At 35.9% G+C, this 144,179-nt stretch overlaps 1 pseudogene; it reads right to left on the bottom strand.

Moving 5' to 3' along the window:
* Positions 1 to 121,214: 121,214 nt before the first annotated feature.
* Positions 121,215 to 122,549, bottom strand: LOC115289111 (annotated as a pseudogene).
* Between the last annotated feature and the right edge of the window lie 21,630 nt (positions 122,550 to 144,179).

Here is a 144,179-nt window from a genome sequence, read left to right as displayed (position 1 = left end):
GTGCTGACAGGGTAGGGCCTGCTTGGGATTCTCCCTCTCTCTGCTCCCTGTCTGTCCCATGCCTGCTCTCTCTCTCTCTCTCTAAAAAAAAAAAAAAATTAAAAAAGGCTAAAATGGTTAATAAACATCAGCATCAGTACCAGAGCTGTAAGTTTATTTCTAAGGTTAAAATATCTTTAGATGGACAAATAGATATAAAAAGAGCTAAAGACACAGATATAAGACAGGAAATGGCAAACCAGGCTCATCTGACCAAATCAGCTTAGGCATAAAAATAATTGTTAATATTAGGTATATAAACACTTTCCTCAACCAAGATATAGTTCAGTAAGAAACTTGCTTAAAACTATATTTCTGCTTTCATTAAATCCCATTTTAGAAGAACAGTATTTCTTCCTTTTTGAGAGATGTTGAGGAAGTCTTTTCTGAGGGACATACCTGAGAAAAGTGTATTTCCTTCTAACAGTTCTTCCTCTGACCTTCTCTTTACTGCTCATTTCTTTATTACCAGGAAACACTTAGCAAAATACTTTCCCTGGGAATATAATGAGAATATGCCCATAGGAGTGACTTCTAAATTAAGACTAGGGAAACCAAGACGGTGTCTGACAGATCCATCCCAAGACTCCTGAGGGAGCTTTTTTGCCTGTAACTTTATTTCATGTTACATTTCCTTTGCCAGCCATTCCATTTTCTGAGAGTAGCTCATAGTAACTCAAGAGTCTGTTGTGCTTTTAAATTCAGAGCCAAGTTCTTTAGAAACATGAATATAATCATTCTACAATTAAATAGAAATAGATACACATTTCTCTGTATTTTTCCATCAAATATTCTAATGTGGCTATTTAATTTCATATATGCTTCAGTCTGACCTTTTAAAAATATAACTACTACCGTGGATAACTTCCACTGTATTCTACTGGGCTAGGATTGGAGAATCAACTAAAATGGTGTACCTTCAACTTTCTAAAATCTAGAAACTGTATATCCTACTAAAATTCCAGTCACATCTTTTCCATAAGATTTTTTGTCTCATGGAAAGGATTTCACAGCAATACTCAGAATTTATCCAATATTCTTTTTAACATAGGTTAATTTCTCTTTTTGTTACCTATTGAGGGTCTTGTTTACTATTGGGTGAAAATCCTACTTGTAACATCTTTTTTTTTTTAACAAAAGATTTTTAAAATCTAATATCATTTAAATAAATTGATTTTATTATAGATTCTTTTCTGGATTAACAAAGGTAATAGTTATTGCAGATTGATTACTAGATTGTTATCAACTGAGAAAAATTGGTTTCTAAAGAAAAATATACTCGGGTGAAATAAGAAAGGCTAGTTTGAAATCCCCAGTCTTCTGTAAATTTAAAGAGTATGTTATTAGGAACACAAATGGGAAATAAAAGAGTACCAAAAACATATGACAGTGGTTTCTATAAATCCTACATTTGTGATCTATATATAGCCATTGACAGAACAAAAGGGAGTTTGAGAAAATTATAAATTGATATATTTATAGAAAGGAGAGAATCTGACTGTATTATTATCTATTGCTGAATAACAAATACCCTGAAACGTAGTCTCTTAAAGCAAAAACATTTACTATCTGAGTCTCCGTGGATCAGGACTTAAGAGCATTTATCTAGTTACCTCTGGCTCAGAGTGTCTCAGTAGTGCTACGTTCAAGGTTAGCCAGAATGGCAGCCATCACAAGGCTTAATTTAACCTCACTCAGTCTGTTGACAGGCCACAGGTCCTCACCGGCTACTGGCTAGAAACATGGGTTCTTTGCCGTGTGAATCTCTCTGTAGGGCAACTCACAACATGCCAGCTAGCTTCTCATGGAACAAGTAAGACAGAAAGTGAGACATGGAAGTCCAAGGTTGGTAACCTAGTTAGAAAGGTGACTTCCCATTACTGTTGTCCATTATTTGTTAGAAGCCCACCATTAAGTAAAACCCACACTCAACAGAAGGCATCAATACCAAAAAGCAGAGATCACTGGAGACCATCTTGGCGCTACCCACCACACTGTCTTTATGAAAATAAAGGTGTTATTGTAAAGCAAATTAAGTGTTGCATAGTTTAATTATCTCAATTTAAAGTTGCTGTAAACATTGCTTGGTTGTATTAGGTAATAAGAGCACTTCAACAGCGATATATTTAGTGACTTCCTTCTCATTATCCAAGAAAGGAAATCCAGTGCATGAATTGGGAAAAAGTATTGTCAGCTGTTGATTGATAAAATTAGGCTATCAGAATAAAAGCTAAAAATGAAAGAATGACTATATTGGAGTTTCTCAAAATCTGGTGCCAATCCACTCCTTTTAGAGAGAAGATAAAAAGAAGTCCTAATTTCTTTGATCCTAATCCCCTGTATTTGTTATGTTATTTATCTGTTGTCTTGAGGGAAATGAAACTAATGTATATTTTCCTCTTTTTGTATTTGAAATCCAGTGGGGGGCACTAAATAATAAAAGTAGTTTTTAGTCATGCTTAGTGATTAATAACTTGCTTTGCTACAAAAGATATGGGTGTCATTATCATCAACTACATACTCCACAATGTTCAAGTCTCATGAAGAGAAGCCACACACATGCCCCACCTGCGTGCTGAGTAGCTGACATTGATAACTGAGATGATCTCAACACAACCTACCTCCCCAAGCAAATCATAGAGAACAATGAGGACACAGGAGCCTCCTATGTTTTCATTATCATCAAGGTAAAGTCCTGAAAGAAAGTATTACTGATATCTTTTGTTCACATGGGGAAAGTAGATATAGATATTTGATGAATGGAAAAGAGACCACTTCAGTCATCCATGCTTGAAAATTTAGTAACAATGTTCAATGAAGGACCATAGAAATCCTGCTCTTTAGAAATGAATACTAGAATCTGAAATTTAAGAATTCCTTCCACATTTATAAGCCTTCTCTTTGTGTTTGGTTATGTTAAATTCAATTACTGAAATGAGAGCTCCTATGATATTTCTGGGCTTCTAGAACCCAAGGCGTCCACAGCAGAAGGGAGCTCAGTTTTTCACATGCCTCTGGTCTCTTTGGCACATCAATAAAATTATTCTTGTAATATTATAAAACTGCTACTGTTTCAATAGGGAAATCAGAAAATAGACAATTTCTTAAGATAGGTGTAGTGTTTGGTCATAGATAGAATAATCACAGGTGAAAAAAAAGAATCAGAGGTTCTAGGAAAGAAAATGAGGACATATAGCACATATTTTAGAGTAACTGGAAACATTGATAACACTTCAGAAGTTAAGAAAAACACACAAGGGAACGTAAGAGTGTGGGTGGAAATAAGGAAATTAGGAAGTCACTAGAGAAGTTGTGAGAGAGAATGTATAGAAGGCAGAGGGGTCACTGGTTTTAGAGGGAGAAAAAAACATATGTGCACTTCTCTAATGTGCATCTACAATGAGAAAGCATAGCTCTGCTCCCATCAACTAGGAAATTGGTGTGAATGATCTGTGTGTGTGTGTGTGTGTGTGTGTATCAATTCAAGGGACACAGTTCCGAGGACCTCCCAGTACACAGAGTTGCTTCGTGTGATCTGGGGGAATTTCTGTGAAGGGCAGCAGAATCTTCTAGCCCCAAAATGCCTTTTTGGCATACGGATTATTTTCAGCTGATTATTTTTAAGAAATAGCAGACATAGGAAGAGCTCTGACAAGCGAGTAGATCATACCCTTTTTTAAGAGATGTTCACATTTGTAAGGGAAACCTCCTATTATAAGGGTGTTTCCCTTTCTATACCAAGAAAAAGATGGTGCTAAATCTCTGGAAACTCAATGGGGGAGGCAGGACTTAAATCTACATAAAAATCATACACACTTGGTCATTGTGCTTCTCTCCTGTACCCTCCCATAACTAACCCATCCCTAACATGTTTCTTTTGTCCTCTGCTGAAGATAGTACTTAAGTTGACAGTTTACGCCATTTGGGGGAGTTACATAGTTTTCCTGGGCATCTCCCAGGTAAACAAGAGGTATACATGTGATTTAATTTTTATTTATTTTCTCCTGTTAATTTGTCTTTTATTATGGAAGTGGGGGTGCTCAGCCAAGAACTTAGAAGGGTAGAGGGAAAACTTCTTGCCCTACACCTGTGTGTGGGGAGGTGTAGAAAGAAGTATATTTTCCAAAAGGGGAACATTTCACAGAAGTCAAATGAGTTACAGCTAAACCTTACGAAGAACTTCATATATCCATGTTCTGTCACAGCACCCAGGGAAGTAAAGGCCGTTATTTTGCACATTTTACAGTTAAGGAAATAGAGATACAGAGAGTTTAAGTAATTTGCCTAAAGCAAAAAATAAGCAAATAAAGAAGTGGAAAGATGTGAATGCAGGCTGTCAGGCTTGAGAATGAATATACTGCCCCTCAGAGGCCGCGCCCTCTTCCATCTCTCTAGTGGGATTAAACAACTAAACTACTCACTCTAACATCTGGGTTTCTTGAAATCCATCCCATTCCAGGATACATGCAAAAGCATCCCCAATTCATTAACGCTAAAGTGATGTACAAACACACCAAAGATAAAGGAGGTTATTTCAACTGCTATTCAAAGCCTATTAACAATTCAGAATCCAAAACCTAGTGTTGTCGTCAAAACCATGGAGCTCAGCAAATGGTACAATTTTTAGCTTGTTTTGTTTTCTGCTTGTTAAATATTTACTGGCACATCACAGACAGAAGTCCTTAATGCATAGAGCGAGGTGAACTGCGGAGACCTTAGGCCCTGAGGTCCATAGATGTCGCTGAAGGCGCTTGGTCTCCTCCTGAGAAAGAATTCAAGGATAGACACAACACAGCAGATGAGTGACACAAGCAGGAAACTTTATTAAAGCAAAACTACATTCAAAGAGACCAGATGTGAGAGCAGGTGAGGTCAACAGAGATAAGAGAGAGCAGTGTTCCCGGGGTTCAGATTTCGATCTTTTATGGACAGTTGTTAGGGGGAAGAATACTCATTACTTGAGGGAGGGGTTTCTTGGAAGCAGGGTTTTATACTTTTTCTTCCATTTTCGGTCAGGGGTTTCTGGCATTGTCATCCATCTTGGGCCTATCTAGTTTGATCTGGCTTCATGTCGCTTTGCTTTGGAGTGCTGCCAGGACAGGCCTCTGACTTTCCCAATAGCTGGCCATGACTTCCTTCCTGTTTGTTGGCTTCTAGGCATCCTGTCAGAACCTAACTGCCTCTAACATATATACATATATATATTTCCTTTTTTTTAAGACTTTATTTTGTAGAGGGATTTTGGGAGTAAAGTACAGAGATCTCCCATATACCCCTTGGTCCCCACACATGCATTTCATCTCCCACTGTCCAGATCCGTCACCAGAATGGCATATTTGTTACAATTGATAAATCTATATTGACACATCACTATCATCTGAAGTCCATAGTTTACCTTAAGATTCATTCTTGGTTTGGTGTATTTTATTGGTGTGGACAAATGTATAACATGCATCTACCATTATAATTTCAAACAGAATAGTTTCACTATCCAAAAGATCATCTGTGCTTCATCTGTTCATCTCTTCCCTTCCCTAACACCTGACACACATTGACCTTTTCACAGTCTTCATAGCTTGCCTTTTCCAGAATGCCATACAGTTGAATCAAACAGCATGTAGCCTTTTCAGACTGACTTCCTTCACTTTGTAATAAACCTGTAAGTTTCCTTCATGTCTCTACATAGCTTGATAGCTTATTTCGTTTTAGTGCTGAGTAATGTTCCTTTGTCTGGATGTACCACAGTTCATTCATTCACCTACTGAAGGATATCTTGGTTCCTTCCAAGTTTGGGCACTTATGAATAAAAACTGCTACAAACATTTGTGTGGACATAAGTTTTCAATACCTTTGGGTCAATATTAAGGAGTACAATTGCTAGGTCATATGGAAAGAGTATTTTTAGTTTTGTAAGAAACTGTCAAACTGGCTTCCATGGTGGCTGCACTATTTTATTCCCAACAGCAATCAATGAGAGTTCCTGTGGCTCCACATCCTTGCCAGCATTTGGTATTGTCAGGGTTTCGGATTTTGTATATTCTAATTGGTGAGTATAGTGCTATCTTGTTATTGGTTTGATTTGCATTTCCTTGAAGACATATGACATGAAGCATCTTTTCCTGTGCATACCTGCCATCTGTATATTTTCTCTGGTGGGGTATCTGTTAAAGTTTGGGCCTCTTTTTTTGTTTTTTAGTCAGGCTGTTTAAATTCTTTTTGTTTGGTTGTAAGAATTTTAGATAACAGGCCTTTGTCACATGTATTTTTCTGCAAATATTTTCTCCCTTATAAATTTTCCTCTTAAGGAAAAGTTACAACTAAGTTCTGCACTGATTTCAAACCATCTGTTTTAGAAGAAAAAGCAACTCAACAAAAGAACTGGGAGGCATTGTTAAAAACAGCATGTGGGGAGCAAGTCCAAGGACCATTATTACATAAGGACCTTATTTCAATGGGAGGGAGCAGAGGGATGGTGGGAAAAAGCAGAGTACTTAGGTTTTACATATCCATTTGATTAGATGCTGCTTGAGGAAATGGAAGGTCTTTGAATTCATACTGCCTCTAAATCTACTTCTCTATAGCTGAAATCCTTTAATTTTAAGTGTAATTGCCCAAAGTTAAACTGCACTTGTAAAACATATGACTTGGAGAAAGATTAAATTTTATATTTGTGTAATCAGTTCCAGCCTGCCATCAGAGGAGGGCAGGAATTAAGACTCTAAAGAGTAATCATTTCGGAATAGCACCAATAACTATATAAAATAATCAACAGTATAAATTCCCCTACATTACAGCTTCAAGTAAAATTATTTTTGTAATTTTATAATGTGCTTTTTTTTTTAAGCCTCCAGGTGCATGTGCCCAATTTAACACTCTTGCAAATGTAGCTTTTTTTCCCCACATGAAATTATTTTGATTCAATGGTATATGACTTTTTCTAGGCTGGGAGGAGGGGAAATCCTCAGACTGTCTGGAGTATAAACCACATTCTAATCACATAGCATATGAAACGCTTCTGGATGCTGGAAACTTCACAGACTATAAAAAGGGACACATGTAATTTTCCCTCATCCTTCTGACTTCTTCGCTGGGACCCCGTAATGAAAGGCTTTAGTATGAGAAAAACAAACAGAAGTTTACTAACATGTTTACCTCATGTAACATGCATATATGGGAGATACCCAAGGAAAAATGAGTGCCTTCCTAATGTGGCTTGGAATTCAGATTTAACTACCATGACAGTGACAGAGGGGAGAGGATATAGGACTCTTAAGGCAAATGATTTTTGGGAAAGATGAATGGGCTCTACTATTAAGGAATATGGTCTCAATCGCCCAGTGGAAGAACCAAGTGGCACTCAGAGATCTTGGAAGGTAGGATATTTATTTTACACCGGTGGGCTCAGAAGAGATCATTCTCCAGAGATCTGAGCCCAGAGCATCAGCAGAGGGAACAATTGATAGTCGGCTTCTTCTGCTTTCCTCATTAATGCATGTGACAAACAGGATGGGAAGAAGAACGGGGAAGGGGGAATCTTTGATCAGGGACAGGTATTTCCTTCTTAGTCCTGTCGACTCTCTTATAACAGATTTTTCCCTATCACTATGAAGAACCGATGGAAGGAATGATAGCTTGTGACAAAGTTTGTCTAAGTGTGATGCTGACTTCTAGTCTCCTTTCCTGTGATGAGTCCATCTTCCCTGGTTGAAAATCCCAGAGAGGTCTAGGACAACTGAACTCCTTTTGGAGGATATGTCTTCAGGAAGAATAGCAGGAAATTCAGAGAAAGCTGTTCCCTGCATTTGCTATTTACTTTTCAAGTGTGTACAGCTCAAAATAAGCAACATACCAGAGTAGCATATTTGGGGGTGCCACTGCTGGGAGCTGCACCGGCCTTGCTGGATGACACGGTCACAGTAAGGAAATGGCAGACATTGCACGGTTCCTGGCATGAGTGGCGGAAACTGGCATCTCCTTCTGCTACTACTGCTCATGTGAAACTAAGCCTCTTGCTACTGATTAGGCCTCACAATGTTCCAAGTCAGACTGATATTCCCCACACAGATACCTCATGGGAAGAAGCATATTCCCACCTCTACAAAGAGAAATTTAAACAAAGCACTGTAGATGTTTGTCAAAAGGCTCTTCTATTGAGCTTCACAAACTTAAGACATGGATAATAAAGAGGGTTAAAGAACACAAGAATAATATTTACTCTGGCCTGGAGAAAAGGCCTAATTTAAGAATAAGAAACAAACAAGAGCCAGGAATAAGTTACTGCGCATACACATGCTAATTTGGTGCCCCTTGTGAGGATGGGTAAGAGTAGTTACAACTTAAACTCATAGGCAAAGGCCGGCTCATCTAGGGTGTCTATGGTGCTTACACCTTCAACATCAAAGAACAAGGTTGATAAAAGGTTTATTTACTAACCATCTCAAATACATTTTTCCTCTTGTGAGCCAGACAGAATGCCTCCTAGCCTTGTTTATGCCTGAATCTTAGCATTATTGTTATAAAATGTGTTTGCTATCTGCTTCTCACTGAAAACATCCTGCTATCTTCTTATTTGTAAGATTTACTACCGGTTCAAACAAATGTGTATGCTATCTGCTTTTCACTAAGAATATCCTGTTATCCTATGATGTGTAAATTACCTCATTGTAATTAGAGTAGTTCTGCAAAAATGCCTCCATAAAACCTGTTTCTGCACCCTTTTCAAATCATCTTTATCACTGAGAATTATTTGTAAAAATTCCACTTTTTGATGTCGTAAGTCTATAAATAAAGGCACAAAACCTGGCAAGATAGAGATACCAGAGAGATGCCAGAGAGAGAGAGAGATGATGCCAGGCTGGTGAACAAGAAGGAAAGAAACTGCGTTTTTCACTGACGCCGCTACCCCTCCAGGGAGCCCTGGACCAGCCAGAGTGGGCCTCCAGCATGCCACATGTTGAACTCTACAGTCATAGTTGGCATATTCTACAACTTTTCAATATTATTAATTTTCCTCATTTATCACCTCAAATAAATTGTCCAATCCCCACCTTTTGCTTTTTGTTACAGGAAGACTTCTAACTACACTCATACAAGTTTTCCCAGTTGGGGATGGGGTTGGGGGTAGGACAACCTGCTTTAGTTATACAGTTAATCATTTTTTTAAACCTGAGGAGATTAAGAAAAAAATTCATGTTTCCATATCACATTATTACTAAGGCAGATTCTCAAAACTAACGCTTAAGACTTACAATTGTGTTTTTCTTTCTAATACACACTGTCAGAAGGCACTGAGTAAAAAACAAGGAAGCACATATATTTTGTGTCAGAGAGGAAGAACTCGTCCCCTTCAAGGTCTCTCTAGCTTGACTATGAATCAAACTGACATGACAAAAGACTAACAGGAGAAAACCAAATTGGCTTTTGTATGTATGGGGAATCCACAAAGATGTAAAATTCCAGGACAAGAAGGCAAAATGGGGTATATGTGGTCTGAACTAAGGAGAAGGGAGTAGAGGTCTGGGACTTCAAAGGGAAAGAATACAATTCACAGGGCAGAAAGAAGAAGAGATGCTTGATACTTAGATGTTTGACCAGCCATACAGATGAGTCACTCAGATAAAATTTATCTCTGGCAAGAATCTTTACTCTGGGAAAGACCCCCAATTTAGATTCTTCTATGTAGGTAAGGGATGGTCAAAAGTTTCTTTTGAGCCCACAGTTATGATTGCTTCACCTCCAAATAGTCAGCACACCAAAGTGTTACATTTAGGGGGGACCTGTCATGATCCCCTTCCCCTGGAAATGGCAAAAGCAAGTGAATAAACTAAATGCCTAAAAAAATCAAACCAAAAAAAAAAAAAACCCTCTTAAAGTCTAAAAAAATAATATAGCACTTTAATAATATAGCACTTTCTCTTTTGTTAATTTTTTTTATCTCAATCACTTTGGGATAGGAGGACATTTAAGAGTTCTGTAGAGTGAAAACCTACTAAAAGACATTTTGGAGTGAAATCTGTCCCTAGAAAATATTCTGATTACAATTACTCATATATTGTACTTTGAAAGAGAGCACAAACTTTTCCTTAAGAAAGTAAAGCTGTTTTCCTGGTTATAGTCCATGATGTGTAAATACAGCAAATTAACATCTCAGCCACCCCCTCCAAAGTTCCTCCGTATCCCCCTATCCCCACCCACCCACTGGTACACACACTAGATCAAACATACGCATCCAGTAGCTGACGTCTCCAATTCTACAACAGTCTTTTAAAGCCTGTAACCACTTGGCAGAGGTAATCCAATTAATAATATAGCTCCGCATGTATGAATTACAGATTTTTCTCGTTAGAAGAGGCATTGATCAGGGACGATGACAAGCACTAAGCTACAACACAAAGATTAATGGTTCAGAAAGAGGAACTGGATGCTGACAAAGATAAAGCCTCCACTTCTCAGTGTTGAATAAGATCAGAGGTGACTTCAAGCCATGTCTCCTATAAATCCCAATTTGTTTTAGAATCCGTTTTTTGAAGAGCAATCCATATTTTGAGTATCTGCTGTGTGCCAGCTTTGTTTTTCCATGTTTTGATCAAATTTTCATAAGTTTTTAAGATATAGGTGGGGCACTTATTATACAAATGAGCAAAATGAAAGCCCCAAAAGGTTCAATAATTTATGTTCAGTTATTCTTCTAGAAAGTCACACTATTAAGAATCAAAATAGGTCTCTCTGTCTCAAAAATCTTTATTCTTTATATGGTACCTGCCATTCCTCCAGCAGGCAGCATAGGTATGAATTATATTAATTGAAGAACAAAGGATAAATTTCACTATCACTTCTGATACATTCTAGCATATTATGGGATACATTAAAATGCACACCATGAGATAGATTTATGAGGCTGCAGCAGAGTTCTGCTGAATGAGTCTGTCTGGATTTCCTATGGTTTCAATATACTTAAAGCTTTATTAGTACCGTTCCTTTGGTTTGGGCATTTGTTCCTTCTCCCAGGTCATAGGATCATGTGAATGTGGTCTCCTGCTCATTGGGCATAAAGCCAACACACTATGAATCACTCCCTCCCCATGCTGAGACAGTCACTGGCACCATAGGACTTATGACTACAATTATCTCTTACCCTGATAAATTGACCACATGATACATTATTTATGTATGAATCAGGCAGGGTGTAGTAATAAATGAAAAATTACCAAAGATTCATGGGATTATTCATATACACATGACTTCTCCAATGCAAGTAGTAGTAACCACATCATAAATAAATTGAATCATGTAAGTGTTAAAAGCTTTAAAAAGTACTTCCATATACATGTTATTGATAAATGTCATTTGCTGGAATCAATTTAGTAGGTTTTGTTCCATATTATGAATTTCCAAGTTACCTAATATGTGGATTTTTAAGAGCTGTGATACGATGGTGTTCCCATTACTGACACAAGTGCTTCTCATTAATGATCTGTTAGAAATTCTACTTGGCCTTTATAAAATCTTAGCATTATAAAAGAAAAAAATATGGTAAACCACAGGTGAGCAGAATGCAATTTAACAGTGTGTGTTCAGCTTTTGTGTTCTTTGTAAGCCAGAATTGATTTCAGTAATTATCCCAATTTTCTAGGAGTCTTGGCCTCTGGGCTATTTCTGCTTCTACATCAGGCTTTTCTTTAGGTGTTCTTGGAACGATAGTTATAAAATGTCAATGATCTGCCCCCTACTTCAAAGTGATGTTGCCTGGATACAGAAGTTTATGTCCAAAAGCCTCATATGTTCTTTAGGACATTCTCTTTAAGAGTGAAAACAAAAGCATAGATTCTATTTTGACTTTGAGGGGAAAAAAATCAGAAAAATGCTTGCTTTTGAGAGTGAGCATCATTCAGATGCATTTTTAATCCATTACTTGATCAAATACATTTAAAAATAAATCTAAAACCTGAAAAAATATTAATTTTTAAACAATTTTTAATGATTATTTTGAGAGAGACAGACAGGCAGACAGACAGACAGTGGGGGATGGTCAGAAACAGAGGGAAAGAGAAAGAATTCCAAGCAGGCTCTGCACCATCAGCCCAGAGCCCACTGCAGGGTTCAAACTTACAAACCATGAGATCATGACTTGAGCTGAAATTAAGAGTCATACGCTTAACCGACTGAGCCACCCAGGTACCCCTAGGACCTGAAAATTTTAATGCTACATCTCAGTTAAGTACTTTGCTGGGGAATCACCTACTTCCAAATTTACTGCTTCATTCATTACCTTCTCCACAGAAACACTCTATGTTCCCTCATCCAAAAGGCACACTCCATCCCTGCACTGCTGTCTCCGATCAAGCCTTTCCCCGTTTGCTGCCAAAAATGCACGAGCAATTGTCTTTGCATATGTTTGCACTAGTTGCACCCTGTATTTGATTGTTTCTTCTTGTTCTCTTGTGAGAGTTACCCAGTCTCCAATATTATACTCTAAATTCCTTTATGACAAAGGTTAAGTATTTTAAAATATAGGTTTATTATTAGGTATAGCAAAGTGAACAGACCAGGAGACAACTGCCATTAATAAGGTAGTTTTTTATAGTCACAGATTCTAAGAGAAGGCCACACCATGGGAAGAACCAGGATCACTTAGGAGGCCGAGAAAGCAGAGGGAAATATGGGCAAGAACCTTTACTTTGGTTTCCATGGGAAGGAATGGGTATAAGTAAGCCTAGGATTATCATGTTTGAATAATTTCCATGGGTGTTGGATATAGAGGCTATCTCCAGTTGTGTGGTGCTTGGCCCTGGGGTGATTAGGGCAGGGAAATAGTGACCTAGGATGTGAGAGCATAAAGGACATAGTTAGGGCTATGGGCTCTGCATTGGTTGGTTTGCCCAAGAAAAGAGTGAATGAGTGGTTTGCTAGGAATTAGCTAACCCTGGGAGAAGGAGTCTCTCTAGGGTCAGCAAGGCCCCAAGATGTCCAAGCATTAAAAAAATAAAAGCCATGGGTAAATCACTACGGTTTCTACATTTTAACTCCTTATAATGCTATGGAAACAGTAAGTAGACTGAAATACAGTTGTAATCACAAAATTAACTGTCTATAAGGGAATTATACTCTGCAGGTTGTTTTCTTAGCCCATCTGGGATAGTTAGCATGGGTTAACTTGACAAATAAGCCACTACTTTTAACAAAAATTAACAAAACCACTCCTACCTGTTGGCTATGTCTATTGTCAATGCCCTTCAGCCAAAGACCACCAGAAATGCATGTGTAGTTAAAAGAGATGGGTCTATTTCTCATTGCAGTAAGGGAGAATGCATCATGGAACTGTGGGGTGTCTTGCTAAGAGGGTATGAGAAAAGATTTGAACTTGGGTTGGTTGGGTGGTTGCGGAGAGTCCAAAACAGTGGGAATTTAGCCTGGATTGAGTGCTGTCTGAGAGTAAGGGCAATTCTATAATTGGCCATCTCAATAAACCTTATTTGTATAGAGGGTATTTTAGAGAGAAGTACCAGGTAAACAGGTAAAGAAGCTGCTGTCACTCATGTTAATGGAGAGAAGGAGAGTTTGGTATGGTACTCTGTGACCTGGAAATGTTCATATTTTATCTGTGTCCAGACACAATTATAGAGTAATCTTTTTTTAACTTGATTCATCATGGTCACAGAGTCACCTTGTCATGATGCAGATATTCTATGAAATTGTTTATGCTCAGTGGGAGGACATTAATACCTAACTGTGAGTGGCAGGCCAGCTCCTGGATGTAAGGGCTGCTTTTCTGTTTCCCATTATATGATATATATGTCCACTTTCTTTATTAGTGAATACTTACATACCCGTAGTCACTGTGACCACTGATTTAACACATATACTGAAGTATCACAGGGAAATAAATACAGGGTTAGGTTCCCATGAGTCACTAATTACATTTTTGTCAGCCAGTCATTACATAACCTTGTTTTATGGTCTTTCTGCTTAAGGACACCTTATTTAGTAAATATTGTCGATCCACTAACATTGAACTCCCAGCCAACAATACTATCACTCATGCCTGAACAAAGCTTATCTAACACATGTGTTTTTTCTATAAGGCACATAACAAACTTCTTGCATTTAGGAACATCAGACAGTACTTCTTCACCATTTAGGGGCCATTTTACACAGTGAAATTGCCAACAAAAAGCACAAAAATGGCAAAAATGCAGGATGCCAGAGACCATTCTGTTGCAGTATGAGAGCTGCAACAAGAAGTCAAACATAGATTTGTTAGAACTCAGAGGGCATGCATCGGAAGAGTCAAATTTTTTGCTGTGTTGTGCATATTCGTGCATGATCAGAAGTATAGAGGTGCCACAAATGTTGGCTTTGGGGTCACAGAAAAATTGCAGTGAGGAGGCAAATTTACAATCAGAATGTACATGTGTAAACATTAACCGTATACATTATCCTTGATCCTCTGAATACTCTTCTAGGAACAGCACTAAAAAAAGTAAATCATGAGTTAGGTTATCTGTTTGTGGCCACAGAGTTAGATACAGGCCAAGTGAGAATTTGAACTCAGGTCTGTTTGATTTAAAATCTTGTTCCTGCCATCAACCCCTCCTGCTCCTGTTTGGAATGAGAATGTATTCCCTTTAAACATTAGGAGCTTTTCTTGGGGCGCCTGGTAGCTCAGTGGGCTAAGCATCCAACTTCGGCTTGGGTCATGATCTCACAGGTCATGATCTCACAGTTTGGGTTTGAGCCCTGTGTTGGGCTCTGTGCTAACAGCTTGGAGCCTGGAGCCTGCTTCAAATTCTGTGTCTCCCTCTCTCTCAAAAATAAATAAACATTACAACAAAACAAAACAAAAAACACTATGGGCTTTTTCTTAAATCTAAGAAGGTCATTGTAGGCAACATTTACAACATATCAGCATATTAGTAAAATCAAGTAACTTGGTAGTAAGCATAATGTTCCTTTCTTAATTATTAAGTAAATATGAGTTATTGCAATTCACTCAGCATATAATATAATGCTTGCATGTGTCAGGCAATGTTCTGTAATTAAAGGAGATTGTAATTAAGGGAGTGGCTAAGTTATTTCCTTTCAGGAGCTGCAGAAGGCCAATTGTCTGAATCTGGAAGCAATGCTAGAGCCTTGGATACTGCATGATAGTTTTCCACAGGAAATGGGGTGAATGCTGATACAAATATGAATCAGAAAACAATAGCTGTCCATTGTTATTTGCCTACCAAGTTAAGAAACTCTAAGTCCAGACATTTGGCTACATTGTGACAATGTTGGACTTTAACCTATGATCCTGGAAAAGAGATGGCTAAAGAAATTGCCCTGCCTATGTGTTTCAGGAAAGAGCCTAACGAAAATAACCACCTTTTCCTACATGATTTAAATAAGACTTAGATTAGATTTAGATAAGACGCTTCCTGTTCACCTACTACAAGGCCAAAGACCCTCCAAATTCCATTCCTTGTCCTATAAAAGATTAGCTGAACAAGGGGTGCCCAGGTGGCTCAGTTGGTTAAGCAGCCAACTTCAGCTTACATCATGATCTCACGGTTCATGGGTTTGAGCCCTGCTTCGGGTTCTGTGCTGAGAACTCAGAGCTTGGAGTTGCTTTGGATTCTGGATCTCCCTCTTTCCCTGCCTTTCCCCTGCTCACACTCTGTCTCTCTTTCTATGTGTCTCTCTCAAAAATAAACGTTAAAAAATTAAAAACAAATAAAATGTTAGCTGAACTATTTGTCCCCACTGATGAAGCCGAACCAAATGGTTGCGAACTTGACTTGACCAAACTTTAGCACAGCTTTTCTCCTGCACACAAGACCCTGAACTTGGAGCCCCAAAGAGCTTTAGGCAGTATCAGAATGACAAATAGCCCCTTCTTAGCCACCGCTCCCCAAAATCACTGACCATGAAGAAAGACAATCTCTGATCAATTGCCGGAAACCTGCTCTTTCTAGCCTTGTTTACTCTTTCTGAAATAAGAAAAACCCTTCCCTCCCTCACTTTTGAGATGCTTGCAGTTCCTATTGCCAGAGCTCTCTCCAAACTGCAACAGTACCTCTCACACTACTGCAGCAACCTTTTTGAATAACGTCTCTCCTTACATAAGTCTGGATTTGTTTTTCATTTGACATTTTTATGTCATAAAATTCTGATGATAATCTAAGATTGCAAACAAAAAAGACTGTGGTCTTTGAAATATGCTATTTGCTAGGTATAACCATGACAAATGACATTTTCTTGAAGTTCTTTTATTCACACTAGTAAATCTGAAGTTGGGAGCTAAATGCATCTTCTTTCATCAATTTACTGAGATAACTTTTTATCTGACGTAAATCTAAGTAGGTTTTAGCCTTGGATTATATACTTGAATTTATGACTTAGTATAAATAAGCTCAAAGAAGCAGAAATATTGTTTCAGTTTCTATACCTCTTAAAAAGAATAAGTACAGGATACCAAACAAATTGATGAAAATCTTTGGGTGGAAGACTTAAATTGAAGGTTTTCAGTGTGAGTGCTAATGTAAATCACATTTGACATAAAATGTGTCTTTACGATCCCACTCTAAGTTATTAAATTGACCGAATATTGGTACTGGCCTTGCAGTAGCCTATGTTATGGTACAAATTAAACCATTGTTGGCTCATGAAATAGCAATAACATTAGAATAAACAAGATAGCTTTCATCTTTGTTAGGAGGAAGGGAGAATGATAGTATTTATGGAGAGTTCAAAGTTCCACACACTGCGTTGACTACTTTCCTATACATAAGTTTATTTAAGGTTCTTAATCTTATAAGGTAGTAATATTATGCCCCAAATCACTAGAACACTGAGACCGTGACCTTGAAACCAGACTTTCCAACTAGAAACTAGCAGAAAATGAACCCAAGCCTTTTGTTATTATGTCTAGAACTTTTCCCATAGATTATCTCTCCACCAGGTTGGATGAAAAAAGGCTTAGATTTTTCCACAGTGCCTTATGACTAGAAAAGCTAAACTATATTTTCTCAAAAATGGATTATAAGGGGAAATTCTGCAAATAAGAAGGAATTATGGTCAACAATTAAGATTGGTTTTTTGTTTACTTAAAGAAATTAAGTGTGGTGAGCACAGATACTCTGGAAATGAAAGCTACCTCAAATATTAAAGTTAATGAAAAAAAGGATGGCTCTGCAAGTCAAAGAGAAATTATTACTAGGACCTTCTTCCTTGTCATTTATTTGATTCAAAATTCCAAATCAGTTACATGATGTATACTCTGGCTCAAGAGGGAAGTGTGGCCTTTATGGATTATAAAGGAAATTTTATCTGTTTGATTACCATGAAAGCTGTTATTTTATTTCAAATAAATTTTTACCTATGGTAAAGCTAATTATTTATGAAAAGTTTTTACAAAAATGTTCTTTTATAAAATAGTCATAAAATAAGGACCCTAATATAAATCCTAAAGGAGTATAAACACTCTCAGACGAATTTTGATGAGGCTTAAAGACACATGATGCTCAAATGTGTATTTACCATATTTACCATTGTTAAAATGTATTAGCTTCAATACTTGAAATCTTTTTACAATGTCCTCCAATTATGATTTCCTTCCTCACTCCAAAACATGTTCTCTGGTAAGGACTCAGTGTGTTGCAGAAAATCATATAACTTAAAGAAATTACCTTATTAAGATATTATGAATAGTAAATGCAGAATACTTGCCAATAGGGAAAAATGTAAAAAGCATGTTTCACTGAGGTGAAGAAAGAACTAATGGCTTAAAAATAAGTTTTGGGGAATATTAAATTCGTACAGAAAGGTGAGTAAAATATGGTCCTTTTTCAGGAGGACAGATTCAGGAATGATACTATGAATTAGTTACTAGGAAATAATGAAGCATTGAAATAAAATATGTATAAATTACTTCCAAAATTATAGTTTGTCATGCTGTTATAAATAAAGTAAAATATCAAGAGTACCAGGTCTTCTCATGATTTTTTTAAATCAGTGTGTATCCCAATACTTATCTTTTCAAATCATTATTGACTCAAACGCATTCAAGGGTCAGTGTTAAATTTAAAAATTCTCTTGTCCGTAATGCTAAGAAGTGTTATTTCCTCCTCACTTATATGTCCTCTTTAATATGGGTACTCAGAAGAGATTTCCAACAGGCAAACCAAATTCAAAGATTAAAAGCTTAAATAGGTAAAAAACTATGTTTCTTCATCTGTATATTGACATTTTTGTATCTTTAGTTACCCATTCTGTGAGAATGATTCTTGCCTTCTCTATGATACCAATGACTCCTGTTACCAAGATTAAAGTTGTTTTTGTTTTGTTTTGGGTATTTCATCTTTCACGTTTTTCTTACAGTTAGTAAACAAAATTATTTAAGTGACAAAATAAACTAACCAAATTCCTATGGATGAATTTTTATCTAACAAGGTTGTTCTGTTTCTCGACAATTCAAATTCATGAAATTTTCTACTTTCCTAAATAATTGAGTAGAGGCTATACTAGTAAATATTTGGGGTAACAAATAAGAATATAAAGTACAGTTAAATAATAATTTTATTTCTTATTCACTTACTTTAGGACAATTCAGGTCTTTCTGGTCTTTATTCCAATACATTAATTAACATAGACTTAAGGGCACCCAAGACAAGAAAGAAGGGCTAGAAAGACAAGAGTTGCGTCTTGTCCACACTATACTATGTTTTATTGTGTCAGGAAAAGAGTGCAATCCTCTTCAGACCTTTAGTTCATTGTTTAAATTAAGGTGTTTTTTTGGAAATTATTTTGCGGTGTTTTTAATACTTTCATTTCATGCTTTTTTGTTGTTGCTGAAATCAGGTATTGCAAATATAATCCAGATTACTTTGAATAATCTTAGTGGTTTCGTTGATAATACTTTATTTTACTTTTTTGCACTTATGTCTATATTCTTCCTGGAATTGGTTTTTGTGTAAAGTATTGAGACAAGGAATAAAAAAAAATATCTGTGTTTTGCCTACCCAATGGACCATTATTATAAAATCAAAAACAAAAATACCAAAAGAAGCCTTTCTCCACTCCAATCCAGTGGCACTGTTGTCATAACTCAGACAATCACGTATTTCTGGACTCCTTATCCAGTTTCTTTGGCCTATTTGCTTATTCCTGTGCCAGCAGCACACTGTTATTAATTACTGTAGTATTACACTATCTTTATAGATTTTAGTAGCACTCTTGAAATTGTTCTGATTCTTCAACAGTTTTGAACCTTCATCATTCTATATATGTTTTGGAGTCAGCTTGTTTAATTCTACAAAACTAATCCTGAGATTAAATTTTTTATTGCAACTTATTCTATCAGTTATTGAGAGAGGTATGTTAATATCTCCCACTATTATTCATTTTTACTTACAGTCTTTACTTTTTGCTTTATATAATTTCAATCTACATTATTGGATTCATATAGATTTAAAATAGTGATGTCTTCCTATTGAAAATGTTCTTTAATATATCTAATAATGCTTCATGTTTTAAAGATTACTTTGCCTGACATATAGTATTTATTTGGGTTACTATTAGTATATACTTTTTTCCTATCTAGTTGGATGGATTTTGTTTTTTTATTTATTTTATTTATTTTAATGTTTTTTATTTATTTTTGAGAGACAGACAGAGACAGCGCGAGCAGGGGAGATCAGAGACAGTGGGAGATACAGAATCTGAAGCAGGCTCCAGGCTCTGAGCTAGATGTCAGCATAGAGCCCGACACAGGGCTCGAACCCAAGAACTGTGAGATCATGACCTGAGCCGAAGCTGGACGCTTGACTGACTGAGCCACCCAGGCACACCAGATTTTGTTCTTTAATTGGATATTTAGTCAAAATGAAAACTTTTTTGTTTTTTTACTATATTTTGTAATGACTGATATAGTTTGGTTTTTCTCTACCAACTTGTTATCTTTCTATCTTAATAGCATTATACATTTTAAAATAATTGATACATTAAAATGTTTTCCCATTACTTCTTCTTTTAGTTTGTAAGATACAAATTCTTATATTTTTATTATACTATTTCCCCAAAATATGTCTCCTTGTCTTATCAGAGTCTGATATAAATTGGTATCTTAACCACTTTCTAGTGTTAGAATCTGAGAACACCTTAATTTTTTCCTCCTTTATCATCCTGTATTATTGTTGCTATTCATTTTTAATTCTACATTTATTTTTTCTATAGATATTATTTTTTTTACCAAGTGAATATTTGGTTAAATTTATATAGATATTTATCCTTTATATTGCTTTTTAGTCTCCCCTACCTTTCAGTTCTTCTCCATGGGGTTACTTTCCTGCAGCAAAGAATGTTTTTTAGTGTTTTCTTTAGTGCAGGCATGCTGGCAACAGATTTGTTAAGATTTTGTTTTTACTGGAAATATCATTATTCCTTTTTAAGAATAAATTTTTAATTATTTAAAAAATTTATTTTGAGAGAGAAAGGGTTGGGGAGAGAGTAAAGAGAGAGAATCCCAAGCAGGCTCTGTGCTGACTGTACCAATCTCCATGCGGGACTTGATCTCACCAACCATGATATCATGACCTGAACAGAAATCAGGAGTTGGATGCTTAACCAACTGAGCCACCTGGGCACCCCAACATGACAAATATTCTATTTCATTAAATCCTGGCAGTACTATGAGATAAAACTTATTATTTATATTTACACATGAAGAAAATGAAGTTATGTGAGAGCTGCCCATTTGTGTGAGGTTACAGCGTCAGTAAGTACAGATGAAATTCAAATCCTACTTTGTTGGTTATAAAGCCCAAGTAGTTTTCTTATAAATTGTTTTTTAACGTTTATTTTTGAAAAAGGGAGACAGAGCACAAACACGGGAGGGGCAGAGAGAGAGGGAGACACAGATAGAAAGCAGGCTTCCAGGTTCTGATGGTCATCACAGAGCCCCACACAGGCTCAGACTCATGAACCTAGAGATCATGATCTGAGCCAGAGTCAGATGCTTAAGCAACTGAGCCACCCAGGCGCCCCAAGCCTATGAACTTTCTATTTCTACTTGACAACATGAAGTTCATAATTACTATCAGAGGAAACACAGTAGGGAAAAATAAAAAGAGACAATTATCGTAAGTTTTTGTCTTCTGACCGAATGTCTTGAACATTTTTTCTCCAATTTCTGAAGATAAGTTAGAACTAGTAGTCTTTCATTTGCTTGAGATAGAATAATCTTTCACCTTGTTTTTATGTCAACGTTTTATTCTTTTACCAAAGTGTTCTGAGAAATGTAGAATTTAGTAAGGAATATAGACCAATTTTAATTCAATCATTTGTACTTTAAAGACAAAATAAAGCCAGACCAGAATTCACTCACTTTAATCCTAAAAGGCAGGAGGGGTTGAAGGTGGATGGGTGGAAATATACAAACAAACACACTTCAAAGAAAAAAAATCACTCTGCTCCCATGGAATAAAATGCCTCTGGAAATAATACATCATAAAAATATTTATTTAACGTGATCACTTGTAATGTCTGATCATAAATAAAGCATTTCTAATCTGAAAAATCACACATTCCATTTATTCCCAAATGTAAGCCTGCAATCTTTTTTGGAGGCTATATTTTCTATCTATAGTTGATATTATTGTTAGCAACCAGTAGAATGCTTCTTTTTTCAAACAAGTAATCAAACTTTAAATATTGTATGTTATTGTAACTTTGTTCATATATTAGAAGAAACAACTGCTGAAAACTTCCTCATGAAATATGAAGAAAGTTACTGTATTGTGTTGGTCAGTACTGATATGTATATATATATATATATATGTGTATATATATATATATATCATATATATATATATATATATATATATATGACACACCACTTTTCCACTTAGGCCAAAAATGTAAGCCAGATATTACTCTAGAAAAATATAACTTATTATTGGTAAAAATAGGTAACCAATATCTGGAGGATATTATCAAGAAATACTACAATATTTTCCAAGAAGTTTTTTAATATCATTATGTAAATACAAGTGCTATGTTTTAGACCCAGTTATTCAACTCAGTTCAATTAAGCACTTATTTATGGATCTTATTTTGGAAAAAGGCATTTTCATAGCCTAAGGAAGTATGACATTAGTTATCAATATTTAACTACTTGTCTAATTGCTAAAGTGCCATTGGTATGTCACCTGATATTAGAAATTATGTAGCTGGGGGTGCCTGGGTGGCTCAGTCGGTTAAGTGTCTGGCTTCGGCTCAGGTCATGATCTCACAGTTCGTGGGTTCGAGCCCCATGTCGGGCTCTGTGCTGACAGCTAGCTCAGAGCCTGGAGCCTGCTTCAGATCCTGTGTCTCCCTCTCTCTCTGACCCTCCTCTGATCACGCTGTCTCTCTCTCTCTCTCAAAAAAAAAAAAAAAAGATATTATGTAGCTGTAATCAATCATAGAAATACGCCTAGAAAACACTTATATACCAATATTGGTTTTGCATAAACATATTAAACATAATCACAATTCAATTATATTAATGAAAAAATATTACTTAAAGATTATCTTCACAGGAACTTCACCAACATCCATTTTTGTAATCTTAGAGATAAATACCATCAAAAAGCAAATTATAATCAGAATGACACTCGGTAAGCATGAAATTAGAGAAAGATAATTAAATAGATAATGAAACATTTAATGGCTTTGGAATCTGATAATCTAATGAATTCATATGATTTCCTTTTATAATCACCCAAACTGCATCAGTTAAGCTGATAGAATGTGATATCCATAAGAGTAAAAATTAAAATGTTACACTTGTTTGTGTTTTAAAATGTACACTGTATATATGTAGTGCTTTTAATATTCTTAGTATGAGTCACCTCTGAGCTGTTAAACACATATTGATAATAATGGTAAAACACAGATACTGGCAATGTTGTAGTTTTCACGATGTGTATAAGCAGAAATCAAAGGTCAATAAAATACACACAGTTGGGCATTTGAAATATGTCTCCAGAATGATCTAATATTGTTTCTAATTAAGTGTAATTTCCTTAACTTTTTGTTATTTAACTATAATGTTCAACAGACAGAAAAGAAAAATAATAAAAACACATTTTACTAAGGTATAGGCAGAGACAAGTTTGCTTGATAAATGATTATTATCTCATATTTCACAAATCTAACAAGTCTCAGTGGTAGTAGAAACTTCAGCTGTCATGACCACCCCTACCTATATTCTTTGTACTCAGAATTTGGCCTAAGTTGCTGCTTAAAAAAACAAACAAACAAACAAAAACCCCTCCAAAAACATGTTTATGGAATGAGGGTCTGACTTGATATACAAAATTACTTTTGAAATACAATTGCCAAAAGTTACAACTGATTTTTTAAATCTTCACATTAAAGTAGCATTTTAGTGCTTTATTTTACACATACTGATTTTACACCTGTTGTATGCATGGCGAGTGGAGACTGGATGAGCGGGAGCCATGGCAGGAGAGTGACAGGTGATTTAGCGCTGAGGAGGCTGGGTAAAGATTTTGGCTTTTAGCCTTAGTGAAGGATAGTCATTTGGATTGCTTTGAGCCAAAAAGTGGTGTGAGCTGACTTAGGTTGTGTGCTGATGCTCTGACTTTCCTGAGGAGGGCTCACCATAAGGGAGGCAAAAATGAAAATAGGGAGAATATTAGGAAAAGGACTACAATATCCTGAGTAAGAATTGGGGGTGGTTTGACCAGTGTGGTAGTGGTAGTATATACTCAAAATCTGTGTATAATTTGTTTGTAGACCTGATAGGATTTGGTGATTGGATGATTTAAGGTATAAATGAAAGAGTTATGAAGCAGAAGGTTGAAGATTTTGGCTCTGGCAAATGAAACCAGGGAGTTGCCTAAGATGGAGTAGAAACAGGTTTAAAGGAAATCAGCATTTTGGTTTTGAACTTTTTAAATTTTAGATGAGTGCTTGAGATTCAAACGGAAATGTCAAGAATCTGAGAATTTGGATCTCAGTGAAGTAATCTGGGCCAAAGATAAAATTTGGGGAGTTTACAGTGAGTTGATGGTGTTTTAAAGACTTTTGACATTGAAGATGACCCAAAGGACTGTATAAAGAAAGAGGAGTTCCAAGGTCCACGCTCTGAGCAACTCCAACATATAGAGTTCAGGAATATGAGGAGGATCCAGTGCAGAGGACAAAAATAAGAAACTTGAAAATTTGGAGGAAAATGAACGAGAAAGTGATGTCTCAAAGGAAGAAAATTAAGGAAGTGCTTAAAGAAGGATGAAGTGATCAAGAGTTTCAAATGTTGATGTCAGATCAGCTAAGAGGAGGGCTAAAAAATATCCATTGTATTAACAATTGGAAGGCATTAGTGACTATGAGAAGAAAGATGTTGCTAGAGTGGCAGGGGTGACAGCTTGATTTTAATGTGTTAAAACAGAGTAAGAGTATGGAGATTGGAAAATGAAAATATAAATTAAAGTATAAATATGAATTAATTATGTGAGAAGATTTTCTGGAAAGGAAACTGTGCAGATTGTGTACTATCTGGAATGGGAAGCGAGTTAATCAGAGGAGGGGCTTATTTAAAACTCTAACAGCTGTGCAAGTGTCCCTTTTCAAGAAGGGCCTTTTGGAGGAAAATGCTATAAACTTGCACATGTCTCTTTGGTCAGACTGTGTTTCATGGCCATTCCCCTCAACAAGGGAGGCTGGAAAAATGGCTGCTTCCGGGAACACTGCTTCCCCGAATACAATAAATATCCCATTAACAAGGAAAAAATAATATATTATTGTGAATATATATAAGGAGAGGCAACTAATAGGGTCTGGTATATATGCCTACAAAGGACCAGATATTGTGCTTAAATCATGTGACAGTTTCCTTTTAAGTACTGTCATCGAAAAAAATAAGGGTATACTTTTTGTTCATCTTGTCAGTGCACTTGGCCTGCTCTACCCACTTTTCTATTATTGTGATTATATTACCACTTTCAAAGTCTAACTTAAAGGGGCATTCAGTTTGGATTTGTAGACACTAGAGCCATGTGAAAGCCATAGGGCCATCAGGGCTTTCTGACTGCCATGGTTCTTAAGGACCCTACTTCCCTGACTTTGTTTCATCTCTACTAGCCTATGATGTGTTGCTAGAGTTTGGGTTGCTGATGATTTCTTCAAGTCTTAAGTATGTCATGTAAGATTCATTGTAGTGTCATTTACACATATGCTGAGTTGTATTGCTCAAAAGGGTGTCTTAAGGACAGAGAGATGCCCCTCAAATCCTAAGTTGCGGAATGTGGGACAGATGGTACCTCCATTACATCTATCTCCCTAATTACCTATGAAGTTTCACACAGGACAGGTGCTTCTCTTCCTAGAATTATCAAAACCAAGTGCTTAGGTTGTATTTCACAGGGGCAGGAGTGGGGAGAAAGTATTTTCATAGGGTGATTCTACATAAAGAGGAAATCCTTCAGCAAATATTTATACATTTATACAATTCTCAAATCGGTACACTTACTCTGAGCAAGCAGTAAATAAGGTACTGTTAAGGAAAACATTTCCAAAGATAGATGTATTATTACTCATGTTTCCCAGTCTCTGAATTTATATACATCCTTTCTCAGAATTTGCAGTTTTTAGTGAGTAAGAGGGGTAGAATGTGTTCAGATGTAACCCCTACAACGCTCTTAAAAAGACAAATATTTTCCTGAAAGTGACTCACTTTTTCAGTGTGCCTGTTTCTGCACTCAGTCTTAGAAGATTTCTGCATACAATTTCTCCTGTGAGGAGTAGAGACAGTCTTCAGCTTTGGTTAGAGTTTATGTTAGGCTTTCATTTGGATCATTTCAACCAAATTTTATAGACTGCCTACAGGGTATCATAGTTACAATAATCTGGGAATATGAAAGGGAGAAACACTGTGTTGCTCTGTGTGATGAACGCTGAGTGCACAGGGCTATGAAGAGGCCTGTAGGTAACACGGGAGGTAGTCAGTGGAGAGGTAAAACAGGAACTGGTGTGTCCGTTTAAAACAATAGCATTTAAGGGGCGCCTGGGTGGCTCAGTTGGTTAAGCATCCGACTCCTGATTTAGGCTCAGGTCATAACTGCACAGTTCGTGAGTTTGAGCCCTGCCGTATGGGGTCTGCTCTGACAGCACAGAGCCTGTTTGTCATTCTCTCCCTCCCCATCTCTCCCTCTTTCTGCCCACTCCTCTGTTCATGCTCTCTCTCTCCAAGTAAATAAAATTTTTAAAAAATTTAAAAAATAAATAAAATTTAAAAAATAGCATTTAGGACCTGATTACAGTCCACAAACACAAAACTACCCCTCTTTGTTTCACTATTTATTTCTATATAAATTTACAATTTTAAGGATTAACTCAAGATTATAAAAGTAATTCAAGAGCCAAATAATATATCTATGAAACTATTTGCCAATTTTAACTGTGAAAATAATTCTCATCATTTAAACTTTATTATTTTCTTGTGGTTTTTAATAGTTCTGGTGTCTACTTGTATTGGCTTCCACAGAAGTTAGAATGATGTCTTATATGTTTGTGTCCCCTGTGGTGCCTGAGCACAGGTGCCTAGTATCAATTATCTTTCATGGTCCTTTTTGCTCTCCATTTTCCAGAACACTTGATAGTCCCTCCTGATTATTTATGTGGCTGCAGATTTTCCTTTGCTACCTCTCCTTCTCTATATTCCTTTCCAAGTCTGCTACTTTTGTGCATGTTGACTAGAATTCCAATGATGCACATATTTTGAATTGCTGAAATCCTATGAAATTATAAAATCAATGACTTCAATCTAAGAATACCAACACTAAAAAAAAAAATCCCCAAAAACTATTTATAGTGAGTAAGGCTGTTTTGCAGCTAACAATTAACAAAGTGATACCAAAATCTTGTTTGGAGATGCTGCAAATTTGAAGCAGTGTTTGGATTTTTAAACTCTCATTTTACATGTAGTATTTATGAGAATTAATAACCTTGATGTCTCTGGTGTTTTCTATGAAAAAGTGATTTTCACATGTTGACAGCATCTTCTTGATCTAAAATTGTGGATTTTTTGGGGGGGGTGATTTCAGAGATCCTGAAGCTCTTGATAACTTCATATTACAAATTTGCAATTTGTTTCATACAGGGAGAATTCTTAAAATATTACAATAGCTTCAGATAAATAAATACATCTTTGGGGAAAGAGTGGAGTCCACTATGTGCACAACGTGCTTGGAAAATAAATTATCTAAATATATGTTAGTAAATATTTTTGTGTTTATATATAAGTATATACATGTGCTTATATATGTGAATATGTACACATTTATGTGTCTGCATGTATTTTAATATTATGCTTTTGTATTCCTTGCAGTCAGTTAATTTTGACAGACTTTGTTAGGTCATTTTTAGTCGCTATAAGCCTCATTATTTTCAGAAGAATAGGTGAGAATATACGTAATGATGATAAAATAGAATATTCTTCTGGCATTTACCCAGGAACAGGGAAACAATAATATACATCTTCTCCTAATTCCTCATGCAGCCAAGTGGTCCATTTCCATATCTATTAGGATATTTTTTCCCCTGGAATTGCATAAGGTACAATACATGGGACAGAGGGAAACTCCCTAAGATCAAATCCCTAATTCTCTACAAATTTTTATCTAAGTTCACCCTTCCTGAATCCAAAGTGCCAGCACTCTGACATTTGGGGCTGGATTATCTTCGTGTGTATGTGTGTGTTTATGTGCACGTACACATGTCTCAAGATACTTTTGTGCATTGTAGGATATTGAGTAATAGATGAAAGATTTATACCATCTGAAGAGAAACCAGAATATTTTAGGATATTTAGAAACATCCCTGTTACCACCTAGATGCTGGTAGCACCACACCTTCAATTTGTGACAATAAAAAATTGTCTCCAGACATTGCCACATGTTCCCTAGGGGCAAAATCACCCTGGTTCTATTTCTTACCATGATCAGACTTGCCCTTTGGTCAGGTCTATACTGTTGACTCTGGGAAAGCCATTAAACTCTAAAATTTTTATGTTCTTATCATTAAAAATGACCATTTAATCCTTATTGCCTATGTATTTATTAGTGTGGTAGCAAGAATTAGATATAAATGTCCTAGTAAAGATAGATGTGGCTGTAAAAAGTATTACTCATGGTTCTCATGGTTCTTTCATTCCCCCCACAAAATAGATGTTTAAAACAGACATTAAATCCTATATAAAACATAAGTTAAGCCAAAGGGTTAATTTTGGTTTAAATTTCTGTGTAATTGCAGTGTTTTTTTACTTGCATCTTCTAGCCCCATAATACTATAAGATACCTAGCATGGCAGCCAACCTGCCCCTATGGAAAAGGCACCCACGGCACGACACTCAGCTCCTGCGGCCGCCCTCACCTCACTGTAGGGAGAGGCGAAGTGGCACATGTTCTGAGGTTGCTCAGGCAACGTGTGGAAAGCCACCCTGAGCACAGGCCAGGAAGAAGTCCAAGTTTTCAGCCCATCCTGTGGGATACTGAGATCCCCACCTGCTCCCCCTCACATCCTATGGGGAGCATGCTTAGCAGTCACTGAATTAAGTTAACAAATCAATTTCAAGCTAGCAATGCTCTTGGTAAACAGAACAAACTACTGCCAGTTGACTGGCTGTATGACGCACCACGATATGACAGGCATGGAAATTTCACCATCAGTAAGACAGGACAGAGTTCATCCGCTTGAAACACTGGTTAGATCTAACCTCAGCCGTGGAAAGTTTCTCTGCCATGCATTCTCACAGCTGTGCTGGCCATGGCGCCCTTGTCCAAAAAGTAAACGAACTACCAAAACCCTTGTTTTTCCAACAAACCCTTTCAATTGCCACTAGTACTCTTTTGGAGTAAATATATTTACTTGGGAATTTACTTGAAAAAATAAATTGTCCCAAGTTTGAATATATAAAGTATGTAAATATATAATATATTAAAATTATATAAATATTTATTTATTTATATACAAATATATAAAGTATATATAATATATAAAGACTATATATAATATATATAATATATAAAGACTGTATATATAGTATAGATGTAAAGTATATTCACTATATATAGTATAGACATAAAGTGTATGTGTGTGTGTGTGTGTGTATATACATATATATATATAGTCCCACTGTCCCCTGAGTTCTTTATGATGTCATCATCATCATCACCCTGGTTGCTCAAGAAATCCAGGCACCCTCCTACACCCACCACTTTCTCTCATTCTCTCTCTCATCAATCAGTCTGATGGCCATCTATGCCTTCTTATTCCTGTCTTTAAATATTTACTAAATTCACCCCTTCCCTGCATCCCACTACCATTCGATTCCCTATTATACTTCTTACTTTCACCTGGATTATTACAATGGTATCCTAAAGGGTCACCCAGCTTTACAGCACACATCAGACTGTTCTCTAAATATGCACATGATTCATTTTCTGCAATGCAAATCTGATTGTATCTTTGCATGCTCAAGACCCTTCTCAAGCGAGACAGCTGAATCCAGCCTCCTTTCTCCCCATATCTCCTACAATGCCACGCATAAGGTGAGAGTTCAAGAAATAGGTGCTGAATGTGTCCTCTTTGAACATTTTCCATATATGACTGTATTCCAGTAGAGAGCAATTTCTCACCCAGAAACTCCCAAATAAGCACTTGCCAAATGAGGCTGTTTGGGTTTGAATGCTGACTCTACTTACTTGGTCCATTACTCAAATGACACATAAGAAGGAAGGAAATTATGACAAAGAACATTGAAATCCACACATGAATATGTTGTAGGTAACTGAAACTTTCTCTGTCTCTGAAATTACAAGAAACATAGATTCAAATAGAAGCCTCGTGCTGTGGTTTTGAGAGCATGTCCAGTGTTGTGGAAAGAGCAGAGAATTGGAATTTTAAAAAACTGGGTCCTGAGCCTGAGTCCTGTCCAAATAATTTTTCACCTTCTCCTAGATTCTTCATCTAGAAAACAGGAGGAACACTATGTTACTAAGGGAAAACTGAAATACAAAAAAGAAGCACTCAGCTGTGAGCTATTATAAATGCACATCCACAAACCAACGTTTCTTATCATTCGGGTTATTCTCAAGTCCCTAAAACTTATGCACAAATGCTGACAGCTTTGACAGTGACAAGTGGACCCCACATCTCAGGTTAAGGACATTTTCTTTACAATTTACACCATAATTTCCTGGTTAGCATATCATTTAATCCTCTGACAAATCCTGGAGTGTTATATATTTTCATTCTCTCTAATTACATAAGAAATGAACATGAGAAAGAAGACAAACTTAATTGAAAAAGTTGTATTTGTTTTGTTCAAATATCCCTCTATTCTTTAAAAAGGAAAGATGGTTAGAAACAAACTATATCAAGAAAAATATTTTTATCTTCACAAATACATCTGAAAAATATTGGGACTGAAAAATGGTTTACCGTAAATGGGGAAAAAAACCAAATTTTCCTGTTTTCCGCTGACACAATTACCTCAAATTACCACTGCATTGCAGTAAGTCTTTGTGGAGATCAGGGAGTATATTTAAACAGAACAAAGAGGCTTTAGTCCAGAGTTAAATATAGGATGTGCAGTACTTACAACGAGGCTGTGCAAATCACACCAGCACAAATGTTTAGTCCAAAGAGAAGAAAAATCTTTCAAAATTGGTTCTTTAAAGCTCAATGCAGTTTTACACTTTAACTGGTTGTTCAGACATTGGATTTCCTGTTCCCTAAGAGCAGGACATGTAATGAGGGACTATCAGAAAAACCATTCCCTTCCTGTGAAACTGTGGTTAGTATTCCAAGATCATGCTTCATTTTAGGAATCACAGACCTAAAAGGACTGGGGTCGGAAATTCCACTATTCAACTTATTAAAAAAGCAGAACCATGCATCCACAGTGGCATTATGTTAAACTGCCCTAATATATTGAGCATATAACCCATCTTGTTCCTACCCTGGATATGTGTTACTTTACATTTACATACACTGTATCTATATACATTCTATGTCTGTCCATGCTCATTAATTGGGAATAAATATTAAAGAGTTGAAGTCAGATAGCTGAGATCTAAGTCATTCTGAATTTAAGAAAGAAAACAGTTTCCTGATGACTTGTGCCTTTGGTCTTTTTTTTTTCTTATATAAGAGATGGAAATAGCATTGATCTACCTCCTTCAGTTATTTAAAGAATCAGACAGGAGAAAAGAACTTAAACTATTTCGTAAACTGTACATACCATATATATCCATGGTAGTGTTATTATTATTTTTTATTCCAAAGAAAGTAGAGTAAGATAGGATAAAGAAAACTTAGATGAACAGTCAGAGGTCTCGGGGAATGAATGAGGTATTTGCTTGTGATTAGATAGATACTGCTGTGTGATGCAGTTTCTATAACAAGAGAATTCCGGAAAGATCTGGCCTCAACTGGACGTGGCTTGAGACCGCCAATACTGCCTTGTTTCCGTCACTGCACCCCTACGTGTACTGTCTATCCTGAAATCTTCTCATTTTGTAGACATTCAAGACCCTTAATCTGCAGTTGCTTGGCGCTTGGTGATACATGGCTGGGGAAAGCCCAAAGACGATAAAGAAAAAGGGAGGGTGCTTTCCTAACATTGTTTTCACTGAGTGGAAATTTCCTAAGCCCACAGTTAAGGAATGTCTGAAATGCGGTATGCAGTTTGCCACGCTCTCATCTCTGAGCCTCTTTAGAATCCCAATCACAGATTATGACTCCTTCTCACCATTGTGACCCCGGCAGCCACCACCAAGGACTGGGTGCTGGCAGGCAAACCAAACCCATTTATCATTCCTGTCCTGGGCCGACGGTGAAAGCTGCACCCTGAGCTTGGCGGGTCTTCACAGGCAGTTACCACTTCTTTTCGTTAGAAGAGAAATACTATCATCACCCTCGCTCTTATATATACTATACGATATTGAAGTTCCACCTCTGATCGTTAACTTTGGGATGAGAACTGCTTTTAATGATCATTCACTATAACCACCTATTTGCGAATTTAAATGAATTAGATTGCACCTTTTTATCGTTGTCTCTTTGGAATGTTTTCTGCTGCAGTTATTAATGCATATTGCCACGCATCAGATCTCTCCCCCTTTGTGGAAGCCACTGTGCAGTTTCTTTTTGCTTTTACATCATGCCATTCTCAATGTCTTAGTAACCTTTGAAAGAGGCTGACAAGGAGGTGAGCAACATAAACCAGAGGCAATTTAGCTATAGAAACACAGCCACATGCTGTTTAGTAGTCGAAGATATTCAGGATGGATTCTGCGGCAGCCAGTTAAAGAACAGGTGATGTGCAAGCCGTACTAGCAGAGCTTTAGAGTCCGAAGAGAAGGGCTCAAGTTCAGTTCTAGCAGCTACTAACCTTGGGGCTTTAGAGAAATCCTTCAACTTCCTTCCACTTTTAACAGCAAAATGAACATGTGGATACTTTACAGGGCTATTAAGGATTAAATGAGGAATTAACTGCAGGTGTTTTGTAAACCACAAAGCATAATCATGGTATCATATAAGTTTGTGGTTCACTACCCAGACAAAAGTGGATGACATTTGAGGACATAAAATAGACTGATGTCAAAATATGAAGTGACTGGCCTTCAGCCACAGCAACATATATATCGTATAATCATTGCTTGAGTAAGTCAAATGTTTATGATAAATCAAGGTTTGGTGATTTATATGACTTTGTCTTTGTTGTCATTTTCTCTTTGTTTATTAAAAATAGACATATATAATTTAAATGTCATACAATCATTGATTTTAGTTTCAGTTCTGTGAGTTTTGATAACTGTATACACCTCTGTACCACTACCCAAAACAAGTTAGAACGTTCCCACTACTCCTGAATGTTTTTTCTGTATTGTAGTCAATAGACCCACGTTAGCAAAGGCAATCATTTCCTTTCTTTTTAAGTGTTTGTTTATTTATTTTGAGAGAGAGAGAGAGCATGAGCAGGCAAGAGAGAATCTTAAGCAGGCTCTCGATCATCAGCACAGAGCCTAATGCAGGGCTCAATCCCAGGAGCCGCAAGATCATTACCTGAGCAGAAACCAAGAGTTGGGGGCGCCTGGGTGGCTCAGTTGGCTAAGCATCTGACTTTGGCTCAGGTCATGATCTCGCAGTTTGTGATTTTGAGCTCTGCATCAAGCTCTGTGCTAAAGTTCAGCGTCTGAAGCCTGCTTTGGATTCAGAGTCTCCCTCTTTCTCTCTCTGCCCCTATCCCCACTCAAGTTCTGTCTCTGTCTCTCTCTCTCAACAATAAATAAATTTTAAAAAAAAGAAAAGAAAAGAAAGTAAGAGTTGGACAGTCAATCTACTGAGCTACCCAGGTGCCCCAAGGGGCAATCATTTCTATCACTATCGATTAGTTTTTTTCCCCTGTATTTTGGGTGTTGTAGTATTCTTTTGCCTACAACCTTTTGTCCAGTAAAATGTTGGAGATTCACCTGTGCTGGAGGATATCAGTAATTTGTATGTTCCCTCTACTGGTTAGTATTCCATGAATATGTGAAAATCTTCCCCTCTTTTTTTTCTGTTGAAGGACACTTGGCTTTTTACCAATTTGTGGCTATATAAATGAGTTTGCTGTAAATATTTTCGAACAAGTCTTTTTGTGAACATTTCTCTTGAGAGTGGGACCTTTCTTAGGAGTTCTGCTTCCCTGTGGGCTTTATTTCTTTGGGAGTGGAATCACTGGATCATAGAGTATGCATATAAAATGGTACATCTACACTGGAAAATTATCAGTATTTTATAAAAGTAAATACATATCTAACCTATCTAACATCTACTATATATGTGCTAGACCTTAAAGAAAAATTCCAGGGGTGTCTGGGTGACTCAGTTGGTTGATTTTCTGACTCTTGGTTTCAGGTCAGGTCCTGATCCTAGGGCCATGGGATCAAGTCCTGTGCCCAGCTTCATGCTGAGTGTGGAGCCTGTTTAAAGATTCTCTCTCACTTGTGGGGAGAAGCACTGGGTGTCATATGGAAACCAATTTGACAATAAACTATTATTTAAAAAAAAAAGAAAATAAACTATTAAAAAAAAAAAGATTCTCTCTCTCCCTCTGTCCCTCCCATGCTCTCTCTCCCTCTCTCAATCTCTCTCTCTCTCTCTCTCTGGCAAATAAAAACAAAGAAATTTCCAAATTGTTCTTTGATATGTTTGTACAAATTTTATATTGTTATCGACATTGTATGATGATTCCAATCACTCTACATCCTAACAACTGTGCTTGCATTGGTAATCCATTCATCTTCATTTGTCAGTGGTTTTGTTTGCTTTTGTTTTCTAATTTCTTCCATGTTAGTTACCTGTATTTGTACTTCATTCTTTTTCACTGTTAAGTGGTATTTTATTATATAAATAACTACATTTGTTTATCTACTTCTCTTGCTAATAGACACTTGAGTTGTTTCCAGATTTTGTCTAGTGTGGATAAAACTGTTATAAGACACTAGCATACACATCTTCTAATAGACCAATATTTTCATTTCCCTATTTAAGAGCTGGATTTCAGTAAAGTGTTTAGATCAACGATTAGCAAACTACTATCCGTGGGCCAAATCTGGCCCTACTACCTATCTTTGTAAAGAAAATTTTATGATCCCACCTCATGTTCATTTGTTTACGTATTGTCTATGGCCACTTTTGAGCTGCAATGGCCCAAACTGAAAAGTTGTAGTAGAAATCATATTAACTGCAAAGCTTAAACTATTTATTTCTGGCCACTTACAGAAAAAATTTACCATCTTTTAATTTAGATATACATTTATCTTTATTAAAAAACCACCATAATTCACCAAAGCAGCTCTATGCTTGTAAATTCACACCAACAATAAATACACGGTAGTTTCACACTTGTGCCATTCTTGATATTGTTACGCCCTTTATTTCACACGTTCTAATTTGTTGAAATGACCATCCTGTTTGGGTTTTAAATTGCATTATACTAATGACCAAAAATGTTGATCACTTTTTTATGAGCTTATTGATCATCTGTATATGTTCTTTTGTGAACTGTCTGTTGAAGTCTTTCACCAATTGTTACATTACATTGTCTATTTTTTCAGTGTTCTTTTTTAGTGTTTAGTTTAGATGTAGGAGTTCCTTATGTATTCAAGACACAAGTCTTTTTTTAATATATATGTATTTCAGTTGTTATCCCGGGTTTAACTTTGCCATTCTCCTAATGCTATCTTTTCATCACTCCTCATTTGTGAAATGAGGTCTTATCTGAAAAATCTTCGCCTATCCAAGGTAGCAAAAATACTCTGCTAAATTTTTAAAATTAATTTACGAGTATGTTCGACCTCATATTAATTGTTGTGTCTGTAGTGGGTTAAGGAGCAAACTTCGTTTTCCTTCCATGTGGATCTCCAGATGTTAAAGCACTTTTTGTTTCCCCTTTTAATTGATTTGGAACGTTAGTCAAAAATCAATGAATCATATGTGTTTGAGTTTACTTCTGGATTCTATACTCCACTCACCCATGTGTCTATCCTCACACAAACACCATACTGTCTTTATCACTGCAGCTTATTATGATATTGAAATCAGTTAGTGTAAATCCTCCAAATCTTTTCATCACTTTAAAATACTATTTTGATTTTTTAAGTTTTTGCATTTCAGTGCACATTTTAGAATAAAGGTGCCAATATCTTTAAAAGAACACCTGTGGTGTCAACTGAGATTGTATTGAATCCATACATTGATTAGGGGATAATGGAAATCTTTTTATTTAAGTTTATTTTTAATTTTTTGAGAGAGAGAAGGAAGGAGAGATGGGCAGAGAGAGAAGGGGATAAAGGATCTGAAGCAGGCTCCATGCTGACAAGACAGCCTGATGTGGGGCTCAAACCCATGAACTGAACCGCGAGATCATGACCTCAGCCAAAGTCAGGTGCTTAACCCACTAAACCACCCGGCACCCAGGGATAATGGATATCTTAACAACACTGAGTCATAACAATCCATCTATAATCCACAAGCCATATATTAAGATATTTTAATTTATCTCAACACTTTTCTATTTTTTTTTTGTATTTCTATTTTCTATTGATCTTACAGATATTTTGCATATATTTCATATTTTATATCTAGGCACTTAAGTGTTACATATAAAATATTCAATCTCAATTATTTACTTCTCATATACAGATATTCAGTTTTATATATAACTATTTATTTCTAGTTTACATATGTGTAATTAGTTTCTATAAGCCTGCCCAGGCTTCTAATACTAACCTATGCTACAAACACAGACAAGTAAAGTAGGCAGTATCACGCAGTCAAGGTTTCTCTCTTTCTTCCTCCCTCTGTCTTTTTTTCAAGCTCCTTTTGGGTCTCAAACGGACCAAGAAGAAAAGAGAGATAGCTAAGGTGTCCAATATCCTGCTACAAAGCTCCACAGACGAAGTGATTATGCAGCAAGGGCTGTTAGTGAGACTTCCGAGTCCTCATCAAATATAAGTAACCGCTAGACAGCCTTCAGGAGAGTCTAAAATAGAGGTTGAGACTCATGTTGGTTGAATCATACCTCTTGACCCAAGTTAGAAATAACGAGACTATGTTGTATATTGGCCACACATACCACAAAACCTCACAACCACGCCGTGGGTGGTGCCCACTGGCCAAAGGAGCAGAGGACAGCCTGTAAGAACACCTACTCCCTGATCCCTGCCTCGCAGACACAGGAGCCAGACCCTGACTCCTCTCTACACACTCTGACTTCCCATCTTAGGGAAAGAAGAAGAGGGAAGGGAGAATTTCTGGAGTCACTGAAAAGTGGTACCAAAGAAAGAATATAATTGAACTGAGATCAGATCATCTATAGATTCCCTCCCCTTAAATTTATATATTTCCTGTACATGAGTTACAGTGTGAGCTTTAAACATCAATATGCATAGATTTTATGAAATACAAAGATATGTATGATCACATAACTGCTTATATATATTCATGATGCCTATATCACATAGTTTATGATATAACCAAGCACTTTTTAAGTGCTTAATATATGCTTTCTATAGTATAATACAGTAAGTATAACATGAAGGATATAACCTATGATGTAAGTGCTTTATATGTGTTATTTCATTAAATTACCTGTGAATTCTTATAGGCTACATACTACTATGGCATTCTTTTAGAAGTTAAAAAATTAAAGTCAGGGTGCCTGGGTGGCTTAGTTGGTTAAGCATCTGACTCTTGGTTTCAGCTTAGGTCACATCTCCCAGTTCATGCGTTCAAGCCCCACGTTGGGCTCTGAGCTGACAATGTGGAGCCTTTCTCTCCCTCTTTCCCTCTCTCACTGCCACTTCCCTGTTCATTCTCATCCTCTCTCTCTCTCAAAATAAATAAATAAACTTAAAAAAATGAAGTCAGAGGAAGTGGATGGGCTGGGTAGCATGTATCAGGTACTTCCTAACTGAATGGTTTTTGTCAATTAATTTTACCTTCCTGGTCTTTAATAAAATGAACCACTCATGCACATACTGAAAATTCAAAGAGATAATATATACAAAAGCACATGGTGGGCACTAATTTTTTTTCAGACAAATAGCTAATAAATCTGAGTAGGATATTAGCGATGAAATAGAAAATGCAGTGTTTGACTCCTATTTGTACCACAGACTTTTTAAAAATATTCTAGTCATTTGTTAACTATGTTTCATACTTCCCTGGTATTGGTTCTGAAGTAGTAACTATATAAAGGAAGATCATCAAGGAAATATCAAAGGCATTTATTGGCTAAGATTTAGTAAGTCTTCTGTTTCACACTTAATCTCTTTCAGTGAAATAACAATCATTTTTTGCCTTAAGATGAAGTGTTTTGGAGACCACTAAAAGAAGGGCAAGCCTTGTTTGCTTATGTAACACATTATTACGTGGGCTTCTACGTGTAATATATTGTTTATCCATACACTTTGGTACAATGTAACTGATTTGTGAAATGGAAATAATTGCTTACATTTTCCTCTCAGGATAAAGTCATTCATAATAATTCAATCTCACAATGAATGCAGACCCCTGACTATAGTAAAACACTGGCACAAGTCCCTGGAAAATTTATAAGCTCAACTTCTTGGGAGGTTTCTGTTTCAAATCTGCGTTTCCTTAAAAATATTGAACAGGATAACATCTCTCATTTCTCCTAGGGGCATTGTTTTAGGCCGTTCAACATTTCTACAGCAACTGTCACTTAAATTCTTCCAGCTTTGTCAGCAGTCTCACGTTCAAGCTAAATTATAAGATGTTAATGGTACCTATAAAACAATGATTCCCCAAAGCTTTTTATAGAGTGAATCAGGGGCACCTGTGTGGCTCAGTCCATTAAGTGCCTTTTGATTTTGGCTCAGGTCATGATCTCACAGCTCATGGGTTTGTACCCTGTGCTGGGCTCTGAGCCCACAGGGCAGAGCCTGCTTGGGAATCTCTTTTTCTCTCTCTTTCTGCCCATCCCCCCACTTCAAAATAATTAAATAAACTTTAAAAAAATGAAAGTGAATCAGATGTCATGGAAAGAATCAATGTACCTGAAATGAGACAGAAAGAAAAAACAACATTGACTTTAAATTTTAAAAGAGGGTAAAAGCTGACAACCCTCTCCCTAACTTCTCCACAGGGCTGACTCCCATCCTCTCGTTTTGAATCTATTTTTCTTTTCTCTCTTCTGTTCAGAGCTTTCCTCCTTAGTGGATTGTTAATGATACCACCACTCATGCGATAGAACCCAGGGCACAAAAAATTAACAGCAGCCTCAAATTCTCTTAGATGAAGGATGAAAACTGTGTAGTATCTTTCAGTAAAAACAACACCACTTCATTCTCAAAAACTGTAGAGCTGAACTCCTCTTGAGAGTTCAAACTCTCCTCACCCTTGTTCAGAAAATAAAACAGGAGTATTAATCAGAAAATATATTTAGGTGATTATAATGATAATGTGCACTTTCTTCTCTTCCCATCTGGGAATCACCTAACGTCCTCTCACACTGTTCTCAAAAGACAGAAATACAGAAACTCCCCCTCTCCTCCCAAAGGGTCCAAAAGAGATCTTAAATTGAAGGTGGGGGTTTCCGTGAGGCATCCTCATTGGGCAGCCAAATCATGTGGTGCCCAAAGCCTGAAGACACACCCAGGGCATTTCTCCCACTTGTAGGAAGAAGGTACAACTGACAGAGAGAAAAGACAGATCTTAGGCAAGACAATGTCCCCTCAACTGTGACTGGATAACAGAGGACAAAGGCAGGTCTCACATTGCCTTAAGGCATCTTGTCTCATAAGAAGTGCTTAGATTGCTTCTCAGATGCAGCACCCTTCTTTAGAAATTTCCATGGATCTAGCAGTCTTTCGGTGCATCCATCCCCACACTATCTGGGTAGTGGACCCACTGTAGAACCTCTCTCAGGGAGTAGAAATCCCCACCACTTTCTCCCTGTTTATACCCCCTTCTCGGCATTTAGCTCTTATTTCCCATAACTAAGAGTCCAACCCTCCCCTTTCCCTTCAGACAATTCAGCTTTAATGGCTTCATGAGCATTGACACAAAAAGTTTTAAGACCAAATCAACTATCAGTGGCTCTTTACAACCCAGAAACATGAAAACGGTAGTTAATTTTCTTGAGGAAAGACAAATTTACTATGGATAGGACTTGACTACCTTACTAGAGACAGGATTGAGAGTGCCTATTATCTTCGTGGAGATGGGGCATCCTCTATGGTGGTGAAAACAAGAGGCAATTTTATTTATCAGCTGGTTATCTGGCTACATCCAATTAATGGGCTACCCTAATTTCTAACAAGATCTAAAATTTACTGAGCACTAGTGGTTTTACAGGCATTATTAAATTTCATCTTAAAACACACCCATGAGTTGTGTACCTTGTTATAACTGAGGGGACTGAGGCTTAGTGAGGTTTCATGTCTAAGGTCACACGATTAATGAACAACACAGCCAGAATGCAAACCTCAGTCTGTTTAAGACCCTCCACTAGACCACTTCACCCCACTACTTCTAAACTGGTCCAGATTTCTGAAGGTTGACTATTTCATAACAGCAATCTCATGATTCAACCCATGATTGGTGCCTCAACTGTTTGACATAAGCCCATGTACAAACATAATACATCAGATTTGCCAAAGTATACTTAAAAAAGAGAGAGAGAGAGAACCCAGGGTGCCTGGGTGGCTAAGTCAGTTAAGTGTCAGACTCTTGGTTTCACCTCAGGTCATGATCCCTTGGTTCCTGAGTTTGGATCTGCATTGGGCTCCGCCCTGCACGGGCTCTTTGCGGGTGTGGTGCAGCCTGCTTGGGATGCTCTCTCTCTTCCTCTCTGTGCCCCTCCCTCCTTTGCCCCTCCCTCCTTTGCGGGCACACTCTCAAAATGAATAAATAGAGTGAAACCTTGGATTGTGAGTAACTTGTTCGGCGAGTGTTCCACAAGACAAACAAACATTGCTAATAAATTTTAACTTGATAAACAAGAGCTGTCTTGCAATAGTAGTTGTACAAGATTACAACTGAGCCAATGGTTTCTGTCTGTCTGTCTTTCTGTCTGTCTCTCTCTTTCTGCGGGACTGTGGGTGATTGTCTCCAATGCTCAGATGCTCAGTCTCAGGTACAGTGTTGGCAGGAATCAGTGATTTTTCAGAACACTGGAAGGTGTCCACAACTGGTACTAGTGCATTTTTCATCACTTCGAAGCGCTATGGGCAGTCCTTTGCTTTTCCATACAAGACTAAGCTTAGGAATGCTTTGTTTCATTCTAGGTCAGGCTGCCATGTAGACCCTTTTCTGGGCTGCCTTATTGCCAGTTACATTAAATACAATATATGACAAGAGTTTAATAATACTGTACTGTAGTCAACATCCATTAGTGATGAGTCATTCTACACGATAGCCCTCCTCTCTTGCTTCCCTCACACCAGTCACAAAGGTTTTCAAAGGTAAGTGCATGTTAATTAGTCTATTTTTCTTTATAGTTTGTATTTTCCTTATTATTTTATATTATATTACAGTAGTGAAATCATTTTTATATGAATATTTTTGGGTTGTGGAATGAATAATCTGAAATCCCATGATTTCTCATGGGGAAATTAGCTTTGATATACAAGTGCTTTAGGTGACAAGCATGTTTCCGGAATGATTTATGCTCACAAACCAAGGTTTTACTCTAAAAGAATAGATTCCTCCCCTTATGAGGCAGACCTATCATTATTAAAAATTAAGAGGAAAAAATCCACATGGTTATGATTATTAATTCAATAGATTAATTTTCTTTTTTGAATGTGTGTTTCTGAGCTGAATCAGTACATTAGCTCAGAAAGCCTCCTCTGCAAGCCTGTATCCTTGATCGTCAATCCACATTTAAGTTTAAAGCAATTGTTAAAGAGGTCTGGAGTGCTCAATTTCTGATTCATTTCAGAACAGCTGGAGTCAAGAACTTGTGGCTATTTTTTTTCCCTCCCAGAATTACTTCTTTAATTATTGCTGTATACTGTGGGCTGTGAAATATGTCTTTTCTACTCAGAATTATAGGAGAATTTGCACAAGGTCACCATGAGACTAATTTAGGAAGTAATTACTAACTTCATTTTCTTCCTTTGTCAGTACTCCCTAAGAAAATGTGTTCAAATGAAGCAACGTGGTTGGCTTTACCAGAATCAGTCTTTTTTCTCAGCCATATTTTATGCTCCGATTTTTATACACTGAATTCTTTTAAATTTCACACATTGGCAACAGTTGGAAGAAAATGAAATACGGAATATTTAATTGATGAGCCTTAGTTCCCTATCTTAGTACCCAGAAACGATTAAGAGATTGTAACTACAAAATGTCCTATCTGGAATAAGGCCATGTATTCAAATTTGAAAAGGATTGATGCGAAAAAAACATTTGGCTGTCTTATTGCTGCTGTAAATCTCTCATTGAATAAAACTAAACATTATTAAACTGTGCTACTCAAATTGACTTTTACACTTTGGGGTGTGAACAATCCCCTCCAGCCTCAATACTTCTCCCTCACTAAATAAAAGCATGAACAGATCAGAAACATTGGGTATTTCTGTTCCAATATTATATATGCACTTCTGAAAAACCTCGTCGGAAAAATCGGAGTTTATGGAGGAAAACGGAACTGAGGAGGACTACTCCAACCTATGGAGCTTTGTAACCAGAACCTTAAAAAAATTATGATAATCTTAATAAAAACTACTAGCACAGTTATTTTTTAAGCTTTTATTTATTTAATTTGAGAATGACAGAAAGAGAGAGAGAGAGAGAGAGAGAGAGAGAGAGAAGGGGAATGGCAGAGAGAGAGGGAGAGAATCCCAAGCAGGCTCTGCATTGCAGGGCTCAAACCCACAAACTGTGAGATCATGGCCTGAGCGGAAACCAAGGGTTGGATGCTTAATCAACTGAGCCACCCAGGCACCCCAGTACTAGCACAGTTATATGCATTTTTTATATCTTAATTCAGACTTTTCTTTAAGGCAACATAAAGTAAAAATGAATGAAAAAACAAACAAAAAGTTGCCTGTGACTTACATGTCCGTTCTTAGAAACATAAGACTAACATTTAAGAAAAAAAATGGAAATTAAGATTACTGATTTGGAATATTTAATAAAGTAATAAACATTCAATGAGATTATTTTGAATCTGAGGTTCTGATTCAGTTAAAAATGAAACTGGAAATTAGGGAACTGTGAAAAACCTTCTTCTCATTAAGGGAAAGTAGGAACAATCTGAGGAAATTTCATCATCTAATAAATTTGTATAAATGATGGGAAATACAATCTTAAACATGCATCAATTTTCCCCACACAATTCAAAAATATATAATTGTGTATAATACTCATGCCATATTAGATACTTCCTCCTCTCCAAAATCCTACAAAATATATCCTATTTACAAAATCTCAAATAATTTTAAACAATCACTTTAATACAAGTTTTAGAGTTATATACAAGATTAAAATGATCAGATAAGTGGATTTTTGTTTCTGTTAAGATAGTGACTAAGGAGAAGAATCAAGAGTACCTAAAGATAATTTCATGGTCATCTTTCTGTTGCTGGGAAGGACCAGAGAAAGCTTTTTCTTGGACTGTGTGAAACCACATATAAACCTAGCACTGAATATGGTGCTCTGTGACCTGCTGATGCATACTAAATGCTTGTTCTATTGTCTCAATTTAATGACATGTAAATAAGCTACTGATTCATGCCTTTAATAGCACTTCCTCTTGATGTGCAAGGTAGGTTGTATACATTTATGAATTTAAGATCAACAATTGGATAACAAATTATATATTAAAAAACTACAGAATTATAGAGCTAAAACAGACCAAAGTCTTGGTTTTTTTATTCACATACTAATTCTCATTCCATGTTATTTGAAATCTTCTTATGGAGTCATGTGCTAATAAATTCCCATTCTTCTCCAGCCAGTTAGATACCCATAGTTACAACCCTTGACAAGAGACTGGTTCAGTAAATTTATTCTGCATTCTACAGTATACATCTATGTGAACACACACAGCGGTGATGGAAGAAATGAGTCCTATTATTTGACCAAAGAAACTAGAAGAAATATATGGCCTAAACCTGTTCAATTGCTTATTATTTTTAAAAAAGATTTGTTCTATTGATAGGAATCATTTATATCTATGCCACATAAATCAAATGCATTTCTACTACTTATAGGAAAAAATGAGGTAAGCATACCCAAAGCACAGTATGTAAAGAACTGAGTAAAAGATACTCAAGTAAAACAGAACTTAGTCAAATGCCCAAAGTACACAGCGTTGATTTTAGTTTCAAATGATCTTGAATTTGAGTTTTCAAGTAAAAATTTAAAAAAATAGTGTTTATTCATTTTTCAGAGAGAGGGAGAGAGAGAGAGAGAGAGAGAGAGAGAGAGAGAGAGAATGACAGAGAGAGAGGGAGACACAGAATCTGAAGCAGGCTCCAGGCTCTGAGCTGTCAGCACAGTGCCTGATATGGGGCTCAAGCCCAATGAACCACAAGATCATGACCTGAGCTGAAGTTGGACGCTTAACCGACTGAGCCACCCAGGTTCCCCTCAAGTAAAAATGCCTTCTTTTATATAGCTTTGCTGAATGCTGTGGACAAAGGAGGTAGTATACCTAATGGTAATAAAATGACATTTGATTTTTATTTTATTTTATTTTATTTTATTTTATTTTATTTTATTTTAGTTATCTATTTTGAGAGAGCAAGCAGAAAAGCTGTGGAGGGCCAGAGAGAAAGGAAGAGAGAGGATCCCAACCAAGCAGGCTCTGCATTGCCAGTGCCGAATCCAATGTGGGGCCCAGTTCAAGGAACCATGAGATCATGACCTGAGCCAAAATCAAGAGTCAGACACTTAACCAAGAGCCTCCAGGCACCACCATACAATGACATTTTAAAGGAGAAAATTGTGGAGTGCCTGGGTGGCTCAGTCAGTTAAGCATCTGACTTCTGCTCAGGTTATGATCTCACAGTCCATGTGTTCGAGCCCCACGTTGGGCTCTGTGCTGACAGCTCAGAGCCTGGAACCTGCTTCAGATTCTGTGTCCCCCTCTCTCTCTGCCCCTCCCCTGTTCACTCTCTGTCTCTCTCTCTCTCTCTCTCTCTCTCTCTCTCTCTCTCAAAATAAAATAAAGACATTAATGTAAATAAAGTAGAAAACTCAAACATTTCAAAATTCAAAGAACCTTTATATAAGTGGTTCCAAACCTTTATCCAACCTAACTTTTCTGAGCACGCTGCTCCCCTTAATAGGTAATGTACTTCAAAACAGTATCTTTGAGGGATCAAAAGAGATTCAACAAGGTCTACATGTTTAAATGTAAGGCAAGTGCTATATGGGTTTATTTTAAAATAACATTGCGTATTATTTTAGTCAATGTTAACAATATTTGCAAAGCAATTTAAACATTTCAGGGCACATGTACAAATCTCTAATGTGAGCACTGGAAATTACGTTATCACTAATTAAATGAGGAAAATTAGTATGAAATGTAATGACTTTTTAAAACTACTTCTGTAAATTAGAAGGTCCTGAATTCAAGATCTCCTACTTCTTCTCAGTACTTATGTTCTTCATTGTGCTTTTCATAACCAAAAATAAATTTTTGAGGTATTTCAGCCCTAAACACCACTTTGTTTTAAGAAAAGATTCTGTTGTATAATTAGGTCAAAAAGCTAATGAAGCTCCCTTGTGAGATTTTCCACTCAGATAATGAATTACAGAAATGCTCTCTAGAAATGTGAATGACCAGAAAGTGATGGCTATATTTAAGACACCAGTTTAATCTTCAATGTTAGAAAACATAGGCAAAGTGATCCCCGTTCAGAGACTATTGTGTTATCCAGGGACTAGATTGTTTTCCATCTTAATTGACAGGTCTTAAAAGAGCTTTTTAAAGAATGTCAACATTGCCAGACACACTGTATAAATATAGAAAATTTTACACTGTATAAACAGCCAAATAAAGACAGATAAATGAGGAGATGGCCTGTGCATCTTAATAATAATAATATTTTGGTCGAAAGACAGGTGGCTTTCAAGTAAATGGCTAAAACCTGCTCCTTTATGTGTGAACTACTACCAGAGTTCCTTAAGAATATTTCTTGCAATCAGTTCAGCATAGCATACCTAGCACAATGTATTGCGAATGGGTTGAATACCTCCCTTCTTTCTCCAGAGTAAAACAAAGGAGAAATAGCAAAGGAAAGGGGAGTATATGAGTTTATGTTTAAGACAAACATTCCCCCAACTGACTATTTACTTGCTAACTGATCTTGTGAAAATTATTTAATTATTTTTCCTTGTCTTACCTAAAATTTCCTGAGCATGTCTGGTGTTTTACTATCTCAGTCTTTTGCTGGTACATTTGTCTTTCTGAAATGCTCCCTCCTTTATTTCTGCTTACTCAAAACCATCCAGTCTTCAAGACTCAACTCAAATATCTCCTTCCCTGGATCAAATGAGATAAAAGATATTTCTTCCTGTTCTGGTCTTTAATACTTTTAAACTTGTTCCTGTTACATAATCTTTAAATCCTACTACTTAAGATATATATATTTTTTATACTAAAAATATCCTAAACACAGCAGGAAGTCGGTAATACTCTAAGAGCTACAAAATGCTCATAGCATCAATGATTGTATAGTTAGAAATATTAGTAGCTGATTAACCGAAAAACCAACTGATGGCATATTTAAATGTAAAACTAAAAGAAAATCCCATATGAAGATGTAAGAACCTTTTCACAATCAATATTTTCATAACCTTGAACAAGGACATCAATAGACTGTTCTTTAAATATACCAGTATGTCACATGAAAAGTAATGTGTAATACATTGGAAGACAAAATCAGTACTCTATTCAATGCCTAGACTTTCAGACTCATAAGCAAATCCGATTAGACTCTTTTTTTAAACAATGTTTCCTACACAACCACTCAACTATTTAACATAAGTTCCATGTATTCTATTTCCTCTATAATCAATTCTAAGAACAAATTCTTACAAAAAATAAAAAGTTATATAAAAGGAGGAAGCCAAGAAAAGTTATTTTTTATAATATTTTCCTCCTTCAGATTAACATCCTCTACCTTTGATCTTTCAAATAATTATATGAGTCTTCATCATTTCCACCAAATGCAAAGCTGCAAGGCCATCTCCTTCTCTTCTCCTCTTCTTTCTCTCTTTCTCTCTCTCCCCCTCTTCCCCCTTCTCCCTCCCTCCTTCCCTCCTTCTCCCTCTCTTTCTCTCTCTCTCTCTCTCTCTCTCTCTCTCTCTCTTTCTCTCTCTCTCTCTGTAGAGCAGGCCAGAAGAGAAGTTAACTAATTTAGGACAGGAAGGGTCTCTCCCCGCTACCTTAAATCACAACACTTAGATGGCAATACTCTGATTTCCCTTGAGGCTTCCCTGCAGTCACATTTTTGTTTTTTTAAATAACATTCATGACTAGAACAAATATTAGAGGCTGGGTTATCTAGTACTAAAATGTTCTCCAACTAGACTTTAATGTTTTCTTTGAGTTGATTTCTATCCATTTGCCTTTTCTTATTTTCCTTTAAAATTATAACCAAGCTTAAAAAAACATTAACATAAAATTCAATGATATATCTCTGATTTATATAAAAATATTTACATAATAAAACATTTTGTTTTATGAATATAATTTATTCCATGTTCGTTTCCATAGAACAGTAATTTGAAAAGGTGATTAAAACATAAACAAAAATAACAAAATAAGTAAAAGAAATGTGTAAAATAAACTACAGTAAGAGAAACTTAAAGTCATATGGAATTAACCCTTTTTATTTTATATAAAGTACTCAAATTATTGAATAAAAGTATTAAAAAACCCATAACGTTTAGCCCATGATAAAACACAGCTCCTGTTAATATTTTGCTAATTCATTAAATTTCTTTCTAAGTATCTTTTTTAGTCATAATTATGTTATATGCATCACTGCACATTATTTTTTCCACTTAGCACCACCATGTGAATTTTAAAAACAAAATCCTACAATGAACCCTAAATAACAGTTCCTGCACCTAAGTGCTTTTGCTTCATTATGAGTTTTCCCTAAGAAAAAAAAAGCACAAAACATAAAGAATAAAAAGCAACCTGGCATTCTCTATATTTGTCCTCATCTGATAAAAAGATATCTTTTGATGTTAATAGGAGAGGTAGTTTTCCTAGTGCTAATACTAATGGAAAGTCACATGGTATCTCACATGAGACCAAATATGAGAACACAATGAGGAGTCCTGCTGACTGTACGTTGTAATTTCTCATGAAATGAAAGAAAAGAAAGAACCGTACAGCTGACCCTAACCACGGTCCAATTATTTACTAGACTAAGTCACCTTCCTTTCAGGATCAATTACCAACTGTTACGATAGCTTTTTCACTTGAGGGGAGCACAGCTGTGGCCCAACTGACCGCAAGTCTCCTAACAGATTATCACTGCCATAAGGGAAACTCCAGTGCCAGTCTTCACCTTTACACAACTGCACACAGGACCACTATAGATAGAGCAAATCTAGGAAGCCAACCAAGCTGAAGAAATCTAATAATGCTGTCAATTTGGAGGAGCATTCTTATGGTCCTATATTCTTAAGTGACTAAACAGAGAGCAAGAGGCAAAGCTGGCATTAGTGAGACTCTGAGGAATTGAAAGAAGACTTGACCAAAAGGAACAGTTTTCCCCCCTCCATGAACCCCTTTCATAGTATCTGAGTCTCACCATCACAGAATGTCTTTATGGGTTTACTTCAGATACATACAGTGTAGATGTTTGGTTAGAATGTTCATTCTTCCATCTATTATCTAGATTCCATTCCTTCTCAATTTCCTCAAAATTTCCTCTTTGTCTTCAAGCAAGAAGACCATTGTCTTTCATCATTTAAATCCTCCAGAGTAATATCTAATAATTAGGTACTTATTCATGTAACAATATTAATGAGTTATTATTTTTTTAAGGTGGGAAACTGCAGCCCAAACAGGTTAACTAAATGGTCAAACTTGTGGCTACTAAATAGATTCAAAGTTCAGTATCAAACCTGTTTAATTCCTTTCCTCATTTCTTTGTATAGCTTCAACAGATGCTTTTCTTCCAACCTTCTATTTGCTGTCCATTCCCTTTCCTTTTCTTCAGAGCTTTCATTGTGACATTGAATTTTTATCTCTACTTCCTATCAAACAGCTCCTTGAACTCCTCAGAGTTTGCCATCTGACCAACATCATGCCACCATCCTCTTTTGCAGGTTAGTAAGGTTAATACCGTGGACTTCTTGTAAACCTGAAGCCTTCCCAGTCTTTTACATAAATGCAATGCTAAACACCCAATCTTCAAATTTTGTATTACCCTTATTAAAAAGACTTTGCTAGTCCCTTTCTTTACTCCTCCCCAGCACTACAATTAGTGTTTTGAAAATTTCCCTTTCTTAGATTTTGCTAGGGTGTATTACTGGTTAAATAATTATCTGAAATAGAACCAGTTTCACATCTCCACCACATATTGTCTGTGATCTTGTTCAAATGTCCTGATATCTCTGAGTCTCAGTTACATCATCTCTAAAAGGTGGTTTATGAAAATAAAGGAAAATTTGCTTAGAAAGCACACAGCACACAATGGAAGCTCAAGATATGTAGACTCACAAACATAAAGGTAGCACAGAAGAGCATTTCAAATGAACTAAATTTTTTATAATAGTTATATTGCATGTGCCATATCACCTCAGAAAAACCCTAAAAGGAGGGGATCTTGCTATAGAATAGCTCCTCTTGGTGCACAGCACCATGAAATTGCCAAATAGACATTAAAATTACAAGGACAATATGAAAAGGAAGGGACTTCAAACAAAAGATAAACCCACTTATTCTGTTAATTTAATTCTTGTTGATTATTCTGATAAATTAAGAAATAATAATAAGTGATATAGTTTAGTGCCAAAGAACTGTAACCCAGAAATAGGGAATAACATATGAAATAGAACATCTAATCCAAAATTCCCACATTCAGACAAAGGATGTGAACATTAGAGAAAATTCAAGTATGAGACTTGTCTCTGGAAACCATATGAGGAATGTTCCCTTGATTGCCTATGGAAGTAAGCAGGATTAATAATGGTTCCCCCTACCCCCAAAATGTCCATGTCCTAATCCCTGGAGCCTTCGAATATGTTATGTTACATGTCAAAAAAGAATTATGTTTATAGATGGAATTAAAGTTGCCAGTTAGTTGACTTTGACATGGGGAGTTACCACAAGTAGATCTGGGTTATCTGGGTAGATCCATTGTAATCACAAGGGCCCTCATAAGTGAAAGAGGAAGGGGAAAAAAGTGAGCGTCAGACTCAAAGATATCATAAGATGCTGGCTTTGAAAATGGAGGAGGCGCTGAGCCAAGGAATGCGTGCCCCTCAACAGTTTGGAAAAGGCAAGGAAACAGACTTTTTCCTACAGGCTATCGAGAGAGGAACACAGCTTTGTACACACCTGATTTTAGCCTTTGGACTTCTAATCTCCAGAACTGTAAGAGAATATATCTGTATTGTTTACATCACTAAGTTTGTAATGATTTTTTATGATGGAAGTAACAATGTAACTATTACATAAAACTATTTGTTTTAAACCATTAATTAAAGTTTTCCTGTAGCAAGTTTTTCTGGGTAAAAGAAATAAACAGAAAAGGTTAGTAGCTGAATTTTCTCCAGGGAATAATGATAGTCTTTGAGGGTATCACCTCTAAAAAAATATCTTAAATTTTAGGTTTTTCAAAGAACTAGAATCAGGTTTGAGCAAATATGTTTCTGAGAAAATAATTTTCTTTATGAAAGAACAACCAAACACACACAATGCACACACACACACCCAGATACACACATACTCAATTTTAAATAGGTCCTGATGATCATGGAATGTTTTAGGCAAGAATTCCTTCTGAGTCTGAAATCAGCAGATAATTCATGTTTCTTTAACCTTATTCCTATATCCCAGAAAGAGAAAATCTTAGAAAAAAAAGTACCTTGCTAAAAGTAATATATCAAGTTAGCTTACCTTAGAATTTTGACAATGTCTGTGCTTTTATGATGCTACGCCCATAGATAAAAACAAAAATAGTAAATTGATTATTGAAATTCCATGAAGTAGACTCTAGTCGCATATTTGTCATAAGCAGGAGATATATATGAGACTAAGTCACTAGATTTGAATGTCTCGATTGAAATAAATTAGAGTCTTAGCTAGGTCTTAATTAGAATACTCCTTAACCGAAGGTTGTGATAAACATAATGTGATAAACTATTCAAGTGGTGCTTCCTTAGCCAGACAGCAAGTTGCTGTGACTTAAGAATTAGTTTCATTTTGTGGTTCCAAGAAGCTACATCACTTTACTCCTATGAGAGTCAAAGTTTAAGTGAGAAAAGTATGATTTATGCATCCAAACATACATCTTTGGGAACAGTCTCCAAAATAAAATGTTATTCTTTTTGTAGTTAGAGCTGCTATAAACAATTAACTAGAAGGCCACATGAGAACATTAGGAAAGGAAATGTGTGCACCATCTGAACATCTGGGTTTGTTTTTTCTCCTGGCTTGAGGAAAGCTCTATGTTAAAACCTCAAGCAATATTTTACTATCATTCTTCATCCAGCCTCAATTAAATAGGACATGGTTTTATACCTTTGGTGGTTTTGAGGTTTTGGCATGGCTTACCCATGTGGGGTTGGATCTTTTTCTAATTTTACATCTGTTTTCAATAAAGACATTGAAAACTAGAGGAAATGTACTAACTTTACTGCTTTATTGAGTGTTGTTGATTTTTCACATTTTCTAGCACTTGCTTTAGGTAACCTGTTCTAGATTAATCCAAAATCATTCTTTTGATACACCAAGTTTCCTGTTAAAATAGATATAATTTGCCTGTGCATTAGTAGTCGCTTTACTGATGCAAAAATGCATTTGAATCTTCAGCTACAGATGAGTAACATGACAACCATGAAAGAAATAGAATGACAGATTTTAGTAGGTCTTTCAAAAATGGTAATGAGAACTACATCTACGATGTATATATTATCAAACGAGCAAGTTCTGATCTCTCATGCCCCCATCTGTAATATTGGGGGACTTTTTTGGGGGGGGAATCACTAGTCACAGAGTCACAACTTGTCATAAGTTACCAATTTCAAGGCATTTAGGTTATTTTTTAAACCACAGATATAATCTCCCATATTGGGATCTAAGTAAAGCCCAAAGAATAGTGACAATAACGATGGTGATAATAACTGAATAAAGTGATATAATTTTTTATTAAAATTTCAGAGCCTTTTATACATGGTACTTACTTTGTCATCTGTGAAACAGGTTGTGTGGGATTATTAAACATTTTGGTAAACAAGAAAAATGAAGGCCAAGGAAATTAAATGTCTTGTGTGAGATGACACTTTCATGAAGTGGAAAATCCAGGTTTCTTGGATTTAGCCCTGCAGTCTCTACTGTCAGCAATTTTCTTAACTAGTTTCTCTTGTGACTAGAAGAATGATCTGGACACCTTTCTACCAAACCTTTCTGGAAAATACATTAATGAGTTTGTAAGGATTTTCCGAACACAGTGTTTTTGAGGGACTCTATTTGAGTGGGGTATTTTGAGGCTTCTGTCATCTAAAGAGCAAAACTGTCCTTGGCAAAAGGAACTACTATTATGCACTAATCATTATAATAACTCATTTTGAATTTGGTTCTGTAGTCTGTGCATGCATAATCTGGGGGGAAAAACATGACAGAATTATTGTGGAGGTACAATGGGGGCAACTATTTAGGGGTAAGAAGCGTCCCAGGGATTTAGTGCATCCAACTTCCCCAGAACGTCTTATTTCTTCAAGACAAGAACTACTAACTACTACTACTCAGTTTACAAATAGCAATGGGATATGAAATAACTAAAATAAAACGCTAGCAAAAAGTTCTGCAATTACAGATTTTAGTAAAATGTTAAAGTATACTTCTTTTTCAGAAAACTGCTACAACTAAGGTGGATAATAAAAATACCATAGGATTTTACATATTTTTGTTCATTGAATGTGTAGCCAAAACTGAGATTAATCTATTTGTTCCACAATAATCTCTCAAATGAAACTAGTTGTGTCCAACTAGTCTCTTCATTTGAACAATTAAAACATCTGCACTAATGTAACACAATGTAAAAGTGAAGTTGTAGTTGATGTACCAAGACAGTAGATATCACATTCCAATGAGAGGTGAAAGGATATAATTCAAGAAGTGTCTTTTAACCAGTTATGACTTTTAAACCCTTCACCCCTATTAAGGAGATGAAAGGGATTGAGATGGTTAGAGATGGTGATATGTTGGCAGAAAGATATTGGTATATTGCCTCTTAACAACATCTATTGAAAAGGGCTAGAGGAGGACTTGTCCTTCACCTCAAGCATAAGAAAAGGACTTTAACAGGGAACTATCAGAGCATCCTATCTGGTTCCATTCTAATTTGTGGGACAGCATGAACTGGTGTTTCACACACAACATAGAAATCTAAAGTGATATTGAGTGATTAACCATTGCCTTGATGATGGAGAAAAGGAACAGTTGTTGTTGTACAAGAATTGGCCTGAATTCATAAAATTTTCAGGGTTTCATGGTAGTGAAAGCATTTAAGCATGGAGGCGGGGGAGGAAAGAAAGAGTCTGCACACAGCCACATTGGGTATTTTTTAACATATCCAAGTAAAAAAAAGTTGAACATGATGACAGTTGCCTAGGATATGTGAAAGAAATCACAAAGAAAAAGTTAGACTAGACATGAGTTCACCACTGCCTATGGAACCTCTGTTGAGTGGCTGAAGTGATGGGAAGTTTTCTAGAAAGAATGAGGTTAAACTTCGGTCAAGTTCGGAGCAGTAGATCTCCAAGTGACATCAATCATTAGGAATTTTCTTGCTACCATTTCCTCTTCCTTCCCACTGCTCCAATCACAATGGGGGCCCAACTCCATCATTAACAAGACAGAGAACAAGGAACAGAGGTATTTTGCTGACATGGGAGGGGAATACATACTCTTTTCTCATCTTCTCTTTTATAATAAGCAAGTTGGAGAAGTTTTAACTTGAAAGCAAGATAGAAGCAATCACTATTATTCACACCTAAACAATAGATTAATAAATTCAAACTATGCTATGTGAATTGAAGAGACTGGAGAATAGTTTTTACTACATAACATAAACCAGAAAAGCTGTTTAGACCTGCCTTATATGTCAATCAGAAAGGAGGGGAAAGCGTAGGCCCTCAGAGTAAATTTAAAGGGATTGTAGGAGGCAAGTTATTATTTGATAATATTCCATGAGTCCTGTGTCTTCAATATTATGTAGACTGTTGAAAAACCAGTAATAATAATCACTAAGAATAGAGGAAAGTTACTTGAGTGGTCCACAATGTAATTCATGATTTTTTAAATTTTCCTTCTAACTGAAGTTCCAATGCATGTTTTTAGACTCAGAACATTTCTTTTCATATCTATTATCTACTTCTGTTCCCAAGTTTCCATTCTGTTTCTAAAAATATTCTAATGTAAAGCAAAAGCCTCTGTTTTTCCTACCCAGCTGAGAACATTTTGAACCATGTTACAGGAAAATAGTATTCTAAACAGTTTTTAATTTACAGCACTAAATATCTGCATTTCACTCTTTTTATGAAAAAGTAGGTAGTGATAGAACAAGTCATGGGAAATAAATATTAGAATGATAGCTGTACCAGTTTAGACATGTTGCTCTTTAGTTTCAAGTTAATGATGAAAGAGCAGCAATATTATGCAGTAATGGCTTTCCCCCCTATTTTTTTTCAAAACTCCACTTATTTAACCACAGCCTTCTTACGCTCCTTTAATAATCAGCTATATAGTTAGTAGCGATATAAAAGCACTCCCATATTTTATAGTAACTAAGAATCCCTGCTATCTATAATTATAGTCAGGACTTGGACAACGGGGGAAAGACTAATTTTCTTAATGTTTTCATGCATGGAAAAACAATCAAGTTTTCCTTTTTATTTGTAATCGCATTGACTGGCCCTAGCTGGGTTTACTTTTCCATATTATAAGCAAGCCAGGCTATTGAAGTGTTAAAGTCTTTAAACATCTAGCTGTTATTTTATTTTCTATAGTCCTAATGGCAGTGATAGGAATCTTTCCAAGTCAGATTTATCTTTTGCTCTTACTTGCTCAAGGGTTAGCCTGACTCTATTCATTGACCTTAAATCTTGATTGCGTTTGGGCTGGAAACTAATAAAGTTGAAAACTGGAAAATGGAATAGTCCATCATTGATGGAATTTTGCCTTAAGAAGCAGTGGGTGAAGCAATAATGTTCTTTTATTAAAGATTGTGCTAAGTTAAAAAGGGTTTGATTCTGTCAAGTTACTAACAAATACAGGGTAGTTGAATACAGAGTGTTCACAGAGTAAACAAGAGAGTGGACTGGATGAAGAAGATAAGGTTTCAAAAATTTTACTTTCAGGTCTTGTTAATTTTATTGGTTGATACACAGCTATTCTAAACTTGGCACTGATATCAACTTTGTGTCATATCTAATGTGTGATAATGATGAATTTTCACTCTTTTATACCATAACCACAAATAGAAGAAAATTCCATATTCTGTTATGTGATAAAATAATTCCTTTTTCATAGGCACTAGTTTCTGCATAAGACATTTTTGAAGGAACTCTTCTCACTAGTAGTATTCATTTTCTTATATTTTATGCTCATATTGACTTTTCCATCTTGTTCTATAAGATATTAAGTCTGGTTCAAATCTCCCCCCAGTAATTGCACAGTTTATTATTCTTCTTATAGGTCTGTTATTTTTTGCTTTCTACATTTTGTGGTCATGTTATTGTGTATATATAAATTTTAAGTGACTATATCTTCCTGGTACATATTTACCATTTGGAATTCCTATTCTTACCTCTAATATTTTTTTCTTCATTGAAGCCTAGTTCATCTGATATTAACCTAGCTGCACAATCTTTCTTTTGGATATAGTTCATAAAGTATTTCATTTTCCCTCAACTTCTTTTAGTCTTGTATCTGTATATGTCCCTTTTGTAAATAACTCATAGTTATATTTTTAAAACTTTAAATGCAGTGTGAGGGGCACTTGGGTGGCTCAGTCAATTGAGCATCTGACTTCAGCTCAGGTCATGATCTGACTCGTGGGTTCAAGCCCTGCATAGGGCTTGGTGCTGACAGCTCAGAGCCTGGAGCCTACTTCGGATTCTATTTCCCCCTCCCTTTCTGCCCCTCCCCTGCTTGTGCTCTCTCTCCCTCTCAAAAATAAACATTTTTTTAAAAATTAAAAAAAATAAAAGTAAAAATAGATGCAGTGTGAAAACATCTGTATTTTAAATGGTACATTTAGAAGTCACATTTTATATAATTATCAGAATATTTAGGTTTATATAAGTTTATAACTACCAGTTTATTTTATGCTATTTAGCCTCTCTCTCCTATCATTTTTACTCTACTTTTTTTATTTGTCTCAGATTGTGTGAATATTTTTCAATGCATTTTTTCTCTTTTTAAAAATTTTTAACGTTTATTTTTGAGAGAGAGAGACAGAGACAGAGCATGAGTGGGGGAAGGGAAGAAAGAGAAGGAGATAACAGATTTCAAAGCAGGCTCCAGGCTCTGAGCTGTCAGCAGACATGGGGCTCAAACCCAGCAACCATGAGATCATGACCTGAGCAGAAATCGGACGCTTAACCGACTGATCTACCCAGGCACCCCCCATTTTAATAATTGACTTCCATTAGCAATTTTTATGTATGAAGAAACTAAGTCATAGATAAGGTCAGCCAAAAGGAAAGGTCACTCAAGATTCGAAAACCTGTTTAGTGCCTTCAGGGATCATGCTTTTTCTATTATGTTACTGATCCAGAAATCAAGATGAGATTATCATTTATCCCACTATGTCTGACACAGTGTTAAATCCATAAAGCTAGTATCTTTAAACTGAATTCCTTTACTTAAGTTCTCTCTCTTTTGGTTTCTATGTTGTGATTTGAAACTCCAGGCTCCTAATTCAGCATTAGGAGAGTAAGGCAAGGAAACATAAATCTAAGGATAGATTATATATAGTCAACTCAATGAACTTCAAGTGATCCTTACAGGTCCACATTTTCAAAAAATACATTTGGAAAGTCATAGTAATGCATTAAACTATCTTTTAAACTGTCTAAACCCTTGAAATGACATAAATATTAAGTATTACTAATTCTCAATGAATTTATTTTTCACTGTGCAAAAAACCAAGCAGATGAGAAATCAGAAAGCTGTTTGCATGTTGCCATTTATCTTTGAATTAAAATATTTTAAAAGACAATGTCAAGGATTCTTTTCAATTTCCCAGTTTTATTAAGCATTCCCAATTGAGTTGCTTAGTTTGGATGTACTTGTTTATGTTGATAAGAGGGGGATTAGACGTTAGCACAGCAGTATTAAAAAAGATGGTCATGCAGAATTTTATTTGGTTGCCATAAATAATTGATAATGAAAATAGTTTAATTTCATGAAGTGTATATCTTATAATACTTTGGAATTAAAACAGATCACCCAGTTATAATGCAATATCAGAATAATGTGGCTGAATTACTGTTCTAATATTTATAGTTCATATTTCATTGGCTTTTCTCTTTGGGAAGGGTAATTTTTCATAACTTTTGAAGTTATTATTTATGAAGAGCAATACAATTTGCTTTAGAGAGTCTTGTTTCCTGTTCAGAATTGTAAACAGATTACTGAGGGAAACTCTTTAGAATCAAAGGATGACATTTTCACAATAACTTGCACATAAAATCAAATATAGTTTAGACAATCTAAAAATCATGTATGTGTGTATGTGTTTGGGTGTATGTCTGTGTGTGTGGCTGTTGTTTTCCTCAGTGGGGAAACTTTAAATTGAAGTAGTTCAATCTTAGGATGGTTTTGATGGATTGTTATTTGTTTTTGTTTGTTTTCTTCATAAATTAGTAAATGTAGTAGACTTAACATAGACCAAATAAAAGTATTGAATGGAAAGCCTTCCAACGCAAATTCATTCAAATAATTACCTATGTCACATTTGCAATATGACAAAACTTTTCAGCTCTTTGGACGCCTTCCGGGAGTTATGTATATTATAAACTCAGATTGGTTTGGATTTTTTACCAACATTATTCCACTGGTTCAATTTCATCAGAACATATTTTTCTGGTAGAGCTAGCTTTGTGGTTCTTACTTTAAAATCTGGGAGTAACTCCAATGCTATTAAATGTGGTCTCAGGAAAATGAAAGAGGGAGAAGGGACGTGGCAGGGCCTATAAACAAATAATAAAAAGTGATTCTCATATCAAATCTTGTATATCAAAGTGAGAAATAACGTATTATTTAAGGTGTTTCTACTTTTTGAAAAAATTTTTGACATACCATTTTCGGTGTTGCTAAAAATTAATTTACAAAGTATGAAAGAATATTAACCTTATCACTTCAGAATCTCATATAATTTTTGGCCAAATACAATATTATGCACACTGATCACCCATTCTTTCTGTCAGACCAAGTTCTTTCTGTCATTTATTTCTTTTCAAAAGCCAGTATTCCTCAAATTAGAGAAGGTACACTACAAAGAATATTCAAAATTCCAACAGGTAAGGGTTTGTCTTTCTATTCTTGGTACCAACATGTAGCCCTGATGGCAGGACTGACTCCATTTTTGGCCCTCCACCTTGTTCATGTTTTCTCAGTGACCTCTCTTGGGGCTAAGGGTTCTGGGCTCCTCAGAGATTAATATAAATGTCTTGGGGATGGGGAAAGAAGAAGAAGAAGAAACACCTGCCAAGGCCAGGATGGGGGGAAGCATGTTTTGGCCTTCCATGAATCTGTTAGAGATAACATAGTTTTTCCTCTTTCTGCCACAGAGGTGGTGTCACAAGATCTAATTGAAGAGTAGCTGTCAATTAGGCACATGCAAGGTCTTTGAGGTGTGTGAGAGCCCCTGATCTCACAACAGTGCCCTCTTGTGTGCCCCTTCATTTTATAATCTGTGGACTAAGGTCCAAATTTTACAGAGAATAACTATACAGCTGCTGGGATTCATCCTTTGCCCCATCCACTCTGTTAGTAAGTTACCCTGAATAAAACTCTGTGTAAACTTTTATGGGATGGCCTGCTTTGTTTTCTGATCTCAAAGTGCCTTCTCAGTTTGGAGGATACTTTACTGTGTCTCTTCTGTCTTCTAACACAATAACAGTGCCTAGAAGCCTGCGTATAATCTAGTAGGCAATCTATGATTCAGAAATATTTGTTTAACTGAATTTATTTATTTATTTATTAAATGTTTTATTTATTTGTTTGTTTATTTTGAGAGAGAGAGAGAGAGAGCAGGGGAGGGTCAGAGAGAGAGAAGAAGACACAAAATCTGAAGACCTAGCTGTCAGCACAGAGCCCAATGTGGGGCTTGAACCTGCAAACCGTGAGTTCATGACCTGAGCCCAAGTCGGACCTTTTAACCAACTGAGCCACCCAGGTGCCCCTGTTTAACTGAATTTAAAGAACCACAGAGGAGCCTTCATGGTTCAGTCAGTTAGGCACCAATTTCACTCAGGTTATGGTCTCATGGTTCCTTGGTGAGCTCTACATGGGGCTCTGCTGACAGCGCAGAGCCTGCTTCAGATCCTCTGTCCCCCCTTTCTCTGCTTCTCCCTTGTTTGTTCTTACTTCTCAAAAAGAAATAAACATTAAAAAAAATAAAGAACCACAGTTTCCAAGTTAACTTTTTAATGGGTTCAAATGCATACTGATTTGTGGCAGTATGAGCGGGAATATCTAAATTTTGACTGAGGACTCTATATTTCTAGCCTAGACTACTCAAGGTAGGTTATACGACTCTCCTCTGGGATGCCAGAGTACTCTGGAATTCTTGCTTTCACAGCCTGCTTCACACCACAGTTCCATTGCCTACTCTCCATCTCACAGATACAAGCTATGACATTGGTTGCAGAGACTGTGTCCCATTTACACTATGTCCTTAGTAACTTTTACAGTTATTGTAAAAAAGCAGAAACTCAGTGTTTGTTATATGAATGAATTGCATGCTTTTAAGACAAATAGAGAAGTTAATGAGTTCCTGAGAAAGGTGTTGACCCATTCAGTTGAGCTTTTGGACTTGCTACATCAATAATCCTGTGCACAATGAATAATAAAGCTGAAGTCCTCTGAGATGCTGAGGTGTTGTAAGGATAATTATATAAAATAATATGCTCTAAGGTAATATTTATCATAATATCTGGAACATAGTGGTGATAGGAACACAAGTATATGTGCAATATATGCACAATATGTGCACATTGTATATATATGGAAATGGATCATAAAACCAGGTAGCTCCTTTTCCATTATTCATCTACAAACTGGTTATAATGATACTGACATAATTAAATGCAAGTAGAAATTATCAAAATAATAGTGGCTTTAAAACTTCACAAAAAACATGTTGCAAAGTACAAAATATACATTTTGTGATTCAAAGAACTAGTAATTCCTTAGAGATATACTAACTACCTTAAACTTGTAGTTGATACAAAAGGGAAAGTATGTCACACTATGAAAGTGTTTATAATCTTAGAAGCTTTACCTAAAACCAATAAACAAGAGTTAAACTTTAAATGGTGATTATAAACATTAAAGACATTCTGAAAGAAAGGATATGAATATGGTTGGGAGGATCCAAAAATGAGATCCATGTAAAAAACAGAGTTTGATGTCAGTAGAAAAGAAAGTCTAGGATTCAGATATTCTAAAATAAGTTCGATGGGATTCTTGACTGGGGAGAAGGGTTGAGCTCAGACACTGGTCTGAGAATAGGTATGTCACATGCTAAAAACAAAGTTGTGGAAGTCTGAAATTTTAAATGATATTATAAAGCTAGCAGAGGGAGGGGCAGAAGAGGGAAATTTTATGAAGTTTGGATATGATACAGAATCACAGAGATATTATGAGATTTTGAAGGACCTAAGGAAACTAGGGTATCTTACAACAGCTGTTCTAGAAATGGTCTGCGGGATATTTGTGTAGATGACGAAACTGTTTTAGAGATGAGATATTGCTGCAGCCACCTTGTGTTTCAGTATTGAAGCCCAGGGCCAGATTGGAGGGATGAGTAAGAATCAAATTGGACTAAGGTTTTTTTTTTTTTTTTTAGGGTACTTATTTTTTTTAATAGTTTATTGTCAAATTGGTTTCCATACAACACCCAGTGCTCTTCCCCGTAAGTGCCCTCCACCATCACCACCACCTCTTTTCCCCCCTCCCCCTTCCCCTTCAATCCTCAGTTCGTTTTCAGTATTCAATAGTCTCTCAAGTTTTGCATCCCTCTCTCTCCCCGTCTCTCTCTCCCTCTTCCTCTCCCCCTAGTCCTCCATTAGGTTTCTCCTGTTTTCCTGTTAGACCTATGAATGCAAACATATGGTTTCTGTCCTTCTCTGCCTGACTTATTTCACTTAGCATGACACCCTCAAGGTCCATCCACTTTGCTACAAATGGCCATATGTCATTCTTTCTCATTGCCATGTAGTACTCCATTGTGTATATATACCACATCTTCTTGATCCACTCATCAGGTGATGGACATTTAGGCTTTTTCCATGATTTGGCTATTGTTGACAGTGCTGCTATGAACATTGGGGTACATGTGGACTAAGGTTTTAACAGAAAATAAAAACACTATGAATATTCAAGCTGAAAAAAGTAGAGGTAATAAATGGGAGTTCAATGTTTTGGACTGGAAAGTTGTAAGATGGCTATTATTCTGGAGACAAAATTTCTTCCATTTTAGTCTCTTTTTATTTCAGCTTAAAGAAAATGATTATTTTTTATTATATGCATATTTCACTTCCAAATGCCATTTCCCAATCAGAAGCCTGACTTCATTTTTCAAATACTTTAATACAACCTATATTCAAGATTTTTAATACAGAATATCTAGTTCCACATGGAATTTCCTTAAGGTAAACAACAACAAAGTTACCATACTTAATACGTCACTTGTGTGGATAATCAGATTAATTATATATATTTTGTCAAATTTTGAGTTCTACCTCAAATGATAATGGCCAGATAAAAAGAATTCTCTCAGAAGACTGAAACAAAACTAGCATATGGCTATTCATGAATATCGAGCTATTAATACCCAAACAAAGACAGTGTTAGAATGAAGTGTTCTTACTTCCTAGTTCTCAATTGTGCAGGGCAGAAAATCAACTCCAGTGAAGGTGGGGCTTGCAGAAAGAAAAAGAAAGAACTGTTAGATGTAAATTTGACATATGCTTTATAAAAATTGCTTTAAAATGGATTTTAACATTGATATTACAGTAAAATACCAGTATTGGTAGGATAAAATGGGTTATAAAGAATATGAATCCTGAAATAAGATTGCCTGATTCTGAATTCTGGTCTCTTAACCCAGTAGGTCTGTGACCCTGGGCAACCTTTGTAGCTTTTCCACCCTGTTTCCCTTTGTATGAAATGAGGATAATAATTTTACTTTCATGATATATATGTCATAAGTATGAAGAAATTTCCTCCATATAATGCTCTTGATACAAAAGGCCTAATATATATTTCATGCTCAATTTTGAAACATTTTTAAAAGAGGGAGTTACTGGATTATCTGGTATTTCTATTTTTAATTTTTTGAAGAACCACCATACTGTTTTTCACAGTACTTGGACCAAATTGCATTACCACCGTCAGGTGGGAGCACAATGGTCCCCTTTTCTCCATATTCTCACCAATGCTTGTTATTTCTTGTCTTTTTGATAACAGCCATTCTGACCAGTGTGGCATGATACTCTGTGGTTTCGATTTGCATTTCCCCGATGATTAGTGAACTTGTGTATTTTTTCATGTGTCAGTTGATGACCTGTATGTCTTCTTTGGAAAAATGTCTATTCAGGTCCCCTGCTCATTTTCTAATCAGATAATTTGGGGTTTTTTGGTGTTGAGTTGTGTAAGTTCTTTATATATTTTGGATACTAAGCCCTTATCAGATACATCATCTGCAAATATCTTCTCCCATTCAGTAGGTTGCTTCTTTTTATTATTTTTTTTTCCTTCATTGTGCAAAAGCTTTTTATTTTGGTGTAGTCCTACTACTTCATTTTTGCTTTTGTTTCCCTTGCCTGAAAAGACATATCCATAAATATGTTACTAAGTCTTTAATCCATTCTGAGTTTATTTTTGTGTATGGTGTAAAAAAGTGGTCCAGTTACAAGTATCCACATATTACATATCTACCATTTCCATTATTCTTCATTTCTTTGTATAAATCTGTATTTCCATCTGGCATCATTTTCCTTTTTCCTAAAAGACTTCCTTTAAAATTTCCTGTACAGTAGGCCTACTTGTAGATAAATTATTTTAGCATTTACATTTCTGAAAAAACATCTACATTGCCTTTATTTTTAAAATATATTTTTGCTTGGTACAGATTCCAAGAGATTTTCCTTTTATCTTTAAATATGTTGCTTCACTGTTACCAGACTTGTACTGTTTTCAAAATAAGTCTGTTGTCATTGTTTTCTTTATTTCTCTGTATATATTATATATTTCTTCTCTGGTTGTTAGTAACATCTTCTGTTTATCATTAATTTAAGCCATTTGGTTATGATGTGCTTTAGTGGAATTTTATTCATGTTTCTTGTACTTGGTATATGTTAATTTTCTTGATCTGCTGAATTTTCAGTTCTCATTAAATTTGGAAAAATTTAAGTCTCATTTCTTTATATACTTATTTTCTCTATCCTTCAGGAAATTCAGGCACATATTTGTCCACTTGAAGTTGTCTCACAGTTTTCTGGTGCTCTATAATTAATCACTGTTACTGTTATTAGTTTTTGTGTTTCATTTGGCATAATTTCTGCTGCTATGTTTTCAAGTTTACTAGTCACTTTTTCTGCAGTGTCTAATTAATCCAGTGGATTAACACACAATTAGACATCAGTTTTGTTAACATCAGTTTTGTTAACATTTCTAAGATCAATTTTAGTCTTTATCATATGTTGCATATTTTCCGTTAATGGAGTCACACTTTTCTCTACATTTTTGAATGTATCTAATCCAGCTATAATAACTCATTTCATGCCTTTCATACAATGTTATCATGTGTTTCTTATCTGTTTCTATTGATTTTTTTTCAATATGACTTGTATTTTCTTCTTTACTTGCCTGATAATTTTTGTTTGCTTGTCAGGTATTGTTTATTTTATTTTGTTAGATGCTGGATACTTATAATCCTTTTAAATATTCTTTATCTTTGTTTTGAAATGTAGGTAAGTTCTGTGGAAACTGTTTTATCCTTTGGAGATTTATTTTTAAGATTTGGTAGGTGGAGTCATAGCAACTTCTCATCTATGGCTAATTAAAAAAATTTTTTTAATGTTTATTTATTTTTGAGCGAGAGACAAAGTGTGAGTGGGGGAGGGTAGAGAGAGAGGGAGACCCAGAATCCGAAGCAGGTTCCAGGCTCTGAGCTGGCAGCACCGAGTCTGACACAGGGCTCAAACTCACAAACTGTGAGATCATGACCTGAGCTAAAGTCGGACACTTAACTGACTGAGCCACCCAGATGTCTCTATGGCAAATTTCTTGATCTGGTACTGAAGCACTACTATCCCTTGGGTTTTTTGATATGGATATGTTTCCCAACACTTGACTACAAATTTTAAACATACAAATAAACTAAAAAATGTTCATAGTGAGTAACTATATATCTACCACCTATCTTCTATGATTACCATTTATGTATTCATCCCTGTATCCACCTCTCACTCCATCTGAAGTGTACTTTATTTATTAATCTAGCCACTCTTGCTTTCCTTTAATTTTTATATTGTATATCCTTTTCTATTCTTTTAATATCAATGTAGATAGTGTTATATTTGATGTGAGTTTCTTGTAGACAAAATACTATTTAGTTATATTTTTTAATCCACCTGCCAATCTCTTTGTGTTTACATTCCCATTAAATTTAATCTTTGATATATTAAGTTTTATTTATTCATTTTTTAAAAAATTTTTGAGAGAGAGAGGCAGAGAGAGAGACAAGAAAAGGGCAGAGAGGGAGGGGCAGAGAGAGAATCCAAAGCAGGTTCTGCACTGTCAGCGCAGTGGCCTGATGCAAGGCTCCAACTCCTTAACCGTGAGACCATGACCTGAGCTGACACCAAGAGCTGGACACTTAACCAACTGAACAACCCAGGTGGCCCTTGATATATTGAGTTTTAAGTCTGACTTTCTATTTTTGGTTTTCTATATGTTCTCTCTGTATTTCTTGTTTTATTTTGTTTTGTTTGTTGTTGTTCTCCTTTTTGCTTTTTCCGGCGTTTCTATTATCTAGTTGGAAATTTTTTTTAATTTCCAATTTGGTTTTTCTATAGTACCTTTGAGTGTATTTATTTGTATAGTTTTTTTTTTGTTGTTGTTGTTCTATGTGTTCCACTATAGATACAAAACTTAATCTCAATCTATTGGTGTCAACAGTTTATTAGTTCTAGTGTAAAAGCTTCATATTCTATTATCTTCTCCTGTATATAACTGTCTTAAAGATTTCATTTATGTATATTGAGAATCACACCAAAGACTGTTATAAATTTTGCTTCAACTGTCATCTGTAATTTAGAAAACTCAAGAAAACAAGGAAATTGTATTTTTTCTATTGTATTTTTCCATATATTTGCTTTTTGGATTGTTCTTTCTTACTTTCTGATGTTTCAAGACTTTTTTTTAACCATGCCCTTTAGGTTTAAACAATTTATTTTAGCCATTCTTTTAAAATAGATATGATGGTGACAAATTATTTTAGTTTTTTCTCATTTGAAAATATCTTGATCTCCTCTTCATTCCTGAAGGCTGCTCCCTACGGATATAGAATTTTGATTTGACAGTTCTCTTATTTCAATATTTGAAAAATGTGGTGCTACTTCATTCTGGCCTCCATGCTTTATCATACAAACTCTGCTGTCACTTGAATTATTTTTACTTTACAGGTAAGATGTCATTTTTCACTCACTGTTTTCTCTATCACAAGTTTTCATAAGTTTGACCATGATGTATCCTGGCATTTTTTTAACTCCTGTTTGGGGTTTGCTCAGCTTCTTGAATCTGTGGTTTAAGTCCTTTGCCAAGTTTGAGAAATTTTCAGTTATTATTTATTGAATACTTTTTCATGACAACCCTCTTTCTCCTCTCCTTTTGGAATTCAGATGACTCAAATGACAGAGCTTTTGTTATGGTTCCACAAGTCCCCAAAGTTTCATTATTTTTTTCCCAGTCACTCTTCTCTCCATTGTTCAGACTGAATAATATCTATTGTCCTAAATTCAACTTTACTGATTGCTTCCTCTGTTCCCTCCATTCTCATGTTGAGCATATTCACTGAGGATTGCTTCCACGTTATTGTATTTTTATTTCTAAAGTTTCCATTTGGTTCTTCTTCATGTATTCTATGTCTTTTCTGAGAATTTCTATATCTTTGCTAAAATTTTACTTTTTCTTCATATGCTTGTGTATTCATAATTGTTCACTGAGTCAATTTTATAATGGTTTTTTAAAAATTTAATGTTTATTACTTTTTGAGAGAGAGAGAGAAAGCAAGCACATGCATGGGCAGGTGGGAGAAGGGCAGAGAGACACAGAATGTGAAGCAGGCTTCAGGTTCTGAGCTGTCAGCACAAAGCTGGACTTAGGGCTCAAACTCAAGAACCTGAGACCATGACCTGAGGCAAAGTCGTGCACATAACTGATTGAGCCACATAGGCACCCCATATAATGGTTGTTTTAAAATCTTTTTCCAATAATTCTAACAGCTATAGGATTTATTTGACTGCGTTCTCTCATTCAAGTTTAGATATTTCTGGGGTTTGGTATGAGGGGTAATTTTCAAATAAAACCTGGGCATTTGGGGTATTATTTTATGAGACAATGGATCTTATTCAGGTATTCTGTCTTGGTGTCCTTCCTCTGATACCGCTCCAGCAAGTAGAGATAATGCCTCCTCACTTCTGCCAGATGGAACAATGGATAGAAATACAGGTCCCCTATTTGGGACTTTATTGATACCCTGGAGCCTATACCCACATGGTCTATACTTGACACTATAAGGAGGTGGTCTCACTGCTGGGTGGTCATGGAAGTTCTGAATCTTCAAAAGACTTCTTCTCATACTACCCTAGCGCCCCAACATGTGGGGTGGACGTCCAAGCTCCCTATCTAAGCTCCACTGACACTACGCAACAGCAGCTTTGTTTAACCACTTGGTGGAGGGTAAATGCCCCAGTCCCTACTGAGACTTCTCTACCACCATCCCAGTGGAGTGTTAGTGCACCTCGTTATAGCCTGACAATCATAGAAATCTAGTCTCTTTGTTCAGCCTTTGCTGTTGGGAGTGTACGTGGGGTCACAGTTTTTCTATGGTGTTTGATTTGAGTCCAATAGTTAATCTACTTTAGTAAACTGTCCCTTTCCTGGTCTTTTAGTTACAGAAAACAAGCTTTTGTTGGGACTTTGTTTTGTCTGTGCCCATTTGTATTTCTAGGTTGCTGGCTTCTCCAACACTCAGACCAAGATTGATGAGGCAAAAAGAAAGCTTAGGGAACCTAACACATGTCATTCCTTAGATCCTGAGATACCACACCAATTGGTCTCTTCTTCCATCATCTGCTTGAAATATGAACATGAAATTAATATACAAGTAAGCCAATATGGCTTAATACAAGATGAGAGGCCAAGTGGGGAACTTACATGTCCTAAAACGAAGTGAGGTCATCTTGGACCTTCCAAACCAATGGACCCCTCCAGCTGAATGTAGCTACATGAATCCAGGTGAATCAAGCAGGGAACCACTCAGTCAAGTGACAGAACCACAAGAAGCAGAACAACTAGTTGTTAAAGGCCACTAAGTTTTAGAAAGGTTTTTTTTGGAGATAACTGAATCAGTGGTCATACTATAAAAACACTCATAAAATTGTGGTTCCTGGCATTCAGAAAGAAATTCTATGAGTTCTAAAAATTCTTGGGAAGTATAAAGCAAGTTGTAGTACTGTCAGGTTCTTTAAGATATTCCTTATGTTTTTACAGAAATGACAGGACATTGAGGAGAAGCATCATATTTTTAAATGTTATGCATTTTAATTTTGAGCAATACATCATTGCAGTGTCTGTTTCTTTATTCCTTTATTTTTTCCCCTTAAAAAGAGACCTTCTCCGCAGCTGAAGGATCTTCACTGTTATAAACTATCTACACTTCTTCTACCCTATTTGCACAAATATCCTGCCTTTCCTAGAACAAGAAGAAAATGGAGGGCCACCAGCTAGGATGCTCTTCTTAGGGTACACTCCTAAGGATAACGTGGGCTCATTTGTGGAAGCAGCCAAAAAGGAAAGCCCTATGTTGGGAACTGGATGGGGTAATGGAAGAAAGAGCATGGCCAAGTGAAGAGTCCACAAACTCTTAGATGCTGCAGGGTTTTTGTGTAAATAAGCACCTTGATACAAGTATGCTCTAAGTATGCTCTGTGTTTGTTTAGTCTTTTTTTAACTGTAGAAAAGGGAAGAATTATTCATCTCTGTGGGGGACTGGATGGGGGGGTATTATCTGTTACAAGCTGTGGAGTCTTTTTAGTTCTTATCACAGGAATTGTTACTAAATGAAGTATAGAAAGTAATGGCCCTCCAAATGGTCAGAAATTTCATCCTTTTACTAACAGTTAGTAATATAACATTAAGCAATGACAAATGCCAGTGAAGTGAAAACCATATTGTACAGACTACTAAGTTTTGCTGGCACCCAGAAATGTTATGAATTACTGTAGTAATAGAAGCCAATGTGGCATATGGTACGTGGCATATTTTTAAATGTTACACATTTTAATTTTGGGCAAAAGTTCACTGCGGTGCTTGTTTCTTCATTCCTTTTTTTTTTTTCTTCTTGAAAACAGACCCTCTCTCAGTAGCTGAAGAATGCCAATTGTAAGATGTCAATACTATCTTACATTAACTGGCATCCTTTACAAAATATCTCAATTTAGTTAACAGAGCTACAGTATACACCAAAGAGTTACAAAATAATAGAAGACTGTGAGTATGTTTGTTATATAAATATACACACCGAGCACACATACACAGAAACATACATGTTGAGATTTCAATGTGTTGTATGTATTTTCCTAGTGGCAGAACAATAGCTATTATGTCGGTTATCTTTGGATGCATAAAAAATATCAAATTTAATGACTTAAGACAAAAAAAGTTATTATTGCCTATGAGTTTATGGATTAGCTGAATGGTTTATGGTTCATCTGATTTATTCCAACTTGTCTGATATTTATGGTGAACAGAAGTCTCAGCTGGGGTTGGATGGCTTACGATGGTCTCACTCACACATCTGTTGTGGCAGGTTGACTCATCTAGGGAGTCTCAGCTGTGATGGCTCATTTCTGGCCCATATGAACTCTTATCCCCCAACAGGCTGTCCTGAACTTCTTCACATTGTGGTCTTTGGATCCAAAAGAGCAGCAAGAAAGAATAAGCCCCAATTGTGAAGATTATTTGAGCCTCTGCTATCATTACTTTTAACAATGTGCTATTATCAGAGCAAATTACATGGCCAAAGATTGATTCAAGAAGTGGAGAAATGGATTCCACTTCTTGAATGTGGAGGAACTGCCAAATATTCTGACAATTTTGCAATCCCCCACAGCTGTGACCTTTGAGAGACTACTCAATTTTTTATAGATCTATAATGTTAATCCTACCCTCCTTGCATATCAGTATAAAGGTATCATGAAAATAACATGTTTTTGTTTGTTTCCGTTTTGGAAAGGAATTATTCCGTATTCATCTTTGTTGTTTTGGCACAAGGTCCAATGTTTGGGACTTGATTGTTATTTTATGGGTATTTCAAGAATAAAAAATATGTAAACAAAATGAAGATATGCATGCACAGAAATAATATTTAACTATAATTAAATAATGATAGAGTATGATAAAAGATGCATCATTATCTCAGATACTGGAGGTCAAATTTATAACATTTACATTACTTTCAAAAGTACCAAATAGGGGTGCCTGGGTGGCTCAGACATTTAAGTGTCTGACTCTTGGTTTTGGCTCAGTTCATGGGGTTGAACCCCACATCCAGCTCTGCACTGACAGCATGGAGCCTCCTTGGGATCCTCTCTCTCTCCCCTTCCCTCTGCCCCTTCTCTCTCTCTCTCTCTCTCTCTCTCTCTCTCTCTCTCTCTTTCCCCTCCCCAACCAAAGTAAATAAATGAACATTTTTTAAAGTATGAAAGAAAATTATAATAGTCTATCTCAGGAGTTAGGAAGCATGTAGCTCACTGTCTGCTTCTATAAAATTTTTATTGGACCTTTATGAACAGCCACATCCACTCTATTCTCTATGCCTGCTTTTGTACTACAGTGGCAGATTTGAGTAGTTGGTGACAGAGACTGGTCAGCAAAGTAAAAAAGAACAATTTATTATCTGACCTTTTATCTATAAAGAACTTACCAAACTCCACACCCAAAAAACAATGCAGTGAAGAAATAGGCAGAAGACATGAGTAGACACTTTTTTAAAGAAGACATCCAGATGGCCAACAGACAACAGGAAAAGATGCTCGATGTCACTCATCATCAGGGATATACAAATGAAAGCTACACTGAGATACCACCTCACACCAGAACAACTCAGGAAACTACAGATGCTGATGAAGATGTGGAGAAACAGTAACCCTCTTGCACTGTTGGTGGGAGTGCAAACTGGTGCAGTCACTCTGGAAAACAGTATGGAGGTTCCTCAAAAAATTAAAAAAGAACTACCCTACTACCCAGCAATAGCACTATTAAGAATCTACCCAAGGGATACAAGAGTGCTAATGCACAGAGGCACATGTACTCCAATGTTTAAAGCAGCACTTTGAACAATAGCCAAATTATGAAAAGAGACTAAATTCCCACCAACTGATGAATGGACGGAACATGGGGTTTATATATACAATGGAATACTACTTGGCAACGAGAAAGAATGGAATCATGCCATTTGCAGAAATGCAAGAAAGGTATTATGCTGAGTGAAATAAATCAGCCAGAGAAGGGAAGATCTCATGTTTTCACTCAGATGGGGATCTTGAGGAACTTAACAGAAAACCATGGGGAAGGGGAAAAATAGTGACAGAGAAGGAGGGAGGCAAACCACAAGAAACTCTTAAATACAGAGAACAAGCTGAGAATGGATGGGGTGGGGTGGGGGAGAGGGAAATTGGGTGATGAGCATTGAGGAGGGCACTGGTTGGGATGAGCACTGGGTGTTGTATGTAAGCCAATTTGACAATAAATTGTATTAAAAATAACATCTGACCTTTTGAGAAAATATTTGCTGACTATTATAGTACTTAAATATTTGAAACCATGAATTGGTACAGCATACCAACTATATATACATTTATATACAAACCCTGAGATCATGACCTGAGCTGAAGTCAGATGCTCAAATGACTGACCCACCTATGTGCCCCTTGAGTGGGAATTTCTAAAAAAAATATAGAAGTAGTAATGAAAATAAGAAGATAGTTACCTATAAAATCAGACCAACACTACCTATCAATACAGAAGTATTACATTCCTAGAATAAACCAAAACACTATGATCAACTGTATTGACCCAAGTATTGAGTGTCCAATTCTCAGTGTTGGCAAAAGTGTTCCCATAGTTTTTCCTGAGTCTCCCGGAATTTTGAGTGAGGAGGGAAAGATGTCTGGGAGGACTTCTTGCTTATTCAATGAAACTAACAGATGTGTAAAAATTGATCCTTCCCAGAGTAATTTTTAGTAAGTTTTAGTAATTGAATCCCTTTTCTCTAACTAACCATGTCAGTTGAGGAAATGAAAACTCAATTATCCTCAAAACAGAATGAAAGAGAAAGAGAAGACACATAGAAAACCAGGAAAACAGGGATATTTAGAAAGATAGAGTGTCAAAATGGCATGAAACAATCCATGCAACCTATAATGTGTCGATTTTATCGCTACTTAGAAGTAAGTGTAGGATGGTTGTGAGGACATGAAAGCGAAATACTTATGAAGGTAGGACTCTGTCTTGAGCACAATCATTTCATTAAGAGAACACCAAAAAGTTAATTGATTTAATTGTAGCTCTGGACAGTAAATTATCATATAACATATACCACCCATGGCATACATAGCTGTTAACTGAAAATCATGGATTTTTATATGGATATATGTCAGCCAAATTTACTTCTCTCTGTCTTGTTTAGTGTGATTTTTTTCAACATATATCCATGGGATAATGCAAAATAAAAGAATGCAAAGCTGCCATACTTTAGAAGATGGGTATATTATCTGTTTTATTCCACTTTTAATATTCCATTTTTAATATTATATTTTGGGGGGGAGAAAATCACCTTATTCTAATTAATTCACAAACAATAATGTCACAAAAGCTGGTTTGAGAAGGCACAGGAACATATGCCCAGCTCCAAATTCACAACTACCCTCGCAATGAATTTCCACGCAGTAAGAACATCTGTTTTCATTCCAATCCTAAAGACATCTGTGTTTAATGATAGAGGAGAAGTTTACCTGGTGGTTTTACACTTGATATCTTCACTACCCATTATATTTTTATGCTAAATTAACATGAGAGATGATTTTCCATATCTTCAATTTGAACTTCTTGATTAAGCTAATCCATTTGCGAATCTGCACTGTTTCAGCACCTCGCTAAAATCTCCACAAAGCTTAAGGTCACCCTGATTCTGGGCACACTCCAGAAACTGTTTTATTTCATAGTGGCATGGGCCAAACTGCTGCTGGTATTCCCACTAGTGAATAAAATAATAGTGTCATTTATTTAATGCTTACTAGCTGTCGTGCATAGTGTTAAATGTCCTAAGTGTATTAGTTTATTAAATCATAAGACAACAATATGATTCCTGTTTTATAGTTAATTAATAAGAGCTTAGATAAATGACCTATGGTAGCTCACGCAGCTCTTAAAGTTCAGGAAATTACCCCAGCTCTTTTTGAGTCCAAGTTCCACCCAGACACATATTTAACATCTTTGATTTAAAAGAATATTGTTTTATTTTGTCCTAAAAATCACACCTTAGATATAAAAAGATGAGTTCTATAACCCTAGGCATAAGCATCATCTGACTCAGTTTTCAATTGTCTTCTATGTTGGTTTTGTGTTCCCTCTCCAGTTGACTAGCTCAGTATCTTTGATTCCTTTAGCTTCTTTGGTCCCATGTGTCCCCCACAGATACTACCTCACCCCAGCACATAGCATATAGCTTCAGGCATAAAAATCTGTTCAACTACTATTTTTCAATTAATTAAAAAGAGCAAATATTGTTACATTGAGTTCAAAGGCAGTAAATTGGCTTACCTATATCCATACTGTTAGGAGCCAACGTAATATTAAAGTCTGTATTAACCTCTATTTCTTTTTCTGGTAGGCAGAGTTGTTTCCAAGATTTGAGATTTACTGTATTTCTTAACAGTATATCCCTCTACAACTTTGTTTAGCAGAATATTTACTTTATATATGGGGCCATTCCCTTCTTATTTCATTTTTGACTCTTTTCATCTTCAGTGAGAATCATATTTATTTAGCAACAGATTTTATATTCATGTTATTTCCAGGTAAATGTTAATTATGACCTCATGCTGCTCTAAATTCATCTGTAATTTTCATCCCTTATCCCATTTATCTGTCATTGCTGGATTAATCTTGCCTATCACCCCTAGTGCCCTGCATCCCTGACCCAACCATTCCTACCCTAATTCACCTCTTTCCATCTTCGTCATTCTCCCACTGCAGCAGTCAGTTTAGGGCATAAGATTTACTTAATTTCCTCCTTAACCCTAGCATCACAAAGAGAAAGAATGAAAGAAATAAAGGAAGGAAGAAAAACAAGAAAAGAAAAGAAAGAAGGAAGGAAGACAGAAAGAAGGAAAAAGAAAGAAAACCACGCAAATTTAGAGAATCAACTACTTCAAAATCTTGAAGATTCCTGTCATAGCTGAAATTTGATTTCTCTGGGTTTTCCCATCCATTTTCTTTTCAAAACCAGCATATATTAAAGTTTGATTTTGTGATTTCTGTGGTTATCATTTCTGTATTAATTGTTAGGAATTTCTACCTGCCAAACAGGTTGCTCAGTGAACACTCAGAGTGTGTCACATTTGAAGACTATTCTGCTATACTTTACAACCTAATGGGATGGAGCCTTTTTACCCTACTTCCTGGGCTTTGCTAGAGAATGATGTCTTTTATGTTCTGATAACAAAAATTCCCACATATCCTGTTGCTAACAGCTGTTCTGTGAATGGAGCAGTGAGTAGGAGGAAATGGCAATTCTTATAAAATCAAGCCCTTTTCCCAATCCAAGAACAAACTGCACTTGGTTTGATAGGCCTCACGAGAGCCAAAAGAAATACCAGAGTACTCTGTTTCTTTGCTGGAGCCGTAGAGCTAAATTTAAACTTAAATAGAAAGCATACCCTGAAAACCTTCTGTTTATGACACAAGTCATTTAGTTTATACAACAATTTGTCAAGATGGAAAGTTTGTTTCAGCTTTTTTGTATACAAGTTAGTACCTGAAGTTAGGATCTACTAACAAGGTCAACAGCTGAATTTGAAAATCGCTGAGTCATTTACCTCAAAATAGTTAAACTGAAGGGGAGTGGATTGATGGCTCAGTGTCCGGACAATGGAAAGAGGCTGATATAACAGTGCTAGAGCTCTCTCTGCTCTAAAGCACAGCCTCTCTTCATATGAGTTATAATAAACAGTTCAGACGATATTAAAGCTGTACCAATCAAAGCTCCCGATGATGTCAAATTTTAGTTGTATGAGGTAGATTTAGATAGCTTAGAAGATTTAATTACGTTGCATACCTCTAAATTACCCCTTTCAGGTTGACAGATCCCATATCATCTGCCAGTATAGCAAATGACCTATTAGCACTCCTTGATTCTATGTTTAAGTCATACTCATTAATGTCTTCTGTCAGTGCACCATTCAAAACCTGCCTTAAAGTTATTTTGATATGAGTGTCTGGGGCAATCGAGGTTCATACATTTTACTGCATTATATCATCAAGCATAAAGTTTCATTACCATATCAGGGAAACTGATAAACTAGAAAATAAAAGGTTAGAATTAACGTTGTATATCTAATATTACAGGATGATTCCAACTACAAAACAGGAACTGACTTAGTTTTGAGAACTTACTAAATATTTTGTTTTATCCATATATTACTTAATACAAGGAAGCAAATTACCTTCTGAGTTTTAGTGACACTATCTATGGCTGTGTATTGGTCCATCCCCTTGAAGTAATTCCTCAGGATTTACAGAACTGAATTTTTCTAGAGCTCCAGCCCATGCTAATATATTTCTCTTGCACAAATAAAGTTTTAGCCAAATCACAAAGAAATGATTCTTTCTCAAACCTCTAAAGTCTAACTAAAAATAAAGCTACTTTTAGTAGACTAACAGAATTTATTAAATTGAATTAGGTATAATGAAATAATTCAGCAATGAATTTAACAATATCCATTAAAAAAGTAAAGCAACTAGCATTTCAGAGGCTTACAAGTGCCAGAAAATATACCAGATGTTATGTAAAAATTACTTCTAATTCTCACAAACCCCTTCCTTCTAGTTTAAAATTATCATTCGCATTTAGCTACATGGGGACTGAAAAACTAAAGAGGTGGAGTGGCTTTACCAATATTAGCTGCTACATTCAAACCCCATGTTTCTGGCTCCAACTCCCACCTCCTTACCCGTACAAATAGTCACTGAGTACCTGCCAGATGCCAAGATAGCTATAGGTCCTACCAGGAATTATATGTCCTCAGATATTTACAAGGTAGGAAAAAATAAAAAGAGGAAAAGAACAGAAAACTATATTCCAGGAAAGAATGTGATACTGTTCAAAAGTGAATAATCATTTGACTTTCAGATAAAACAAAACAAAACAAAAACAAAAACACCCAGAAGTTACTGTCTTTATCCTTGGAAGAACTCTTGGGAATGCATGTTTCTATGACTTCTCTCCAGTGGTCATGAATGTGGCAAAGGGTGGGTTTAGATTGATACTCTGTTGTTGCAAAAGTATAGTCAAAATGTACTACTTCAGAGACCATCTTCCTGAGTTCCCAGCTTTTGTGATTACCCACCGGGTATAGTTAATTAAAATTTCCCAAAGAAAAGTCATAGGGGATGTAGCTCAGTATGAAAGAAACAGAGTAATGATAATACATGGATGTAATTGGACCTGTAATAAGTAATATCCTCCAGCAAAGTTATTTTTGTATTTATTTTTTACCTACTTTCAATCTCTAAGAAGAACCCAAGGTGTTGATACTACTGGTGGAGAAGTTGGGTTTTAGGATCTCCCCTTCCCATTGCAAAAATTGATCTGTTTTTGTTCATTTTTAAATTGAAATTTTATATAAGAGTTCAGGTTTACAGAGGGAGAATAAATATTATAATGTCCAAGCTACCTAAAGCAATCTACAGATTGAATGCAATCCCTATCAAAATACAAATGCTTTTCTCATAGAACTGTAACAAGTAATACTAAAATGTATATGGAATCACAAAAGACACTGAATAGTCAAAGCGTTCTTGAAAAAGAACAAAACTTGAGGTATCACAATCCCAGATTTCAAATTATACTACAAAACTCTAGTAATCAAAACAGTATGTTACTGGCACAAAAACAGACACATAGCTCAACAGAATAGAATAAAAAACCCAGACATAAGCCCACAGTTATATGGTCAATTAATCTTCCACAAAGGAAGCGAGAATATGCAGTGAGAAAAAAACAGTCTCTTCAACAACTGGTGTGAAAACTAGACAACTACATGAAAAAGGGTGAAGCTGGACCACCTTCTTAGGACACCATACACAAAAATAAATTCAAAATGGATTAAAGACTTAAATGTGAAACTAGAAACCATAATAGCCCTAGAAGAGAGCACAGATAGTAATTTCTCTGACATCAGCTAGGCAATATATTTTTAGGTATGTCTCCTGAGTCAAATAAAGGGAAATAAATGCAAAGATAAACTATTGGGACCACACCAAAATAAAAAGTCTCTGAACAAAGGAAATGATCAACAAAACTAAAAGACAACTTACGAAAATACAAGATACTGTGAATGACATATCCTATAAAGACTTAGGATTTAAAAAATATAAAGAACCAAACAGCTCAACACCCAAAACATAAATAATCCAATTAAAATAGGCAGAAGACATGAACAGACATTTCTCCAGAAAAGACATACAGATTGGCAATAGACACATGAAAAGATGCTCAACATCACTCATCATGGAAATACAAAACAAAACCACAATGAGATATCACCTCACACCTGTCAGAATGACTAAAATAAAAACATAAGAAATAAATGTTGGCAGGGATGTGATTAAGAAGGAACCCTTGTGCACTTGAAAGGAATGCAAATTGGTGCAACCACTGTTGAAAAAATTATAGAAGTTCCTAAAAAAACTTAGAAATATGTATGATCCAGTAATTCCACTCTGGGTATTTACCCAAAGAATACAAAACACTTATTCAAATAGATATATGTACCCCTATGTTTATTGCAGCATTATTTACAATATCCAAATTATGAAAGGTGCCCAAGTGACCATCAATAGATGATTAGATAAAGAAGATATGGTCATATATATATGAAGACATGGATTATATATATATATATATATATATATATATATATATATATATAAATGTGTAATATATATACATATATATAATGTTACTCAGCCATTAAAAAGGAATGAAATCTTGCCATTTGCTACAACATGGATGGATCTAAAGGATATTATCTTATGTGAAGTAAGTCAGAGAAAGACCATATGATTTCACTCATAAATGGAACTTAAGAAGCAAAACAAGTGAACAAAGAAAAAGAGACAAAAAGAGACTCTTAACTATAGAGTACAAATTGATGGTTACCAGAGGGTAGGTGTGAAATGGGTGAATGGGTTAAGAGTACACTTATTATGTAAGTGCTGCAGAAGTGATCCCAAGAGTACACTTACTGTGAAAAGCACTGAATAATGTATAGAATTGTGGAATCACTATATTGTACACATGAAACTAATATAATACTGTATTTAATTAAAAAATTAATAGTGGAAAAGTTGAGGTTGAAAAAAATAATGTGAACCACGTCTAAAAATTAAATATTTAAATGATGACTTTCCCTAGGACTTAAGTGTTCAGAACCTTTCCATTTAATTTTTCAAAGTTTGCCTCAACTAATAATCACTAGAAATGGATGACAATGATTAGTTCATGGTTATTGTTTTCCAAGGGTCTCAGTGAATTGGCAGGGGAGTGTCTGGTGACAATTCTGTCTCTCGGTGCTTCCACTGGCATCACTCTGAGCCACCTGTTGGGTGTGATCTGTCATCACTATACATCGCTTTTTGTTGGACCCATTTGCAGAAATCTGTTTCTTATAAACCTACTTAGAGACAGACTCTACCTCACAGTGAAGCATATCAGATTTCAGAATTTTTCCAACAGTCTCAGGAAACTAACACAAATCTCATTCTGTTATCAAGGTACATGCATTGTTATCTGAATTTCTATTCCAACACTCCAGCTTTCTTATTGATATAAATTAGAATAGAATCACATGAATCCAAAGCCTGCAACAACACCAAAATGATTGTTATTCTTTAATAAACTCAGCTTTTATAGAAAAGGGGAAAATATCATTCTATTTTTCCTCTATCAATATCTTCATATAAAATTTTAAAATGTGTGTATAAATGGAAGGGGGCAGTTTCTGAAGAACACTTTGATGATTAGCCCTTTGTTTGTTTGCACATACATTAGCAAAATAATATAAAGGAATTGTATTCCCCTTTACTTTTGGATCTGGTTTTTACCATAGGATAAAAGAGTTGAATAATTTCTTGAAAACTTGGGTCTGTGAAAGTGACACTGTCCAAACGGGGGAAGGGAAAAATCACCAGTTCTATCAGAGCGAAAAGGGAGTAGCATGACTAAGAAAGGAACTCACATCATCAGGCTCTCCAGGGCTGGTCAACACAAGATAAAGCTACAGGCATGAGGGTTCCTTTGGTCTATTCCATGGGACGAGACAAGTAAATGTGGAGATAGTCTTTGTATCCCCCCGGGGCACAGGTAGCAGAGGAACAGAATTTAGTCCTAGACTTGTGGAGTTTTACAGAAATCCACAGATTGGTACCAAAAGTTTGTTCTTGAATTGGACTCAATGTTTTTGAAACTATTTTATAGTGTTCTGACCTTATAAGATAGCTTGGGCATCATCTGTATTTCTGTCAGATGACATTGTATCAACTGGATGGATTATGGTTCATCTTGATAAAGATTATTTAGTTCTTTCTGGATATGTTGAAAGCTAATTCCTCGGGGCCCAAGACTCTCTTCTTCATGTACCTAGTATCACCCATCCTGCTCTCTGCTAGTAGGTAATAAATGGCACCCTGTAGATCCTATAGATATGTCACTGGTGAGAATTTTTAAACACTGCATTGTCAGACCAGTAAAGATGACAGAAAGATGTCATAGTATTTTATTCTTTTGGCTCTTTTTTCAACCCCGTGTCTTTTATTATGTTTATTATAGTTACTCTTTTGCATGATGTTGAAAAGAATGCATTCTTAAAGAGACACCATTTGGTGCTGAAGAATACAGGGGATATTTAATAATGCTTCTATTATTATTTATGGATTTAAATAGCTATGTTTATGAATATTAGAATCAAAGATGTTAATTCTAGTTGCATTAAGAATATTTTTAATTTTGGGGGCACCTGAGTAGGTCAGTTTGTTGAGCATCTGACTTGAGCTCAGGTCATGAACTCCTCGTTTGTGGATTCGAGCCCCACATGCAGCTCTGTGCTGACAGCTCAGACCCTGGAGCCTGCTTTGGATTCTGTGTCTACCGCTCTCTCTGTCCCTTCCCCACTTGCACAGTGTCTGTCTCTCTCTCTTTCTTAAAAATAAATGAAGATTAAAAAAAGGATATTTAATTTTTCTAGCACAAATGAACAATAAAAGTATGGTTTTCAGAAGCTGACTTTTTAGTCTGATGTATGAAATGATTAACATTTAAAACTGATCTTAATCTTGGTGTGCCTGGGTGGCTCCGTCAGTTAAGCATCCAACTTTGGCTCAGGTCATGATCTCATGGTTTGTGGGTTCAAGCCCTGCTTCAGGCTCTGTGCTGACCACTCAGAGCCTGGAGCCTGCTTCGGATTCTGTGTCTCCCTCTTTCTCTGCTCCTTCCCCATTCATGCTCTGTTTCTCTCTGTCCCAATAATAAATAAACATAAAAAAAAAATTTTTAAGGTAAAATAAAACACCTTATTAAGAAAAAATAAGTGATATATAATGATCATTTCTACATTACCCATGGCTAACATAAGTAAATGTCATTCAAAAATGTATATGTGTTGCATATTGTATCCTGAAGTATGGAACAGGTCTCTATCTTCATTGAGATGGTAGTTATATGAATCTATATGTTATAGAATTGCATGGAAATACACACGTGCACACATACACATGTGTATGTAAAACTGATAGAATCTAAATAATCTTTGTGGATTGTGTCAAAGTCATTTTCCAGGTGTTGATATTGTCTTATAGTTATGTAAGTTGTTACCATTGGAAAAAATTGAGTGGAAAAAAAATAGGACCTGCCTATATATATTTTTTGCAACTTCTGGTGAATCTATAATTATTCCAAAGAGAAAGGGAAACAGCTTTAAAAAAAAAGAAGAAAAGAAAAAAAGGAAGGTTAAGAAAGTGAAAAAGTAGGCCAGAGACTATGAAAAAATATATATAATACATATATCTGACAAATCATTTGTATCTAGAATATATAAAGAACTCAGTGATAAAAACGTAGTCCTCTTTGTAAAAAAAAATGTTGCTTAAGATCTTTAAGAGGATCTTCACAGATATCTGAAACAAAAACTACCATATGAGAAGGTGATCAAAATTATTAGTCCCTTGGGTAATTAAAATTAAAACCACAATAAAATAGTAATCCATACTCACCAATATGGCCAAAATTAAAAACCTGATAATGTCAAGTGTTGACAAGAACATGGAATCACTTGAACCCTAATATATTACTCATGGGAATATAAAATAATAAACTACTTTGGAAAACTGGGAATTTACAATAAATTTAAACACACAACTGCCAGATAACCTATCAATCCCAAACTTAGATAAATATCTTACTAAAATTACATGAAGACATATGTCTATTAAAAAAATTGTGAAAGAACACCCAAAGCTGCTCTACCCTTAATAATAAAATATGGGAAATAACCAAAATGTTCATAAGTAAGAGAATGGATTAAAAAATTATAGTATAGTACAAAAACATAATACTAATCAGAAGTAAAAATAAACTACTTATAGATGCAACAAAAATACTGTTGTGACTCAAAAATACTTTTGAATAAATAAGCCATAAGGAATAGAGTACACATTGTATAATTTCATTTATATAAGATTTGAGAATATAAAAACTATTACATAATGGTAGAAAAAATTAAATGTATTATATCTGATTGAGAAGGGCTTCAAGATTAACTAGGAAGAGCCATAAAGGAACTTTTCAGGGCTATGCAAATGTTTTTTAAAAACTTCAGCATTGGGGCACCTAGGTGACTCAGTCAGTTAAACATCAGACTCTTGGTCTCAGCTCAGGTCTTGATCTCATGGTCATGAGTCTGGGCCCTGTGTTGGGCTCTGCACACGGCATGGGCATGGAGCCTACTTTGAAAAACAAACAAACAAACAAACAAACAATGAAACCAAAAAACCCTAAACTTTAGCATTAAGCAATATAATTAAAAGAAAAAAACCCCTGAACAACTTATCAGTAAAGACATTAAAGGGAAAATTAGATAGAAATCATTCTGGTAGTTACAGGAAAAGATGAAAAGCACTTCTGCTCAGGAAATTACAAAACGTTGTGGAGCAAAAACAAAGACCTCAATAAATGGAATTGTAAGCCATGTTCATGAGTTGGAAAATTCCCTAGAATAATATCAATCCCTTCAAATTGATCTATATATGTAAATAAAATCCAAGCAGGATCCTAGAAGTTTTCCTTTTGTGGAAGTTGGTTAATTCTAAGGATATGTAAATATGAACTTTCAAAGATAGACAAATGGAACAGAATAGACCTACACATAAATGATCATCTGATTAATGGCAATCGTATTATACAATACAGTGAGGGAGAGAAGGGTTTTTAAATCAAAGGTGCTGACTTAATTGAATATTCATACCAAGGGAAAATCTTGCTCATTATCATACATGATCCAAGAAATTCTCCAATGGACTAAAGAGTTGGACAGATGAAAACAACTTCTCTGGTCTTTCTTCATACTTTCCCCATCTAATCTGTTTCTATCCAAATTTCATTTTGTTCTTGAACTTGGCTCTACATCTCAGCTACAGTCCTATTCCTGGCTATAACACTTGCACTTGACACTTTCTTTCTGTTTCTCTGTCTTTTTGCTGGTTATTGGCTCCATCTAAAGGACTTTAGCCTGGATTTCTGCTGCTAGTGTTCTTTACTGTGTATTTGACTTAAAGCTCACATCACTGGTCTTTCACAAGCAGCCTTTATTAACAATAAGATATATTTAAAAGAACAGAATGACTAAAAGCTATTTCTTTTGGTTACACCTAACTTGTGAAGGCAGATTGAAACTTAAAACCTGAAATAAACAGTTATTGTATATAATATGTAATAAATATAAAATTATGATGAAGATGATATTCAGTAAATTAGTATAAGAGCCATGAGGAAAAAAGTAAAGAAAGGTATGCAGACATTTAACAATGTGGAGAAAGTAGTTAATTTCTGTTGTCACATGATTTTAAGATATAAAGAAATTGCTAAAACATGATAGAATAACATAAAACCTAGGATTTTTGTTTTCTGTCATAAATGCTACAATTTTAAAAAGCTTAGAGCTGCTTGGAAGGTTTTCTGGTGAAGATAGGACTTAAACTAATCTTCCAAGACTGAGTGGGATTTGGCGATGCGGCATTCAAGATAACATAACTAAGAAAACAGCATGAGTAAAGCCTTTTGGGATCTGGCTTTATTTATGATACTTCCATGTCAACTATAAATACATCCAATATATCTAACATTGTAGAGGTATCGCTTTTATGTTTTACCTTGATATAGTTTTATATCAGATTTAGAGAATTATGATGACTACCAGTGATCTTCTCCTCAAAGGCACATGCCAGTAGGTCAAATCTACACTAAAATAAATTTTTTTTCAGAAAGCAAATCTCATATTTCAATATCTGTTTTAGACTTCCCCACTTTCTTTTTAACCGTTTTTCTTTCCTTTTTTAAAATATTTTTTTTGTTTTTAGTTATTTTTGAGAGAGAGAGATGACGTGAGCAGGGGAGGGTCAGAGAGAGAGGGAGACACAGAATCTCAAGACAGGCTCTAGGCTCTGAGCTAGCTGTCAGCACGGAGCCCAATGTGGGGCTTGAACTCATGAACTGTGAGATCATGACCTGAGCCGAAGTTGGATGCCTAACCAACTGAGCCACCCAGACGTCCCTTTAACAGTTTTTCTTACACTCGAATTCTATACAACACTTTCCCTCTTCTGGCCTGTTTTCTTTGTTTTATCAGACAGAGAAAGAGTTGAAATGAAGTCAGGAAAGAAAATTCAAGTTCTTTCAAGATGGAATAACAGAAACTACATTTACCAGCCCACTTGAAACAATCAGGAAAAAAAGGAATAAAATATGTGGAAACTGGTTTGTGAGCATTGTACATCAGGCAACAGAGGTCAGTGATCCCAAGAAATGGGAAATAAACAAGGTAAACCCTATCACTGCCACAGGCTCATGTCTCAGTGCTTAGGAATAATGGTCTGAGAGGGTGGCTGAAGTTCTCAAGTCTTTGCAGAGAGTCTTCAGCTGCAAATCTTCAGGTCGCTCTCTTGTAAAGCATGTGCTCACTCTCTCTCTCTCTCCCCCCCTCCTCCCTGGCAGTCTGTCCTGAGAACTTTAATCACTGTCTTAATCACAAATACCATTTAAAAAATTGATAGCTGTACCAAACATGCAACAAGATGTTTTGCATATGGCAAGGAGATTGTTATATCAGATATTAGCACTCGTTAGAAAGCCCTAGAAGTGAAGGCCATTTTGCTACCTGGACAGTAGACTGATCTATCAACATAAATAGATAACAAAGAAGCATATCTACAAATTTATGGAAACTTGATAAATGACAAGTGTATTGCTACAGATCTTAAAGAAAGATAGCTTATCCTATACAAGGAAAAGGAAGTTGGATCTTAAATTTTTAGGTAATTTTTAAAAAGACATCAATTAATGTTCTCTTTTTTGATTTGATGCTGGTTACACAAATATGTTCTGTTAAAACTCACTCAGCTATACCCTTTTGATAGAAATAGTTTCTATATATGAATTATTTTTTAATAAAAGGTTTTTAAAAAATAGACACTATTTACTATAATAAAAAGCAAGAACTAAAAAAAGTGGGATTATTCTGACAAAAAGTATACAAAACCGACAGTAAAAAAAAATTTACTAAAATTTAATAAGAAAGACAAATAAAAGGAAAGAGGTCCTGTGTTTTTCAATGAAATTATAGTTGTAGAAATAACCATACTCCCTAACTGCTATAGATTCAATGATACTGTAATGAAAATTTATTACCAGGTTTTTCACTATGTATGACAGAGAATTTTCATTTTATACTTATATGAAAAGGTACGTGGCCATAAAGTTACAAGACGTGTACTTCTGAAAGGAAAAATGAAGAGGGGGATGGAGATTGCCATATCAGATATTAGCACTCATTAAAAAGCCCTAGAAGTGAAGGCCATTTTGGTATTTGGATAGTAGATGGATCCATCAAAATAAATAGATGTTGGAAAAGCATATCTACCTACGAATTTATGGAAATTTGATAAACGACAAGTGTATCGCTACAGATCATAAAAAAGGATAGGTTATTCTATGGAAGGAAAAGGAAGCTGGATTCCAAATTTTTAGCATACACAAAAATTAACCCCAGATGAGCTAAAAACTTGCATATATAAAGCAAAAATTTTTAAAGGAAATATAAATAAACACCATTCATGTGCCTGATGTACATAGCTACAAAAATCCTCAACAAAGTATTAGTAAACTGAATTCAGGAATACATTAAAAGGATCATATACCATGATCAGGTGGGATTTATTCCAGGGATGCAAAGATGTTTCAATATCCACAAATCATTCAATGCGGTACACCACATTTACAAAATGAACGAATGATAAAAATCATATGATCATCTTGATAGATGGGGAAAAAGCACTTGACAAAATTCAACCTCCATTTACGATAAAAACTCTCAACAAAGTAGGTACAGAAGGCCTATACCTCAACATAATAAAGGCTATAAATGACAAATCCAAATACTTAATGGTGAAAAGTTTTAAGCTTTTCCTCTAAGATCAGGAATAGGGCAAGAATGCCCACTCTCATCACTTTTATTCAACACAGTACTGAAGGTCCTAGCTTTAGCAATCAGATGAGAAAAAGAAATAAAAGCATCCAATTTGGTGAAGAAAAAGTAAAACTGTCACTGTATGCAGATGACATAAAACCAAATACAAAAATGGCTGAAGACTACACACACACACACACACACACATACACACACATACACACACATACACAATTAGAACTTATAAATGAACTCAGTAACGTCACAGTATATGAAATTAATATATAGAAAGTTGTTGCACTACTATACACTAATAAGCTACCAGAAAGAGAAATTAAAAAGAAAATCTCATTTACAACTACATAAGAAAGAATAAATTTAACCAAGAGGTGAAAGACTTGTAGTGTGAAAACTGTAAGACACTGATGAGAGAAACTAAAGGAGAAACACATAAATGGAAAAATACACCATGCTCATGAATACTGTTAAAATGCTTATACTAACCAAAGCAATATATATGGACTCAATGCAACTCCAGCAAAATATCAATGGAGTTTTACACATAGTTAGAACAAACAATCCCAAAATATGTGTGAGATCACAAAAGACCCCAAATAGCTAAAGCTACCTTGAGAAATGAGAACACAGCTAGATGTATCACAATCCCAGATTTCAAATTCTACTACAAAGCTATTGTAAGCGAAGCAATATGGCAGTGGCACAAAAAAAGACACATAGGTCAATAGAACAGAAAGAAACCATGCTTACATGGTCAATTAATCAATGGCAAAGGAGGAAACAATATACAATGGGGAAAGGCAGGCTCTTCATTAAATGGTTTTGGGAAAACTGAAGAGTCAAAGAAAGAAACAGGGCTACTTTCTTACTCTATATACAAAAATAAGTGCAAAACAGATTAAAAACCTAAATGTAAGACCAAAAACCATAAAACTTCTAAAAAAAAAAAACATAGTAATCTTTTGAACATTGATCTTAGTAATATTTTTTTGGATCTGTCTCCTCAGGTAAGGACAAGAAAAGCAAACAAGACAAAACAAAATGGGACTACATAAACAACAACAACAAAAATGCACAACAAAGGAAACCATCTGAAAAAAAAACAAAAAGAAAAAAACAATCTACTGAATGGTAGAAGATTTTTGCAGATTATACATATAAGGAGTTAATTTCCAAAATATATAAGGAATTCACACAACTGAACACTAAACCCCCCCAAACAATCTGATTTAAAAATTAACAGAGGGGGATGCTTGGGTGGCTCAGTCAGTTGAGTGTCTGACTCCAGCTCAGTCATGATCTTATGGTTCCTGGGTTCACACTCCTCATTGGCTTTGTGATAACAGCCTCTAGCTTGCTTCATATTCTTTGTCTCCCTCTCTCTTTGCTCCTCCCATTTGTGTGCACATACTTTCTCTATCTCTCTCAAAAGTAAATAAACATTAAAAAAAAAAAAAGAAGAAAGAGGGCCTGAATAGATATTTTTCCAAAGACAAATAAATGGCCAACAGACACATGAAAAGATGCTTAACATCACTAATCATCAGAGAAATGCAAATGAAAACCACAAGAAAGGTGGTGTCACATCTGTTAGAATGGCTATTATCAAAAAGACAAGAGAAGACAAAGTTTAGAAAAGATATGGAGAAAAGGCAATCTTCATGTACTGTTGGGGGGAATTTAATTGTCACAGACACTATGGAAAACATTTTGGAGCTTCCTCAAAAAATTAAAAATAGAAATACCATGCAATCTAGCAATTAATTCCACCTCTGGGTATTTATCTGAAGAAAACAATAGCACTTATTCAAAAAGATATATGCACCATATGTTTACTGCAGCATTATTTACAATAGGCAAGATATGGAAACAAACTAAATGTCCATTAATAGATGAATAAATAAAGATGTGTTATATACTTATAATGGAGTATTACTCAGTCATAAAAAAGAATGGGATTTTGCCATTTGTAACATGGATAAATCTGTATGGTATTAGGCTAAGTGAAATAAGTCATATAGAGAAATACGAATACTGTAAAATTTGATATACATGTAAAATCTAAAAAACAAAACAAACAAAAACAAACAGACTCACAAATACAGAACAAAATGGTAGTTGCCAGAGAGGAGGGGCATGAGGGAATGGGTGAAATAGATGAAAGGGAGTAAGAGGTACAAATTCCAGTTATAAAATAAATAAGTCACAGGGTGTGAAGTACAGCATAGGGAAGATACCAATACTGTAACAACTTTGTGTAGTGACAGATGGTAATGAGACTTACTGTGGTGATCATTCTGTAATGTGAACACATGTTGAATCACTACGTTGTTAGACCTAAAACTAATATAATATTGTATGTCAACTATACTTGAATATAACACCAAAAACAACATAGATCCTCCATCTCATTTTAGTTTTGAATTGCATCTCCCTGATGGTGAGTGATGTTGAGCATCTTTTCGTGTACCTTTTGACCATCCGTGTATCTTCTTTGGTACAATGCCTAGTCATGCCTTCTGCCCATTTTAATTGTTCGTGTTTGGGTTGTTGTTTTATAAATTTTCATATGTAGAATTAAAGAAACAAATGAGCAAAAGAAAAAAGAGAGAAAGAGGCAAACCAAGAAACAGACTCTTTTTTAATGTTTTTTTTTTATTTTAAAGGTTTGGTTTTGTATTTAATTTTGAGACAGAGAGAGAGGGAGAGAGAGAGGGAGAGGGAGAGAGAGAACATGCGCACATAAATTGGGGAAGGCAAGACACAGAATCTGAAGCAGACTCTAGGCTCTGAGCTGTCAGTGCAGAGCCCGCCATGGTGCTTAAACCTATAAACCATGAGATCATGACCTGAGCCAAAGTTGGTCGCTAAACTGACGAAGTCATCCAGGCACCCCAAGAAAAAGACTCAACTATAGAGAACAAACTGATGGTTACCAGTGGGGAGGTGGGTGGGGGGATGGGTAAAATAGGTGGGGGGATTAAGGAGTACACTTGTGATGAGCACTGGGTGTGGTATAGAAGTGCTGAATCACTATATAATACACTTGAAGCTAATCTTACACTTTATATGAACTAACTGGAATTTAAATAAAAACTAAAAAAAGAGTAACAACATATGCTTTGATAACAAACATATGTGATAAAACTATTAAAAGGAGCAAGTATATTAAAATGGAATTTAGTGGAAGAGAAGGTTTTATGATCAGAGAGAAACACAGAGTAGTTAATTTTCTAGTTCCAGGGTTCAGTAATGTGGCCACAGTATTCATTGTATCATTGGAATAAATAAAGCAAAAGACTTATGTATCCAGTAATTATGGCAATATATCATAAATTAGAGATTATAATAAAAATAATTGTTTGCATCCAAGAATCAATACAAGGAAGAGGAAGAAAAGGAGGAAGATAAATAAAGAAGACTTAGGCTGTCAAAATGGAAATGAGGGAAATTAACATAAATAACATTTTTATGTGAAATCTATATGAACTATTCAAGAACTAAATATATGGTATAAAGTAGAGGTCAAAATTAAACTTATTTTCTAGTGTACCAAGGAGTGTGAAATGGATAATTCAGATGTAAAAATGGATAAGGATATTCAGATGTAATTTTGCTCATATTGAGTTAGAGGGGTTACTCTCTGCACAGGTAGTGATAATAAAAGACAATTTGGAATTCAAGCCTGGAATTATAGGGAGAACATGGCTGGTGATTTAGATATGAGAATTTTCTACATATTAATTAATAGGTAAAATGGCCTAAGAAGAGAATGAATTAATTTTACTTGGTGTAAGAATTACATTTCTAATAATCAGAGCTGTCAGGTACTGACATGTATTGCCTTGAAAGGTACTGAGCTTTCAGTTAGTTGATATATTAATAGTCTTCTGACACGTGTATCTGGATTGAGTCAGATATTCATCACTATGTGAATCTTATGGTTAGTGCTAAGATTTTATGGCTCATGATTTTTGTAGTTTGCATTTATTGCTTCATGTCCTGCCACTTCTATTTATAAACACATGTTCCAATTTAATAATTTTACATAAATAAAGAGGGGGTCTGGGTAGCTCAGTTGGTTAAACATCCAACTCTTAATTTCGGCTCAGCTCATGATCTCACAGTTTATGAGATGGAGCCCCACGTTAGGCTCTGTGCAGACAGTGCAGAGACTGCTTTGGGTTCTCTCTCTGTCTCTCTGTCTCTCTCTCTCTTTCTCTGCCCCTTCCCTGCTCAGGCTCTCTCTCCCTCTCAAAATAAATAAATGAACAACAAAAAAAGAGAAAAATTACAAAGGTAGTACAGAGTTCTCATACACTTTACATTGAAATTCCTCTATTAATATCTGATGTTTCTACCTTACCTTTGTCACAACTATTATTAATATGTACTGCACATAATTGATTATCTATTAATCATTAATTATATTATTATTTACATACGTTATTTAGATTCCTTATTTTTTACCTAACGTCCTTTTTCTGTTCAAGTATACCATTCAGAAAATCGTCATTACACTGAATCATCATTATTCCTTGGACTCTTCACAGTTTCTCAGACTCTCCTTGGTTTTGATGACTTTGACAATTTTGAGGAGTACTGTCCAGGCATTTTATATAATATTCCATAATTTGGAGCTGTTTGACATTTTTCTAATGGTTATACAGGGGTTAAATGTTTTGGGGAAAGAAGTCTCAAAGTGCAATTCTCATTACATATTGTGAAGGGTACATTCAATCAACATCACTTATCACTGCTAATGTTAACTTTCTGTGGTCATGTAGTTGAGATAGTGTGTATCTAGTTCTTCTACTGTAAGATTACAGAGGCCTATTCTCAATGCATGAAACATTGTATAGCCAGTCTAGATTCAGACAACTGCTTTGTCAATGAGAATTGAGGTGCCCCATCTACACTGGTGTGAGCTATTATTTGTAGCTGAATTATGCAGAATCCATTTTAACCGATATTCTTAATCATGAGACAAATTCTCAGGGGAAATGCAAGCAATTAGGTTGATCATTAAGTCTGAAAATTATAGCTGTTTTTCAAAACATGGTTTAATCTTGAACTTTAGACTGCCAGTGCTTTTCCATTTTAAGAAATTTTAATGGAAATTTTCCATTTTATTCCATTTATATATATATCAGTGAAAGGTAAAAGGTGGCAATTTGAGTTTTAGGAAAACTAAAGAAAAAGTTGGTTACAGTAAATATAGTAAATATAGTTAATTTTAGTAAGTATAGTTATACAATAAATATAAATATAATTATATAGTTGATATAGTAAATAGAGTAAACATATATAAACATTTTTAAGTAATCAGATGAAATAGGAGAGCTCAACACTGCTTCTCTGAAAGCACTTAGAGGATATTTAATTACTATTTTGTGTCAGATTATTATTTTCTAGAAGGAAAGAGAATTTAGGAAACCTCATCCCATGTAAATTTTCAAAATCTTATCTGTTTTATATTCACAAATTTGCTACTTAAGTGCTTTACATTAAATAGGACAAAGGAGATAATATTGGGATTGAGCAGACAGAACCCATAAAAGAGAAAATAGGTACAATACTACCTCAAAGAGAATCTTAGAAAAACACCAGACCATATTTTGGTGTCTGGTAAAAAACACCTATGAAATACTTTTTATCTTTTCCATATTGAATCCTGGATTTAAAAAACTCCAAAAAGCTTTCTCCTCTTTGTTAATGGATGAGAAAACAGAAATTATAGTTTATGTGTATACTTAAGAGTTTAGGGAAGAAAAGAGATAAACCCAGAGTAAAACTAAACAAAAAAAAAATACACCAATCACTTCCTAATACTATCATCTCAGTATCATCTCAGCATATATGACAATTTCTAGATTTATTCTGTTCCTCCTTTTTTTCATATTATAGGTTAGTATTAGTATGTGGGAAATGTAAAAAGTATATTTTGTATATATTGTATAAAATATAGGATATAGTCTTTGGCCATTCACAGCAATGCCTAGGTTCTGATGTAGATGTTAGAATAGGGAGACACATGGCAGGTTGACCACTGGGTCCTTGGTTTCTCCCTCATGTTTAGTAAGTGACAGAGCCATAAAGCAGAGTCTCTGTATCATCTTCAATGCAGAGAAGACACCCACACCTCAGTTGGCTTGAGGAAAACAGTTGAGCAAGATAGTTCAGGAATGGAGAATAATTGGTAATATAAAGCATTGCTATATTAGTGCTATGTGAAGAACCACCAACAGGCAACAGACTGGCTTAGGAAATCAGGAAGGTCAGTGAACTCTCCATAATAAAACTGAAGCAACCTTCAACTATTCTATTCTGAGCATGACTTTTTAACATACTCCTATTTTCTGCTTAAACCATAAAAAATTTGGCTGAATTTAGTTAGTGGCCATTTTGCCAGAATTTCTCCCACACACCATGCTTCTTCTCAGAAATAGTATTTTTGTGGTATTTATATAAGGTTCTTCTCCAGCATAAATCACCCTAGTCTGAATGCGGTAAAACTATTTGTAGTGAAAGGAAGCATAGTTAATTCTCTCTTATCAGGAAAAGACTTAACTCTCTTCCCAATTACCTTTTCCTTGCAAAATTGCCCACTGTGTTAAATGCATCCTGTTTCATGAATTATTGCATAATATCAAAGAGACTTGGGATCCATAAGCTATTGTATGACAACAGATTTCCTTAAAGTTAGCTATAATTTTCCTATTCTTTCCAGGGGTGTTATAAAATATCACCAACTTTATCAAATATTTAACTGACTACTTTTTTGCCAGGCACTGTGGAACTACAAGGTAAAACTAAAAATAAAGATAAAAATAATAAACAAATGAGAGACAGTGGGTAGGGGGGAGAGAGAGATTGGGATCCTACTCTTAAGAACTAAATGTTTAGTGTGTACTAAAGCTACCCACCAGAATTAGATTTGGTGTCATTTAAATCTACACCTTTAAACAAATAATTATTGAGTTACTAGGAAAGTTCTACCTGCTGGGGGGTGAACTAAGTATCCTCTGTCTCATTATCTTAAATTCTGGTGAGCAAGATAGACAAGAAAGATGAGAAATCGTACCACAAGAAAAAATAATAAATCATGAAAAAGATATAGAATTTGCAATTTTATGAAGGGTGCCCCGAGAATGCTGTGTTGAGAAGATTGCATCTAACTAATGTCCCAAAGAAGATGAAGCAGTAACTCAGTTGGGTACCTTCAATAAAGTGTTCTGGAAAAACAGAAGTGGAAAGACTCTAAGATGGGAGCATGGCTGTCATGTTTAAGACAGGTCAGGTCATGACAGCAAGGAAGCAACCTACTGGAGTGGAATGGGCAAGGCGTGACAGTAAAAGATGAAGTCAGAGAGGAAATAGGAGCTTTGCACCATTAAAATATGATTTGTCAAATTGTTAGCTTGAAGTCCTCTCTCAGAGGGGTACATCATATTATAGATGACTCTCAACATTTTCCTCTTTTCCCCTGTGTTCTCAAATAAATGGACTAAGATGTGAGGGCTTAGGACCAGAAAAGGAACTGTATTCACTGAGTACCTTCTGATTAGAATACAGCAGTCATTATCATCAACTTGGCAAATATTTTTATTGACTTAGTGGAATCATTGTTGACAAAGTATTTTTTATGATTCTCATGCTCAAAGGAATTTTCAAACCAGTGGGGAGAATTGGCTAGCTCTCCCGTTTTCTCTGACTATGGAAAAAACCCCAGCATAATAAAAATCCATTGGGAGTGGGGGCACTCTAAGTTATTAGAACCCACAGTAATTACCCTGAAAATGCACTGATTCCCTCCTTTTGCCCCCTCTATCTAACTTAACATAGTGTCTTGCCCATAGAAAGCCCTTACTGATACCAGAGTGAGTATCTACCTGTATCTGTGCTTGTATTGCTGCCTAGATTCTGAGGTAGACGTTAGAATAGGGATCCATATGGCAAGTTGGTTTCTCCCTCTTCTTACAAAAGTGACAGAGCCATAAAGCAGGATGATGGCGTCTAATCAATGCAGAGAAGACACCCTCGACTCAACTGGCTTCCAAAACTCTATACCATCTTTAGTCTTTGCCTTCTTTGAGCATTAATGTGGAGCAGAGAGAAAGGGCCTGACATTGTTCTAAATTCTGGGGTTTGGGAGTGGATAGCACTGAACACCAAAACAAAAACAACAAAACCTCTGCCTTGTGAATTTAACTTTCTAGTGGGTAAAAACAAATCCTAAAAAAAAAAAAAGAAAAAGAAAAACTATATTATTGATGACATAAGAGAGTTTAGAAACAAAATAACAGAAAGACCGGGAATGGGCAGTGTGGATTGGAACCCTGAAAATATTACCTATGCAAATTAGAGATTTGAACACAGATTATTTATCTGGATAATGAGATTAAAAATAACAACTAGCTCATTGCATTGTGATAAGAAAAAAATGAGAAAATAACGTGTGAATAAAATATATACATTGTATTTTATGTTCAGAAAATTTCAGAAACATGGGGCACCTGGGTGTCTCAGTTAGTTGAGAGTCCAACTCTTGACTTCAGTTCAAGTCATGATCCCAGGGTTGTGGGATTGAGCCCCTCTGTCTTTGAACTTTGCATTGAGTGTGGAGCCTGCTTAAGTTTCTCTCTCCCTCTCTCTTTCTCCCACTGCCCCTTTCCCCTGCTCTCACATGCTTTCTCTCTCTCAAAAAAAAAAATCTGAAAACACATTAGTTTGATTGAAACTTCTTACCAATAGCAGCAGCAGAAATATTGTTTCTTAAAAGTCTGTGATTCCAAACACTAGATTTCTCTGAAGTTTCTATAAGGTCTAGTAAATTTCTAGTTGGGAAAGGAACTGAACACACACACACACACACACACACACACACACACACACACACCCAGCAAGTTTCTTTATAAATTAAGTTATACCTTAAGTGATTAACAATATCTTACCTACGGGTGGTAGTCAAAATAATGGCCTCCCTCCCAAAGATGTCTGTGTCCTAATCCCCAGAATCTGTGAACATGGCAAAAGGGAATTACAGTTGAAAATGTAATGAAGGTTGCTAATCAGATGGCCTTGGGTGGGGAAATTATCTTAGATTATCCAGATGGATCCAGTATAATCACCAGTCCTTAAAACATGTGAACTTTCCCACCTGTGCTCAGGGGTGGGGACTGACAATGGAAGAGAGGTCAAAAAGGCCTATTGCCAGTTGATGGCAGAAGGGGACCACCATCTAAGGAATGCATGTGGCCTCTAAAAGCTAAAATAAATAAATAAATGAAATGAAATAAAAGCAACGGGTTGGGTGTTCCCATGGGGCCTCCAGAGGAACCAGCTTTACCAACACCAGCCATGGCACTTGCAGCCTACAGAACTGTAGGATCATAAAGTTGTCTTCTTTTTAACTACAAATTTTGTGGTGATTTGTGGTGTCATATAGAAAACAAGTATACCATGATGATGACTTTCCGCAATTTCCTGCAACAGACCTCCTGAATATTGATATCTATGCTAATACCATGTTTACATCTCTAGCTGAATAGAAGCTCAGAAAAAAAAATTGGCAGCAAGAGATTCCTTCTCTTTGCAAAAACAAAAACAAAAGCAAACAACAAAACGAAAAGAAAAAGAAAGCATGAGAAGAAACCTATTAATTTTGAAAGAGATGGGAACATGAACAAAATAAGTCTTGAGCCTTCTGTCCCAAATAAAGTAAAAAAAAAAAAAATCTTTAATGGTGCAAACTTCCAGTTATAAGATTAACAAGTGCTGGAGATCTAATGTGCAGTATGGTGATTACAGCTAACATTATGGTATTATTTACATTAAAGCCCAGGCTTGAACGCAGGGCTTGAACTCACAAACCATGAGACCATGAACTGAGCTGAAGTCAGACACTTCACTTAACCGACCAAGCCACTCAGGCATCATAAACGTTACTTTCTTTTTAAAGGGAAACTCATATTTCCAATTTTGTGATTTTCTTTCTCAGATAGGAGGTGTATATTAATGTTTCTGCATTTTATAAAGCATCTCACAGTGTGAGTGGTTCCTCTAACATGCACAGTATATGTTATTTTCCTCTTCTTTTCTAATTCTTTTTGCTTTTTAACTCCAGGTCTTTTATTTAGGCATTCTTTAAGGCTGGTCCTTGGCTTTCATCTATCATTTATATATACTCTTTGTGATTTTTCCACTACTGATAAATATTAAATTTACACAGATAATTTAACCACAATATTTTTATAATATTTTTCACATAATAATAGTAATAATAATAATAATAAGGCGCATTCCCAGTATCTCTTGTGTGTCAAATACTTATAATAAGATAAAAAATGTCTGCTTGGGTTTCCCACAGTCACCAAAAACCATTAGATGATCCTTCCTTCTAAACCAGGTTTTCCTCTTGGTTCTTAATTTCTGTCACTGGCAGGATCGTCTTCCTAAAATGTCTCAGAAGAAGTATGGCATTATCTTGAAATTATCTTTTATGAACTTTAAATCATTCACAATGTTTTCTTTACTGTTACTTAGTAATAATTTCTTAATCACAATGTTGTCTTCCTAGCTTATAATTGTCTTTTCAACTCTTCCATCAAGCATGTAACCAATCTCCAGAACTAAACAGAACAGAATAATGAGGAGCGTGTCTTCCCCATTATTTTTCCAAAGGATCTTTCTCTATAATTCAGTCTTTAAAGAGAGTTCACCTACAAATGCCTCATCTTCACAAAATGAAAATATGTTTTTTCATTTTCTCATTGTAAAACTAACGTACACGTACAGAATTTCCAAACAATACATAATGTAGAAAGCAAAAATAAAGAGAACTTTGAATTAAAAACCAAACACCCTGTGGGAAAGACAAGAACTCAACAACAATGGCGAGGTCCCTAAGGACTCAGCCTCCACTGAAATAATGACGGGGGAGCTGCTATAAAGGATGGAGGACTGGGGGCACCTGGGTGGCGCAGTCGGTTAAGTATCGGACTTCAGCTCAGGTCATGATCTCACTGTCCGTGGGTTTGAGCCCCGCATCGGACTCTGTGCTGACAGCTCAGAGCCTGGAGCCTGCTTCTGATTCTGTGTCTTCCTCTCTCTCTGTCCCTCCCCTGCTCACACTTTGTCTCTCTCTCTTTCTCTCTCTCTCAAAATAAAATACATAAAAAAAAATTTTTTTTAATGGAGGACTACAAAGCGTGAAAGTGGGCCCTGGCAACAGATGAGGGAGCACCTTATAAAAACCTTTTTATTCCACAATTGTCTTCAGAGTGTGTGTCCTCTGTGGGCTACTAAGTAAAATGTGCCCTGGTCATATGCCGGACCACTTTCTACTCTTTGTCCTTTACTCAGAAAAAGAAGTGTCATCACAGAGACACATCAAAAATGTGTGATGGGCCTGTACAATATGATTGCTTGTGATTACCACAAAGGAAACAGACTTAAAACATCAATATCTCATGGGGCGCTTGGGTGGCTCAGTTGGTTAAGGATCCGGCTTCGGCTCAGGTCATGATCTCAAGGTTCATGGGTTCAAGCCCTGCATTGGGCTCTGTGCTGACAGCGAGCTCAGAGCCTGGAGCCTGCTTCGGATTCTGTGTCTCCCTCTCTCTCTCTGACCCTCCCCTGCTTATGCTGTCTCTCTCTCTCTCTACCAAAATTAAATTAAAAATTTTAAATAAATAAAATAAAACATCAATATCTCGTTGCACCTGGATGGCTCCATCAGTTAAGCATCTGACTTTGGCTCAGGTCATGATCTTCCAGTTTGTGGGTTCAAGCCCCATGTCAGGCTCTGTGGTGACAGCTCAGAGTCTGGAGCCTGCTCTGGATTCTGTGTCTCCCTCTCACTCCCTCTGCCTCTTCTCCCACACATACTCTGTCTTTCTTTTTCTCATAAATAAACAGTAAATTAAAAAAATTTAAAAATCAATATCTCTAAATATCTTTTACTGGGAGAAAACTTATTCCTACTCAGCATGTGGAAAATGTGAACCTTTTAAAAAATTCCACAAATAATATCCTTAATTTCCTACAGAGAATGAACAACAAAAAGTTTTAATCACTATCAAGAAAGATAAAACAAAAACTATTTCATCAACTAGAAAATGGAACGTTTGCAGGCACTGACTGCACCATGCAGAATTTAATTGGATTGCAATTCCACCCATGTACTTTTTAAATAAATTACACAATACTTCAGTTGTAGTAATGTAAACATATTTGGTTATCATTTCCATTGATCACACAACAGATAAACGTGAGTTTTCTGTTTGAAGTAACAAAAAATCTTAATCTTAATTTGAGATTATTTTACTTACTGATTTCTATTTCTTAGTGCAATTTTATGTTGAAATGACTGAAAACTTGAAATTTTTAAAACAAAACCTTTAAAAATCATGATACTCCTTTTCTCCCTCTTTCTTTGACAGGAGTCTTTTTCAGATAATTTTTTCTAATGAGACCGAAACATACGTACCATGCCTCAGGTCATCAAGCTAATGATTTCAACCACAGTTTGAAGTATTTATGCCTTCTGCTTGTGGAGACCTGAGGCCATGGGAAGAAGTGAGATGGACACACGTAAGGGGTACTGTGCTTTAGAATGAGATTTGGGCATGGGATCTAGAGACCTCGATGGTGTCCAAAATCCAACGTGTTCTTGGTCTGTTAATTCACAAAAGTCACTTAGAAGTGTTTAGCCTCACTTTCCCCTCCTCTTAAATGATTGTGATAAAATAGCCTATCTGACTGACGCAACAGGAAATGTGATTTGAATCAATGAGGACTAGTCTCTAGCAACTAAGAGCAAAAGTGTAGGCGGGGCCCCGAAAAAGGAATAAAGATCTTTGTCAGCATCAAAGAGCTTCATCAGCGTGAGTTAGGATGCAGCAGCGCTTTGCAGCACATTTGCCAAACGCACTTGAGTTGAGACACCAGAGGAAAGGGATACAGCTACTAAGACCTTCAAAATGCTACTGCTTTTCAAGTCCCCTGCTTTGTCACTGATGAACTATGAATATATACACCTTCTAGTGAATGTTATTGTTACTTGTTTTCTGAAAGTTATGTAGCTACAAATGGTGAAGAAGTTTATTGCTAGCCTGAGGCAAAGAAGTGGGAGAGAAAGATCTTGTTCTCTCAATTATAAATAACACAAGGTGCTTTGGGGTCTGTCCCTTTCTTTTCCTTTCTAGTCTCTGTCTCATCCCTCATTTCACTTCCCCATCCAGCCATTCTGCACTTCACTTCCTCAAACACTCTAGACATCCTCGGCTGCTGGGCCTCAATATGGTCTTCGCTGTATCTGGAGTGTTCTCTCCACTTTCTCATTGTCCCTGCTAATGAGACTCAAACTTCACATTGCAGTTTGGGCATTGCTTCCTCTAGGAAGCCATACACTGGATGCTGAGTTATACGACTGCCATGTGCTACTGAGCACTTTCTTCTTTTACTCTTACAGAACCTATAATATTTATTATAATTACTGGATGAAAGTTCTTTTTCTCCAATAGCATTTTAGTTCTTTGAAGGCAAAGGTTAAGTCTGTGAGGCCAGGTATGCCACTGTATTTCCAGCCCTAGCATAGTTCTTGGTACACAGAAGATACTGAACACATAACTGTTCAATGTATGACTCAATGGAGACGTGACTGACTCTACATTTCTTTTTATGTGGTCTTCATAGCTCAGTACTACTATTCCAAAGGACTACAGAAATCCACTCCATGGTTGACATGGCCAGGTTCTGTGATGGCTCCTCTGCTTGCTGCCTTGTGAAGTGGGTCATGAAGCCATTCTCTGACTGTTAACCCAGTTCTGTATGAGAAATTTAAGGGGGTAAAGTAGTTACAGCTGAACCACTAGACAATGTCATAAGCTAAATAGGGGGAAGAAACAGATGGGTATAAGAAATAAGTAAGTGTATATTTCCATATGTCACAAGCTAGAAGCAAACATAGACAGGGTCTAGGAGACTGGTCTAGTAGACTCAACAGATTATCACAAGATATAAACAAAGGAGCATCATACCTTTGGTTCTTTTATAAGGACCAATAAGGTTGTTTTTGCTTATTTTTGTTGGTGGTGGTTCAAAGCAAACACTTTATCATTGGAACCACTGAAACTCCTGGACCATTCCTTTTACTAACTTGTATCACCTAGAATCAGAGCCTCGGGTGAGAATTCTTGTGGAAGTAACTTAGTGAGCGCACTCAACTAAAACTTGTAAGGGATAGGGAAAGCGAGATATGAGGAACCTGGGCAAAAATGAGACTTCAGCTGAAGTCTGCAGTCAGTCTGACCCAGGTGAGCTCTGGAGCATGAATAGTAACACAATGTCCTACAAGGACACAGAGCGACCTTTTGGATTCCAGTATAAGTCAATCATCATCTACAGACTACCCATTGTGGAGATAGCATCATTTCCCAGGCCAGGTGGCAATTCTCAGGTGACAGGTGACTCTGAGCTGTTAGCAGCCAGTACTCAACAGTGGCCAGGACACTGTTTTTACCAGCGAGGGAAAGGGAACTGAGCAAGGCACCAAGCATACCTACACCTTTCCACCCCGAAAGCAAAAGTGTTTCAGGGCTATGCTAACTATTCCAGAAAATGATTTACACCTTCTCATATCTGTATAATAACTGAATAGGGTCCATCCTTTTGACTGTGCCACTTCTTACATCTGAAACTTCTGAAAATAGAGTCAAACTGATTTAATGTTGCTTGAAGAAAATGTGTACTTTTTGCCATCTCTGGATTTCCACTAAAATTAAGTTATATAAATGTCAGCTCTATATAATTTGTCTTGAACTACTTCAAGAAGAATATGAGGGAAAAGGTTCAAGCAACAGCAAATGAGATTGAGTTTAGACATTTGGAAGACAAAGTGTATTATTAAACTCCGGGGCTTACTCACTCTGGTAAGAATTGTTATGAAATTGGGGCTCAGCCTGGATGGCTCACTCATTAAGTACCCGACTTCAGCTCAGGTCATGATCTCACAGTTCATGGGTCCAAGCCCTGCGCTGGGCTCTGTGCTGACAGCTCAGAGTCTAGATCCTGCTTCAGATCTGAGTCTCCTTCTCTCTCTGCTCCTCTTCCTCCCCCTTTCTGTCTCTGTCTCTCTCAAAAATAAATAAATAAATAAATAAATAAATATTTTAAAAAAGAATTGTTAGAAAGTTACTTTTATTGGAGTTTTTTTTAAATAATAAATATTTATACCTTAAAGATTATAAGCTTAATTACCTTTTAATTCCATTATCTATTTATGTCTCTTTGGATGAGAATGCTAAGGAATTAAATTTAAGCTTCATAGAAGGCTCTGTGTGTATGTAACTCTCTCCTAAAGAAAGCATAACATAGAAAAACACCAAATTAGATACATATGTTATGGCTCTCTACCACATTAATTAGCCTTCAAAAAACTTTTTTAATGTTTAGTTTTGAAAGAGACAGAACATGAGCAAGGAAGGGGCAGAGAGAAAGGGAGACACAGAATCCAAAGCAGATTCCAGGCTCTGAGCTGTCAGCACAGAGCCCAACCCAGGGCTTGAACTCATGAGCTATGAGATCATGACCTGAGCCCATGACCCGAGTCAAAGTCAGACACTTAACCAACTGAGCCACTCAGGTTCCTAACTGGGCTTTTGACAGAAAGCCCCTGATTGGCTTTTTGAAAGAAACTTAACCTCTCTAAAAACAGTTTGCTTCTAATGTAAGGACATGAGTATGAACAATACAATCTTTCTGGTTCTTTCAATAATCTATGCTTTTATTTATTTGGTAAAAATAAAACATTTGTAAAATACATGCATTAGAGTTGGTTGCTTCTAATACAGCACAGACTTAATATTTTTCCAGGTTACTAATATATTGTTCTATCAATATGTAGTGAAGAACTCATCTTTTCCTCACTCATTTAAAATGTCATGATAATTAACTAATGTATATTTATAAGTTTATCAACTTCTGGCCCTTTTATTATTTATCAATGAATCCATTCATTTACTGAAGAACTATTTTTTGAGCACCTACTATGTGTCAGTCACTGCACTAAGTACTGATTTAACTGTCAGTGACTGAAGCAGCATCATAGTGTTGGAACTATTATATAGCACATTTAAATGGAAGAACAAATTCTCCTTAATTATATTCCATTTTCTATATTTTACTGGCTATGTGTGTTGGTCGTTTAGTGGTGAGCATAGCTGCCTCCCAATATTTTACTGGTTTGTCTCATCTATTTATTACTCCAAATCAAGAATCATCTTGTCAATTTTCAAAATTCCATTTGACGTCTTATTTGGATTTCAGGTAGTGTTCTTAATTTCCTAAAATACTTGAACAAATTACTCATTCTCTTCCCTTCAAAGTAGGGACTATTTGTGGAAATTTTAGAATATATTTTCGCTTACATTAGGAAGGTGTGTATTAGATCTGAATTCCCTTTTCCGGTATTTTCAAAATTATATGGTGTTTAGCTATACAACATTGGTATGAGGTTGTAACAATTCCTGAGTTACAGTTGAAAATGAGCTTCATTCTCTGTAATTGATTCATTTGTTTTCATTTCAAGATGACTGAGTAAGGTTTAGGTAATTATACATTTACTTGACCATCTTTCCTGGGAGTTCATTTGCATTCTCAGACAGGTATGTATAGCACAGACTCTGGTAGTTTATCAAAATTTCATTTTCTCTTCTTCTTGTGCCCCATCTAGACTACCTTTCCCAGCTTCTCTCCCAAGTAACTGAGTCAGGCCAGTGGAATGTGAACAGAAGCAGTGTATGTAATTTTTAGGCAACAGCACTTAAAGCGTGTTACTCACTTTTCAATACCTTTTGCATTCTGCTGCCCCTGGGATGTAGGCTATGACAACACCCTTGGTAAGCTGGACTATGAAAGGAACACTGAGTCACAACAAGAAGACCCACTTATCTATTCTTTCATGAGAAGAAAACAAACTCCTATACTCTCTATGCACCAGGCTAGTTTTCTTTTTAAATCACACACCAGCCTGCCTTAATGCCACTTTCTAATTTTCTTACTTGGTTTAACTCCTGGCTGTGTGGTTTCTATTACAAATAAAACTTATGTAAACATTTATAGATAAATCATCATTCAAAACTCCATGAACAGTGTTCTTTCTACACTGAGAATTAGAATATAATGTAGTGTCTTAGATTGGGCTGCCTAGAATCAGGTTCTGAGATGGGGAATTGTGTCCAGAGGGCTTACGGGAAGGAACACCTGTAAGGAAGTGAGAAAGGCAGGGGTGGGCACTGAGGGAAGCCAACCCACAATGTGGCAGCAACTACCTCCCTTAGTCTAGGTCCGATAAGGACTGCTAGAGTTGGGATGGCCCTTTGGCTTTATCCCAAATTGAGGCACAGGAACCAGGCCTTTGTATTTCTACATGAGCCACTATTCATGAGCAGCTGCCTGGAGAAGGTTATAACCTTGGGAAAACAGTTTTGTGTGGCCTATGACATATCCCAATGAGGGAAAAAGCTAAGATCTGTCAGTATCTGCTATTCTTAGCAGTTAGCATATTGACACTTGAAAACAGGTTGGGGGAGGAAAGGAGAAACCCAGGACAGGAGGTACTAGATCCCACAGTATCCAGTACATGTAGGCATGTAGACAATAATCTATTGCATGATTCTTTTTAAGAGTCCAAATTGAGTAATTTAATAAAAATAAATGAAGGGCGCCTGGTTGGCTCAGTCAGAAGAACATACAACTCTTGATCTTGGGGTTATCCGTTTGAGTCCCACACTGGGTAGAGATTACTTAAAAAAATTAATTACTACCCAAGTAAATAAAGCTTTCCTGCTAGAGGGGATTTGATTATGTCATTGTTCTCCGATGTATGGTGTATGTACTGCAGGATATAAGCAATATCCATGGGCCATCCAGAAAAAAAAATGAATGTGTGTGCATAAAATACTTTTATATAGATATTACATAATTAATTGCTAAAGACTACTAAAGCAGTTAATATAAAATAGGCAGGTAGTACATGCATATCATTTATAAATATCTGACTTACCCTCATACCTCGTATTTCATATAGACCCTAAGATGAAGCCAGTCATAACATTGCCATTTTATGTAACATTCGTTAAGAAAAATACACTGTTGGAAAAAATCCTAAGACACGTGTTTTTTGAAAAGAGTCCAGAATAACACTTATATTGGGTACAATAGATGCTTGTTAGTTTGGAACTTCTTGAATCTACTCGAAGTTACACCTATCTTTTCAGCTGTGATCAGTTGCATTACTTGGTGTTTGATAAGAATTTTAAAAGGTAATAACACAGTTTTATTTGCTTGGGAATATCCTGCTTCCTTCAGATATATAATAATTTTGTTGCTTTGCAAGAAAATAGGGGATTGAAGGCATTCTTCCAAAAACAAAGGTTTGCTTCACTCTATCATATCTGTGCTATGCCACGATGCTTTCGTGCCTTGCTCATTACACAGTGTCTTTTTCTTTCAGTGTCCAATTACAAGATAATCATGTTGAAGACTTTTAAATGACAGTTAACTTCAACATGCACAGAGCCATAAAGCACATAACTTGAAATCATTAAACTATCAGTAGCTGTCTCACTGTAATTGTGAAATGCAGTCTGATTTTGGAAATGTTAAAAAGTGAAAGAAAGTTTATTTTAGAATTGATGAAATATGTAGTGTATTACAGTTGTGTATTAATTTTTATTAACTAATTAATATGAACAACATTTTTTTTGTAAAATTATGGCTTATACCGAGAGAGGGGTTATTTTATGAAAATGTTTAATAAATGGTTTTGTTAAATAACAAATTTCTCAAATCATTTAGAGAATTTTTAAAATAAGAACCTGAACAAGATGTAAAATAAGGCAGACTTAACTAATGTGGATTCCTGATGTTATTGAATAACATTTTCCAAAGAATTCTATATATCTTCTTGTGTTTGTATAATTTTGACAGGCTCTCTCTTTATTGCTTGGTTTCATAAGCTTCTCTATCCATTTATTTATTTAATTTTGAAGGAGAGAGAGCATGAGCATGAGTGGGGGGGGGGGGGAGCAGAGAGAGAGGGAGAGAAAAAAAAATCCCAGGCAGGATCAGCACAAAGGGGCTCAAACTCATGTGCCATGAGAGCCTGACCTGAGCTGAAATCAAGAGTTGGACACTTAACTGAATAAGCCACCGGGGCTGGTGCCCCTCTATCCATTTTTTAATAAAACTTTCAGGTCAAAACATATCCATTGTCTATTTTCCTACTTTTTAAAAAAAATTGTTCTGTCCCTCACACATTCTTGATAGCAAATCATATATAAATAAAATATTATTTTGCCCATTTTAAAACATCACTATTATTTAAGACAGAACCTAGTAGCCAAACCTCATATGTGTCAATATTTCCCTTCACTTGAGTTATATTTTTTCTTTTGTCATTGGCTTAATTTTAAAAAGAAAGCACAAAAACGGAAAGAAAAATGTAGAAATGAGAAGAAATTCTTAAGTTTCAATATCTGTAAATTCATGAAACAAATAATGTTTTTAGTTAAAAACAATTTCTGACTGTTCTTAGTATTAAATATGTTAAGTCAAAGTATAAATAACTATAACAGAAATTTCTTAGAGAAGATCTAAATTATTATTGAACTCAAAATTCACTAAAAGAAAACATTTTGCATAACTATCAAGCAGGGAATCTTTCTTCCTAAGAATGTTTAAAGTGGTTCCAAAGCTTGTTAGGAACTCTTTTCCATCATCCTCTCACCGACAATGAAATAAACAACATTGCTCTTCAGCTCGACTGGCACCTTCAAGAACTGGGCTCAGAAATTGTAATTAAAAACAATTTAAAAGACTCATTTCACAGTTTACTCATGGGAAGAAGCACATCTTGTTCCAATTCCACTCCTCAAAAAGCCTCCCACACTATTACTGAGAAGTTTTCGAAGGTCATGATGAAAACAAGCTCCTACCTTGTTTTGTATGTGGTTCGATACTATGGGGTCAGCAAGCAGACTCTGAAATTACATCACCAGCCTCACTTCCCAGAGACAGGCACATGTCAGCATCTGAACTCCAGGGGTGATTTTGGACTCCATCTCTTTGAAAAGTTCTGCCAATATTAAACAGAAATAAATACAGACTCTTAACATGAGTACATGGTTTGGCAATCTAATCTTCCAGCTGCATGGCTATTAATCTCTTCCAAATATATGTCACTTGCCGTTTGGATGCCATCAATAATAATATAATGATTTTAAATGTGGTGTGGAGTAAAAGCATACCAAGCGTTAAACAGCAACCTCAAAAGAAATAGACTAAGTGGAAATGGATTGATTGTCTTTAAAAAAAATCATACCAAACAGAAAAAGCAAAAGCAGCAGCACTAAAACATATATTACCACAATTCTAAGAATCAGTAAACAGAGGTAAATCTGCATATATATATAAGGAGTATTTGGATTTGACAGCACAAGATGTTCATGTCCTAATTTTTCTCTTTTTTTCAGCTTTACTGAGTTTTCCTTTTTCAGCCTTACTGTGGTTTTTATTTTTTTTCGGCTTTACTGAGGTAGAACTGACAAATGAAACTGTAATAAAGTATATGCCATGATAATTTGATACACATTATACATTATGAAAGGATACTGGCCATTGAGTTAATGAATATATCCATCACCTTATATATTTATCTTTTTTTTCTTTTTGGTGAGAAAATTTAGGTTCTACTCTCTTAGTAAGTTTTGATGAAACATTTCAGCATATCAACTATACTCACTGCACTATACTTGTTTTGATTATTTTTAGATCCCAGCTCTACGTGATACCATGGAGTATTTGTCTTTCTATTTATGGTTTATTTCACTTAGCATATGCCCTCCAAGTTCACTTATGTTGTCACAAATGGTAGGATTTCCTTCATTTTAAAGACTGAATAACATTCAATTGTGTGTGTGTGTGTATGTGTGTGTGTGTGTGTACTTTTCTATTCACCTATTGACAGACAGTTAAGTTGGTTCCAGATCTTGGCTATGGGGAATAATGCTGCTGTGTACATGATAGCACAGATACCTCTTTGAGATAGTAATTCAGTTTCCTTTGAATATAGACCCAGAAGTGGGATTTCTGGATCATACAGTAGTTCTATTCTAAGTTCTTGGACAATTTCCCTATAGTATTTCATAGTGACTTTTGCACTTTACATTCCCACCAACAGTGGGAAAGGCAAGCACTTATCTCTTGTCTTTCAGATAACACACATCCCAAAGGTGTGAGGTGGTAACACACTGTGGTTTTAATTTGCATTTCCTTAGTATTAGTGGTGTTGGGCATATTTTCATGTTCCTGTTGGACATTTGTATGTCTTCTTTAGTTGTGTAAGTTCCTTGTGTATTTTGGATATTAACCCCTTATCAGATATAGGCTTTGCAAATACTTTCTCCCATTCCATAAAAGGCCTGGACATTTTGTTGATGGTCTCCTTTGCTGTGCAGAAGGTTTTTAGTTTGACATAGTTCCATTTGTTTATTTTTATTTTTGTTGCCTTTTCATTTGGTGTCAAATTCAAATAATCATTGCCAAGACCAACATCAAGGAACTTACTTACTCCCAATGTTTTCTTTTATGAGTTTTATGGTTTCTGATCTTACATTCAAGTCTTTATTTTTAATTGATAATTCTATATGGGGTAAAATAAAAGTCCAGTTTTGTTTGTTTACATGTGAATATCGTTTCCCAGTATCATTTTTTGAAGAAGTTATCCTTTCTTCATTATATATGCTTGGATCCTTTGCCAAAAATCAATTGACCGTATATATATGAGTTTAACATCTGGGCTCTTTGTTCCTTTTGTGAATCTATGAAATGCTTTTGCTTTGTAATTACTGTAATGCTTAGATAAAATATTTTAAAATTACAGTTTATTACAGAATACCAATGTGAGTCTTTTTAGAGTCATCTTTTTTATACTCTTTTGGCTTCCTGGATCTGGATGTCTGTTTCTTTACCCAATTTAGGGAGATTTTTCAGCCATTATTTCTTTCATTAAGCTTTTTCCCCCTTTTGCTCTCTTTTCTCCTCTTGTGTACTGATGAAGTGTATATTGATCTGCTCATAGTGTTCCATTAGTCCCTTATGCTATCTTCAGTCTTTTTTGCGATTTTTCTTTTTGCTTCTCTGACTGGATGAATGCCACTACCCTGTCCTTGAGTTTGCTAATCTTTTCTTCTTCTTGATCTAGTCTGTTGTTGAACCCTTGTATTGATTATTGATTTTTTTAGTCCAATTATATACTCATTAGTTCTATAATTTCTTTTGGTGCTCTTAAAATATTTTATATCTCTTTGTTGAAATTCCTACTTTGTTTATACATTGTTCTCCTGATCTTGGTGAACATCTCTATGGCCATTATTTTGAACTCTCTATCAGATAAGACCTGTTTTATTAAGATCAATTTCTGCAGATTTATCTTGTTCTTTTGTTGGGAACATGCCCATTTATTTTTTATTCTCTCTATAAACAGGACAGCAGTTTCAGGTTTCAGGGTCCTGATAGAAGATAAGGCCTACCAGTAGTTCAACCACCTTCTTTACTGCAGGCTGATGACTCATGTGCACATTTACCAACAAAACTCAGTAGATTGATTGGAATTGAATTTGCCTTAAAATCATTTCTTAAAAATGGAACAATTAAAAGCTTACAAATGGAAAGGATTATAGGAGGCTCTCTATGGTTTATTTGGGGGTAAATACCACAAGTAAAAAAAGTGTTAGTAGATCCATCCTTATATCATCAACTAAACTGATCTAAAAGATAGAGTACAAGAAACATCTCTTCTTTCAGTTCATGATGTTGTTAGCAGTATGTCGAATACTACCTGTACAAATAGTATCTTTGTTATTGGAAAAGTCCATGTATTAGTTACTCCCTCTTGTACTTTGAGTACAAGAAATGAAACTCCTAGGCTGAAAGACTACAACTATTCAACTTTACCCTAATAAGTGCTACCATTTCCTTTTTTGGCATTTGATTGCCAAATGCTCCATTAAATATCTTATATCATTAACTCACTTAATTCCCATATATATTCTATTACTATTTTTATTTTCTAGATGAGGAGACAAGGCTTATGGTGGACAAAGCAATCTACCTAGTGTCATACAGCCAATAAATGGGAGGTAATTTCAAACCCTTATTTTGTATGGTTCCAAAACTTGTGCTCTCTACCAATATATTATACTTTCCTATCTCATATCATTCATAAGATAAGCATCGTGTGATAGGTCTACAGAAATAATAAGATCAGAAATTACTAAGACTGGCTTTAAAACTTCTAAACAGCTAGGTTCGATGTCACACTTTGTGCATGTCAAAATATGTCCATCTTTGTAGATATAAAGAAAAATCTGTAGACCAGCTTATTAGCATTGTATTAAACTACTTCTGAGGACTTTCCAAATGTATTCAAATAGCTCTTAGTCTCTCAGCTGTCAAACAAATACAAATAGAATTATTATCAACTCTCTATAGCAATGTAAGTATCTTTATGTGTGTTCATTACTTTACATTTGCTCCCACAGTGCATTTTGGTTCAGTCTACTGACTGTCCCTCTGAACATCTTTCATGGAGTATTTCTCTAATCTTGAAAGCAAGTAAAGGAGGCTGAGCCATAAGCAATATAATTAATTTTTTCTATTTAATGTCTCTATATTATAGAACCTCTAAACAGGTCAACATCTGTCCTGGACAGAAAATATATCTGTATAGTTTTGTGCAGCTGTGAAAGCAGAATAAACATTAATTTGACTACAGAATTCACGCTGTTTCGGAAAGGCCCCAAGTCCATGGGGCACATTCTAATGCTGATGTGCATGAAGAGATTTTGAAGGCCCAGTGGAGTTTCTTCTGCTCTTTTTATTCTGTTTCTAGACATACCAGGAAACAAGAGTGAAATACGTCTTCCCATTGTTGAATTCAGGAAGTCCATAGGGCCGTATGATTGACTTAATCAAATGTTAGGATTAAAATACAAACAAATAGATGTTTAAATAAAAAAATAAGGAAAATATAAATATATACATTTATAAATAAATAAATATATTTATATATAATATAAATATGAAAAAATAATGAAAGCTGAATCCTTCAATGTAAGATCTTGTTGAAGGTGTTAATGTTTCCAGAGCAGATTGATTCATCATGATCATGTGATGTGTACCATGGCATTAATTGTTAAAAAAAAACCCAAGATAGATAATAAGAAATGAAATGCAATGGGATATGTAATAGTCTCCAAACTAAGGAGCTATCATATATTCAGTCCCATTTTCTTTCTTAAATCACCATGTAGATATGAGAAAATCATTTTGCCTTCGTTTCTTTCCTATGGGAGAATACAAGCACATGAGGAAAATGAGGGGAGAGGATGACTCATGGAAATAGTCACAAAGCCTTTGGACAGCTAAATAGTTCTAATATGAAAAAAAATCATGATAAACCTACATTTTAGTAGATTATAAACCTTTGAAAAATTTGCTTCAGATCAGAACAAAGAGTAGGTTCAAATCAATACAAGAGAAAATTGTCTTGGTAATGATGGAGCTATTAGAAAAGTCTCTATTCCCTGGTGGCCAAAGTGGTAAGAACTGTAACATGAAAATGCATGTATGCATGAGCTACAGCCACATCAAACCACTTGCATTTTCCTAATTAAAAATGTTCCCTTTCCACTGAAGACCCTTTGTTATTTTCTACTTAGACTGACTCTGGTATCATCTTCTCAGCAAAGTTTCACGGGATACCCTGGGAGTTGCGATATTCTCTTTAGTGTTTCTGGAACTCTCTTTGTGCCTGTCTCTTGTAATTCATCCTACTCCAAACACGAAACTGTGAATTTTGTTTCTCTGTTCACTTCATCAGACTGAGAATTCCCTGGGGCTCAAAATTTTGTTTTGATTATTTTCATTCCTAGCACCGAGCACCATTCTTAATGCATGACAGGTAGTGATGAAAAACGAGATGGAAGGAAGGAGAGAGAGGGAGGGGAGGGAGGAACAGGAAATGAAATGGAAGAAATAAACATCGTAAAAAGGTCTCAGATGAGTGATAAAGAGTAACCTTAATCACAGATTTTTTTAAATAGGTATAGTCCTTCTTTTAAAATAAAAGGAGAGAATTATCCAGTGGAAACCTCCTTCTTTAGGCTTTGCTTCAGGCAGAAAATGCAAAGATTACATAAAGGGAATATAGTAATTTTATTGCAAAATTATTGAGTCCTATATGTGAAAATGCCCAATCTTCCAACAAGTATGTGGTAGATCAGCTTATCTCTTAAGTGTAATACAGAAGATGTATGTAACACATGTGTTACATATTATGTAAAAAAAAATTGTAGTGCTTTTCATTTAAAGCATCTATATTAAACATCCAAGGCAAAGAAATAAAAACATAACGGAAAAATAATATATGTATACACAGACATTTGATAGATCTACCCTCATATGCATGTACATATGGATTAGTATAGCATATATTTGAATGACAGGTTTGGTATTAGTATGAATCAAGATAGTTTATTAGGCATGAGGTTTTAGTCTATGTGTGTATACATGTATATACACATTCCTATGATATAATAACATAGATGGGGGAACACATTTTTGTTGAAGTAGGAACTGTAAAAGAATAGCAATATACTATCACGCTACTTTTACATTTAAAGTACTTGAGATAATAGTTGTTTCTCATAACAGAGATACTAACAATGTCAAATAATTTCCCCTATTTTTATAACTCAAAAACAGAGAAAATAATTAGAATCAATTATTGTTTAGGAGGAAATAAAGCCCATCTCAAGCTAACTGTGGGAAAGAAGAAACAAAGTCATAAATGTGCTGCTTAATTACAGGTTTTGACACTTTTCAGCTGAACTTCAGTATTTTGAGGACATCACTGAGATATCTGTGCCAAAAAAGGGTTTTTATAGTTTATGTTTATTTATTTTTGAGATAGAGATAGAGCACAAGCAGAGGCAGAGAGACAGGGAGGCACAGAATCCAAAGCAGGCCTCACACTCTGAGCTGTCAGCACAGAGCCTGATGCAGGGCTCAAACCCACAAACTGTGAGATCGTGACCTGAGACAAAGTCAATGCTTAACCGACTGAGCTCCCCAGGTGCCCCAGTACCCAAAATTTTATTCTCTTTTTTGAGGAATCAAAATGATGAACTTGATTTATTTTTGTAATTGCAAATTGTTCTCTGAAAGAGCTCCTTTAGCTTGTACCATAAAGTAGAAAATTTTGAAATAATATATATTTATGGCTAAACTCTTAAGTTTACATTTTTGACACATTTTGAGTTAATATTTATGTATGATGTGAACTCCATTCTTTTGCATCTGGATACATTTGTCTTAGTACAAAAAAAAAATCTATTCTTTCCCATTGAATGGTCTTGGTACCTTTACTGAAGATCGGTTGATCTTAGAAAAGAGGATTTATTTTTTGTCTAATTAGATCATATATTCCTAACTGCTTGTGTTATAGGAGAATAGTTTCAAGGGAAATTTACTAATAAACATTCTAAGTAACAACTGGTGATAGACCAATAGAAAAATCAGTCACAAAAGTGTTTTAAAAAAACACAGCTCTAACTATTGTACTTTGGTGACTTATTCTAGGAGAAGTTAATTTTGTAAGGGCAGTAGACAATTAGGGATGGACATAATGCAGATTTGTGCTCTTGACCAAAAAACATATATTTCTTTAAAACTAAAAATTTAATATGTCTGTAAACTAACAGTAATGTGATCATATTCAAAATTTTGACCCTCAAGCAAAGGATATCTTCCCTGAGAGTATGTAAGCAACTCGTGTAATTTCAACTGACAGTAAAATTACAACAGCACAGATCTCTGTCAACAATGTCATGAATGCTATACATGTGAAGGTCAGAACACAAAATACAAGGTGACAAATTAACTGAGACCATCTTGATAAATATGTTCCACCATACTTCACTAAAATCTGAACACTCATTAGACTGCTGCTAAAATTAAATTAGAACCAATAAGCAAAATCTGAATCTGTTTCCTCAAAAGAAGGCACAGAACTATTTTTTATGAATTAATCAATTTAATGTGTGTGAATTTGCTTTTCTTTTTATTTTCTAAATTCTTCAACTGTGGTTAACATCAAAGAGAAATGAAACTTCTATTCTCCTTAATCAGAAAATCAGGGAAGTAACCTTAACTGCTCTCTGGAATAATAGTGGATGGTGGGAATGTGTGTGTGTGTGTGTGTGTGTGTGTGTGTGTGTGTGTGTGTGTTGTGTTGTGTTTTAATTGTTATCATTATTGGTGAGTAATCAAGACTGGTTGAATAGGAAAACAGAGACTCGTATTTGTTTGTATGTATTTATATGCATGTGGTCATAAGCCAAGAAAAACTCAGTAACAAGTGATTAAATTGGAAACTGCATCTCCTAATGGAGATTCAAATATTTATTAAGAAAATTGAGAGGATTTTAAAACTAGTATATATTATTTAGGTGTAATATGGACACGCTCATTATCTTAAGTACTTCTAGTCAGCATTAATGAATGTATTCACTGAACACCTACAGAAATAATACCTCTGTCCGATTTACTTGGATGAAGTAACTATTCATTAATCAAAAATTGATGCTTTCTCATTGGTAGGTAGAACTGGTAGTTAATAAAGTGAAAAAGGCAACACTGCCAACAAAATGTCTTCCCATATTAAATCTGGCAACTCAAATTGCTATCTACATCCTGAGATAGTTTGAAGAGAAAAAACACAGGTGTTGTTCTTCTGAAGTTACTTTTTTCTATTTTATTCTGAGAGAGAACCTAGTGACACAATTCTTAGCAAGAACTGAGTGAGCTGAAGTCAAAACAACTACCCAATTATTTAAAAATCTAAAGTTCTTAAATATTCTTACACTTTTAAGAGGAAAATGTCATTTCTTCTATTCCATGTCTGAAGTGATCCTTCACTTAATCTAACACCGAAGCCTGTGGTTTTTGATGTGAATATCAACAATCGTAACACTGACTTTAAGCTTTGTGGCTTGAACTTGCCTTCTTTTAAAAAAATTATTTATTTTGAGTGAGAAAGAGAGAGAAAAAAGAAAGGGAGAGAACATGAGTAGGGGAGGGGCAGAGAGATTGGGAGACATGAGGATCCGTAGCAGGCTCTGCCCTGACAGCAGAGAGCCCAATGCGGGGCTCGAACTCACAAACAGTGCGATTATGAACTGAGCCAAAGTCAGGCACCCCTGAAATTGTCTTCTTAATTTCATTCCAGATATTAGAGTTTAGGAACAAAGGAAGTTAGGGTGAGGTGACTAGGAGAGAGAAATTGGGTGATGGAGTAGGCTGACCAATTTAGTCCCTATTGGTCTTCCTGGCAGGCAAGGAATGTTAAAGAAAATTTCTGGAGGTGGTGGTGGAGCTTCTAGGAAAGCTTTATAAGAGGGATGAACTCAGCTGGCATGGAACTTTGGATTTTTCTCTTTGATCTTTGTCTACTCATTCTAGTGGAGTAGACGTAATGCCTATAGAAGCAGCAATCTTCTTGTGATCATGACGGCATATACTAAAAAAAAGTGGCTAAACAGGAAATATGAAACTATGTCCTTGAGCATTTGCAATTACTTTGGAGTTCAACACTTGTGATCATGACAGCATATACTAAAAAAAAAAAAGTGGCTAAACAGGAAATATGAAACTAAGTCCTTGAGCATTTGCAATCACTTTTGGAGTCCAAACTTCTTGTTACTTAAGAAATTAATCTGCTCTCAATTTAAGCAACCAGAGCAGAGCTTTATGTTTCTAGATCTAAATATAATTCTAAATTATATAAGAGATAAAGTGTCTGTCCCCAATATATTTAAAGAATTTATTACAAAGCTTTTGAGATTAACTCTCACTATCATCTCTTTTCTGGTTTGAAGGTAAAAAGTTGCTTTATCTGTTGGTCTTGCCCAATTGAGACATACAAAAATCTTACTGTACTTACTACTCAATAAAGGCCCCAACTCGGAATAAAACAACTGTGAGGAGGCAGTAGAAAGAAGCAACATAGAGTATAGCAAAGTAAGAGTTCCCACAACATCTAACTCTGAAGATCAGTGGGACTGAAATCTGGGACAGCTCAAGGGTGCCTGGAAACTAAGTCCTCGCCCTTAAAGAGCCAGCACACTAAAAAACTCGGCCCTAGACACAGTATGAAAGCAGTAGTTTAAAAAAACATTTAGGATAGACAAGAAGGTGATTTATTGACTAATCTTAAACTGTATGCTAGAGGAGCAGGGATATGCAAGAGATTTCTCCCAAAACAAAAGTGCTGGCACGTGCCGTTTTCTTGCTCTCCCCCAGCCCAGATAACTGGATGTTTGTTGGAGCCATTTTTAATAATTTCCGTCTACCTTGTTAGCACCATATGACCCACCCCACCCAACATGCCCACCTCAGCAGACATCGCCCCCACAGTGGCTCTTGCACCCCCATACCTGGCAGGTAGCCCCAGCTAGTGACTCTCCAGAGTGACTCTTGCCCTGAGGGGAGAGACAGATAACCCTGTACATCAGCACACCTACAGGTGCTGTAGTCAGGCCTATTCGCTGGCAGTGCAGGTTGCAAGCCACGCCCTTTGGTGTGCCTGCATCTGTGGCAGACACTAACTGCAGACAGCGAGACTGAGTGCCGGCAACGCCCACCAGCAAGCCCATCACAGCTGCCACCAGACCTCTGAACAGTGGGGAGAAAACTCTGCCCAGCGTGTTCACAGAAGGCAAAGATCATTGGAGCTGGCTTGGCTGAGGGCCAGCCCCACCTACCAGTGTGCCCATAGCGATTACAGCTCAGCTACCACAGGAGCGTACACAGAACCCACACAGGGGACATTCTTGGAGCAGAAGTTTTGGTGATGGCAGGGATGGAGGCACATTATAGGCACACAAGGCCACTACTTTCAAGACAGGAGACACAACTGACCTACCCAATGATATTTAGAAACAAAGAGTGAGACAAAATGAGGAGATATGTGTATCTCAAATGAAAGAACAAGACAAAACCACAGGAAAACAGCTAGATGATATGGAGATAAGTAATATGCCTGATACATAGTTAAATATTCACTGGACTGGAATAAAGAGTGAGAACTTCACTGAAGAACTTCAATGAAGAGATAAAAAGTATAAAAAAGAACCGGTCAGAGCTGAAGAATACAATAACTAAAATGAAAAATACACTAGAGGGAATCAACAGCAAATTAGAAGATGTAAAAGAACAGATCAGTGTTCTGGAAAACAGGGTAATGGAAAGCAATCAAGTGGAACAGCAAAAAGAAAAAAAGAATAGTAAAAATTTTGAATAAGTTAAGGGAACTCTATGACATCATCAAGCATGATAACATTCACATTATAAGGATTCCAGATGGATAAGACCAAGACAAATACTGCATGATTTTATTTATGTGTAGTACTTAGAAAACAAACAAACAGACCCTTAAATATAAAGAACAAACTTGGGATTACACAGAAAGACCTAGCACTTCCATATTAGATTATTTTTCTGGATATGGGGAGAAACATTTTTTGTCCGTTCCTCTGAGATGGCAGATGAGATGGCGTTTTGGTCTGCTCTTCATGTGACGGCAAAATGAAGATGAAAAGGGATTTGTAACTTCAAGTTACTTTCCTTTCTCTCTTTCTTTATCCCACTCCCCACCTTCACTTTCAGTTCCCCTGTCTTTAGGATTTTTATATTTTCTGTCTCTTTTCTCTCCCTTCCCCAATTCTGAAATCAGGTCAAAGATCAATGTAGAATTTGGACCTGCTGGAAGGTCTTTACCAAGAGCTCCTCAGTTAATGGGGAAAACAGAATATCAATAATGTATGAAACAAGCACATACATGTGTTATAAACTAACATGACTTCTTATAGCATCACAATAATACCACAGAGTTTCCAGTATTAGCCATCCATTTGTAGCTTCCTGTCTAAATTTCTGAGGCCTAGTTCTTCCAAGTGGTACAACTGATGCAAGGAAACAAACGGAAACATGATTTCAACCATAATTGAACATTACAATTTCCTGGGGATGCTTCTTTAAAAAAATGATGTCTGAGTCCCCAGTCTAGACCAATTTTTTCTGGTCAAAAGCATTTTGTTGATTATAATATCAATTAACAGAAACATTTCGCAGAGATACTGTACAAATAAAGGAATGAATCCCTGTGCAAAAAAATCTGAGAATATTTTTTAATCGTGGTACAAGTCCGTAGTCTGGTTTAAAGCTTTTATAAGAGCTTTACTCGTCTATGTTCGCCTTTCCCACAGTCAGACTACTGATATTCAGAGTCAGTTGGCTACAAGTTTGTAGAAACTACAGTAGGTGAAAAAAATAATCAGCCTTAAAAGCCTACTTTTAGGGTATGTGGATGCCTTTGGATAAGAATCTGCAAGCCCAAGTGTTCAAATGCTTCTTTGAAAACAACAGCATAGAGCACAATTGTGTAAAAGACAGAAAAGGCTTGAAATACAGTATTTATTTTTTAACTATACCAATTTTTATATGCTTTTTCAGATGGATTTCACAAGCAGATAAGGTTGAGAACCACTGAGACAGAAAGAAGCTAAGAAGGCAGTTACTGGAATTCGTGGCATTGGACTAAATTAGGAGTACAGCTAATTATAGGTTTTGGAGTGTTAGACCACTTACCTACTAATAAGTGTTTCCTGTCATGGTCTGCTTAAAAATCATCCATTACTTCTAAGATGATAAAATTTCTAAGAATCATTTTCTAGTCTCTTTATTCTCCCATAGGGAATTTATGATTCATCCATTTGGCATTGTTTCTTGTCTTATCCACAGTCCCCACTATACTATTAGCTCCTGGAGAGCATGGACAGTAACTTCTTAACTCTGTATGCCTGGCTATAGACCAATGCCAGACACAACTAAGGAACTTAAAATAAATCCAGAACTGTGTGAGTTTCTACGGTCATTTCAGTTAGTCAATAAGCCACTCTGAAATGAGGCTTTTTAATACGTTTTCATGGACAACTGTCAACTTAAAGATAGATTTACTCATTCAACATTTATTATGTCTGCTCCTACAAAGCAGACATCATGCTAAGACCCAAGGACACACTATGAAGAGGATATTAGCTGCTTTTGGGGATCTCATATTTTAGTACATGTCACTAATACATATTGGAAAGCATGCACAGAGGTGTGAAAAATATGCATTGGTTCAGCATAAGAAATATTAAATATAGACACTAGATTAACTGTTTCTCATTTATCCTTACGTATCACGCAATACAGTAATAAAGATATTGTCAAACATATGTCAGATTAACTATGTTGTAAGCACTATGTAATTAGAACACCCATCTCTGTTAACATGTTTTTAGTGTTTTATTTCCCATATATCATGCCTGTCTGCTAACAAATTGATTTACTACTTATTCCTGGGGACCCTTCCTTAATTTACACAGGGAATTTTACCCCTTACTTAAGAAAGGATATTTCAGAGAGGTTAAAAAATAAGAAAGATGAATTAAATGAATTACCGCAGAAAGAAAGATATGGAATTTGATGATAGTTTAAAAATGTGGTTAAAAAAACATAGATGTGGAAAAATTGGGCATACAGGACAGGAATCTTGTTCATGTATACAGTGTATGTCAATTATTTACAGGGACACCATGTACTATTTTTAAAAAGGAATATTAGGGGCACCTGGGTGGCTGAGTGGATTGGACATCTGACTTTGGCTCTGGTCATGATCTTGTGATTCATGGGTTCAAGCCCTGCATCAGACTCTGTGCTGACAGCTCAGACCCTGGAGCCTGCTCCAGATTCTGTGTCTCCATCTTTGTATCTGCCCTTACTTCACTCATATTCTCTCTCTCTCTCTGTCTAAAATAAACAATAAATAAACTTTTTTAAAAGGAATATTAAAGGGAAAATATTCTCCTTCCATCATGAATTATTCCTTTTTCCCCTCTTTTTTGCCAGTATGCTGTAAACAGAGCTTACAGTGATGATGGCACTGACTGAGTTATGGAAAAAGTGAAAGAGTGGCTAAATGTAATACTAAAATAGTAAAATAGATTTAACAAACATGGCTAAATATCCAATTGTCCTTAGCAATAAAATAGTTTATAGCTACCCAGAGCCATACTATGTTTAACACTTCAATAAATGTGGACAGAATCATCTGAGGCAAACAAGTAAAAAAAAAAAAAAAAAAAAAAAGTCCTCTAATATTCCATGACTAGGAATGTATCTATGGATAAAATACTGTGTGTTTTAGTTTTCAAAGTTGTGTCAATTTCCCCAACTCTTTGGGCTCTGCATCTCACAGAATCAAAGTTCTGGATTAATGGAAGATATAGGACAAAAGGGACTCTGGGCACCACAGCAGTAGAGGACAATCCAAAGACAAATGTGCTTCTCTGAGCAAGGATCAGATCTCTCCCCAGAGGGAAAGCTGACCTCTTGCAGTAAGACTGACAGCTATATTAGTTATATTAGTTGCTTGCTGCACTTTTGCAGATCAAAATCATGAACCAAACAGTCTAAAATAAACCAACCCAAGCTGCCACTCTGTGCCTTCCCAGGACTGCTTTTGATTGAAATAAATTTCTTAAAAAGAAAAAAGCAATGCATAATATAAATGTCTCTGTCAGTGCTATTGACAGTAGAGCTCTAAAATTTGGGCTTGTTCTGGGTCTGGCATCTTTCAAAACGTATACAAAAGAATACAAAAGTGAACATGCAGGGTTCAGTTTCACTTTGAGCAATATAATTGACTCTGTGGGAATCATGAAAGCAAAATCAGAAAGAGATGAAGGTTTGGGATAGCCTGAGAGGCTTGCCTAGCCTTCTGTCGATTAGTATGCTTTTCATTTTCTGAAATATAACCTAGGGCTTTATAACCAACTTGCATTTGCTTCCATTGAAATATGCTCTTGTCACTATGAAATGTATTTCCAATTCCCAAACAGAATTTGCTGGACAGTAGGACAATTACATTCTGAAGCAACCTATACATTTGACATGTCATAAGTTAAAAGAGACATGTTTTTTCCCTCTTGTGTTAAAACAGAATTGAAGCAAAATATGACCAAAGGCTTATAGATAGCAACAAGGAAGTGCCTGGTCAAACTTTTGTTTGTCCCACAAAATCCATTTTAGGAAAAATAAATCAGAAATTACTTTCTTTCACAATAGAGATATGTTGCTTTGTGGAATTGATTCCTAAGACAACAGTGGAGCACAAAATGGATTCTGTAATACACATTTAATGGATATAGATTTCCTGACCAAGGAGGTGGACTCAACAAACGTCATCAAGTGACACGGGCTCAGATCTTAGTTTGCTAGTCTCTAAGAAACCGGCTTGTAAGTGTGAAGCTTTATGAGAAACTGGACAAACACTACCTCAGTCAGCTGCTCAAAGTTACATCGGCAGTTAATAAGTCATATTGATAATATAGTCCTTTGATATGACCTGATAAGAACAGCACTTTACTTCTGTGGTCTTCTTCCCTCAAATCCATAACCTCAGTTTACAATATCAGGCAATTCCAACTAAGAGATGTTCTACAAAGTACCTGACCATTACTCCTCAAAACTATAAGGTCATGAAAACAAGGAAACTCTGAAAAAACTGTCACAGCCATGAGGAGCCTCAGAGTTCATGAGGCTAAACAAAATGTAGTGTCCTGGATGGCTCCTTCAACAGCAAAAGGGCATTTGGTAAAAACTCAGGAAATCTGAATAATCATGGACTTTGATTAATAATAACATATTAATAATGGTTAATTAATTGTGACAAATATACCTACCATATTAATGTAAGATGTTAATAATAGGGGAAAGTGGATACAGGGTATATGGGAACTCTCTACTTAATCTTTTCAAGTTTTCTACAAGTCTAAATCTATTCTAAAAGTAACGGTTTGTTAAATGTGAGTCTTTTAATTTTTTCCTATACTAATACTGTATTGGATTGCAAAATTCATTTTACAGATAGAAAAATTGAGTCATAGAATTTATTTATTTATTTATGTATTTATTTATTTATTTATTTTTTCCACACAAAGACACTTTATTAGTTTCCTCTACAAGAGACAGTAAACAGTAACATCAACCTTTTAAACAGAGATCTTGGGTCACTGGACAGGCCAAATCAATGGGAGGAAGATGAAAATGAGATATTTAAATTAATCAAAAGGCACTACGACCCCACCGAAAACCAACTACCCCGGTGGTAGTGGGCTCAGGAAGATTAAGCTACGGCAAAAACAATCCCATGTAAATGTTAGAGGTCGTGTAGCGGGGGGATGAGTTTGCTTTCCAGAAGACTGTAGTACAAGGAACATTTGGGCCCCAGAGGGTTATCTGACCAGAGAGAGGGCAAGATGGCTGAAGGTCAAGTCAAATGGAAAGGAACAGGTACAAAGGAGAATTCAAGCTACACAGTCGCCAAGCAGGGGGTGAAGGATCAGGCTATTTCCTCCCAAGAAGCATTCACTGCCCTGTGTGCTGCCACCCCGCAGGCGCCCCCACCAGGGCGCTGCCTGCTGGCTCCTGCTTTACAGGACTCAGCAAGCAGAGCTGGGCTGGGGCCACCTAGGGTTCTTGCTATAATTTAGCACAGACTTTTGAGAGCTTGTCAAGGGTTGGTGGGGTGGGGGGAGGGAGGAGGAGGGGGGGAGGAGGAGGGCGGAGGGGGGGGAGGAGGAGGGCTGGCGGGAACTGGGTCGGCTTTTTGCCAGTAGTTCTGCCAGTAGTTCGGAACCAAGGAAACCCTGAAATATTCACATGCAAAGTAGTCTGAGCTTCCCCCATCAACTTCACACACCCCTACAACACAACACCCTCCCAAGCCTGCAATCTTGCAGCAGCTCAGCTGTGGGTAAAACTGCAAAGCTGTGAGAGAGGCTTGAATGAGACAATGCAGGCAGGAAATACCAGTGGTAAATCTCAATCCTTTGTTCTCTAATTTTAGGTGAGGTGTGGAGAGCTACACTGGAGCAAGCTGGGATTTCTGCTGGATTTTTCATCAAATACCAAGGGAGAACAAGGGGCGGGGTTCACTTTGTTTGTAAAAAGCCTCGGCAGTAATTCTATAATAAAGGGACATGGCTGAACAGGTAGGAAATGGACTCCCCATTGTGAGTTCTCCTGATGGCTTCGGCAAGGATCATGGAGATGTCGATCACCTGTATTTTGGAGCAATGCTTCATCTTATCCTTCTGAGGTATGGTATTGGTGACGACTACTGCTTCAAAGCATGCATTGTTAATGCGAGAAATGGCCGGGCCAGAAAAGATTCCATGAGTCAAGATAGCATAAACTCTGGTGGCTCCAGCTGAGAGAAGTTTGTCAGCCGCGTGGCAGATCGTGCCACAGGTGTCGGCCATGTCATCCACCAGGATGGCCACTCGATCCTTCACATCTCCCACCAGCACCATGCGGTCTACTTCATTGGCCTTCCGTTCTTTGTGAATCAGAGCAAAGTCCACATTCAACTGGTCTGCGATGGAGGTCACTCTCTTAGCTCCTCCAGCATTGGGGGAGACAATAGTGCAGTCCCTCCACTCAGAGATATTTTCCCTGATCCATTTCAGGACTGCTGGCTCTGCGTACAAATTGTCCACTGGGATATCAAAAAAGCCCTGAATCTGAGAGGCATGCAGGTCCATGGTGATAATATGATCCGCACCTGCTACAGAGAGCATGTTTGCAACAAGCTTCGCTGAGATTGGAGCCCGGCTCTTATCCTTCTTATCCTGCCGGGCATATGGGAAGCACGGGATGACTGCGGTAACCCGGCTGGCGGAAGCGATCTTGCAGGCATTAATCATGATCAAAAGCTCCATTAGATTGTCATTGATTTCGCCACAGCCGCTCTGCACAATGTAGACATCTTCTCCACGTACACTTTCACCAATCTCCACACAGGTCTCTTGGTTGCTGAATTTCTTAGTCACCACCTTGCCTAGCTCCAGGCCCAGGCGGTCAGCAATTTTCTGGGATAAGTCTTGGTGGGAACTGCCGCTGAAGATTTTAATATTCGGCATGTTGGCCAACCACCGTAGGTACGCCCGGCTCAGCGTTCACTGTTGCTGCCGATACCGGAAACCGAAGTCGGCACACAGACTCAAGTGCTAAGCGGTTCACGTTGCTACTCCGCCGTCTTACATTCCCACCCGGCGTCGAGTCATAGAATTTAAATGGTTTTAGCCACAGGACTTCATCTGTATGGGGAAGAAAAAAAAGCTGGAATCCAAGGGCAAAATTCTTTGGCCATGTTTAATGGCCACGGTTACAACTGTTTGAAAATAGACTGGCAACTAACAACAGTTTGGCTCATTAATTGACTTCCTTCAAGAGTGTGCTCAAACCTCCTATCCCCCAGTGAATCTACTCTGACCACTGTATTTAATATGGCATGAAACTCCTGGCTCCCCTTAACTTGTTATGTTATCTTTCCCCATAATGCTTTTCATCCTGTAACATATCATAAAATTTACTTTTTATCATGCTTGTTGCTTATTGTGTTTTCTCCCACTAGAATATAAGCCACAGAAGATGACAGATCTTTTTTTATATTCACTAACATAACCTGAGCACATTAAACAGTGCTTAACACAGAAGATTCTTAACAAATGTCTGTCGAATGACTGAATCAACCAAGAATTTCTGGGGAAATACCTTCTGTTCTTTGAGTAAGGACTTTGCATAATGTCAATTCACATGATTCATTTACAGAGGTAGGAAATTATTTCATTTTTTCCAGCCTCCTCATTTTAACCTACCTGATTTAGATTATAACATGTACCCTGACCATCTTTCCCAGATCTTAGTAATTTTGTGTTTTTGACATTTCATTCCTGAGACTTCCTGCTGAGCTGACATTGCTAAAACTAACTACACCAAAAAGATAAGAGATAACAAGTGTTGGCGAGGGTGTGGAGGAAAAGGAACCCATGTGTATGTCAGTGGGAATGTATGTTGATCTAGTCATTATGGAAAAGAGTATGTAGGTTCCTCAAAAATTTTAAACTACAACTAGAAATTCCACTTCCGGGTATATATCCAAAAGGAACTGAAATCACTATCCTGAAGAATATTGGCCCTGTCAGTTCATTGCAGCGTTTACAAGAGCCAAAATATGGAAACAAATTAAATGTCTGTCAGTGGACGAATGGATTAAGAAAATGTGGTCAGGATACACAATGGAATATTATTCAGCCTTAAAAAAGACAGAAAGCCTGTATTTTGCAACAATGTGAATGAATTTGGAAGACATAATTCTAAGTGAAATAACCAGACCAGGAAAAGACAAATACTGTATGATTTCACTTATATGAGGAATCTAAAAAAAGTAGAACTCACAAAAGCACAGAGTCAAATGATGGTTGTCAGAGGCTGGGGAATGGGGGAAATGAGATGTTGGTCAAAGGGTATAAACTTTCAATTAGAAGTTCTGGGGATCTAATGTATAGCCTTATGACTATAGCTAATAATTTACTATATACTTGAAATTTGCTAATAAAGTAGGTGTTAAGAATTCTTACTGCTCACACACACAAAGGTTAACTATGTAAGGTGACAGATATGTTATTCGTTTGATTGTGACAATCATTCCAAATATATACATATATCAAATCACCAAATTATATACCATAAATATATTTAAGTTTTAATTGTCAGTTATACCTAAATAAAGCTTTAAAATGGAAATAAAATAAATCTAACCTCAGTCTCAGTAAACACTGGTACTCTATGTTAGCTAAGCTCTTGTTATTCCAAAATATATTTTTATAATATCAAATATCCTTAACTTTTCATAGAGTCTGTACATTAAGAAACCAGATCTCATTTTTTCTATATATTCCTTAAGTATTGCCTGAAGGAATTGATATTATCACAGTATTACTAAGGAAGTCTAAAAGGATTTCCAGTTTCTCTTCTTCCACTCATCTTGCTTTGCCTTTATTCTGCTGCTGAAATTTCCCAGCAACATGTCGGCCACTGTTATGCCCCTTTTTCCCTGAGGCACACATTCAGAAAACCAGAAATCAGTGTGGCCAAATATGATGTCAAAACCATATGTCTAAAGGAATAGCCAATATTTATGCTATGTATTATCTATTTCTGCAGTTGAAAAGGAGCAATTTGGGTTTAGAGGGAGGAAAGAACCATGTCACTTCACTTTGCTGGATCAGAGAAACTTTATGGAGGTCGTTACACTTATATCCAACTTTACTGCTTTTTCAGGAACTAAATTTGCATCTGAGGTTTGTCTCCGGTGTAGTCCAGTGTAGTCAGCTCACTGTGTGTATGTGTATTATCAAAGGCCCTCCTTTAACTGTTGAGAATCTACAATTAAACTACTTTGAGTATAGGACAAGGCTAAAGTATAAGACTCCCCAGACTTCCCATTTGCTATTGATACTAAAAATGGAAACTAATGATCTATAAGACCTTTTTCAACTGTAATATTCACTTTCATGCATTTGGCAAGTGGTTATTGAGAAACTATTATACAAAAGAGTGTGAAAAGCACTGTGGGACATACACAGGTAAGACAATGAGAACATTACTTCCAGGTAGCCGACATTGCAAATCCCCACAAATAAAGCAAGATAGAACATCATGCACCACAAACAGGACCAAAACAGTACAATGTAAGATATCTCAGGAGGGAGAGGAAGAAGTGAGGGACACCTACTGGAGGAGTCTGGCTAAGACCCTGAAAGAGATAGCACGAAATCAGAGAGACTGGTGTGGAAAGACTGGAGAAACATCAGCATTCTCCCGCCAGAGATACTTAGTAGACATGAATGCTTGGGAGAAAGTGAAGTCATGTGAGTATACATTTAACACAGCAAGGAAGCATATGTAGATGAAGAGGAGAATGGGTAATTAAGAGCTCTATGAAAAATATCACATTTAAAAGAGCAATAAGGAGTGGACCCAGTGATTAGGCCAAAATAGACGGCAAATCAGAGGGGCGCCTGGGTGGCTCAGTTGGTTAAGTGTCCAACTTCAGCTCAGGTCATGATCTTGCCGTTCATAGGATCGAGCCCTGCATCAGTCTCTGTGCTGACAGCTAGCTCAGACCCGGGAGCCTAAAGCGTGTCTTCGGATTTTGTATCTCCCTCTCTCTCTGACCCTCCCCTGCTCACGCTGTCTCTCTCTGTCCCTTAAAAATAAATAAAAAAGATTAAGAAAAAATTTAGAAAGAGAAAGCAAATCAGAAAAGATGAGTTTCCTGTGTATCAAAGGAGAAGAGAGTCTAAAGAATGAGATCAACAGGCTACATGCCTCAAAGGGGTCTATTTAGTGAGCAATTAAATGAGCCATAGGATGCATGATTTTTAGTTCACTGGGGATCTTACCAAGGTTGATTTCAAAATTAATGACAAATTTAAATTGAAATGAATTAAAAACCAGAGGAAGCTAAAGAAGTGAAAAATAATTAGAGGCTCAGCTTAAGTAAGTCTTGTTAAGATTAACAACAGATGGTAGTGGCTTGAGTGCAGGGTCAGTTTACAGTGAGCTTCTAATGGATGAAGGTCAGTTTGAACAACCTATAGACAAAAAGAGTGGAATCACAGAGAAGTAAGAAGACTCGGGATTAAAGAAAACTTTTGAATCAAGAGCTTGGGGAAACTGAGAAGGGTGACTGATTACAGAGGTGGAATTAGCATTATGGAGTGAGAAGCTACCTCTGAAATAAGAATGTAACATATGTACTTTTAGGGGAGGGGAGAGATACGCAAGTTACAGAGTCCCATGCAGATTACATCCATTTTTGGTCTAAAGTAAATAAGTCTTACTTTTTTTCAAACGAGGGATTTATTTACTTTTTTAAAAGTTTATTTTCAAATTGATTTCCATATAACACCCAGTGCTTCTCCCCACAAGTGCCCCCCACCATGACCATCACCCCCTTCGCTCCCTCCTCCTCCCCCTTCAAACGAGGGATTAAAGGAAGAAAGAAGGCTATACAAATATGATAAAGTTTTGTAACAACCTCCGAGGAAAAGGCAGAGACAAGGCTACAGCATGTCTAAATTTCCTTTATGATCAACACTCAGAACTGCTCTTTGGGAAGAGTATCTCTCAGAATGATGTACTATGAATTGATTAGACTTAAAATGAAAGGTAGTAGACAAGTTAGAAAACTACTGAACAGTTCATGCAAAATGCAATGAGTGTTTTATCTGGAGGGATTCGTAATAATAAGTTAAAGGGAGTAGGAGTAAAACATGTAGCATTTGGCAATGATTTTCTTATGCAAAATTACACACTTAATATTTCATTTATTTTCACCTGTCAATCTGATAAATTGATAGAATAAATTCTGTATAGCCCATCCTACAAATAAAAAAATAAAGTAACTTTCTTAAAAAAACAACAAAATTAATTGTAAACTAGAGCTAGGACAAATTTGCTCTTACCGTTTATCCATAAATTCGATCACTAAACTACATTAAAGCCACAATCTGTCTTTTAAAAATCACTTCCCCATGGCTGAGACAGAGGTTTTGATTTTATATGGCACTCATTTTGCAATAACTAGAGGCAAAAAATTCTAAATTAGGTCTAATGTGTTTTCCAAATTTAGACATTGTGAAATTTGTCTGGATTTTTAAAAATATAAATTTGATATTTGACATATATTCCTCTTTAGCAGAATACAAGCTGTTTTTTTTTTCTTTAAGGACAAGCAAAAGTGGTAGAATACCATTTCAAACAACTGAGGAAAACCAAAATCACCCCAGTCCAGCAGAAAACCTGTGGTCACCTATAACAACCACACCTCATAAGCCAACTAAATTTAGAAAAAAACTATTTCAAGTTTTACCTTTTCCCTTGACCAATTCACACACACACACACACACACACACACACACACACACACACACAAACTCAGTAGCTTCTGTGTCTTATGAAATATAAGAATCCAAACAAATTAGGATTGCAATAATAAGCAGCCAAATTATTAATTCTCATCAACCTTACCAACAAATCATGCATCTACTTAACCTCCACATACATGAACATATTTTGTTCTGAGCACAGTATATTGAGCTCAGTGAGCTTTAGAATGGCCATACTACCTGTTTTGCTTGTTTATAATATTACCAATTCTGGAGTTTGATAACCTCAGTTGTACTGTTTCCAATCTGCCTGGTATTCCTGGAAATTTTCTGGAAGTAAACTCTGCCCTGAGAAGGAGTTGGCAAGGACCTAAGATTCCATCTCCAGAGATTTTCTACCTAAGGTTATAAGGAAGCTCCCTTCCTCTTTCATCTGAAAATGTAAACTCACAATACCAGGAACATGATCTCCACTTAAGAAACATATAAGATAGAGGACACTGGGTGGCTCAATTGCTTAAACGGTTGACTCCTGATTTCAGCTCAGGTAATGATCTCATGGTTCGTGGGTTTGAGTCCCATGTCAGGCTATGCACTGGCAGCGCTGGAGCTTGCTTGGGATTTTCTCTTCCTCTCTCTTTGTCCCTCTTCCATTCTCTCTCTCAAAATAAAATTTTAAAAAATTAACTAAAAAAAGAAACACATAAGATAAAGTCCAAATAGGGAAGTAAATATTAAAGGACAGACACAGAGAATCTGGCTGACACACTTCTTAGTTCCAGTTGCCTCCAGATCTAACTTCACCACTTATTTTTTCACAACTTCATGCATCACTCTTTTGGTGGATCTCTAGGACCAAAAACTACCAATTAAGCCTTGCCATTTGAACTCATTGGTTAGGAATAGTGGTGGTAAATCTGCTGAAATTTGAGGGGAATTTACTATAATTTACCCTCGTATTGCAGAGCGCTCAAGAGCACACTCTCCATAGGTGAGCAGACAATCTGAATCTGAACTCTATTTTCCATTATTTCTTTGGTGTGGGGAAAATTATTTAACATTGTTAGTCCCGACTTTCTCTTTTGTAAGAGATGAGTCATGATCATTGTTGCTATCTTGTATGCTTATTCATTGCATAAAATGAGACAGTGATTTTGAATTCTTATTAAAGTGTTTTGCATATAGTAAGTATTCAATAAAAAGGCACCTATTAATTTCTATTACTACTTATATTGGTTGTCCCTAGTGTTATTATTAGCAAGTGAGGAGAAAACCAGTTTATTCAGGAACTAACATTAAATTGCTGCATAACAATGGTGCAATTTTGGGTTAAGGAATCTTGACAAAGAGCACCCATTTTGCATCAGTCATATTTTACAGAAAAGATACATTTTGAACATTTCAGTCTCTCTTTATGTTAACTATTTTAAAATCTAAGTGCAAAGTAAAAAAGAAAATAAAACCAGCCAGATACACCTTTACATATCCCTTTTTAGTAACATGCATAAAGTTTGTCCATTAAAAAAAAACTGAGTTGGCTTTTTCATATTGATTTGTAAAAGTTCTTTATTTATATTTAATACAAGTACTTTTTTAAAAATGTGTACAGTAAATATATCTTCTCACTCTGTGATTTGTGTTTTTAGTATGTTAATGGTGTCTTTTGATGAAGGGAAGTTGTTAATTTTACTAAATGCAATTCCTCAGTCTTTTCCTTTAATGTTATTGCTTTTGAGTAATGTTTACAAAATCTTTACCTACCATAAGTATATGAAGAATTATAGGTGCTGTGCTATAGAAGTTTTGTTTTTTTAATTTTTTAACTACCATCCATCTGCAACTGATATTTTTGTCTGTGTGATGTACAATAAGGGGTTAAAAGTTCATCTTATTTTTCTATATTGATTCCATATTGATTTCCATTAGATTTCTTGGTTGTTCTTAATTCCTCCAATTTCCATACAAACTTTAGAGAGAGCTTATTAATTTCCATGGGGGGGATGCCTCATGATTCTGAATAATACTTCAATGAACCTACGAGCAAAATTTGGGAATTGTTGTTTTATTATGTTTATTTGTCCAATCCATTAACATGGTATATCTTCCATTTATTTAGATCTTCCTTAATTAATCTCAGTAGTGAGGGAGTATTCAGTTATATGTCATGCATAACTTTTGTTCAATTTATTCTTTCATATTTTATTTTATTGATGTTGCTATAAATAGTACAATTGTTAAATTTACTTTTGTAAATTGTTTGCTTCTGGTATTTATAAGGGCATTTTATTTTTATTTTGACCTTACATATAGAAAACTTATAAAATCATTTGTGAATATTAATAATATATATGTAGACTCTTAGTGGAAAAAATGCATTTATTAATTTACCAGATTGTGAATCTAAAAGGCATCAGAGACTTCAGATACTTCAAATGCATTTTCACTTTCCTTTTTACTTTTTCCTTAGAAATAGCATCTCCAATCCAGAAACATGGTAGTCATCTATGACATTTTTTTCTCTTCAGCCACCAAAATCTGTAGATTCTTTTTCTTCATATGTCAAAATTATCCCTTCCAGATCTTCCCCACAATCTTGCGTTAGTTAGTTTAGATCCTCATCATGTCCTGCCAGGACACTTAAAAGAACCATCAAAATAATTCCTGTTCTTCCACTGCAGCCTTCCCATGAAATTCTTGTCATGACACTCTCATGTTTGTTGAAGAAATATCAAAATTTGGCTTTTATTTAAACATTTTTTGCATTGATCTGAATGCATAGTCTTAGATGAAAATTTGTTTCCTGAATTAGAACACTATTTCCCATAAGATTTTGTTCAGAGGCTATTGACTAATGCTCATACCCATATTTATGTTACTTTTTTCTGCCTTATATAGCAAAGTATAAAATTTAAGCAGAGACATAAGGAAAAAAGAGTCAATGTTTTTGATTAATTTGTACTTTTGTTCATAAACCTTTTTGATGATCAGTTAAGACTAGATTTCCTTTTCAAATTATAAAATTTTTCATTATTTTTGTTTTCTTTTCTTTTGATGTAATTGGTCTTCATGACCTCTGCAGTGCAGAGAGAAGATGCATGAAGTTATCAATAAGCTTTAAAACAATATCCCAATTACAGAAGTGCTGATTCATAGGGGCACATGTACCCCATTGTTCATAGCAGCATTGTCAACAATAGCCAAAACATGGAAAGAGCCTAAATGTCCATCACCTGATGAGTGGATCAAAAAGATGTGGTATATATATATATATATATATATATATATATATATATATATATATATACAATGGAGTACTACATAGCAATGAGAAAGAATGAAATATGGCCATTTGTAGGAAAGTGGATGGACCTTGAGGATGTCATGCTAAGCAAAATAAGTCAGGCAGAGAAGGACAGATACCATATGTTTGCACTCATAGGTCTAACAGGAGAACACAAGAAACCTAATGGAGGACCGGGGGAGAGGAAGAGGGAAAGAGAGAGGGATGCAAAACCTGAGAGACTATTGAATACTGAAAATGAACTGAGAGTTGAAGGGGAAGGGGAATGGGGGGAAAGAGGTGGTGGCAATGGAGGAGGGCACTTGTGGGGTAAAGCACTGGGTGTTATATGGAAACCAATTTGACAGTAAACTATTTAAAAGAAAGAAAAAGAAAGAAAGAAAGGAAGGAAGGAAGGAAGGAAGGAAGGAAGGAAGAAAGGAAGGAAGGAAGGAAGGAAGGAAGGAAGGAAGGAAGGAAGGAAGGAAGGAAACAACCAAAAAAAACCACAAAAACAATATCCCATTAACTCTGTTGTAATTAGCAATAAATACCTGGGTCATTGATTGAATAATGTAAAGATTCTAAATAAGCACATTGATTGAACTGCTTGAAGCCTTACTTTGAACTTATGTTTATCCTAGGGTGCAGAGGCCTGATACTTAATTTCAAAAGTCTCAGTGAGCTTAGAGTGCTAAGCCAATAAACAGCTCAATCTGTTCCTTGCACTGACAGCAATATTACCAATATCTTTGGTATTAATAAGGAGAAGGAATATTGAAAATGTGTCTATATATTTTTAAATGGAGTGTTTCTCTTCAGTGAATACATGTCTAATTTGTAGTTTCTGAATTATCACCTAAGGCAATTTTATCTTCTATAGATCTAAAATATGTCCATTAATAACACTGCTGACTAATAACTAAATGAAAAATACTTTATAGTCCTTGGCACAATACATTAATGTGACTCAAATAAATTAATTTTGATTTTCAGTGCTGTATTTGTGTAAGTTTTTATGGCTTTTCTCTTTATGACTTTTGCTAACATATTTGAGTAACACAACTGACAAAGATTAAAATAATAATAATTTTTCCAATTGGTAGAATTTCTGGAATTGGCAGAAGCAAAATCAGCATATTAATGGAACATTAATTTTTATTGCTTCACTTCCTCTTAATTGATTAAAATTCCTGAGATGACAGGTAAAACCTTCTATTCCATTCTAACTGCAGGCATTTCTGCTAAATTAGTCCTACCTTACTCTTCCTCAAAGAACAATAAGTGCATGAGATCATAGCTAAAGGCACTTGAGAAAACCAGTACTGCAAATAGAAAAATCTCATTCACCGTTTCTTTGATCATAGTCTTTAAATTGAAAGCAGAAGTTTCCTATGCTTCTGTCAAATCAGTTGGAACAGGTTTGAAAACCCAAATTGAAGTTCAACAAATCAAAGGCTAAATGAACTGTCTGGAAGTCTAACAGAGTGTGATGCAGAGCAGTGTAATTTTTCATCTAAGTCGGTCAAGTTACCCCTGCGTGATATGTTACAACTGCTTATAGTTCTTTATATTATCCTCCCACTCTTCCTTGGTGACTATAAAATGTTTTATGGCACTCTTAGTAATAGTAGGACTTATAGAAAAAGCAAAGTCCTGTCTTGCATAAATATATATGCTTATAAATATATCCTACAATATTTTCACAGTTAGAAACCCAATTATGCATCCATTAAAATGTTGAGGGAGTTAAATTTTCTTAGTGTGATAGCCCTATGAAGTTTTGTTTGTATTGCTATTTTGCTTAAACCAAAAGTACTTCCTATTGCTCTTAAGAGTCATTAAGAGCTTCTATCCATCCAGTAAGCTAGCATTAGTTCAAACCTCATATATATCCTTAACTACCTGGATTTAGAGATATCAATTTGCAAGACAAGGTAGGCTATCGTTACATGTATCTTCCAAACAGAGGTTTGGAACAATTTCCATAATAACTCCTTTTAGGAACAACAATAAATAGATAATCAAGGAAAATGCTCAAGGTCCTATTGTCCTAATCATACTCCATAAGAATCTCTCTTGTTTGTCAATATAATTCTTTAGGGGCCACATAACAAACTAGGCACAGTACTTCCAATGTGATCTAACCTGAGGAATAAAATGAAACTATTATTCTTTTGGTCTAAAACTTGCAATGCAGCCTAGGATATATGATTATATTATTTTATTAGCAGCTAAATAGAATTCTTCACTCACATACACCAAAATCTTTTAGAAATGAGTATTTTTAATTCAAGCTACCTTTTTCCACAGATGTCATCTGTGATTACATCTTCAATGTCTAATCTCTAGCAGAATTTCGATTCACTGAGGCCTAGGGATTTAAATTAACTCAGCAGAGCCATCACTCACCTTTATTTTCTCCTCAAACTATACTTATTCTACCTCCACACCTTCAGTCATATTATACCTAGCTCCATCCTTATTCTTATTTTACGTACCTTGCAACTCATTGAAAAATGTCGTAACAATAGTAGGGCACAAAGATTTCTTACAATTTAGAACTACTTTTGGGTTATTTGTTCATTCCATTCCTTCAGCATTAATAATACAATTTATAATATCATACATTAACTTTCTATTTACTTTTTTAGTACCTGATGTGCCTTAAGCACAATCTGTGATAAGTGAAAACTGTTCAACACAGTGTGGAGCGAAATATTGTTAGAGTCTGAATCAGATAATCGAGTTCTGGTCCTTTGATGATCATTGAAGAGTCACATCACATCACTAGGCCTCTGTTTTCTGACCTATAAACTGCTGAGATTTGACAACATACACTTGAAATATCTCTTCAAACTCTGAATGCTCTGACAAGTGTGATAAGCTCCATAAAGGAGGAGGTATATGTGGCCTGTGCGTTATTAGCTCCCTGGGCATTTAACATAGTGAAAAGCATATATTCATTCATCCAGCCAATGAAGCTTCATTATTATACAAGCTACTTTTCAAGGAACTTGGACTAAAGAAATAAATCGCTTTTTTCTTGTATTGTCTAGTGAGGGGAGAAAGATAAAGTATATAATATGTTAGAAGTCTATTAATACAGCAAGGAAAGATGATCAGAAGTGCCAAGGTTTGGCTTGCAATTTTCAATATAGTGGCCAGTGTAGGCCTCTCTGTGAAGGTTGCATATGAACAAAGATTGGAAAGATACAGGGGTGAGCCCTGCAAACACATGGAGAAAGAGTGGTCCCTGAAGCACAAACAGCCAGGGAAGTTCCTGATGTTGTAACTGACAAACCAAAAAGGGGCCAGAGATATTAGAGCTCGTCTCTCAAGAAGGCAGAAAAGTAGCAAGGAGCCAGTAGGTCTTACAAGGGCCTGCAGATCATTGTGAAGAGGCTGACCTTGACTCTCGGTAAGACGAGAAGGCCTTGGACAGTTCTGGACCAAGAGGTGGCATGATCTGATTTATATTTAAAAGATAGCACTAACTTCTACAAGGATAGGAGCAAGACTATAATTTAGAGATGACGGTGGCTTTAACAAATAGGGAAAGTAGTGGGAAGGGCTGGCATTATTGATATATTTTGAAGTAAAGACAACATGAAAGAAAAACCAAAGATATTTTTGGTCTTACTAACTGTAAGGATGGAGTCACTACTAAATGAGATATAGAACAGCAAGTCTGTGGATGGCCACAGGAATTTAGATGGTTGGTGTAAGGTTTAATAGATGGAGGCAGAGATGGGAGGACAAAGAGACCACGTTATGGAGCCAAGAAGGCCTTTATTGGGATCTGCAATTCCCGGGCGAGGTTCCGTGACTCTGGAGCGGGGAGTCAGGGAAGTCGCGCCTGATATGGGAGAGCAAGGTCTTTTATGGGTGCAGAAGTTCCAGGTTTGAGCTTAGTTGGGCTGATAGCCACGTAGGGTCTTCTTTGGACTGTGGCAGGATTCAATTGGCTGTTTGCTTAGGTCGGGAGGGGGATGCTGGAATTCCATGGTGAGACATTACAGTTTGAGACAGTCCAGATTGAGAGTGGGGGTCGTGCGTCCTGGTGGCGCCTGGATCTGTTATCTGGCCTGCAATAAAATGGCCGCTGGTGCTTTCCAAATGGCTCGGGTCATCCCAGGTTTGCAAGTGGGGGTTGTCAGTGTTCGCAGCTCTCCACATCAAAGTGGCCGCTCAGTTGCTTTCCCATGGCAACTCTTACAGTTGGTTTGAGATGTCAATTAGGTATCAACAATTATTAAAAAATGTGTGTTGACTGATTATATTTAAAATGTATAACACATAGTCTTTTCTATGTATCATATATAATTAAATAAAGCTGGCTTTCAAACCCTTTCTTCATTCTAGATGTTTTTTTCTCTCATTTGATAGATATTGCCTTTCTTTGTGAAATAAGAGCAGAGGGAACCAAATTAGAGGAATAGAGACTTTGATATGTTATTGATTAAATATATGTTATTACTCCAATATACAAAGAGGATATAAATTTCCATTATATTCTTCATTTTCTAGAACAGCATCTATTTGAGATGAATATCCATTAGAATAGAATACACAGTCTGCATATATTTTTTGTTTGGAATTACAGTGGGTGAAAGAATTGCTGTTAGTGAAAAATTTTGAGAACTTCTTTAGGTGTTTGGAAACATTTGGATTATCATAAAAAGGTAAAAGGTACAAAAACTGTTACAGATAGTAAAAAACTATTGGGCCCTTATTATTCTCCATATGTATAAAAAACAACAACTCAAAACAGATTAAAGACTTAAATATAAAACCTGAAACCATAAAGCTACTAGAGGAACACAGGAAAAAAGCTTCATGACATTGGTCTTAGCAATGATTTTTTGGATATGATCCACAAAGAACCGACAACAAAAGCAAAAATCCACAAATGGGATTGCAGCAAGCTGAAAAAGATTCTGCGTAGCAAAGGAAACAATGAGCAGAGTGAAAAAACAGTCTAGAAATGGGAGAAAATATTTGCAAACCATAGACCTTCTAAGGCTTTGATATAAAAATATAAAAGGAACCCAACTCAATTGCAAGAAACCGTATGGCGTGATTTAAAAAATAGGTAAAGGACATGAAAAGTCATTTCTCAAAAGAAGACCTACCAATGGCCAATGTATATATGGAAGTATGTTTAACATCAGTAATCAACAGGGAAATGCAAATCAAAATCACAGCAAGCTATCACATCACACCTGTTACAATGGCTTTTATCAAAAGACAATAACAACTTTTGGCAAAGATATTGAGAAAAAAGAATCCTCGTTCACTATTGGTGGGAAGCAAACTGGTACAGCCACGATAGAAAGGAGTATGGAAGCTCCTCAAAAAATTAAAAATACAACTACCATATGACCCAGTAATCCATATATATGTGTGTATATAGCCAAAGGAAATTAAATCAGGATCTCAAAGAGATATCTGCACTTCTATGTTTGCTGTAGCATTACTCACAATAGCCAAGGTCTGGGATCAGCCCAAATATCTGTTGAAAAATGAATGGATAAGGAAGATATGGTATATCTTAGCCACCTAGGCACCCCTATTGATCCTCTTTTTTAAAGCAGTCTACGTAAATTCTTCACTTAAGCCACCTAGAAGAGAAAGATCAATATAGCAAGAAAAATGTTTAAACTTGTTTTTATCTGAAAATCAAAGGTTCTTTTCAATGTGATCTTTAACTTAACCATTTTTGATCATTTTAATATTTTCTTTAAAACTTTTTCTCCATTACAAAGGCAGTAAGAATCATTTTTTTTAATGTTTATTTATTTTTGAAAAACAGAGAGACAGAGCACAAGTGGGTGAGGGGCAGAGAAAGGGAGATGCATAATCCACAGCAGGCTCCAGGCTCTGAGCTGTCAGCAGACTTGGACGCAGGGCTCCAACCCACGGGCCTGGAGATCATGATTTGAGCCGAAGTTGGTCGCTTAACTAACTCAGCCACCCAGGTGCCCCAGCAGTAAAACTAAAAAGAGGCATAGGTTTCCATTGTACCCATTATCACCATTAATAACCTCAGATTACATTATTGTAATCTCACCACCCTGAGATCATGACCTGTGCTCAAATGAAGAGTTGGATGCTTAACCAAATGAGTCAGGTGCCCTGCTAGCTAATTTGTAAAATCATTCTTCTTGTGTTTCTTATGATGTGTATTGGATCATCAATTTTCTACATGTTTCCTTTACTAATTGAGGGATTTAAATCTAAAATTTCACTCTAGACATTTTAGCATAATCCAAAGACTAATTTCACCCTTAGATTTCTTCTCTGAACAATAGGTTGTTCCATACTTGAGGGATATGATTTTTTCCTACTAATTTCTAAATTAAATATGTCTATAATCAGATAATATATTTGGTATTATTTTGATACTCTGACATTTATTGAATTTTGTTTTATGACATAATTGTCTCTATCTTAGTGAATGTATCATATGCACTTGAAAATAATGTATCTTCTGTAATTGTTAGATGTAGTGTTCTATCAAAGTCAAATCTGTCAATTTTTAACATTGTTCAAAATTCTTTGGCCTGATTTTTATTTGACAGGGTTAAGATTTCTGAAATTGTTTGTAGGTTTTTCTATTTTTCTTTTAAGTTTGTCAGTTTTATTTTGTATTTTGAAATTCTGTTATTATGTGCATATGGATTTATTTTTGGTAATATTTTTGTTCATGAAGTACAACATGCTTTGTCTGATATGAATACACCCGCATCTGCTTTCTTATGCTTAGCATTCTTAAGGTATACCTTGAACACTCTGTGTCCTTTTATTTAATATTCCTTATAATGGCACACAGGCAAGTCTTGCTCTTTCATTCAGTCTTATAATTAAGACCGTTTAATCAGAGTATTTATTCTTTTCCATTTAATGTAAATATTGGTAACCTTTAATATTTATCTCGATACATTGATATACCTAACACTGATGTAATCTTTGTTCGTCAGTTTTTTTATCTGCCTTATTTTTTTGATGAGTAATATTTTTTCTGGTATTTGATTTATATTAGCTCTGCTGAGTTTTGAGATATGCCTCTTTGTATTATTTTTTGATTGTCCTAGAGATTACAATATGTACCTTTATCACAGCCTATATTCAAACAATATTAAAAATTTGTAAGACTATTTAACAATTTCTAGCCCAATTACCTTCACAAACACAAAGTTCTTCTTATATCCTTCTAAATATCCACAAATGCTGCCATATAATATGGGTGCTTTTTGCTTTAAATAATTACCTTTTAGAAAAATCTAAAGTTATTTTCTAAAGTGTTATCACACATAAATACCTGTGTTTGTGTGTATAAAATCTGGTCATTTTACATTCAGCCCCGTATTGTTCCAGAAATTTCATGCATATTAAAGGATAAATTTGCATACTATTTTCATTGTTCTATGCCTTTCTACTTTTGATTTTATATATGATAGAAATTTTTCACTTAGATATGTTATATTTTATAGAAGGTGCATGGTTTTCCATTGAATGGATATTCAGTAGTTGATTTAAGCAGGTCCCAGTTGAATGGTGTCTGATGTTAAGATAATCTTCTGCTTATACATTTATGGAAAAATAAATTTTTCTATAGGATAAATATATAAATGATGTAGAATTACATACTCAAAAATATGTTCATTTTACTGTCATAGATGTCTCTAATTTGTCCTCCAAAAAAGGATATACCAATTTACAGTTCCATCTACAGTATGTAAGAATGCCTAACTCTAGGACTCATTTTCTAATAGGTATTAAGGTATAATTTACATTCAACAAAATCCACTTATGTTAGAAGTATGTTTTGATGAATTTGTTAGTGTATAAAGTTCGATTACTTCTTTTACAATCAAAACCTAGAACTGTCCACCACCCCCAAAAACTCCCTCACAACTGAGTCCACATCCCTTCTCCTTGTATCCAGGAAACCACCGATCTGCTGTCACTATTAGTTCTGTCTTTTCTAGAATTTCATATAAATAGAATCATACAGTGGGTAGTCTTTTGTTTTTAATTATTTCACATAGCAAAATGATTTTTAGTTATGTCCATGTTGTTCTTTGTTACTGCTGGCTAGTATTTCATAGCATGGTTATAATTAATTTCTTTATTCATTCACCATTTGATGGACAATTTGGGCTGTTTCAAGATTTTGATTATTATGAATAACACTGTTATGATGATTTATGTATAAGTGTGTGTACTTGTTTTCATTTCATTTTATTTTTTGTGTGTGGCCTTATACAAGAATGGGATTGCTGAGTCATATGATGTGTTACTTAGCCTTACAAGATACTGCTTGAAATTTCCCAAATTAGTTGTGCCATTTTCCAGTCTCACCAACAATGTATGAAAGTTCCATTTGCTCCACATTTTTTCTGGTACTTGGTAATGTTAGCTCTTTTTAAAAATTTAAATATTCTAATGGGTTTAATGCCTGTCCCTTATGACTGATGATGTTGAACATCTTTTAGGTATTTATTATAAGGTCATTTATATGCTTTTCTTTGTGAAGTATCTGTTCTAATGTTTGGTCCATTTATTTGGTCATTTGTCTTCTTATAGTCTTCAAGCTACTGACACATATGATGAAAGATATAAGAGAAAAGAGAATCAGAAAAGAAAGCAAGGCTTGTATCTGCCTGTTAAAATACAAACACAGGACAGACTCAATAAAAGATTTCAAGTTTTCCTTTAAACAGTAGTTCTGAAATCTGGCTATGTGTTAGAATCTTTCCCCAGGAAAAATAAGAAATCTACCAATGCCTGGGTCTCACCAAAATCAAATTAAATCAGAATAGGAAGTGGTGAGTGAACCTCATATTTTTTTAAATCTCCCCAAATGATCCTATTATACAGTCAGCATTGACTATAACTTTTTAATAAAATTTTGACAGTGGTAAAATTTCCAAAAGGATTAAAGCCAAGTAGGCTTTAAATTCAATTATGGATGTTTAATTGAGCATTAAGAAAATGTATTTTGATTAGAATATTGGATGGAATATTCTCCTCTTGAATAAGACTAGCAATTAGAGCCGATTGTTAAAAACAGTGATGAACGAGAAGATAAAGTGTATTTAGATGTTTATTTCCTTTAGTCTTAATCTGAATATATATCCTCTTGTAAATGTGGTGTGTTTTATGTTAGTAAGCCTTAATATTTTAATAGAGAACATTATTCTATTTTTTTTAAAAGTATAATTAAATGGAACATGTACTTATCTCTCTGTCCACCAATATAAATTCAGTTGTTTGGATGAAACTCAAAATAAATTGACCTTTTCATTATTGACTAATATTAAGTAAGTATATGCCTAATAATGGGAATTAAAGTGAGACTGATTTTAGGTCATTGTAAAATGGGAAAAACATCCTAAAGATGCTCTCCCAACATCTCAAATATGATATCTAGTGCATCTCTTACTAGAATTATGCTTGTAGCATACAAATTAATCAATAATTATTTTGTCAAGTAAATACACAGACACTTTAGGAGGAAACAGAGTCACACAATAACAGGTTATTTAAACAAAAACCACAGAGTCGTCTTCCAGACATACTGGTGAACAGACCCGTAAGGGAGTAGAAAATTGGCAAAGATAACTTAAAAGTACCTTTGACTTCTAAAATGTTTTGATTGTACACCTTCATTATATTGACACTTGCACTTCATCATACCTCGCTGATCTTTCCCCTGCTGTGGGAGAATGATGCAGTTTTAACAGAGTACCTTTCTGACCCAATTCTTCTTTCATGTTTGAAGAATTCTTATTAATTGTTTCTTAGGATAGGCAGAAGTGTGTGGAGACATGCAGGCTTTGAAAATTGAATTGGCAACACTTAATAGGAAGTAAAATTGGCTTCATTGCAAAAATTCAATAAAGAAAGGAGTAACCAAAAGAGAGCTCTGTCCCACACAAGGCTTAGATATTGTGAAAATGGCACATCTCATCCTTGTTTTGTTAAATCAGGTCCTTCTTCCTCACCTCTAATGTCGTGTTAGAGTTGTTTATTCCTATTGCCTCAAGACTAACTTTACTCGCATTCTGTTATCCCAGTAAAAAGGAGTCCAGTCTAAATGTGACATTACTCTGGTAATGTTTTATCATGCTGGCAGCTTGACTTATTATTTTATCTTTTGTATGGCATTTTCCACCCTTTACTATAAAAGTAAGATGACATTCCAGATAATTGTTATTAAATTCTACAACCACCTATTTTTTTCAAAGGATTGAAATGATGTCTATTTTTAATTGTTTATGAAACAATTTTGTTCAGAACAAAAGAAAAATTTGTGGATCATAAACAAACTTTGCCTATATTTCCTGTCCTACATTTCCCTTCCTTCTTTCCATCTGACCTTCCTACTACCTCCCTCAAGTTATCTTTCAGCCATTATGTTCTAAGGCTACATTTTCTACTCATGATAAACTTCACGATACTTTGCTTCAAGACCCTGGTACATAGAATTTGCTTTATACTGCAAGGTTTTGGTAGGGGTGTTTAGATATATGTTCAATATTTATTGAGTACTCACCATAAGAAAGATTCTGGGATAAACAGGAAAGATACAAAAAGCATGTGGTCATTTACTTAGAATCTTGGAGCAGTAAGAGAGAAAACACCGATACTTGGTGAAGAGTTACGCAAAGTAAAGAGAAAGAAAATATTGAATAGAATAAATAAAATTTTGGCATCTGGCACTAAGTACTCTTCCTCTCTATACTCTGAGTCACATGAGATATCAAAATAAAGACTAAAATGTAATGTTCGAAAGCTTGGTTATCTTGCAAGAGCACCTAGTCTAGTGACGTTACATCCACCCACCCCCCAACAGATAGAAGCAACTCACTGAATCTCTGCAAAAGCCAAAGACAGAACTAGAGGAATACGGTTAACACCCAACACAGAGATTACACAGTGAACTACTCCAGTGGAAGTCTCGTGGTGGCTGCCTCTCAAACTCAAACCCAGGCACACTTTGCCACCAGCTCTGGTCATGGGGTTCTCTGACAGATATCTCCTCCTCAGGCCTGTGTATCTTCCCTAGTAAACTCCACCCAGCATCCTCTTGCTCACATCACCCTACCCTTAACCAGACTCCCATGTGTGTCTGTCTGACTGGCAGAGTCTTGGTCATTTGCCCAATTTTAACTGAAGGGAATTATCAAAAAGAAACTCAGGCTTCTAGCTTGGGCAGGCTAGACCCCTAATGTACTAAATTTTCCCAATACAGAAAGTGCTCCGAAGATGTTCAGTACCAACAAGTATATAATAATCATTGGAGTATCAAAACAGATTTAGAAAAATGTCAAGCTCTTATCACAAACTTATTACACAGCAATCATATAGTAAGACGTTAAAGAATGAGATAGGATTTCTGGTCAAAGAAGAAAATAATACCATCTAAGAAAGAATAATTCTTTCGGAAAGAGAGTGGGGTGCCAGCAGGGTGTAGGTATAGAAACTTTTTCAAAATATATTTTATTTTGTCACAGAATATTAAGCATACTATTTAACTGGTTACAACGTTCGAATGTCTTCTTGGTTAGATATTGGAAAACGTGACTTTACTTCTGTAATGAAATTCTATGGGAAAAAGCTGTTCACCTGACAGGCATTTGCTTTATAGTGTACACATTTTGGAATTTGAGATATGCCTCAAAACACAAGCTATTTCAGCACATATCCAGGTGCGCCACACAGCTCAGTATCTGCCAACAGCTTTACATAAAGGAAGCTGGGCTAAGGGTCCTTTTAACCACTGCTGCAACCTGACAAGGCATTGAATGTGCACTATTCAGCAGCAGGAAATAAAAGCCTTGTCAAAATCATGCTGTTCTGGAGACAGGTTGGGAAGACAACACCGCATCAACAAAAGCTGCACCACCATGGCACCGGATCCTTTGCGCTTAAGGAAGCATGATCCATCTGACCTGGTGGCCATCACATAGGCCAATCCTCTCCGTCAATCACTGCAAACTGGCATGGCATGTTGCTCCCTCCCTGGCACTTGTGCACCATTGCCATTCATCAAATGGGATCCAAATAGGCCCTCCGCTGGAATACATTTTTTTAGTGGTTTTTTTTTTTTTTTTTTTGAGCGAGAGAGAAAGACAGAATGTGATGGGGGAGGTGGGTAAAGAGAGAGGGAGAAAGAATGTGAAGCAGGCTTCCAGCTCTGAGCTGTCAGCACAGAGCTCGTCATGGGGCTTGAACCTATGAACCATGAGATCACAACCTGAGCCTAAGCTGGATGCCAACCAGCACCCCTTCTGCTGGGATACTTCTTAAATAATGCAGAAATGTGACCATGGTGGGGGGGGGGGTGGAGAACGTAATGTCACAGTGCTGACCATAGCAGGAAACAAAGGAAATGCCCATTTGAAAATTTTTGATTTAGGTAACAACAGCGACCACCACCACAATTTGACTTTCCTACGAATTAGTATTTGCTTATAAGTTTTAGTTTTTCTTTCACTGTCTCTATTCCACCAGTTTTTGTTGATGCCTGATGTTTGTTATGAAAAATTCTCAAAAAGTACTATAAAGGATTTGTTTTAATTTTCAGTTTTTAAACCTGGATTTTACCCATCTTATAATCAATGTGGATATCAGTAAACCAGAGCAGAATTAGCATGGGCTTAGCTTGGTGAGATAGAACCTGTTTTCGCCCTTAATTCTATTTGGGTATCTAAAGCCAATAGACTTTGCCACCTGGCTCTACTGCTTTTTTATTCTGTGTTTTTAGTGTACACTTTACTTTTCTGAACCTCAGTATCCTCAGCTATTCAATAGAAACAAACAAACAATAAACACAATCAACCAGCCACAGCAACAAAAAGAACCTAGTTTACAGGGCTGTCATCCGTACTAAATAAGGAAACAGTTGTAAAAGCATCAACAGCAGTGCCTGGAACATTGTAAAGATTCAGCATGTATCAGCCAGATCTAGATGTGGTCCATTATGAATTTGCACAGACAGCAAACATAGTATGTATTGAAATCTAAAACCCTGTCAAATAGCATACTGCACTTTTCATGTAAACAGAAAGTATATTTAAAATTTTTCAATTCCCATTTGCATTTTCTATTTGAAAGTCAATGAGCCTCCATGGCCATTATCTTTCTGTTACATCTGCTGGGCCTTCACCATAGTTCGCACAGTAGAACTGAATTTAAATAAATTGTGATTTCAATCACATTCAAAAGGGTTTCCATGAAGGAATTCATTTGTATATATATATGATAAAGACATTCTGTGAACATATACTCTTTTTGTTAAAATGAGTGTTCTTATTATGTTTAAATTATATATGATGCAGAGTTATATAGTGTGTTTTGCTATATGTTTTACTATCTTTGAGTTGGCAATAACAATCAAATCTATATAAAATTTTGTTCATCATACAGCAAAACAATCTTGACTTTTATTAGGGAAAGAAGACATAATCACTTCTGAGAGGTTTCAGTTTGACTTCTGACAATTCAAAGCTTCTTGTAATAACTAGTGATTGCTACCTGAAATACTGAATTCATAATTAAGG

This window comes from Suricata suricatta, chromosome 4 (assembly GCF_006229205.1).
Source record: "Suricata suricatta isolate VVHF042 chromosome 4, meerkat_22Aug2017_6uvM2_HiC, whole genome shotgun sequence".
NCBI classification, from domain to species: Eukaryota; Metazoa; Chordata; class Mammalia; order Carnivora; family Herpestidae; genus Suricata; species Suricata suricatta.
Note: the sequence above shows the minus strand (reverse complement) of the source record. Positions and strands in the feature narration are given on the sequence as shown.